This window comes from Triplophysa rosa, linkage group LG10, assembly GCF_024868665.1.
Source record: "Triplophysa rosa linkage group LG10, Trosa_1v2, whole genome shotgun sequence".
NCBI classification, from domain to species: Eukaryota; Metazoa; Chordata; class Actinopteri; order Cypriniformes; family Nemacheilidae; genus Triplophysa; species Triplophysa rosa.
Window position 1 is genome coordinate 13,137,997 of NC_079899.1, and position 138,579 is coordinate 13,276,575.

Consider the following 138,579-nt stretch of genomic DNA (forward strand, 5'->3'; position numbering starts at 1 on the left):
CATTATTCATTATTTTAGCCTACTGAATGCCCTTTCTCCTGGACAATTCACCTTCTTGACTACAATAACTAATAAACATCATTCAAAGGCAGGCATTTATGGTGAGAGTGACACTAAATGTAGAAAAAAATATCATTATATATCATAGATTATATATAAACAAAACATATTTAGCACAACTAAATAAACAGTATGCAAATATTGGTATAATAATATTAGCAGCAGTTTAGCTGTTAGCATTTTTATATGTATTTAGCAGTTTAAAGCTTAACAGGCGAAAGCAAACCTTCCTGCCAGCGGATCGCAGCTGCATGACTAAGATAACAGTTACAGGATTTTACATTTTCATTAATTTGGCAGACACTTTTATACAAATCACATTTAACATTTTGTCAAAACGCTAAACAGTAGCCTGCTGATAGCCTAGTTTACCAGGCCATTTTACTATGAGGATTAAAGCTGAAGTTAACAAAGGAGAGAATGAACAACATGAAATCATTTTTATTTAATAGACATAAAAACAGACAGTTATTGATTGGTTAATATGTTTTGAGTTATTTTTAGATGATGGATGCTGCAGCTCGATGTAGACCTATGATACAAGAGCAACCAGCCATCTCCATTCTTCCGTTATTTGTTGTAAGGATCCAGGAATGTTTGGTCCACTTTGACTAGGATTCACATCTGCTTTTAAAAACACGAATTAGTGGTCTATATCATGTACACATTTTAACCGACTTTCCAATTGTGCATGTAAGTTACTGTTACGTCTCTGTCATTTTATAGCTGCGCATCGAAGACCTGTCAACTCCGCGAGAAAATATGAAATAATTGAATATATCTTCATATACATAACCCCACTTCATCCTTCCACTGTGTAATACATCGAGGGTGTGAAAAAATATTCACCAGAGCTGTTTTAATGGTATTATGAGCGTGCAACCGCTACCGCTCCACCGGCAGGCTAATGAAACGGAAGTCTCAAGACAAAAAGAAAGTATGTCACATTGTTTACTTCCGCGTTCAAAAATAAGGTGGATAATAATTTAAAAATGCTGAGGTGCCAGTGCATAACATTTTTGCATACATTAACAAAGTAATAAGAACCAACTTCTCATAAAAATACAAAGAAATATATTATTACTTAGTGCCCAAATTATGGATTGCTAAATTGCACTTAAGCGTGAAGTGTCAAATGTTCAAAATAATTTGATTTTCTCTTGAGCTAGAGTTTAATTTTTTATTTTTAGTTTGAGTGGATTTCGATTTATTTTTAAAATCCTTAAAGTTTTGTTGAAGAGGATTCATTTAAGATTTTGTTAGTTTTGAACTATGGCTTGGCAGAGGCTATTTAAAATCAAGACCGAATATAACAGCTTTACTGAACATTTCAGCAATTTACAGGCATCCTGCCCATGGTGTTTTAAATAATTAAACGTTTATTTAAAGAGGCTAACTTATAAATTGCCTGCAGAATCAGCTAGTGTGTTTCTACTCTCCATGGAGCTAAGCATAAATTACATTGCCCATTTATTTCATTTCACTGAGAGATGGCTGGCCATCTATCCAATCAAAAGTGTGTGTATCCTATCTTTGGTCTTGACAAACACTTGCACTATACATTCTGTTCAGTGTCAATACATTCACATATACATTCGCCATGTTTTCATTGTCATGTGACCCGTAACGTTACGTTTGTTGACGTTTGCCATATTAACAAAAACTAGCTAAAATACTCAACAATTTAACCACAAGGAATACATTTCTTTGTACATACATCATTTACACTCGGGTGTTTTTATTGTTTTTTAATTTGGCTGCTCATTTCCCGCGGCCTCGTGGGACAGAAAAGTGATGCGTAACGTTACGTACGTAAGAATCTCATCGGAAGCAGTACATGGGATATTACTGTTTTATGAGAGCTGAGGATATCCACATAATAATGATTTAGCGCACTGGTTTTCTTATATTATACAGTATGAAAATAAGCATATTTGAACGCAGGCATGCACAAGAAGACGGACAAGACGGTAAGATTGTAGCGTTCTTGTGTCAGTGTTGGCTTCGCGCACAGTTTGCTTTGCTATGTAAACACGCAGGGTGGAACGCGCCACCAATCTTTTCTCAAAATATTACGACTTTAATCTCGTAACTTTATTTTATTTTAACGTGTCCCAATTCTCTTTCGTATGGGTGTCCTGTAAAAAGTAATAGCACTTCATCGCCTTTAATGACGCACAATTCAGTGGACCTTCTGAATTCATCAACACCACTCTCAAGTTCAAAATAAATTTCATTAAGAAACATGACACCAAGGGTCAACACACTACTTTCAAAATATGCCCAATAGATAAAGAAAAACAGCAGAGTGAAGCCATGCAGTAAATGAAATAATTTGCAGTAAATAATTGTTTTCTTTTTTTAAGTGTATGTGTTGTCAATTTCGGTTGTCCAACGTCTTTGACCAGTGAAGAATCATTTCCTGAAACCATACAGTAGATCAAAGTAATTCAGTATGACTTTGATGCTATCAAAATAATTCAAAAAGCACTTACAATTGTAAATATACTAGGGATGCACCGATACCGATACCAGTATCGGGTATCGGCCCGATACCAAGCTCGTGTACTCGTACTCGTAATGACACACCGATACCAAAGACCGATACCTCACGTGACATACATAGAGCCCTATGATTTCCGCAATGCGGAAAACGCGGGCGGAATCCAGGCATAAAAACAGAATTTGCTGTACAACACAGAATGAAACGGAATCTGGCAAATGTATTATTTCCTAACAAGAAATTAGCGCTGAACCGCTAACAGCTAACGAAATATTCAGATACTGTTTAAATATGTATTCTGCTTGTTTTGCGTGACTGTGTGTGAAAGAGTGGTGCGGTTGCGTGTACTGAACGCATTGTGCTTGTGGAGCTTTCAGAGCCAGCGTTTCACTGCACGAGGACACGAACACATAACAAACACCATTTGCGGCGATCCATCAAAAGAAAAAGTCCGGTTAACATAAACAAACGCTCTTTGTGGCATCCCGTCAAAATAAAAGTCCGATTGACTTGAACAAGTTATAATACACTCACATTTTACCACACCACCCCCTTGAATTTTTTATAATTCAACCACAGAGTATATTGTTTACTTTAGCAAACTGAAGTAAATGTGCTAGTAAAATTGTGCTACTTATCATAAAAAAATTGAACTTAATTTAAAAATAGTACTTAAATTTAAGTAGACCTAAAAACAAAAGAAAAAAATGTACCAGTAAGATACTGGTTTATTAACATAATTGTACATTATACAGGCATCGGTTATAGGTATCGGTATAGGTGAGTACCAGAAAAAAGTATCGGTACTCGTACTCGGTCTTTAAAAAATGGTATCGGTGCATCCCTAAAATATACCAAATAAGTGTTTCTCAGAACCAAACTAAATATACATTGTAAATTACAGGATAAATAATAGTATGCGTTAATTTACCTGTATAGTGTAACTGTAGCACCGTTTGTTTTCTAATGCAACTTAAAATGAAAACAAGTGTTGTTCAACTATCAGAGTAATAATATAAAACTATGTGTTGTATTTTATAATTGTGTATGAAACGAGCTATAGCTTATAATTTGCAACAATTTGTCATTCAAGAGATAGATAACAGGCAATTTATCTCAAGACCTTGTATCATCTTTTGCCTTATTGATGAACTTTGCTGTGTGAAGAAGCAATTACTATTCATCAGCCACACCTTTTTCATAATAACATGACCTCATGTTATGACCTATAAGTAAATCCTATAATAAAGCCGATGTAATGGGACTCACTGCATTTTCTTCAGTGGTTCAGCTGATGTTGGTGTTTTAAATTGATAGTCTATATACAGTATTTTTTGGTTCTTGTGCAGTTTTGATTGAGTTGTTATGGTAACTCACTGTGCATCAGTGACCTTTATTATTGTTCCATATTTCCAAAGAACTTTTATCATACCTCAGAAGTTTTGTACATTTTCTCCTCAGATATTTGTATTTCCCATATTTTCCCCTTGCTCCTTAAATCTCCTTTCTATATTTTGTCAAACTTTCAATCCAGCTGTCACATTTTTGACCGCTTTTATTCTTCTATATCTATATGTGTGACAGAAATTCTTACATTCTGCCTGTCTCCCTCTTTCTTTTCCATCTATTTTCCCCCGCCCAGAGGTTGTGACAGATGTTCACAGAATTTATTGTTGTGGAGAGACCCAGATATTCAATCCTCCATCTGGTAATTAGGCATATTTTGTAGGTAAACTCCACTAATTGTTTTTAGTTTTGCCTGATAAAGCAGTTTCAAGTATGAGCCCAGATGCAAAAATGAATATTCACTGTTAATTCCTCGCTTACATTTTCCCATTTCTATATTAAAAAATCCAGTTCTTCTACAGATTCACCTTGTGAGCAAATTACCTTTTTAATTAATTTAGTCTGCTGCTTTAAAAGATAATGAAATGAGTTAAAGTCAAGTCAGCTTAATTGTAATTCTGCTCTACTTTATGTACAGACATGCAGAGAAACAAAATGCTGTGTCTCACAGGAACATGGTGTTACACATTACATGTTATACATTTGCCATATAAATATTACACATACCTGGCAAATATTACACAAACTCTGTCGGTAAGAGAAAAGACATTTAAACCAAAGACTTGCAGTTTGATGTCATTTAGCAGCCCTGAATGCTAAATGATGGATCGTCACTTGAGACACAGTAAGCTAAGCATGTTCAGAATTCCCTAAGGCAATATGTCGATTAGGGCTGAAACGATTCCTCGAGTAACTCGAATACAAAAAATCATTGAGGCAAATTTTGTTGCCTCGAAGCTTTGTTTAATCCATTTAACTACAGTACACACGGAGCGCTGCGTTTCCCCACAGACCGTTATTACTGACGCACAGCCCGCTAAACTCTATTCATGTTACAGGGCTCTCAAGTCTCACGCATTCACCGTGAGACACACGCATTTTAGTCTGTTCACACGTATGTCTCATGCTGATAAATAACTGATAGCTTATTGAAATGGTGAACTGCTATTTTACTTAGTTTTAGTCTATTTTGCGAGTGAAACTTGTTTTCCGGCTGCATTGAGTCCATAAAACTAGATGCAGAGTTGTGGCCGCCGAATCCTGTTATTTACACATGCCATCTGGCTGTTCTGCGTGAATGAACTGCACAGTTTAACGTGCTACACGCATGATGCTCATACATTTGTCTGCGTCTGCGCTGAATGAGGACATGAACTTCACCTCCAGAGTTGCTCTGAGAGTTTATTTCACGAACATGTTATTGTTTGAGTGAAGAAACAGACATACTAAAAAATAAGCGTCTTCTGACAACCTGCCAAAATAAAAGTCATAGGCTATATATTACTATTTAATAGTGAAAAAAGAAACTAAAACTAATTTAGATAAACTAAATGCATCATTAATAAGCTGAAGTTAGTTGTTTACCTTTGAAATTATTCTTTCTATTTTTATTCATTTTTCTTATTTATATATTTGTATAATATTGCATTTTGAATTTAATATGGCAATGGAATGTACTAAATGGGTTTAGTTTTCACAGATATTAATGTATGCAATTTCAGCAATAAAAACTTTAATTGTTCTAAAAAAGAAACAAATTAGTTGTTTTACTCATTTTAAGAGACCTGTCTTATTTTCTCTTGTATATTTAGTATTGCTTTTTAATAAAGAAAAAGTACTTATTATCCGAATACCCGATTAATCGATGGAAAAATCTGTAGAATACACGATTAGTAAAAGAATCGATAGCTGCAGCCCTAATGTTGATATAACTTATTCTTTTCTCCTGCAAAGGCAGTGTCTTCATAAGCCCACTTTAATAAGTTGGATATAGGCTGATCGTTCAATCACAGTGACATGGGTTGCTTACACTAACCAGTACAGTGTACTATTAGAGAAGCATCTTTGTTTTCTAGTCTGAATTTAATTTAGAGAATATTCTGAATATTCTAACTTGTTTATGTTTTAAAGGTGTTGTATGTAATAGTTAGGGAGATCTATTGACAGAAATGCAATATAATATACATAACTGTAGTGTGTTCAGAGGTGTATAAAGACCTTACATAATGAAGCGTTATGTTTTTATTACCTTAGAATGAGCTATTTCTATATACATACTCCACGGGTCCCCTTAATGGACAAACTGCTCTACAGAGTGAGTTTCGTAAATACATTATCTGTAGGGTTGGGAATCGTCTGAATTTTATCGCTTCCAATTCCGATTCTGCTTATCGATTTCGATTCTTAGCGACTCCCAGTTTCGATTCCACAGTTGAAGTAAAACATTTACTGTATATACTGTATCAACCTGTATGGTCATTTAGCCTGCTTATTGACTTGTTTGCAAACAATGTATATATTTATGATCACCGTTTTGTGTATATACTGTATACACATAGAACCATGTTTTTTCTGATTTATTACAATTTACATTACCATAGCTCAGGGGTTGGCAACCCGTGGCTCTCGAGCCGCATGTGACTCTTCTGCCCCCCTGTTGTGGCTCCCTGAAGACTTTATAAGGCCCTGTTTATGCCTGGTATTAAGATACGTTTTGGTCGATCGGATCACAAGTGGACGAAAGAGGCACACACCCGTTTACACCTGCTGCTGTAATCCGTCTATTTTGTCCACTTTTGATGGCTGGGTAAATGTATTTGCTTTTTCAGATATTTCATTCGAATAGACGAAATAAGTGCATGCAGTGTACATATGAGCGCGACCGAAGATGACAGAAAAACATACAGAGAGCAGTGGTTTTATTTCTGCTTTGACAGATGTGAGACAGCGCCGAACACTGTATGCGTGTGTTAGAAATGGAAGGGTGAGAAAACATTCTGCATGGTACGTTTTTAAAGTACAAACTTTAAGGTCTTCAGCTGGCATAGTTTAAATTCAGTCTGGCTAGAGCGCTTCTCATAATGTTTATGCACGATGTCCCAATGCTGAGAGTAGGCGGTCTCTTAAGGCTGTTCATCAAACGCCGCCAAAACAAAAGTTCACAGAAAAAAGCTGAAGTCTAACTAAAGCAGCGCGTGCAACACCGCGACGCTACTCTCCTATTGCCAGGCAACACTCCCACTTCTTGCTGGGGACAAAAATGTAAAAAATGGTTAACATCTAAATACAATAAAAATCGCACAATATTGCCACCTAGTGGTACAACTGGGTAACTACTACCTCACATGCATAACAACCTGTGTTATAGTAATTTAAAGGTTACATATATTTTGCGGCTCCAGACACATTTTATTTGGTGGGAGTGGGTCCAAAATGGCTCTTTTGGTCACAAAGGTTGCCGACCCCTGCCATAGTTGAACTACATCATGGTTAAACTGTAGTAACTATAATGAAACTGTGGTTAATTTGTGGTTTCTGTGATTTTTAATGCAAATACTATAGTTAAACTATGCTTACTATAGTAAAAATATTGTTAATTTTCATGAGGGCTTTTATTGAGATATCAGCAGATCACGTAATGTGTGTAGTTCTCTGAAAATATGCACGCAGGAATTGATAAGAGGAATTCAAATCTCAATTATACGATTCCTATTCCTTTTGTTTCCAATCCGATTCCTAGCCTTTTGATTTCAATTTTTTTTCCAAATTGGAATTGATTTTCGATTCCCAAGCCTAGTTGTCTCCTTCAGCAAAGAAGCGACAACGTGACGACATCTTGTCCTGTGTCAGCCACTGTAGTGCTTTAAAAGGGAGGGGTGAAGTGAGCCGTTGGTTGCAATTCACAACCTCACCGCTAGTTACCGCTAAATTTCACAAACTGGACCTTTTAGAAGCTTAAACCGTTAGATAGTTTTGCCATCTTTTTTCTTCTTATCCAATGTGTTTAACCCTAAGATTCTCAAAATGTGTGAGAATAGAAATCCAAATAGCCTACAGTGTTAGACAGGGTACTAATGGTTACCAGTCAGTGTGTAGTTGATGTCGATATCCAGTCAATAACTGTGTATAGAGGGTATATACGTGACGTCACTTTCCCACGTGAACACAGCAAACCACTCTCCCTTGAGTGGCAGAACACTCAGCAAAATGGCTGCTTACAATATCAGGAAACGCAATTCCGCGCAACATATCAGTGTCCAAGGACACCTGGGTCCTTTGTAAGTCATAAGGATCACCGTCGAGTCCAACTGCTTTTAATTTCAGCAAATAAATGCGTGTTTTAGTCCCGGTTTCTTTCTTTCTCCTATTGAAAGCAGACATTTTGCTGCATGTTTTACCACTCAAGAGACCGTGTCCTGGCCCATTCACGTAGGAAAATGACGTCAATACATATCCTCTATTCCTTCATTCTTAACCAAACATTACACTACAGTGTGGACTATTTCTGTCAGTGACATGACTTCAAGTGTGGATGATATATATCTTGCTGCAGTCCCTTTGATTAATATGGGATCAAAATCTGCTCGTTTAGATCAGCGGTCACCAACCAAAGAAACAAAAGTCCTTTTGTATTGCGTTGGCCAACTGCTGCTTTGTGAACCATTCAGATGAATCATGACTCGTTTATCATTTTTGCTGCTGCTAACATCCATTCACTTAAAGGGGTCATATGACAGGGCTAAAACTAATATTATCATTTGTTTTAGATGGAATGCAATGATTTAAGGTTAAAAAACGCTGTATTTTCCACATGCCGTGCATGTTTGTATCTCCTCTTTGCCCAGCCTCTCTGAAACGCACTGATTTTTTACAAAGCTCATCGCTCTGAAAAGCAAGGTGTGCTATGATTGGCCAGTTAACCAGTGCATAGTGATTGGTCGAATACTGCAAGCGTTTCACGTAATTGTAACGCCTCTTACCATATTCGGAACATCATGTTCCCACGCAATTGTACTGACAGGTGATAAAATGTCATCAGTACTTCCTTATATCAATTTGAGCCCGATCTGATACGGAAAATGAAGATGATCAAGCCGATACATCAACTTTGCCAGCGCAACTTGAGCAGGATGTAAAGGATTGGTAAGGTTTTATTAAAATAATATGATGTTAAATAGTTAAAAACTATAGCTAACTGTTTTACCTTTTATATGCGACGTTATAAAGACTATAAACAAACAACCATATACATCATAAAGAGTTTGTGTGAGATAGAAACAAGCTCACATTACAGCAGGGAATGGTATAAATAACGCAAGCACTTTGGCCCTTCTTGATCAACCAGTGTTACGCCACGTCTCGTCGCGACTCAACAAAGACAATAAACCCAAAATAAATACTAAATATAAAAAGACATTATAAACACGACATTTGTTGCCTCTAGTGGGAACATTATTACTGATTATTAGGACTTATGTTGTCTTTTTTCACGTTGCACGCGTGTCTGCATTTGCAGATCACAAACACACGACAAACTCAACTCAAGTTAGTCCGTAACAAAGTCTTTTACAATAAAAATATACTTACAGGTTGCGAATCTGAAGCGCCAGCGAAGTTTTTATGGTTGGAACGGCCCCACTTTTTAACCAAAGCTTTCGTGCACAGCCGGCCTTGATCTCTCCCAGGTTCATGAAGCAATCATCTGTGAAATGAGCTGCACAAACTTGAAAATTCGGATTGTACTATTCTGGAACAGTGTTGTAAATAAAATGTAACCATTCGTTTTTAGTTGTCTCATCTTTTGGCATAGCAAACAAAGAGTCTTTCTTTTCGCAACGAAACACACAGCGTCTCCGCGACATGGCTGTGGAGGTGACGATACAATGAGATTTACAAGTAAGCCCAACTCACTTGCGTGTAGATTTGGACGGTCTTAGTCAAATCATGTTACGAAGTGACGCACATTCGTCGGGGTGTGGTTACACGAGGCGTTTCAGGCAGGTCTGGGTTCGCATTCGCTTTTAGATAGAATGCATCTTTTGTTCCGACACTTTAATTTTAGCAATTTTATGTGTCTAATACATGCGTGGGCAACTTATAACACACCAAAGACACAGAAAAACACGTATTTCCGCCATATGACCCCTTTAATAAAGGAATTTTATTGACTTTATTCTTAAACTTTAAAGTCTTGTACTTCAAATAAATGAATGTAGCTGATGGCTCATCTTCAGTTGTATCCTTGTCCCTTATCTCGCCTTTGATCTATTAAGTTTTTCAGGAAACCATTCGGTTGTGACCGATTGCACTTTTTTTTTGAGGAAGGGTTTGGATTTATTCCTTGAGATGTTTTCTGGATCTAGGCTATCAAGCCGTGATGGATGAGCCCGTGAACCTTCATCCTCAACCAACAATTTTGTTATAAAACCAAGTGATATTGAACATGGGCTGTCGGCTTATGTGGCAAGGGCTTTATAGAGCCCTTAGGAATCGGATGGAAGGATATTGTTATTATAGGAACATCTATTTCATGATCATCTTTTCTTTGCTACACCAAGGCTCTGTGTGTTTCTGTCCAAAATAAGCCCAGTCCTTATATTTGGCACAGTCTATCTGTTTCTGTCCTGCTCTCTCTGGGAAGTTTTCCAAACCCTCCAGAAACCTAATTCTTTTTCACTCCCTTATACTGTTTTTGTAAAGCTAAGCTCTGTGCCCTAAACTTATCTCTACCTATGGACTATGAGGATTTCTGTTCTGTCAAACCTCATGGTGAAATCAATTAGAGATGCCTGCTACTTTTTGTCACCTGTATGTCAGGGAATGTATTGCAGATGCCCTGGGATGTACATTTTTTGCCTCAAAATACGTCGACACTCTCTTTCTCTCTGTTATTTTATTGCTTGCTCATTCCCTAGAGTTTGATGTAAAGTTGGTTGCTGTACCGCTGGTCTGGAACAGATGGGTTCACTAGATTACAGCACCAAACATTGACAGGTTGATTGATGCAAGTTCTAATTGTGTAATTATATAAATTCCACCCATTGCTTTAACCCTGGGGTGAAGCAGTGGGATGCAAAAGGTCAAATAAATAATTGACTTTACGCTGTATGCTTATGTTAAAGGAATATTTTACCTAAAAATGAAAAAATATATACATAAATACTTCATTGAAAAATAAACATATTAGGCCCCAAAATGTTGAAGCTCCACAAAGCACATACGTGTATCCATAATAAAAGTCACTTGCATTGGTTTTGTATCCATACAATAGAACTGAATAGGTACCACAGTTGTACGGTTACTGACATTCTTCAAAATCTCTTCTTTTGTGTTCTGCAGAACAAAGAAAGTCATTCACGTTTGAAATGACAAGAGGGCAAGTAAATAAAGTTTAAGTAGGCAAAATACAGGTATCCCATATACTGTACCCATCCGTTACTGCACACCAATTCTTTAGTAAAATATTGCAATGATTTATTCCCATCATATCTATTAGGGGTGGGAATCGTTTGGTCCCTCACGATTCGATTCAGAATCGATTCTCAGGGTCACGATTCGATTCAGAATCAATTATTGATGTACCAATTAGCGTATTTAAGATTTCATCGCGTCACGTTTGCATTTAGAGTCAAACTAGTGTTAGTACTTTGGCTTCTACTCTTAGAACAGTCACATATTGTATTTTAATACAACTGAGTGCCCAGTAAAGCCATTCTCATTGACGTATTCTGCTGTCAGACATGAAAACAAGTGCATAATAGTAATTAAACACGACTCATTAGTGCTGTGTGTTAAATGACAGTCCCTTCCATGCATTGCCACATTGTATGACAAAATCATCATACACATGCATTTAGTCATTTAGCAGATGCTTTTTTCCAAAGCTACTTACAAGTTGGGTAAACAATGGAAGCATAAGTGCAATAAAACATGTCTCACAAAGCCTACTACAGTGTACATATATATATATATACTGTATATATATGAGTAGAAAAGATATAGAAGTCAGAAATGATTGGTCAGGTGCTGACGGAAGAGATGTGTTTTCAGCCGATTCTTAAAGATGGCTACATAATCTGCTGATCTTGTAGCAGCAGGCAGATCATTGCACAAATGTGGAACTGATCCAGAGAAGGTTCGTGAGAGCGATTTTTTTTACCTTTTTAGGATGGCACCACAAGACGTTGTTCGTTTGCAGAGTGTAAGGATCTGGCGGGTACATAAGTCTGCATTAGTGAATGAAGATAAGGGGGTGCCAAACCAGTGGTGGTCTTGTAGGCCAGGAGCAGAGTCTTGAATTTGATGCGAGCGACTACAGGGAGCCAATGTAACTTAATGAAGAGAGGGGTGATGTGTGCTCTCTTCGGTTCATTGAAGACCACTCTTGCCACTGCATTCTGGATCATCTGTAGAGGTTTTGTTGTGCAAGCAGAAAGTCTAGCTAGTAGCGCATTGCAATAGTCCAGTCTGGACAGAACAAGAGCCTGGACTAGGACCTGCGTAGCATGCTCGGATAGGAAAGGTCTAATTTTCCTGATATTGTAGAGAATGAATCTCCAGTAGTGCTGGCAACCTGATCTGTGAAGTTTAGCTGATCATCGATCACCACTCCCAGGTTTCTGGTCATTCTGGAAGATGTGATGGATGATGAGCCCAGTTGAATGGAGGGAGAAGTTGTGATGGATCTTAGGGTCGGACGGGATTACAAGCAGTTCTGTTTTTGCAAGGTTCAGCTGCAGGTTAAGGTCCTTCATCCAGAGCGAAATGTCGCTCAGGCATGCTGAAATGCATGCAGAAACAGTTGGATCGTCAGGCTAAAATGACAGGTGGAGTTGTGTATCATCCACATAGCAGTGATAAGAAAAGCCATGTTTCCGAATGACAGAGCCAAGGGATGTCATGTATACAGAAAAGAGCAACGGTCCAAGCACTGAGCCCTGAGGCACCCCTGTATCGAGATGTTGGGACTCAGAGACCTCACCTCTCCAGGATACTCTAAATTACCTACCTGAGAGGTAAGATCTGAACCATTGTAGCACAATTCCGGAGACACCCATAGCCTTGAGGGTCGACAGGAGGATGTGGTGGTTAACGGTGTCAAAGGTGGCAGATAGATCCAGTAGGATTAGTACAGATGAGTTCGAGTCTTGCCGGTCTTGCCAGTCTCGGGGCTTCAATGACAAAGAGCAGCGCAGTCTCAGTGGAATGACCGTTCTTGAAACCTGACTGGTTGCTGTCCAGGAGGTTGTTCTGCATGAGAAAGGAGGAGAGCTGGTTACATACAACACGCTCAAGAGTTTTAGCAATGAAGGGGAGATACCAGTCTGTAGTTATCTAACAGTGCAGGATTAAGAGTGGGTTTCTTCAGTAGTGGGGTAATACGGGCTTCTTTGAAGACTGCGGGAAATGTACCAGTGGTGAGAGACGAGTTGATAATGTGGGTCAAAGTGGGAACAACCGATGGAGAGATGGCCTGGAGGAGATGAGTGGGGATGGGATCTAGCCGGCAGGTCGTTGGGTGGTTCGAAGACACGACCTTGGAAACATCATCTTCAGATAGGAGGGAGAAAGAGGGGATCGAGCATGTGTCGGGGGTTTAGGCGTGATCAAGAGGCGGCGGCGCAAAGAACTGACTGCTGATGGTGGTAGTTTTCTTTACGAAGAAAGATGCAAAATCACCAGCTTTTAAGTCCGATGCAGGTGAGTGGGAAGGCGGGCAAAGAAGAGCAGAGAAGGTTTTAAAGAGAGTAAGAGAGTCAGGCGAGTTGTTGATTTTAGCATGGTAGTACTGAATTTTCGCAAAGGAGACATAAGCAGAGAAAGAAGAGAGGAGAGACTGATAGAGACCGAGGTCAGCGGGTTCTTTAGATTTGCGACACTTTCTCTCAGCAGACCTGAGCGTGGCGCGATGCTCGCGGAGAACATCAGATAACCAGGGGGCAGAAGGGGATGCACGAGATGGCCTAGATGTAAGGGGGCATAAGCTGTCTAAGCAGGAGGTAAGTGTGGAGCAAAGAGTGTCGGTGGCAGTGTTAGTATCCAAGAGAGAGAGCTGTTCGGAGGGAGGGAGCGTGGCGGAGACCGCAGAGGATAAGCGGGAGGGAGAGAGTGTTCGTAGGTTGCGTCGGAATGTGACCAGTGTGGAGGCATGTGTAGTGTCTGGGGAAGTTAGGTCGAGATCAAGAGTGATGAGGAAATGATCTGACGTGTGCAGCGGGTAGGGATGGGCGATATTATATCATTTGTGATATACCGGTAGAAATTCTCCATACGATAGGAATTAGTCTTCCTGTGATATAAATGATAAATTCTAGTTGATGACGTATTTCTTTGTGAGACCCATTCACAGCTCATATGTGAAGCTAAATGGGTAAATTATAGCAGAGGGCGGACGTGAAGCTGAGAAAGAGTTTGCACTAAAAGAGGAGCTCTAAATCTCATTTAGGTTGGCACTGTAGATGCATCCGAGTTAATGTTAAGTTTCACTTTCGTTTTATTTCATTCGTTTGTTAAGTATTTGTTGATAGTCATAATACGTTACACCACAACATTTAGTTTGGCTAAAAGTATTTATTTAAACATTCGTTAGATGTTATGCGCGTGTGTGCAAATTGTTTAATACGATTTCTTTCCTGTTATATACAGGATGAACGGAGCGTCCCGTACGCAGCTCGCGCCCACATGCGCTTTCATAGCGACACAGCGTGCACAGCACTGCTGCCTGTTTACATACAGTACAATGCGAGTTTGTATTACGTTATTTTAAATACGTTTATGAGCGTATGAAAGCAAAGATTATTTAATTTGATTTCTTTTATCCGCATTTTTCTGTTCTCTTTCTGTAGCGCGAGTCATAGACAGATTCAGTGTATGTTGCTGTGAGAAGAGAAGGTTCACACAGTTCAGGAGAGAGTGATTGACAGCATGATGCGATCGTTTCCACCCATCAATAGGCTATATACAGTTTACTTTAGGTATGACATGATGTGTTTATTTAGTTTTAGTTAATTAAATTTTTCTTTACTACAACCTTTTGAAGTCGAATGTCACTATTATATTTTATATTTACAAAAAATACTGTAGGCCTATATTTTAGGAGCCTGTTTGATTTGGGGTAATTTTTACTTTTTGATTAATGTTTGTGTTTTTTCACTTGTAGCAAAAAACAGTGCTGGATGGTGTTATTGTTATATCGTCATTTGTATCGTTTTCCCAATAAAAACCAGAAATGATCGTGATAGAGTTTTAGGGCCATATCGCCCATCCCTAGCAGCGGGGTGACCTGGGAGTGATGAGTGGAGCAGTGTCGTGTGTAGATAAGATCCAGTTGATTACCAGACTTATGAGTTGCTGAAGTGGGAACTCGCTTGAGGTCAAACGATGCAGTCAGGTTGTTGAAGTCGGCAGCCTGCGGTTTTTCAAGGTGGATATTGAAGTCTCCAAGTACCACCAGAGGAGTACCATCCTTGGGGAAGGATGACAGAAGCATATCCAACTCCTCCAAGAAATGGCCAAGCTGACCTGGGGGATGATAGATAACCACAACATGAGTTTTAACAGGGTGGATTACAGTAACAGCATGTGATTCGAATGAGATGCTGTCACATGAGGGTTCCAGCTGTTTAAATTTCAAGTCGTTAGGGATAAGTAGACCGGTTCCTCCAACCCTCCCTGATATGCGTGCGGGCTGTGGGAGAAAGTGTAGTTATTGGAGAGGGCAGCCGGTGTGGCACTGTCCTCTGGCTTGATCCAGAATTCAGTAAGTGCTAAAAGAGAAAGACCAGAATGTTTAGCAATAGCTGTGATGAAATCTGCTTTGTTTACAGCAGATTGGCAGTTCCATAAACCAATGGGAAATGTAATTGAGGTAGTTGTGGCTGCTGAAAGAGCGTTGCCTTCTACGTGATACAGGAGATTTACGAGTTGTAGTGACAGTAGAAATTTGAAAATCCATGGTCAAAAGCGGGGAAACAAGGAAGGAATATACAAAACAAATGACAAGAAGAGAATAAATAAAGTGCAATAGTCAAAGTGCAAAAACGTAATACTCAAGTGCCTTGTCGGTGTCCTTGCCCGGTGGCGTCGCACAGGTAGAGTCGATGGTCTTTACGCTCTTCAGTCTTCAAGCGACCACTGCACGCCGTGGTTAATCGCACTTAAATACCCGTTTTAATCACGCAATTGAATTCAGCAGGACACGCCTTCACAATAACAAGCGAAACCAGCATGAGAACAAACGCGACTTCAACACGTGACTCAAACTCAATAAGACAATATTAATCAATTACACTTACGCGCTTCTGTTGACTTCTGCTGCAAAATGCATTAAAAGAGCAGTTATTTGACCAATATAAAGGCTTCTTTACACAGGCGAGTTAAGGCGTCTCTGTGGCGGATTAAATTTCTGTGTAAAGACGCAATGCTCAGACCTAGTATCAAAGGCGACTCTGATGCGGCTCAGGTTAAGTGTAAATGAAGGCGCATTAAAGCCGCTCTAAACTACGTCATTCATTGCCATTTCAGAAGAAAGCAAGAGAGTGAAGATGATGCCAAAAACACACAGCAACATTTGTTTTAGCATAATAATAACATGCAGATTTTTTATATAATTCAAACACACATTTTTAGTTTAATTTGTTCATAAAATGATTTATTGAGGAAAAATGTTTGAAGTATTTTTGTTTGTGCTGGCTGTTTACTCAGGCAGGCTGTGGCACATTTTGAATGCATGATTCCTGTAGCTCAGTGAGTCTTGCGCTAACAATGTCAGAGTCATGAGTTTGATCCCAGGGATTGCACATACTCAGAATCAAAATGTATAGTATGATGCAATTTAAGTCGCTTTGGATAAAAGCATCTGCCAAATGCGTAAATGTAAATGAAAGCATGATGTAAATTTTGAGACATTAAAACCATTAAAATAGTTTAGATTATTTTTTAATGGCAAATTAAATGTATTTTGTTTCGTTTCTTTTTAAAGTTAATTCAGAAAAATGTTTGTCTAATACCAAATAATTGCTAATAACAAATTTATATGGAGTGTTTGTTAGCTAGGAAATTCATTTAAAATGTTGCATTTATAGCCTAATATTGCTTTTATCCAAAGTATGCATTGTTAATATTAGTGTCAGTATTTTTTGGGAGTTTATATCATTTAATTTAAAGTTAAAATTTTAAGATATTATTTTATTTGCATATTGTTAGAACTGTGCTTTTGTGGTTATGTTCAGCATTATTTTGCATAATTTTAATTCCTGTGTAAATGCATTTATGACGCTTTAGAGCAGCATTAACGGTCAGTGTAAATACACATTTTCGTGGTTTTATGCCGCTTCAGATTCGGTTTCTGTGCCGCCTTTACTGTGTAAAGAGGCCATTAGTGTATTATTCCCGTGCAGAGCACCCAGCCATCTGGCTAACAAACTGTGCATATTTACAGAAGTATGTTCATGTTCTCAATTCTAACTGACAGGTTTTGGGAAAAGCTATTTTGCACTTACTGACAAGTCAGCTGCAGTGTAACGTTAGTAAATTTAATGCGCTGTTTTTCCCTGCCGCTCATTCACTGCACAGAGCAGATGCAGAAAAAGACCATCCTAAAAAAATTAGTTGATCTTGCAGTTTAGTCCTACAGGGCTGAATGTATTTGGTGTTCTCTCTTTCTGTAATTTGCTCCTATGTGCTCCGCTGTGTTTGGGCGTAAAATGTCCGGGTGCTGCACCGCTCTTGCAGTTGACTTCTGCCTTATTTGTTCCAAAGACTTCACATAATTATATTTAGTAACGTTTACATTTTTTTGTAAATTTTGTGAATCGATTAGAATCGCTAGCAGATTGAATCGATATTCATCGAGAAACAATTTTTTCTCCCACCCATAATACTTTGGTATCCCCCTTGGTATCCCATATTTCATTTTTTTGTTTGCTGCTTGATAAACTGTTAAACTGATAAATTGATAAACTTGATAAAGTGTAAATGTAAGTCTTGAAGAAAAAAAAAAATCACACAAATCTGTGTTTTTAACAAAAATGTATTCAGTTGTGTCCAAACTTTTAGTGATAAAATTGCAGACCCTATAGATATGTATAGAAAAAAACCTCATAAAATATTTAGTTTGATCTGATGTTTAGTATGATCCTTAAATTGCAGATGGTATAAGGACAGGGCCTATTGCGAAAGCAACATTACGCAAACTGGTGGTGAAGCATAATTTCTGGCCTCTACTATCCGGCACCTTGGGACAGAAAAAGCTTACATTTACATTAATGCATTTGGCAGACGCTTTTATCCAAAGCGACTAACATTGCATTATAGTATACATATGTTTTTGAGTATGTGCAATCCTGGGATCGAACGCATGACCTTGGCCTTGCTAGCGCCATGCTCTAACCACTGAACTACAGTAGCTTCAGGCTACTTATTTTATTTTGTCTGTAAAGAGCATTTATCCACCGCAGTATAACTAGCCTTGAACTGCTGAAGCATGCATTACAGTGTCATAACCTGACTTTTCTCCCCGGGCCTTTTGTAGTGCTATAAAATTGGCTATTAAACTATCCATGTCCAGTTTGAACACATTAAGATGGAGTAGGCCTACTGACTGTATCAGATGTTAAGTGAGCACTGGTTCGGTAGGCTGAGTTTCCACATGTTCTGACACACCCTCAGGTTTAATATTGATTTCAAACCTGGCTTATTGAACCCAATCTGTATTACAACCTTTGCTGTAGTTCTTTAGTCCGAAACTGTTTGGTTTGGAGCCCTTGGTTGCGATAGAAAAAGTTGTCTTTGTGTGCTTTATATGATTGTCTCTTTGATTTTGAGATGCCCAGTCTGTATAACTCACGCTGGGACTAGGGGTGTCGAAATTAATCGTTTTTACGATGCATCGCGATGCAAACGAGGACGATTCGATATCGGTTCAGTAACAGACCAAAACCGGTTATAACGTACTTACGTTTTTCTGACGTCTTGTCGCATACGTGCTTTTACTTTAGCATACAGTGGCGGAGGTAGGCGAGACGCGAGTAATTAAAAATGCTCAAACTACTTTAAAAGCCGACATCTGGGCACATTTAGGCTTTTATGAAAAACCCGGTAAGCACGACATGGACAGGACACATGCTGTGTGTAAACCTTGTCGCGCACAAATAAAATATGCAGGGGGTAATACCACTAACTTGAGAAACCACGTCAGCCGTTTTCACCCTGAGCTGTTAACGCCTGTCAGCGCCACTGCTGTCTGTGCTCATCGAGTTGCAATAACATGCGATTCCTGGACTTCGGTCACGACAGTGAGTCGTATGTGACAATACCGGCACATTACATTAGCGAGGACTGGGACATTACTACGTTCACACCACAAACCTAGTGCTCAATTCTGATTTTTTGCTCAGATCTGATTTTTTGTTCGGCTGTTCACACTATTTTTAAAATGTGGCCAATATCAGATTCCAGTGTGAACTCATGATGGTTATAAACCTAATCGTATGCGCAAAACAACAATAACACGTAACAGGCAGCGCGTTTTCATACAGAATTAAGGGTCTAGTCAGCGCGTGTGTTTGACTTTACGCGGTGCCGAGCGGATTGATCTCACGGCGCGATTATAGAGCATTCTCGGAGCAGTCCGCTCTCGGGCTGTGCGCATGCCGGTTTGCACGTCCCAGCATGGAGTAGAACACACACCTATAGCTTATGTTTTACCACCGTGTCAACACACTCGCGAGTGGTGATTCTATAGTCATTTGTTACATCGCATCGTGCGGCTCACGTGCGGTAGACAGTGCAAGTGCTTATGTTTATTATAATCTGATGCTTAATGTTTGGCAACCGAGCTGTAAAGTGCACTTCCCTCAACAGAATAGCGCGTGAAGCTTTAAATTAGCGCAGAATTATGACGCAAGTCGATCTACAATGATGCAAAAGTCGCATGAATTCCGATATGACCGTTCAGACTGAGGTCGCATTTGGAAACATCAGACCTGAATCTGATTTAGGACCACATATGGAAGTGGCTCAGATCAGATTAAAAAAGATCGGATTCCATTGGGTTTGTCCTGTTCACACTGTCATACATTAAACAGATCTGTTTCACATATGAGCAAAAAAATCGGATTTTGGTGGCAGTGTGAAAGTAGTCATGGGTGCTCATCTGGCAGAGCTACTGTCTCATGCTGTGGAGAAATGGCAGCTATTGGATAAAGATGTAGTGCTTGTGACAGATAATGATTGATACATCGAAGAAGAGCAAGTAAAATTAAAGGTTCAATTCATATGTCTGACTGCTTGTATTTATTGACAAAATTGTATACATGTGATTGTGAACTAGTAAAATTTAAATTTGAGGATGCAGTGCATCGTCAATGCATCGTAATATCGAATTGAACCGAATCGATGACATGATAATCGTAACCGAACCTAACCGTGACACTAGTGTAGGTTCACACCTCTAGCTGGGACTGTGATCATAGTCCATTAAGCTTGATTCCATAAATATAATATATAGCTGCAGCATGCACTGGTTTTATTGCTGCATATGCAGCTTGCATATATCATAATATGGGTCTGTGTTTTCTGTAAAAATATTGCCAAAAATATGACTGCTTTTGAATGCCCCAAAGAGGCCAGGGAAAATGTTATTGCTCTTTTATAGCTCAAACGATTTAATGGATTTCTCACATATGTCTAGTAAGTATGAAAGTAAGTATAAACAGATTTTCCCCTTGAAATCCCTTAAGATAAACAAAAATGGAAACAAATGAGACAATTGTTGATGTGTAGTAGTAAAAGTATAGAGAACAGTTTGTTAGATTTCATTGTGAAACTCAGTACATTAGCGAAAATTGGCCCTTTTTTAAAAGACAAATCCGAGAAGCCAAAAAACTGCCCTCTGTTTAATCTAATTGATGTTTAGGAGAAGCAATTGAGATTTTTAAAGAGATTCTTTATTACAAGAGGAATCTTCTCAGATTGTTAAAAATTCATTAATCCGCCTTAATTCGTTTCATAAGATTGTTCAGAAAGTCATTGGTACATTTTAACTAGCACATTATGAGTGAGGGAACTTGGTGTATGAATGCACAATGGTGTAGTCGAGAGGATAATTTTCTTTCAAATAAACTACATTCCCTCTGTAAACCACATAGAATAATAATATCATTGAGCTGGAATATTATAAATCATTTAAAATGGCTCATTATTTCTCTCTATTATTGGATCCAAATAGAACATATAAATGTAATTATTGCCTTCATTCAGAACTCATGGATGGGAAGCCCTGGGTGAAGACTATTCGCCTGAATCTCTTCTCCTGGCTCTTTGCCTTGTGTGTATTTAGCTAATTAGATTGGCTCTTTGCCTTTGGTTTATCAACATGGAAAAATGTTGCCAATTCTTCCAGGTCCAGTGCAGACCCAGAGCACTTCGCATTTGTTATTTGTGTATAATGTAATGCAGACAGAACAACTGGGTTATTTCATAGGTTAAATTGCAAATGTTATTCTATTATCATTTGCAGATAAGAGAAGAGTCTGTATACAGCTGAGCAAATGTGAAACATTTGTCTTTTTTAAGACTAACACAAGGTAGTTTTTAACAGAAAGTACTGTTTAGGCATTAGTCAAGGTTTTCCTATCAAAGAGGTACAAGATTATTGATTAGCAGGAATATAACGCACACACATTGTGAAAATCATCTCACAATTGAACAACTTCAAATTACAGATTAGGATGTTCAGAAATTTTAAAAACTAAATCTGCTTCTGTATATCCCTCAGATGTGACACCGATCGCACTGTTTGTTCCAGTGAGAAGGCCTGCTGCTAGAAGTTTGACATCAAAACGTGTTTAAAGGATAGGGATGAAAAAGAAAACTATTTAGGCCTGTCACCGGTCCGCGTAACTCATACTCCAGAAGGAATCAGATGCAGAGCTTGTGACACTGTCACACATGACACATATTTTAACCACACTATCTTATTATTATATATCTTATTATTTTATGTATATTAGAGTTTTAAAGCCACAATATGGAAGAATTTTGTTATGAAATATCCAAAAATCACTTGCACAGTGTGATATATTTCATGCAGTTGTGTACTTACATTATCCCAAATGTTCCCAAGAATGTGCAAATCCAGAGAAATTCCTATTTAAAATAATGGCCCGTCCCTTGTCTCCCTTGTATTTGTCGCATATCAGTGACTTAACATCCGGTGCTCCTCACTACCCTCAGTTTCCGGTTGTAGAAACTACGGCAACACGCAAATGCGGAAGTAGTTATACAGCATCTGGGACGCAACATCTGTTGTTCTGTTATTATGGATCAGGATTACTCTTTGGCGAGTAAAGGAAACCCAAAAAAGTGTAAACGTAGGCCAAACGAGGCAAGCAGACTTATGGACAAACGAAGAAATAAAACAAGGATTAATATCGGCGTGCCGTTTTCTAAATGGAGAGAGCTTCGAGACCAACTTGGACTCCACAGAGACTCCGCTCTCGCATGTGTTTTAATAGACAGGTAAGCACATTTTTCATGCACAGATTATTTGAATAGTTATGCGTGCATTTACCCTATGAAATACAGCATATATAAAAAAATATGTAGCCAATAACGTTACTTGTAAATGCTGTGGGTTCGTTCAAATTTACTTTAACAAATTTAATTTTTACTTTTACTTTAACGACGACTTTATGACTGTTTTAAACAGGTAAAACTGTGTAGCATTACGCTACCAAATCAATGGACAAAGTCCAATATCAGTCACGGGCTAATGTAGCAATTACATTCCACGTTTCTTGCAAGCTAATTCATTATGATGACATAAAATAAAATTAATTGATTACCTCGTCCGTGAACATGATGGGCGATCTCCATACGCCTCTGGATGGTGAAAACGACATGTCCCATAATTCCACTCTCCTACATAACGTCATTTAGCTTCGCCTTTTGCTGTTGTTTCGAAAGTGCGCCATCTAGCGGTCCAAATATTCCATATTGTGGCTTTAATAGGTTTTACATGTTGGCTGAGTCCGAAATCAGCCAGAAAAAATGAGTAGGTACTCAATTTCAGTAGGTACGTGCTAAATGGGTACGTACTGTTTTCCCTGAATGGGTGTAGTATGAATGCGATCGCCCGTTGTCCGCCATATTGATGATCTTCTTTTCCTTTTTAATGGCGGGGAGCAAATTACGTTTGTGGTGCATGTCCGCCACCTACTGTACTGGAGTGTTCACGGGCCAGAGCTTAACCATGCGACGTAATAACAAGAGCAACAGAACATGTTTGTAATGCCTTCACAAAGGAGACGTCGGGTAGCTGCTCGATCTCGCCTTAGGAGAGCACTGCTGATTTTATTGTTAAGGAATATAAGTATTATTTCTTATAAATTAAATGTACCCTAGAAATGCATTGCTAGCCCACACCTACACTTGTGCACAATATTATTGATAAGTGCTGACCAATACTTATAATTTTTTTTCCTGAAAATGATATTTACATTTTACATTTAGCAGACGCTTTTATCCATATATTGATATATATGATATAGTGTATTAATACAGACTACAAAAATGTGAATGCATACGTTTTCAGTGAAGCAATGACATAATGCATGAAGTAGCCTAATGTAATATGTTTTATTTACAGAAAACTATAGAATAAACATGAATAAAAAATACGTAAATTTGATGTAAGAAAATAAATGAATTTAATCATTATTAATACATTGAATGAGTGTGTTCAATAAAGACACGAAAGATCAGATTTTTTGTGTGTTATTATTTTTAGACACATTATGTTTGTCAATACCCTTGACTTGGATGAAGATCAGATCACATTTTATGACAAATTTATTCAGAAAACAATGAAATTCCAAAAGGTTCACATACTTTTTCTTGCCACTGTATCAATAACACAACATACGGCTCTGTTTGTTTAGTAAAATTTGGCTAGATTATACATTAAGTGATACTTATCCGGAGATGATCATTGATCACTGTCCATAGATCACTACAAACATTGTTATTTTTTTATTTCTTGATCTACAGTTAAATCAGTACACTGGTTTATGAGTTTACTTTCAGGTCAACCCCCTAGTGGCGAAATTTCAGGTTTTCGAAACAGTAATGACATAAGGAAGCCTGTTTGCTAAAAATCATGTGACTTAATCAGTTTGATAGGCGCTTCGAAGATCTGATTTGATACAAAAGATTTGATATGGGTTTCAAAGCTTCATGAAGCCTGTTTCGAAAGCACCCATCACTATTGCTGACTTGCCATTCTAGGCTCATTTTGGATGAACACTTTATTTGGATTCTATTCACTGGTGGACACATCACATTTGGACTTTTAACCCGCTTGGACTTTTAGATTGATTTAGGATGTGGTATTAACATATTTCATGCTTTTAACAGTCTTGAGTTTCAGTGTATTGTTTTAAGTCTTTTGTGAACATTGTAAATGCACTTGTATAATTTATATCACTTGTTTGTTTCATCCTTTTAACTGTTTTAATCTCAATTAGCCTAATCTGACCCCATTTTAATTTTTGTAATTTATCTGATAAAGATGATTGATACAAGTTTATGACATTATCCTTGCACAGTTTGTGAAGAAAGGCCTCAATCTTTCTACTAGATAATACTAATATATATAATAACCTACCAGGGATAATTCTAATGATGTGTCTGCTTTTCTTATATTGGTTATTGGTAAGTGTGTGGTCTGATTGTCCATGCCAAGATAGATTACCCATAAAGTCTGTTCTTGTGTAAAAAAGCCATTTGTAATGCTTGTGACAGTCTGATTTTAACTTGACGTCTCCGTACAGACTTCATTGCACCATTGCAATTTCAGTGCACTTCAGTTAATGAATAAAACATGTTATGCAATGACCCTAGTTTCATTTCAAGTTTCTGCCCTGTTTATACGGATTAACAATAGAGGACATTTAAAGCATTAGAGCGATAGAGGCACGTGATATGTTTTATTAACTTTGTAACATAAAACTAATTTCAGCCTGTGTCACATTATCAGTTAAATGTATCAATGCATCAATTAAAATCATAACAATGCCAGAATGGTGACTTAAAGTGACAGTTCACCCAAAAATAAAAAATCTGTCATTTACTCGCCCTCGAGTTGTTCCAAATCTGTATAAATGTCTTTGTTCTGAAGAACACCGAGAAAGATATTTGGAAGATTGCTTGTAACCAAACAGTTCTTGGCCACTATTGACCACCATAGTAGGAAAAAATACAATGGTAGTCAAAAGTGCCCCAGAACTGTTTGATTTCCTACATTCTTCAAATTGTCTTCTTTTGTGTTTAACAGAACAAAGACATTTATAAAGCAATTTTTCTACTATGCTAGTAATGGTAGTAATTATAAGTACTTATAATAAACATAAATTAAATATTTATTTGTTTAAATGATGCATATGTAAATTATAAATGTAAATATGAAATATATTAAATACAAATAAACTATGGTCTCTGATGTGTGACTTAATTTAATTTGGCTTTATTTAAAAATTTGGGCAACCTGTTACCCATTCTGCCATAGTGTTTTTACATTTTTATATACTTTATTTAAACTTTTGTTTACCAAGTTTCAATGATCATTTCATTGTTTATTGCTAAAAATAACAAACCAGACATACACTTTGATAGTCCTAAATTTTACTAACAGAGATTCAACAATGGCAAACCTGACAAAAAACTGCTATTGCATTTGTAGTCCGTTCAAGTTGACTCCTATAACCGCATGTTGCACCAAAAGTTCATCTGCTGCATTGACCTTTCCTACTCTAGATAACAAATCCATTCAAAGCCATTAACATACCTTCATTTACATATCATCTTCTGTAGGTTTGATTAGAAAAGCTCCTCCTGCCCTGTAGTCGAGTGGGCAGTGTGCAGTAAATTCTGAAAGCTGATTAACTGCAGTTTAGAGGTGATGTCTGGTGAGGTAATTACCAATGTGCTTTTAATGAAGTCTCATGGGAATCACCTCACCAGACACCATTCAAACCACATGCATTTACACACGCTGCTCTGTATACACAGCAGTCCTCCGTGCCATAATTAACTCATGACTTTAGAATCTCTCTGCTTTAGTCTTTGATTTATACTGTATGACTCATGACCTGAATTCAAAAATGCCTTCTTTATTTAGCAAATCTGCAGTTATACTTTTGCACTGTTATAGCCTGATTTCTCAAAGGACAATAGAATAAGCCAGAGAGAAAGTGACAAGTACGATAAGAATGTTTTTTATATGATGAATGTGTTTACTGTTGAAAGTGGACATTGTTTTCTAAATTTATTTTTATTGTGAAATGCAGAGATTAGAATGTGGAGTGCATGCGGTAGTTTTTCTGAGGATCGTAAAATCAAAAATGATTAAATCTGACATAAATATTGATTAAAATAGCCAATTTTTAATTAAAGTGACATTATTTACAATTGATTGAGGCCGTTTAGTCACAATTTGATCATGCGCTAAAGTGGATAGTCATGAGCATTTGATATCAGTTATAAATCAATTGCATGACAGCAGACATACAGTAATATAATGGGATTGTTTATGGAAAATACTGGATCATTAATACCTCATATGTTTTGCCTTCCATAAATCTGTGATGTAATCTGTAAATGTGTTATTTTTTATACCAAAATGTTTCATCTTAGTAGTGCTAAGGTAAAAAAATCTCTCTCACGTACCTTCTCTGGTTCTGGTTCCACATTTATGGAATGTTCTGCCCGCTGCTACAAGATCAGCAGATTCTGTAGCCATCTTTAAGAATCGGCTGAAAACACATCTCTGACCGATCAGTTCTGACTTCTATCTCTTTTCTACTCTTTCAAAAAAAAAATTTTGGCTCTGTGTAGTGTGGTAGGCTATATGAGACCAGTTTGTTTTTATTGCACTTATGCTTTTTGTTCTCCTTATGTTGTTCCAGTTGCTTCCATTGTTTCCCTCATCTGTAAGTCGCTTTGGATAAAAGCATCTGCTAAATAACTAAATGTAATGTATGTCGTGCTGACCAAACATTTTGCAATATTCAGGTACCATGAAATCTTTGTATCTTTTTTTTTTTTTACATATTCCTTCTCCTTGTCTATACTGTTCCCATCGCTTAGTTTGTGCATGGTGCTATAATGCCAAGGTCATGGGTTTGCCAACAGATTCAATTGATCAAATGTGCAGGTTGCTTTGGATCTAAAAGTCTGCCAAACGTAAATAACACCTTGTTGATCTAAAAGGTTGACCTTCTCTGTTATCTTTGTATATTCACCCTGTTCCTGCTTCTCTGTGTTTGACATCGAAGGTCAGTGTTTATATCTCAGGTATATCTGAACGCATAGCAAAGTGAAGCAGCACCGCTAACAGCATTCATATTCATTTGCTTTTGTCAGGTGCTAATAAGATAGCTGTGATGCTACGAGAAATCACCATGCCGCCCACTGATGAGGATTGATTTATACCTGAATCATCTCAACAGCCCTTCCATACATTACAGATGGGCGCATTATCATACTTCACCTCTCGATATTTCACAAGGAGGCTTAAAGTCTGTCCACGTGTGTTTTATCGAGCAGTTAGTAAATCAAGTAAACTGCAACAGACACGCCCTAAACGCCATTATAGGTCCAAGAACCATAATAATTCATATCGGAGGTAAATAAAGTGGAGTTGTTGTTAATAGTACACAGCATGTAGATGTGTTTGTATGCAAATTAGCCCCATGCATTTATATTTACACTACTTATAAACACAGTTGTCATTTTATTGTGAAAGCTTTCCTGTCGCTCAACTGGTAACGCTTCATTATGTAAGGTCTTTATAACCTCTGAAGACATAGTTATGTATATTATATTGCATTCCTGTCAATAGATCCTCCAAAAAATACACACTGGACCTTTAAGTTGTCTGTGTTTTGGAAAAGGCTTTGTTGCTTACCTCTGTAAATTTTAGACTACATAACGTTTGTTATTCTGTAAATACGAGTGTGCTACTGTGTACGGCGAAGAATCAATTACACTAAATCGTGTGCACAGAGGCTTTGCACCAAAAGTTATTTCATCAAGCTAATGCATTGTTAATTAATGCTAACACGGGAGAATGAATAGGCCAGATTGAAGACTGCAACCGGTTCTCTTTTGTTATGTTGTCATGAGTGCGTGTGTAATTTGATGGGGTTTCAGCTGATGGTGATGAGCATTTAGAGAATGAAGAAAAAAAAAGAGAATGAAACGCAGAATAATGCATGAGGGGAAATCTGATAAGCTTGTCTGATAAGCTAATAGCTTGTTTAATCGAGGCTGTGTATCATCAGACTAATAGAGCTACTTTCCAATCACTATCCAGAAAGCATGTTTGCTTGAAAAGTGGCCAGAATCGCTGAGGGAAACCGAACATTGACGCCGGGCGTGCTGTTGCTCCTGTTGTTGCTAATTTTGAAAGCAAGTCTAGACTGAAAAGAGACCAGCTGGCAACTTTGAAATGGTTTACGAATGAAAAAGACGGGCTGCTTTTGTTTCCCTCTGGCTGTGAGTAGAGTGTGATGTTGCAGGTGGTGCTCTTGATTTCGCAAGAACACTAGCTACTGAAGCTCTTGTGATTTCTGGATGGGTTGGAATACAAAGACTACAGACACCACAGAAATGTGAACCAGCGTGTAATCCTGGCCACCTCTGAGCGAATAAGCCTTTTATAGAGTGCTGTTTGGGATTTATTAAGAAAACGAAATACAAATGTAATATATTTAAATGCCCTCTTTAATTTAAATTATGCATTTTACCCCAATTCTATTGTTGCAGATTATGTAAAATGCTTAATTGCTCAAGCAGCGTGTATTTTAAATGGCATTGTGGCTGCACTCAGCTGCTCCATTATGTTCTATTGGTCTTGTAAAATAAGTGGTTATACTCAGCAGGTCACATGATTGCATGTTGTTAAAGGAATAGTTCACCCACAAATGAAAATTCTGCCCTAAACTTGTTCCAAATCTGTATAAATTTCTTTGTCCTGTTGAACACAAAAGAAGATATTTTGAAGAATGTAGGAAATCAAACAGTTCTGGGGCACTTTTGACTACCATTGTAATTTTTCCTACTATGGTAGTCAATGGTGGCCAAGAACTGTTTGGTTACAAGCAATCTTCCAAATATATTTTTCTGTGTTCATCAGAAAAAAGAAAACAGATTTGGAACAACTCGAGGGTGAGTAAATGATGCGAATCTTTATTTTTGGATGGGGAAGTATTGTTGTGGAAAAATTTCAGTCTTGTAGTTCAAAAAATCTCTGAGACAAGAAGGTCCGGATGTTGAGGAGTTAACTTTATTTGCTCGAGCCAAACAAAGTGAGATGTTCCAAGTCATCTAAAAACCAAGTGTTTTCAGTCTACAGTTATAGTAAAACTTCTGAAAGGTGGTCCTCTCTAAAACCAATCAGGTATTTTCCCGTTATCTCTCATTTTTATTAACCAATTGTTAATTGTCTGCCACCAATAAGTCCCAGGTAACAAGGTACGTATCTAATGGTGGTACGCTGGTTATTACATCATTTTTAAAATAATTTGCATACAATGGTTACTACACGAGACCACCAAACAAGCCATGGTCTCCCTACGAGACGGCGTGGCGTNCCGTGCGTAATCATGGTTACTTGTAAACAGTGGAAAATCCCCAGGTTTTAGAGAGAACACAACAGGCTTCAAACTTTAGGCCTCTAAAAACATCACTGGATTTTACCTTGTTACATTGTGCTCAAATGTGCTTTAAACATGCATAAAGTGACATTAAGTGCATTTATATGAACAATCATTGGTTACAGGTACAGATTGTGTCATTAAATCATCAATTCTTCTTCAAATAATCAAATTATCATCATAAACCTACTTATATGTAATTATTCTTATTGACTATGATTTCAGATCAACCCATCTATGTACTAATGTTCCTATGAATACTTCTCAATACTTTTTAGGTATTTTATCAAGTGCATTTATAACTGTGGTGAAAAACAGTGCTCAATACATGTAAAAAACATCTAATGTGCCCAGAAATTACACAATATATTCCCCCCTTTGGGACTCAAAGAGTCCCACACATGATTAATTGCTGACGAGAAATATATACTACAAAGTGAATGAGTGCAGGCAAATGTCATCAAAACCATAATAAGAAATGTGTAAGTATATGCGTGGGCGAAATCCTTAAGTAATTACTCGAAGTATGCAAGCTAAAAAAATCCATCTTATCCATCTTGGTTATCTCGTTACACGGACAACACCTGCTTATAACCCACTATAGAACAAAGACATATCTATTCATTTTCATAGATACGTTCAGTATTAACTGAATAAACAACCATCTGTTGTTGAGGAGCAGACGTGTTAGCTCTCTTAATAGCCTGCATGACACATGGCCAAAAACATAACAATAACAAAATGGGCAAAAGAATGCAGGTTGCCAACATCAATATGTTATGTAGATTTGGGAAAATATTATTGAACCAGTCCCAAATGGAAGATTCTGAATTCACTTCTTCTTTTGTGATCATTGTGGATAACATGGTGATGTTATGTATTCCTTGTTCGATAAGATGTCCATCCGCGTCATTGTCTGGAATGTACGTGCAACAAGTCTCTCCAATCATAGCACAAACACCTCCGCGTGCTGCGGTGAGTTGGTCCAGGACCACTCTGTTCTGGAGTGCGGTAAGCCGTATTCCTCGAAGTTCCTCTCTGATTCCTTCCATCATGATTTTCGTTGTATTGATAAATGAGGCTAGCTCATATCTGGTGATTTCCACGTCATGCATCAGTGATTCTACACCCAGTGCTGGGCTGAAAGCAGCCACAAGTTTCTCAGCAACTGTCCATATGTGATGGTTCTTTGGCACTGGGCTTTCTCTCAGGAAATTGAATAGGTCTCTTCTTGTTCGTTGTTGACTGTCCATTGCTCGATCGGGCAAGATGATGGCCCCTCCATGTAGTTGGACTAAAGCACATAGTCCTGTCCAGTTCTTTGGTAAGGATAAGTATACTCGATATCCACACAGCCAGTAGTGTCCTTCAACGACACCTGTTCCCTCTAGATCGGGAACATGCACAGTCAAACATGAAGGACATTTTGCTCGTCCTCTCTCGGAAGTCACAAGGTATTGGTAGGCCACAACTGTTTGTGGAGCTTTATGTGTAGTTGTAACAAGGCGAGGTGGAGGATGCACATAGTCTGCTATGCGAAGACATGACATACAACTTTGTCTCATAGATTCATTTGTTTGCTTGTAGATATGTGAACATTTCTTCTCTGGTAATTTTCCCAAGAAATGTCCTCCTGAAGATCGTTCATGACAGATGAGTTTACTAGGTAAATGCTTGACTGTTGCAATCTGAGCAAAAAGTCTTTTGGGGAGAGTGATTGATTTCCACGTGCTGTCCATTTGAGTCATCATAACAGTATCTCCATTTGGTTTCCTTTGTAGTCCTGCAGCTGCTATTGCAACCATAGTCATCTCAAATGTTGTGTTATGATCCTGATGTGGCCACCAGTCTCCTCCAGTGGTGCTATGAGGGAACTGAGAACAAACATAACAGTTTCTGGAAGCATACATTTTGACTGTATGATTGGTGAATCTCCACCACATGTTAGTAGCATAAGGATGAGGGGGATTAGGGTGATCCATCCATGAATCAAGTTGGTCTGTGTTGTTGATACTCTGCGTTTATTTCGATGTTTTGGTGCAGACTCTGGAACCAACTGACCTGGGGACAAATGTTCATCTGTAGTAGCATTTACTCCAAAGTCAGCCTGTTCCAAGGTAGAATTCATAAAGTCTGTGTGGTTCAAATCCATATCCATGTCTTTGCGCAGAGTTATGTTATCCTTGAAAAGGGTATCTGGAAGTTCCTCGCCATCTGTGAATTGTCTCAGAAGTATTGGTATTATGATCACACATGTCAAAATGATCAAAACAGATGCTATGTCTCGCTGTCCAAACAACTTTCGGAGTCTCATGGGATGGCATGGGTGTTGTGAGCTCTCCATATTGTTATTTGCAAAGTTCAATTTTAGTAAGATTCAATTTAACTCATATCCTTCAGTGTGATAAGTAAAAATCATCCACTGACCTGGTTTTAATCTGGATTCTGCTTTAAATCGAGTATGACAATTATGTGGTTTGAATTTCAAAACTCCTGTGTTCAGGTTAATTGAGGGCCAAAGCAAATATTGAGTGCACACACTTAAAGTCCAACTTGGCCTTCTTTCAGTCCATGAATCATCCTGTGTTGAAGTAAAACCTACAGCCAATATAGCATTGTCTTGTGACAGCAATTTCAGAGGCTCTAGCCGTTCCAGTTGTCTTTGTTCTTGAAATACAGACACGTAACCAGAATTCACCAGTTCTTGATAACACGGTCTCTCAGTACCTTCCTCCCTGGTTGGAAAATAGAGCGATGTTCCTCTTATTCGGTCTGCAGGTGGTTTTCGGTGTGGGGTGTCATCCGTATGATCAGGTTTGAATTTTTCAGCAAATTGTCTAAAGGCAGATGACATTCGTCACATACAATGTTTATAAGTCAATTATTTGGGTAATAATCCGTATAATATTTCCAAAGCTGCGTAGTGATGTCCGTATATTCCAAAGTTAAATGGCCAGTTGCTCTGTCCAATACTGGTCTAAAGTTTTGACTTGTTTCGCCAACAATATACGTTCTTCCTAATTGTGTTGCGTTATCTGTAGATTTTTCTGCAGCTGTTACAAAGACTGCTAATATACTCTCGTCCTGTTGCAGGAGTCTTCTATCAACGTGCGTTGAGTAGGTTCTGTTGTTGTCTCTTCCCGGCCAAAAATTAGTTGGATTAAATGGAAAATATCTGGAATGAGGTGTCTTTAAATTGAGTAATAAACGATCTTGGGTTGTCAATGGTACAACGTGACGCCACATCTGGAAAAGTCTTTGAAATGGGTGAGGTCACTAAAGGAGTCACTTCAGGGTAACTAATTTCTTTAAGCTAACTATGTTCGTCCAGTGGGTGGCCCCCACCCTCTCTAAATGAGGGCAGTTCTTCCACTGGCACTTTGCCCTCGTGCTCCTACTCACAGTTCTAGTTCCTTGGATAATGCGCACAAACGTATTCCCACTCCGTGATAGGTAAGTTATGACGTGTAGTTGTTAAGGCTTTCTTTCCTCGATATATAACTGGTCGTTGTCCAGGTTGTGTGAAGAAAAAGAAAATAGTTATTCCACAATCGGTGTCGTAATAGGCTGGTACAGCAACTGAACGCCCCACAGCTAGGACTGCTGGATCCTGTTTCAGTATCTGTCGTGCTGCTGGTCCCAGTATTCGTCTGGAGTACCAAGATCGTGAAGGGTGTAGTACCGCTCTCTCATACCAGGATTGTTCTCGGTTCCGTGAATATTCTTCTTCCGTTAGTGGTATACATCGTTTCCATGGTAATTTAATTTCCTCTCGTCGTATTAGGTAGTCTGCATCCGTGATGTCACTCTGAACAGAAACTGTGTTGTTTTTGAGAATCTGCAGTCCTGCTTTGGAACACCCCCAATCTTGTCCTGCTCAAGGGTTGTGATAAGAGTGAGGTAGAGAAAGATAGAAAGAAAAAATGGAGAGAAAGAAAGAGAGAACACATAATACATAGCCCTCTCTGTTATTTCTTTTGGGGTTATAATTAAATAAATCAACTTGTTTTTTACATGTGCAGTTTCAAAAGGGGAAGGGGTTCACTGCCAAAACAATAAACAAAACATGAGCTATCTTCCTGCCTATAAGTGTCTTAAAAGAATATAACTATACTACATGTCCCAAAAGGAAAACAATTCTAAGCTATCTCCCTTATTATTCAAAAACAAAACTATAATGGTAAAACAAAAGTGGCACCCCTTGTTTTGGTTTTGCAATAGACACCTATGGAATGTCATCATATTCTTCACATTTTTCCATTGCTGTGACCATGGTTAACATAAATGCCTCAGAGTCATTGTGCATATGTAACTTAGCATGTAGTGACATTTGTTTTGCTGTGGCTCTAACCAACAAAGACCTTATCATAGGGAGAACACAACAAAATAATATTGCGGAAATCATTAGAACAACAACAATTATCATTCCCACTTGAGTTAGCCATTTTCTCCAGGACCCAAACATTGACTCAAACCATGTTTCAAATGCCCTATCTGTTCCAGCATTGGCCGTTACTTCATCCCTCAGATTTTTCAATTTTTCCATAGCATGAGTGAAAGACCCATCAGGGGAAGTATTATTAGGAATATAAGTACAGCAATCTTCTCCAAACATTACACAAACCCCTCCTTTTTCAGCTAATAACCAGTTCAGGGCTTGTCTGTTTTGCCAGGCCATTTTACTCGTTGGGGCTAATTGTTCTCCAAGGGCTTCAAGTGCATCATTTGTTAAATTAATAAACCTCTGCTGATTGTAATACAAATAGTTAATCCATTCTGTGTTCTTATTTGGGGTTATCCATACCAGAATAGATTCAAATCCAGATCTAACCTCATCTCTTGCTTTAAATTGGTGTGGATTATTTCTAGGTTGGCCAATAGCATCTAAATAAACATTAGGGTCACTCTGGTATGCTCTCTTAATTATGTTATGTTTGGGCTTGCTTTTTACATTTTCATTTGGGTCCCATGTAATAATAGTAACATCTTGTATTAGTTTTACTCTTGCACATAAACCTTCCCATTTTTTTGGCAATGTTGGCCTTAGTTTGCTTCCTACACACAACCAAAAATAGTCAGCAATAGCATTTGCTTGAGTTTGGTAAGATTCAATTAATGGCCATCCTATTGTCATATTTTGGCAGTTTTCTGGACCTATTACTGTGAAGTTATCTGTAAATGTGGCTGAAGCAAACTTATTACTCCAATGTCTTTTAATATTCTTTTGACCTCGCATGCTTTTATCCAAATGCCAAACAGTTGTACAATTCCCTTCAAAAAATCCCACATTATTTCCACCTTTTTTGTTTGTACCATTAAAGCATTCATATTGCAATGTGCAATCTATGTCATAAACAGCTGGAACTTCAATCATGTTTGTTGGCAGGTTTACATCAATGTCCATACATTCCTTTCCCCATAATGGGTGAGTGTAGTACTTTTCCCTGTTTTTCCGTCCTGCCAAAGCTATGCACTCTGCATGGCAAAAAGGAACAGTGTTTCTCTTTTTATCACACTGTTTTGTGTAATGTCCAGCACAATGTCTATAGTCTTATGGGTTTGGCACAACGATGAGTTTGCTTAATGGTGAGGGGGTGCAAAACACACAACTGTCCATATATGACTGTTCCACTGTAAAACGTGCCCATCTATACCACTCATTGTGAATAGCAATGTCCCAAAGTCTCTCATACTGTGGTAGTTCATCACAAATCGAAGTCTGGGGGTGACTAACTGAGGTCTGACACATCGATTGTTGGGAGGTCTTCTCCCAGTAGTCGTTCAAGGGATAATTCTGGGTCAGGTACCCCTGGGTCTGTGGTATGGTCTGTACCAGGCTCATCAGTAGTAATACCGTGATCAGAATGTCCTGCATCTCCCTCCCGACTTGGGCCTGGACGTAACTCCCTGTCGCTTGCCGGGGTCGGAACGGTGTCTGGTTCCTGTCTATGGCGGCTATCTCGAGTTGCACTATGTTCTCCATGTATGTCAGGATCGTATACAGGCCTGCCAGCATGCTCCGTCGGTTGTCTGTGTTCTGTGCTCTGGCCTGGCTCCTGCCCCGTTCGTTCTGGTCGTGGCCTCTGTTCTGGCTCGGGCGGCGGCTCGTGCTGTGTCTGCTCCTGCTCCTGGTCGAGTCTCTCCTGCTGTGCCCTCTGCTCTGGCTCGTGCTGTGGGAGCTGCTCTGGTTGTCTCGCAGCCGCCCTAGGTGATTCTGGAGCAGGGTCGGGAGCTCTCTCGGGGGTCCCCTGACTATCATTTTGGTGCTGTGCTTCGTCTGAAGTCTCTGATAGTTCCTCGACGGCTTGTTCAGGATCTCGTAGACGGAGCTGTGGTACTCTGGTACAATGGTTCAAGTGGTACCAGGTGTTGCTTCCTTCCACTTGTACTGCTGTTGGTGTTGCTCGTACGACTGTGTAAGGCCCTTCTCTCCGCGGCTCATTCCATCTCCTTCTGAAGACCCTCAGATAGACTTGGTCTCCAGGAACGATTGCACATGGAGCTTCTTCGTCCTCTCTGGGCCCTTGGCGATGCTCCTGTGAATATATAGCCTCATGTATAGCAGTTAATTGTCTCATGTAAGTTCTTAATTCAACTTGCAATTGTTCCATGGGCGGTCCATCATAAGGGCCCCTTAAGTATGGCACTGGCATAGGTCTGCCCGTGAGCATTTCATGTGGGGTCAAATTCGTGGTTCTGTTAGTTTGCATGCGATAGTTCATTAGTGCCAACGGTAATGCATCTACCCAGTTCAATTTGGTATCTGCACAGATCTTATTTATCTTTGCTTTTAAAGTCCCATTCGCTTTCTCAACCATTCCTTGAGATTGAGGTCTGTAAACACAGCCTAGCCGCTGTTTTATTTCGCAGACTGTTGTAAGACAGTCTTTACTGGCTCGTTGAATAAAAGAGGAGCCGTTGATCCGAGCTGATCTCAGAAGGAATTCCAAACCTAGGAATCACCTCTCTTGTCAAGAACTTAATCACAGTCCCAGAGCCCTGGTCTGCTGATGGCACAGCTTCCACCCATCTGCTGAATCTGTCTATAATCACCAACATGTATCTTTTTCCTCTGACTGATTTGATCATGTTAACATAATCCATTACTAAGTGTTTAATAGGTCCCTCAGGTACAGGGATGTGTCCTATGGGTGCTGAAGTCCCTTTCCTAACATTGTTCTGAGCACAAATGTCACATCCTGTTAGGTAATCATCCACTGTTGCTTGCAAATAAGGTGACCATATCCTTGTTGCTTGATCTTTCGAAGTATCTCATTTCGACCGCAATGATCAAACCATGTGTCTCTGAAATTAATACAGTCAATAGGGCATGCGGTGCAATTATAAGTCCTTCATGAGAGCGCCATACTCCATTTGCATCTCTTGTGGCCCCCCTTTGCTGCCATACTGACTGTTCAACAGCACTTGCCTGCTCCTGTATGCGAGCAAGATCTGTAATGCGGGGCTCGGGTTGTACTAATACCATGGGGGCCATTACAGCAGTTAGGCACCCTGAAGCTCTTTTAGCCTCAGCATCTGCAGCATTGTTCCCAACAATTACAAAATCATTTCCCTTTTTGTGTGCTTGACACTTAACACGGCTAAAAGTTTTGGTTGCATCATTGCAGATAATTAACTGTACAATTTGTTCTGCATGTTGTATTGGGGTACCAGTCACTCTTTTTAAATCCTCTTTGCTTTCCAGACGGCCCCATATAAGTTCCAAATCTGTATAAATTTCTTTGTCCTGTTGAACACAAAAGAAGATATTTTGAAGAATGTAGGAAATCAAACAGTTCTGGGGCACTTTTGACTACCATTGTAATTTTTCCTACTATGGTAGTCAATGGTGGCCAAGAACTGTTTGGTTACAAGCAATCTTCCAAATATATTTTTCTGTGTTCATCAGAAAAAAGAAAACAGATTTGGAACAACTCGAGGGTGAGTAAATGATGACAGAATCTTTATTTTTGGATGGGGAAGTATTAGTGACTTTCATCAATATACACTGACATTGTAGCTCTTGACACATGGGTTTATATACTCTTTACAACTGTTAGGGTGCATTTCAAGATGGTGTAGTGGTGATATTTTGTGTAGCAGCACAAGAATATTTCGTTGTGCGTATCTCTCTTTTCTGTGTTCGGGACTGTACATGGAACTCCAATTCGGACTGTACACTGTAATGAAATTTGTTTCATTGCCTGACCAAAAGTAAACAATGTAGCTGGCTGTATTATGTCTAAAATATGATATACTCAATAATAATAATTTCTTTTTATAGAACTGTCCAGTTGTGATTTGTCTGTCACCACAACGCTTGATCACAGTCAATCTGCCATTTATTACAACATCAGTCTTGCTCATGTGATGCGGGTCATGTTGAAGGGTATACAGGTTTGAATTGTTTTTGTCATTATTCATATCTAAGAACCAATATATATTTATATATCATTTCGATCGGCAAGCTTAAAGATGTTCCCTTCCAAACTTTCATTTCAAACCATTTCAAGGCACATGTAAACATTTGTTACACATCTACTGTATATAGCGCATTTCATGCCCATAAGGAATTGTGTGTGTGCGTATGTTCAACAAAGCCGTGTGTAAACAGGCTCATAAATCATGCATGTATTTCTTCTCTAATGTTTTTGCACACACCAATGTCTTGTTTAAGACACAGCTCACATACAGGAGTTCAATTTGACGGACGACCTTTATCAAACAGTGGCGCACAGCTGCATGAGGATTCCTCTTCACAGCCGTAAATGAATGATACATTTATTAGGACAACAAGGTCAGCATACAAGTGCACAAATTTCCTTAACGTCTCATGAAAATGAAATGCAGGAACGTAGCACATGTGCCTGTGAGGTAACGTAATTTATTCTTTTCCCAACCAGATGAATGATTAATTATGACCACGACTTTTCTGCCAGATCTAAATGTATGCATGTGGAGCACCGCATAGCCTCCTGTAATCATAAATTCTAAATGCTTGATCTCGTATTGAGATGTGTGCCCACTTCTGACTCAGACACCTCCATAGGCCAAAGACATTATTCGAGACTGGGAACAGACGCAAGCCCCGGTTACTCATTCATAAGCCTCGCTTCAGAAGTAGTAATGAGGGTTTGGGTTGTTTTTGTGCAGTTATTCAAGTACACAGGCGTTTGAGCATCACAGATGGAGAGAAACGGAGAGAGGAAGCGGGTGTGTGAACCTGCATCTGTCTTGGCTCTCATTAGTGTTGGGCAGTAGCATCACTCAGTTGGTAACATTGCAAGCTTTAGTGTAGACTTTAGCATACAGTGTTACCTTTTTTAGTATTATTAGTGTTATAAGTTTTAGGGCGTAAAGAACGTTGGCCCAACGCTCGGCCAGAAGAAATGCAATTCAGAATATACAGTCAGCCTTTTTATAAATTCTCTTCTCTTTTTGTGTTCGTGTGTGTGTGTGTTTTTCTATTTCTGAGGGGCCACTCAGTGAACTGTATCTGTGGGCGTTACAGCACAGGCTATTTGATTGACACCTCTAACAAAGGTTAGCAGGTGCTGGAAGGTGCAGCTCTCACCCACACCTTATGAGTCCGCGTGCGTGTGTGTGTGTGTGTGTGTGTGTGCGTGTGTGTGTGTGCCTGTGTTTGTGCACCTCTACACCCTGTCTTTGTTTAAATTCCATCTTCATCTCAGCTCTTCCTTTGCTTCCTACTGTCTGGTACAGCGTGCTCATGTAAAACACTCCCTGGATTACTTTAGCATTCTAATAAGGGTTGTGTACCTGCCTGCAGTTTCTGCGTGCTTCAGAGGGATTACGTAATACTCTAAATTGGGCTATATGCAATTCCTTTTTATCTTCAAGCATTGCAGACTTAGATTGCATCTGTTTGGGTTTCAACTTCCCTTCCCTGACGAGGTCATCAAAATGATGTAACACACTGCTATGATCTCTACAGACAAGCAACCTTTTCTGCATCTAAACGACTGGCTGCTGGAAGCAGTGCCATTGGTTTGAAGCAGTTTGGAGCCAATAGTGTTTAGCGTCACTCCATAAACACTGAAGTGATGTCACTGCAGGGTTCATGGTGCTTATCACTGCAAGCCTGCTGTTCGCTGTGAGAGCCGTGGTTAATGAAACAGTCAGACGATGATATAACATTTACATGCGCTTGTTCAATGACATGTGGTAAGAACATGTTGTAGGAAAAATAACATGATTACACTTGAACCGTTGCTGTGATACGGAGTAAAGCTTGTGACATCACACCGTGCGTAGTCAGGTGGTCATTAAAAATGTAACTCTGTTGAAGTAGTGAGATGTTTCCACAGCCGCAGACTTTCATGTTTGAATAGGTCATCTGGCCAAATGCGTCACACTTTTTCAGGACCTCTCCACGGCTCGCATGCATTTGATTGTTTTCTTTTTTCCACTGAGGCTGTGCAGAACAAAAAGATGGCTGAATGTATTGCTGAAATTTGTACCTTTGATTAGGGTTGGGCGATGTCTACCAAATTGGCATCAGACAGTGGCTACAGCGAAACATTGTGATGGACGATGACATCGCCCTGCGGCGTTTTAAAGTGAGGCGCGTCTGGTATGAGCTGCGCAGATACACATCTTTAAACAGCGCGAGCTGGGCAGTTATCAATTCAGGCATCTGTACACAGGGACGGGGCACAGAAACTCGGGCCCTGTGCAAAGGCAACGTGTGGGGACCTTCCACGCTCAAGTAAATTGTTATGTTTAATTATAATACAGCACTGAATCTCATTTCTGTATGAATTGTGATATACTTAAATATAAATAGATCACCTCAGTCTCCCCTTAAACATGAATTGACAATTGAACTATATTTTATTTGAATTGTATTTCATTAATAGAGACACTGTGCAGTGTAGTCCATAACATTACACATTTAAATATTGAACAGTAAAAAAATAAGAATAGGCTAGTACTGCATAATGGTAATAATGCCACTTCATGACTGTAACTGAGACTGCCAATTAATATTTCTTAAAAAGTTTAATGCCAAGTCGAGAATGTCAAGAAAAAAATGGCTCCCTCTTATTAATTTTTATTAAAAATAAAAAGGCCTAAATACACTAGCACATCTTTTTATGACATATTTATTGACGTTTTTAACTTTGGCATGTTATTATTTTAATTGAATGTTTATATATTATTAGGTATGAATTGAATATGTCAGAAGAACTGCCTCAATGTCGTACATATCCAAAGCTGACCTCAATACGCAAATAAAAACAAAAATTGCGAGATGTTTGTCCCTTCATGTGCTCCGTAGTCCGTGGTACATTGTTTTCCAGTGATTGTTTTAAAGTTAACAGCTTGTCCTATATATTCAATTCTAAAAAAAATTGTGTTGTCTGCTGAGTTTAACTCTCACAGTCTCCTGCCAAAAGAACAGCGAATTTGGTGTTAATTTAGACCCCCAAGATCGATTTCAATCATTTAAGCAGGCTTCCAAAAATCCTGCCACTGCACTTCCGACACAAATACTAAAAACAAACTACCCAAATACTACTTTATCGGATCAAGCACTAGCTGTAAAGTGTATGTACTTCATCTACCTATGTCGATGAGACTATCCATCATCTGCTGTGAGCAGAGTCGGTGACTGTGAGTGGGAAATGGAAAACCCAGAGCCAAATGAACAGATCTGATAGCAGAGTGATAACAGAATGCTTTTAGCAGGGATGTGAGTCCATTCCACTTCACTCATACAGCCTATCGATTGTGCAGTTCGCTGTTGCATGCGTGCTGTGCTCGTGTGAGGCATTTACACAGACGTCTGCCAAAGCTTCTCAAAATTAGCGTAGAACAGAGAAGTCGCACAGACGCGCAGTACAGGCGCACAATTGTAAAATATAATCATGTAATAATAATTATAATTTCAGGGACTTCAAGGCCCCTCACATGCCAAGGCCCTATGTACTCAGTGTGGCTTTTTCCCACACTTGCTACGCCCCTGTCTGTACAGTGCGAGCTTCACAGTTATAAAGTGAAGCTTGATTGTATTGTTATTCTGATATTACATTTACATATTTGGCAGACGCTTTTATCCAAAGCAACTTACATTGCATTATACTATACAATTGTTTCTTATTATGTGCAATCCCTGGGATCGAACCCATGAACTTGGCATTGCTAACGCCTTGCTCTAACTACTGAGCCACAAGAAAGCTATATATATACAAAGTGAGGCACGTCTTCTTTATACAACGTGAGCTGTTCAAGAAGCGCATCTTTATACCACATACGTGAGCTGCGCAGACATGCGTCATCTTTATACAATGCCAGCTGCGCAGACACGCGTCTTCTTGACTCAGCTCAACTTTATTTATATAGCGCTTTTTACAATTTTCATTGTTACAAAGCAGCTGTACATGAGACATATTGACTATAAGCAAAACAAAGTTATACCTGTAAAAACAAGAAAAAGGTGAAAACACAGAAGACAGACATACCCACATACAAAACACTCCACACACACACAATATGCACACGTACTACACACAGACACACACGCGCACGCACGCACGCACACACACACGTCTGGTTTATTATCTCCGTGGGGACAGTCCACAGGCGTAATGTTTTTTATACTGTACAAAATGTATATTTTATCCCCTAACCCAACCCCTAAACCTAAAGATCATAGAAAACTTTTTGCATTTTTAGATTTTTTAAAAATATTGTTCTGTACAAGTTATAAGCTTTTTTGCCCATGGGGACCTCAATTTTGGTCCTCATGACACGAGTCCCCATGTGTGTATTCAGGTTTAGGTCCCCACCGGGATATAAAAACACGAACGCACACACACACAGACAAGCACTCGCACACACTCGCGCGCACACGCTCGCACGCACACACACACACACACACGTACAGTGAAAGCACACATTTTAGATAAAGCAAAGAGAAACACAGGTCAAATATTAAACAGACTATAAATTCTTATATGCAATATTAATTAAGTAAAACTTTAAAATTCTAATTCTAAAGCATCCCCCCAGCCAGGCAAATAGTGCAAAACAGTATGCAAACGGTGGCTAGGAACCCAAAACTCTAATCGAGAAAAAAAAACTCAGGAGAACCCAGGCCCAACCAGGGGATTCCAGTTCCCCTATGGCAACAACTGCTGCCTCTGCACAAGCTCGACAGAGCTTGCACAACAAGGCTAAATAAAAATAAATAAACATACTAATAAGGTAAATTATAGATTTAAGATTATCATTAATAATCTAATAGCATTTGAAATTTTGTAGTGAAGACGTGTCAAGTCGCCACGTCCTTTATCCAGCTCTATCATCTCAGCTCTTGTCAGGTCGCCGCTTCCCATTCTCCACTCTACCATCAGGTCTGGGCATCCTGCTCGCTGTGGTAACCTTGGAACAATGAGACAAGACTGACTGAGAGTAGAGTACTGTTCTGCACTCTTTGATGCAACAAGTACATCAGTTGTGTTTTTGGTTCCGGTTGATCTAACTAATGCAGCCTAAACCCTCAGAGGATTTATATTATGGAATTGTAGTGTATGCAAGATTAAAAAGATGCGTCGTTAGTCTAGATTTAAAGTGACAGAGTGTGTCTGCCACCCGGACAGTGCAGGGAAGACTTTAAACAACGGGAGCTGCGCAGTTATGCATCTTATTAATACAACGCGAGCTGCGCAGACATGCGTCATCTTCAGTCATAAAGTCAGGCGGGTCTGCGCAAACTGCACGTCCTCTTTATATAGTGCAAGCTACACAGTTATAAAGTCAGGCTAGTCTGATCTTTACAGTGCAAGGTTTTATGCCCCTTATTTGTTCATATTTGTTTACAACGCCCAACCCGCAGCATAGAACAGTGAGAGTCACGATGGAATCACGATGCCGGCTCAACATCGTCATGTCTATCACCCAGATGGCAACGTCTATCGGCCTAACCCTACCTGTGATGCTTCTAACTCTTATAATCTTCCTTTTTTGTGAAATTTGAAAGTTTTTATTTAAAGGCACAGTTCGCCCAAATATGAATATTCTGTCATCATTTACTCCAAATCTGTATAAATTACTTGTTCTGCTGAACACAAAGAATTTTTTTTCTCGCAATTTTCAGTTCTGGGACATCATTCACTACCATAGTAGAAAACATTTTTGTATTTGTCTCGTTTCTTTTGAAGAATTTAGAAAAGCAAAATGTTCTTGGGCACGTTTGACAACTATTTAAATTTTTTCAATATGGTAGTCAATGATGTCCCAGAAATGAAAATTGCTAACATTCTTCCAAACATATTTTTCTGTGTTCATCAGAACAAAGAAATTTATGCAGATTTGGAATAACTTGAGGGTGTGTCAATGACGACAAAATGTTTATTTTTAGGTGAACTGTCCGTTTAAGAACACATTAGGGATGGCACAATATTGACAACATAAATATTTATTAAGGGATTTATTACTATTTATTATTTATTCAATTATATAAGGGATCGTTCACCTAAAAATGAAAATGACTTCATTTACTTACCGTCATGTTAATGTATGTTTTTATTTCTTCTGCAGAAAGCAAAAAAGAGATTTTAAAGAACTTTGGTAACCAAAGAACACTGGGCCCCACTGACTTCCATTGTATGGACACAAAACCACTGAGACATATCTCAAAATATCTATACAAGTATACAAGTTTTGAATGACATGAGGGAATAAATGATTAATTTGGGTTACCTGTCCCTTTAAGAACTACAATCATGCAAAACAACAGGTAACATCCACAGGTAAGTAATTCCAAAGACACCATGTAACATCAATGGGTAAGTCAAAATGTTAGCGCTAGAGCAAACATAATACAACTAGACCTGACACTGAACAGAACAAAACACAAGGGTTATAAGGAGTCCAGGGAATGATGATCAGGTGCGGGTGCAATCATGGTGATAAACTGGTGCAAAGGATTATGGGGAGTGTAGTCAGTGAATGTTAAAAATCTGGTGAATGGGAACGTGTGAACAGGGGGAAAGGTGCAGATGCAGGGGGTGTGGCTGGCAGCTGTGGAGAGCTCGTTACAAATACAGTGATAGCCATAATACTGTTCATGTTGCTTGTTGTGTACAATTTTTGGAGCATAATATATTTCCTGAGAAAAAAGAATACTCAGAAACAACTTTCTTTTGAAGCTGATGTCAACATATTTTTTCAGCCCTCCATCTGTCACATAGAAAGCATGCCCATCTATCTGTGTTGGTTATTTTAATACAGAAGGCCCAGGTGGATAAAATCCTTTTTTTGACTATCCCGTATTATTCAGAAAAACACTTTACAGAAGTAAAATGGATTGCAAATGCTGTTTCATGTTGATTTTACCCAGAGTAAGAGATTGCACTCATCACATAATTAACTGCAAATTCTTTTTTGTTGCACATGCAATATCATAAATCATTACCAATTAATTTCCCCTGTGTTCACTGCTGTTCACTGTTAAGACTAAGTAAGTTTACTTAATAAAATATACAGTCAATAGCTTAATTAGTCCTTTGTATTCCAAAACTCATCCACTTTAACATCTCCTCTATTACCTGTCTGGCCTGATAGCCCTGTTTTTTGCATGGTTGTTTAAATGCCATTCAATCCCTAAGAAATTCAATGTGTTTTTCTCAACCCTACAGCGGGCTGGCAAGATTATATGATCCGAAACAGCGTATTTATTTCCCGCATTCCTCTTTCACAGCATAAATCATATATATCTGTCAGATATAAATCAGGTTTGTGTCACTTCCCTTAAGTACCTTGACACTTTGCGTGATTTTTCGTCTGGAAGAGACACCTTTAGCATGTATTAAGCAGGTAAATGCATGGAATCTGACAGCTTAATGATAGTGAAGTTATGGCTCTCCGACGGTGACACACATTTCCACCCTAGTGGATAAGACTGAAAGATGAAATATCGGAGGAATAAAACAGAAGTGGGTTAGAAAAATGAGAGGAATCTTTAGCAGAACAACAGAGAGGGGGAAGCTGATAAATGTGTCGTGATTCTGCCTAATCTTGTCATGTCTTTCTTGATCTTGTGGCAGAATCAAGGCAGGATCCCTTGTTATGTGTGGAGAGAGTCATTTTTGACCCTTTCGGTCTTCGAGATGCTCTCCGGTCCTTGTCTGTGTTCCCGCCATTTTGTATCTCTCGTTATTGGTTGTTTATTAGTTCATGCCCCACACCTGTTCCCCTTTGATTTGTCCCTTTATTTAATGCCCCTGTGTTCTCTGTCTTGTGTCGGGTCATTGTGCTATGTCATGTTGCTTGGGGTGAGGTCTAGTCTAGTCTAGTCTAGTCTAGTCTAGTCTAGTCTTTTGTAGTTATATGGTAAATGTTATTTTTTAGTCCTGTCTAGTTTAGTTAGTTCGTGTTCCTGTTTATATCTTGGTTATTTTACCCCATCGTGGGTTTTTGTTTTGTCCATGTTTTATTATTATTAAAGTCTTGTTAACCCCTTACCTCCTGTCTGAACTTGGGTCCTCTGTTCTTGTATCTCCGTGTCTCTCACCCGAGAATCATGACAAAATGAAGAAGATAAAAAAGGAAAAGAGAGGGAGGCCATATTTTTGCGGTCTAAGAAGGGTACAAAAAGAACCGATTGCTAAGGTTTCTTTATATTTGTGGGATTACAGAATAGATAAGTTAATGCAATGATATCATGCGTCGTATAAACTTCAACATACGAAAAAACCACAAGGCACAAACCACAGGAATTAATGTATTGCACAAACACAAACATACCACCGTAGATCATTTTTCAAAACACAAGATATTTTACCGTTCCCCAGCTTTTCTCTAACCCAGACAGAGAACAAAACTATCATTTATGTCGGCACCACGTTTATACCTGAATAAAGTTTCTATAGTGACGCTAAAAGAATTCTCAATCGACACATTTTCACGTATCACTGACACTCTCCAACTGACAGTCCTTGCCATTCACATGACTTTGGGAAATCAGCTTCCTCTGTGCAATGGATCGTCTTTCATCCCTCTTTGCCATCCCCCCCCCAAAAAAAAACAAGTTTGGGGAATTTTTGGATGCCGCTCGACTCCATTACTGGGTTTACCGGCTCATTGCTCTCAGTGTGATATCAGTGTGTGTATTATAATAAAATTTGTATTTGTCTCATTGTCGATGCAAAGCGGTGCAGCCTAAAGTCTAATAACCGATCATTCATCCTTTTAAAACACTTTCGCTTGTTTGTCTGAAAATTTAACACACGTAATTGAATTAATTAACTGTAATGATGCTAAATCTAAAGCAGTTTCTGACAGTTGTCTGTCTGCAGTTGGCTTGTGTCGATAGTACTTTGAGACACAAGCTTAGGGACACTTACAGGGTATACCTCACCTAATCGTGTATCCTAGCAACCAAGTGATTCTCCAGACCTCCCAGGATATATCTCAACAAACTAATGGGCTTTATGGGATTGAGTGTGTGTGCGTCTGAGGATCAAATATAATCTGCTTCATTCGGATATTTGTGACATGAGAGAAAGAGATAAAAGGAATTCGTGCATCTGATTATTTTATCTGAAGATTTTTTTCTGATAATATCTGATTACAGTGCAGATCAGATCTGGCTTACTGGCTACAGGATGTAACAAAAACTGACATCATGCTACGTACGTACATTTATACAGTATTTTATTTCAAAAAGTAACACTGAAACTGACATATTTTAGATCTTGAAAATGTTCTGTATTTTAACATTTTAAATGCCAGATTCCATTTTGATCACTTACTAACCAAACCCAGCTCTTGCGTTTCAGACATGAACTATAATTTCCGCTGGTGTGAAAGTTCAAGCCATTATTAGCAGGTGCTTTGTATTCCTGCAGTCTGACTGTTTGATTTTGATAAGGATGTGACTCAGGGAGCCACATTGGAGCTGCTATAGGGGCCACAGACCGGATGTGATTAATAGCAGAGGAACCATTTTCTCTATTAATAATCTTTTGAAGAGCATTCATAATGGATAATGGGTTTGTAATGTGTGGATGTGAGCGGCTGACTGGCAGGAAGATAGTTCTGTTCTGATAGATGAGACTCCTGTGGATGATCGAGGATCTGGCAATGCTGAACTGTTTTGACTATTACCTGCTTTATTACCGAAACAAACATGTTTTTTTTATACTGTTAATGAATTACTTGATATCCTGATAGTGTTGCATTAACATGCATCAAGCTAGATGTGTTAGATTTCAAGCACTACCTACGGGTAGAATGCAAATTAGAATCCAAAACTTTTCAATGTTATATTTCAACAAATGTATTGACAATGCAAATATTATTTTTTAGGCTGACATTTGACAATGTTTATTCATTTCATCCTAAAAATGTGAGATAAATTAGACTAAATTTCACCACCGATACTGATAGCCGATCATATGATATCTGCCAATGCCGATTCTGAAGATTAAATTGATATTTCTTAACTTTCTAAATGTTATTAATGCATACATGCCTATTATTTATTGATCATCAAACTGATAGCCAATAGTGTGAAAAATTGCTTTTATCAACCGATACCAATTATTGACCGATATATTGGTGCATCTCTATTAAAAAATTAACATTTCTTGAAAAACTTAGGAACATTTATACCTCTAACCAAATTTCATCCTGTTCATGGAACATGGCATCTATATTTTACAGCATTGATTTTCCTGAAGGCTTCCTGTGCACAGAGTAAATAATATTTTTGGATACCTGGATAAATGTCTGAAAATATTTTTGAGGAGGTTGGTGTTTGACGGGGCAGTTTGTTTCCGTTCACAGACAGAAAAGCCATGATTTGACATTCTTATGACGTGCAGTGGTGAACTGACCTTTAGGTTTACCCAAAGCAACCTCTCAATTGTCTTCTTTCATCTTCACTTCCCCACTCCCTTGCTTCCCGCACCTTCCCTCTTTGAATAATAATAAGTAAACACCTCTCTTTCATCACACAAGCAGGAGAAATACTCCTCTCTCACACCGTCTCTCTTGAAAAACGGCAAAATCAGTGAGAAGCTCCAATACGTCTATTTGGAGGCGGCCGCTGTGTAATTGGATTTGTTATTAGTTGAACTGTCAGTAAATTAAAAATTGATCTTGGGGAACGGCGAAGGGGAGTACCACCCACCCCCCGAGCACTCGGTGTTGCTTGAGGGGCACTGGAAATGGATAGTGCTTAATTTTCCTTAAATCCAAGCAGTGTGTCTGTAGAAACATCTGTTGATATGCGCACAACACATTCACAGACACAGAAGTTCGCCGGCATCGTATCGGAACCAAGAGGGTCATTCCTCTTTCAGACGGCAGCGACAGCGTCTCGAACCCGTGCCGCTAAATTTATTACACCACATGTGCACAGATTACCTACTAATTAGCAGCTTGCTTATCACCAGTCGACAAACCTTTAAAACACATTAAACTGCTTGTGGCCACTTAGCCGTGGGGATGAGCGGCATAATGTATACAGGCCTCCATTCGCAAGCTGTTTAATAGCTCTTGTTGTACCTTAAAATTTTATAATCTATAAAATGTTTTCACAAAACCAACCAAAAATCAACTAGTATGAGGTTTGATGTTTGCTTCAGCACTGTTGTCATCTAATTAACGGCACAGTGTTTCACACCAGATAGACGGATACTAACATAATCTACATAGTTTAATTAGGAATCATGAGTGTTTGCAGGAGCTAAATGAGATTCCAGGAAGAAAACATACTGACTGAGACACTATGCTGAGTTATGCCAATGTCAGACTTCAAAGACATCTCTTTCTCATTCCCCTAAGAGCACAGATCAGCTGAGAGGACATAGTGGCCCTGGGTCCTCTTGTGTCCCCCTGATGGGTAGACAGGGGCACATCTCAAGGAATGAGCTCTAACTAGAGTTCACTGCACTTGCCTCACAGCAGGCTGGTGCATAGAAGGTTGAGAAGGTTGACATTATAGTTGATTCTGGCAAACTGAGGCTTTTCGTTTTGAATGTAGTGACTCATTGTTAATGGACAGGCACACACAACAAGGTCTAAAGATGTATTTGTATATAGTAGAGTAGTGGCAAAAGGTGATTTCCTGCTTTGGATAAATGACGTCTTTGCTCTTTATTCAAACATATTATTAAATATGTACGCGTTTGTATGCATTTTGCGTGCTTGGAGGATAAACTGTAGCTCAGCTTTGAAAGAAATTGGAGGAAAAGAAAAGAAGTTTGGCAAAACAAAATGACACAAGATGTGCAAATCTTACAAGTCCCAACCCAGAAGAATTACTGCTGTTGTCAAAAACAAGAGATGATTGAGAAAATAGTGACATATTTACACACACAGTACATCTTTGCACCTAAAGCTGTGGTTCTCAACCTAATTGACTTCAAGGCACCCAACAATATTTGAAGGCCCCCCTGCTCCCAATTTCTACCCAATCAAATATAAATGGAGCTTTATATTACTAAAACTACATAATTTTGTTTTAATATCTTTATCTTTAATTGTTTTAGATTATTTTAATTCTTTTTTATTTTTAAATAACTTAAGGTTGTCTTGAGGCCCACGTAGTGGACCCCGGCCCCCTGGTTGAGAAACACTAACCTAAAGAGTGCATATTAGTACCTCAAAGGTACATATAAGAACTAAATATATACACATCTGTTTATAAATGTTACATATTAAAGGAACACTCGAAACGAAATAGGAAAAATATCGAAACTCTTTGGTCATTTTTGAACGCGATGCTACTGGTCTAATTGGATTCAATGATCTATGCTAAGCTATGCTAAAAGTGCTATCGCCAGACCCGGAGATCGGCTGAATAGATTCTAAAACGGTAAAACTCAACTTATTAACTCTGGGGGAGTTGGAGAATGAGCCTATTTCCAAAAAAAGTGGAGTGTTCCTTTAAGACCTTTTTAAAGGGTACCTTTCTAGCGACAGCTTTTGTATACTTTTTTCTGACAGTACAGTACACCCTCTGACACTCAGGCAACTATTACAGTCATAAAGTACTGTATGCCTGATGTCCATTCTCACCATGCTGAACATCCAACCGAATTGATCAAAAACCGTAGTGCTGTCATCCCAACCAAGAACCCCTGCCCAGTTCCTGACATTTCTACAGAAAACTCAATCATGTCGCCCACGGAGAATGCCAAGTACATTGGTGTCACACTTGACGATGACCTGCCATTCACACTCGAGATAGTAACCATGGTCAAGTCTGTAATTCAATCAACGCGTATGACCTTGACTGCTGTCAAGACTCCACCTGCTCCTGGTATAAGATCTAGTCTGCAAGTTGGATGTGCGCCTTTCCAACACCTACTGTAGTTTATATGTAAGATCCGAACCATTTCTTTAAGAATACTTGGATTAAATGGTAAAATGTTCTAACATATTTTTTTGTGTGTAAGGCATAATACTTTTATAAATCTGATACTTGTTCGTGTTTGTGTGAAAAGCTGTCAGTGGACCTCACGTGTAAAGCTAAAGCTGTTTATAGGACTCTTAATGTCATGAATGTTGGAGTGTCTTCAAAGAAACTTAAAATTTAACTTGTGTTCAGACTTTAAATCTCCATAAACATACAGTATGACAAGGTTGTTGTTTAGTATACCAAGTTCCCTTTTATTATTTTAGTCATTGTGACATTTGAAATCTGTAGTATTGTAAACTCTACGTATTGGCAGATGTTCCTCAATAATTTCTATAAGGACAATGATGATGCTGGCTGGGACATTCCACCTAAATCGTGAGATACGTTCATTCCATCCACTGCTTGTTTAATTGTACATTTTAAAAATGCTGAGCTGGAATGAATCACAGAATAGGAGGTTGAGAATTTGTTCAGGTTTTCTTTGTCTTCCATTCGAAGATAAGTCCAAGATAAGCTCTTCTGATCCAAGTCCTATTAAAAACAGCGTAGCGTACATCAAATCAATACAACCTGCTGCCAACACCTTAAGATCCATTGTGAAGTCTTCCAATTTATAAGTACGATGTGCCTCTGGGTAAGGTTCCTAATGAGAATAAAGAGGTATTTGCAGTGAAAGTGATTTCTCAACACCTTTATCTTCCTATGTCGAGTGCGATCGAGAAAAAAGAAACGTGCACATCTGTGTGTTTGTCTCCAGGTAAGGAGCGCTCTAGCTGGCTCCATCAGGACTGAGGGAGAACAACTGGGTCACTCTATAATAGGTCTGGCAGTGTGGACCTAGGGTAGATATGCATGGCTCATTCTTTATTTACCTTCCCTTATATGATTCACTCAACCAGGAGACAGAGCGTATGGGGTTACTTACAACCTGTGCTTACTGTTGTGTGAATTTGTGGAAAAAATAGGCAGATAGATTTAAGAGGAATTACTTCTAAGAGCCCGTGTTATGCTGCGTTCACGCCAAACGCTAATAAAGCATTTTACGCGAGTAAATGACATACAAAGTCAATGCAAAGACGCAAATATACGCAAACTCTCGTCAGGCGACGCAAATCAGGCGGTGCGTTTGCTGCGAACGCGTGACACTCGCCTCTTCCTTGTGTGACTTACTTTCTTCTGCAGAACACAAAAGAAGATATTTTGAAGAATGTTGGTAAACAAACAGCATTGGACACCACTGACTTCCATTGTATGGACACAAAGCACTGAGACATTTCTCAAAATATCTTCTCTTGTGTTCCACAGAACAAAGAGTCCTATACAGGTTTTAAACCACATGAGGGTGAATAAACAATTACAAATTTAAAGTATTCTGTATAAGATCGGCAAAATCACATATTTCCCCTGAAACACAATGCACGTATTTCTTCTTATCTCTACATGGAGTTTTCTCATAGCAGCAGAACATCAACATCAGTAAATGAGGTACGCATACAGGAATAGATGAGAGGACAATAACAAACCATCTTTTTGCAAGTACCACCAACATTAGCAGGAAAACCTTCTCCTATCTAAAATTGGGTTTTCAGCACTCTCTTTTCTCAATCTATATTGCTTTCTGGCGATCACATTTTCACTGCCCTCCATCACTCGTTCCACTCACAGTCAGAATCCACTCTATTTTTCTTCATCTATATCTCACACGCGCCTATCCACCTTTACTACAGCACTCGTTTTGAGCAGCCGGTAAAAATGATATCACTGGAAACGTCAAAGCCTCATTGAGCGAACTGAGGCCTGTGATGTTGTCGTCATGTTCTTGTGTTTGACCTCTCCCTGGGGGTTGTAGTCTGGTTGTGTTAAACGATGTGTTTGCTAGCCTGTTTGGCCCCTTTAAAAAGTTTGTACTTCCTCAGCCTACCAGGTCTCGATCTCTCTCTGTAAGCGCCAACAAAGTCCCTTGTGCTCTAGACTTCTGCCCGATTAACCGAAAATATATATCACGTGATTTATGCACAACTTGTGCGTGAAGTACATTAAAATGCTGCTGCATCCGAAAGCCAGAGGGCGCTCTCGTGCAGAAACTCCAAATACGCACTGCAGAAGAAGACCATAACACACGTAGTTCTAGGAAATGCCTAAGGACATGTTTTTATCACTGTTCCTCAAGCCTCCTCAAGTATTTTCATGTTAATAAAGTACAGTATATTTATAATGATCATGTTTGACGGGTGTTGCTTTTTTAAATGCACTTTATAAGCGACTCAAACTCGCACTGCTTTTAGATCGAGCAGCATTTCTACTGATCCCAGAGCCGTGCTTCACGGACAAGCTACGCATCAATAAAGTAATCGATACCTTGCATTATCGCAGCCAGCTCGGTTTCAGCAGGATTTAGTGGTAACCGCGATTAACCGTGCACATGTCTATTGTGCTCTGATGTCTTGGTAATGGCAAGTCTCTTGATATCATTTGGAATGAGAGACCCATTTTCATTGTTCAGCTCGCTGTGATGGCTGTGAACAGGATCTTGTTTATTTCTTTTTTTTCTTCAGGATGCATTGCAACACATTTTATACGCATTATGAAATGGAATGTTTTCGAAGGGGAACTGAGGACAACATCAGTCTGTAGAATACTTACTGCAAAATCTCAGCAATTGAAAATGCATAGACATTCAAGTGTTATGACTGAAGTTTGAGAAGAGAAAGTGAGAAGGCAGCATGCATCAGCATACTGAGTGTTTTTCTTATTTTTTCTTTTTGCAAAATATATATTTTTTCTTTTAGCAAAATAGCTTACCAAAACGAAAAAATTATTTCATCATTTACTCACCATCATGCCATCCCAGCTGTATATGACTTCCTTTCTGCCCAAAAAATACTTTCATATTTATATGTCATGGGATCCTAAATGTTGAAGGCGAAAAGCACAGACATTGAACATAGAAGTGATCCAGACATCTTAGACATCTTATAATAAATGTGTTCCAATCATAGATTGTATAAAACATGGATGTAGTGTCCGTGACGTCACGCGTAGCTTTGTGATAAGCATTTTGAAGCCTAAAATGGGCTGAGGCAGTCGTTGCCGCATCACTCCCGGTTAATCGAAAATGGCGAAGAGGCAGGTTGCTGAAACCATGCCCGCCTAGCTCTATGAGATCAAGTTAGCTCAGGCCAATGAGCTAATGCTATATGCTACTGGTAGCATAGAGGTTGCTAGTCAGGGGCATTGATGGCTGGGATGGAAGATTTACATTACATTTATGCATTTTGATAGACACTTTTATCCAAAGTGACTTACATTGCATTGTATTATACATTTGTTTCTGACTATGTGCAATCCCCTGGGATCCAACCCATGACCTTGGCATTGCTAGTGCCATGCTCTTACCACTAAGCCACAGGAAAGCTATACAAGATAAGATTAGATATGTCATAAGATACAGTTACAGTTTTTTTCAACTGCTAACAAGCATTGGTCAATTATACTGAAGCCACATTTTCAATTTCATGCATTTCTGCAGTAATTATTTTAAAATATATTTTATGTATATATTATATATTTTATTTTAGAATATGTTAGCACAAAAGTAAATAAAATTATTTTTTTCTGAAAGGTTTATGACCACCATTTAAATGACTAGATTACTTTACTGTACATGAATGTGAGTGTGGAGTGTTCTCGTGAAGACTGTCAGCATTGGATTAGATATTCACACTGTAGTTTTCAAGATGCATTGCCAGAGAAAACATCAGACGTGCTGTTGATGAGAACTTGTGGCCAAATGCAAAAGAGAGAGAGAGAGAGAGAGAGGACTAGAACCCTCACAGTAATTTACAACGAACAAACAACTACACATTTTGTTGTGTTTTACAGTAATTATCATTGCAGCCCTGGAATTTCAGGATTCCCCCCATATTTTTTCAACCTTAGACTGTAATTGTTTGTACTATATTCAAAAAATTTAATTGCAGAAATTCAGATTCAATTTTTTGGTAACACTTTACATTACACTTTTGTAAAGCATTTATAAATGTGTTCATTAATGATTAATAAGTTGTTTACAAATGCATTATAAAGCAGTTATAACTGCATGAATAAAAAGGGGGATTCTAATGAAATACCTGCCAAATAGTGAACCATTTTTAACTTGCATGTTATAAATGCTTAATAAATGTATTTATTCATTATTTATTTGACTCGCAAGCAGATTCATTGTTATCTTGATGTTGTTTGGAAAATGGGCTGTCAGACTGGAGAATGTAGGGTGTTATGTTGGTTTTTCTTATTTTATAAGAAAATATTGTATATTTCATATCTTATGTCACTTTTCAAACCATGTTGCTTACCTGATCCTATTCCGAATGTCTTACGGTGTCCTCCAGAATGCCTTCAAATCATGTTGCTTATCCAAAGCTGTTTTTTTCTTGCTTACCAAGATAAATTCATCAAACTTTTGATCTCTTTTTTAACACTAAATGCACAAAGGGTGACTAACTTGTTTGTCTACGATGTTTTATTAATGATTCAAATACTTCCAGTAGTTAACCAAACCAGAAAACATTTATTTATTATTTATTGTAGAAACGGAATGCTGGCTCACAAGGCTACATCTATGATGTGAATCATATATTTAGAAGTATTGACAGCCCATGAAAGTGCACTTTAAAGAAAAGTGGATGCCTGTGAAGTATTCATTCACAACTTCAAAACACCCCATTTATAAATGTTAAGAGTTATAAATGTTAGCAAAGGTGGGCGAGGTCATGTTCACTGAAGAGTAAGAGACGGCTATCGTGAATTTGGTTTTGGCCAAAAATGCTATCAGAATTCGTGAAATACGCAGCCATATCCTTAACGATGCCACAATTATTGCAAAAATAATTGCTGTGAGTCCCTCAACAATACATTACAAATGTTTGCTTTTGAAATGTGTTTATAATACTTTGAATGGAGTGCTTCCTTTTGCAAGAGATGTGAGGCATTTTGAATTTTGTGTGTGCAATTCTTGGATTTGTGTGTAAAGTTTTGAAAAAAAGAGGCAAAGTTTTGAAAGTGTGTGTAAGCAGTTGAAAAAAACTGTAATGCGAATGCTATGCTTGCATCGAATGTGTGTGCTTGAATGTGCATTTTGGGTGAACCATTGCTTTAACTAAAGGAACGACATGTGAATATGTTTTGTGTGTGTGTGTGTGTGTGTGCGTGCGTGCTGCTCTGCACTGATAGTTTCACTCTATCGCTTTCAGCTCTCTCAGGCCAAAGCTGCTGTTGTGCCGAGAGCCGCAGGAGACAGAGCTCAGGCAACATATGCCGTTATCACCAGCACTCTAAAAGCCCAGTGAAAACAGATCAGCCTCCAGGTGCGACTCTGTTTTCCTCTTCCTCCTGCACTCTTCTGTTGCTTTGATCTCCTTGCAGGGATTGTACAATGTCTGTTTTCATGATTTTAAATGATGTGTCTAAGTACTTGTAAAGCTCATGAATTTGTCTCCTCTTCCTTTTAGAATTATGTTGTAATCTTGTTAATCCTTCATCTGTAGCTACTTCTGTGTGTATATATGCTCCAAATAACAGACATTCACGAAATGATTGCTGCCTGGAAGTTTAGGGAGAAATCCTAGCACCTGCTTTATTCCTGTTCTTTTGTAAATCCCAGGACTTTTGAAGTATCGCAGGATTTGAAAATTTGTGCTGGCGAAAGCATAAAGTGTGAGATAAATGTCTACAGAAGATTCTCAGGCATTACACATGTCTGGGAAATTGACCCTTCGCAAAGCTTCCTTTTGAAGGGATAGTTCACCCAAAAATAAAAATTCTCTCATCACTCACCTTAGAGTTGTTCCAAATCTGTATACATTTCTTTGTTCTGCTTAACACAGAGAAAGATATTTGAAAGAATACTTGTAACCAAACAGTTATTGGACCCCATTGACTACCATAGCAGGAAAAAATACTTTTACAGTTCAGGGGCACTTTTGACTACCATTGTCATTTTTCCTACTCTAGTAGTCAACGGGGTCCAAGAACTGTTTGGTTACAAGCATTTGTCCAAATATCTTTCTCTGTTTTCGACATGACATAAAGAAATATAAAGAGATCTGGAACAACTAGAGCCTGAGTAATTCATGACACAATCTTCATTTTTGGGTGAACTGTGGTGGTTACTTCTGAGACGCAGGATTTATTTGAAAATCTTTTGAAATTATTTTTGAAAAAATTTGAAATGATGCCGTATGTGGCCACACTGATATCTCAGATGTCAATATTTGGTGGTTTAAGTACCCAGTCTCAATGTTTTTAAAGCATTTTATTTTGTTAGTTTTTAAAGCATAGTTTTCCATAGTCAAGTTTGTGAATTGTCACATCCATAACTGGCCGTATTGTTTTTTTGGTGTATGAAGAGAGATTGCTACTCTATTTGATGGGTAATATTGCTTGTGGTTTGTACATTTTAATTCACAGACATCCTACAAAGTATGATGTCTATTAAAAACATGTTTTTTGTCACATCCATTTTTGTCTTTTAAAATAGAAAACTTGTGGATAGACTGATATTTTTCTGATGCATGGACTCTTGTCATTAGGGGTTTAGTAAGGTATAAACTAGACATGTGCACGGTTAACCGCGGTTACCACCAAATCCTGCTGAAACCGAGCTGGCTGCGATAATGCAAGGTAAGTTATCGTTTATTTTATTGATGCGTAGCACGGCTCTGGGATCAGTAGAAATGCTGCTCGATCTAAAAGCAGTGAGAGTTTGAGTAGTTTATAACGTGCATTTGAAAAAGCAACACCCGTCAAACATGATCATTATAAATATACTTTATTATCATAAAAATACCTGAGGAGGCTTGAGGAACAGTGATAAAAACATGTCCTTGGGCATTTCCTACTACTACGTGTGTTATGGTCTTCTTCTGCAGTGCGTATTTGGAGTTTCTGCACGAGGGCGCCCTCTGGCTTTCAGATGTAGCAGCATTTTACCGTACTTCACTCACAAGTTGTGCATAAATCACGTGATATATATTTTCGGTTAAAACCGGGCATATGTCTAGTATAAACAGATGATTCAATATATTGGTAACAAACACATTCTCTGAGAATTTATATTTCAAGTTTTGACTGAAAATGTCACATCCGTAACTGGAATGTCCCCAATGCAGAAACAATGTAAGAGATGCTTGATGGAACTTGGTCAAATTAAAAGGAGCAGACATAGAGGTGGGCATATGCTTTTTTCATCTTAACACAAGAATAATTAAAGTGAAAGATGTTCAAAACTAAACATTTAAATACTCAGAATGCATCTGCTACCTTCAAATGCCTGCATATTTCTGCTTTATGTATGTCTCTGTGATATTACTAAGTGCTTACCCACCGATCTGTGGACTAGATATTTCTCTGTAGATTTTTATTTAAGATGTTAGAACAGCGACTGTTGTGAGACTGAAAATGTTTCATTAGGGACTTAAGCTCCAGCTAACTTGCAAAAGCTCCCAGCATCTTCACCGCAAGACATGACAAACAATGAGTACACAGAGAGTTGTCTATCTATAGGGACACAGCTGCAAGAATGGAGAAATGGTACAGTGTATGTCAAAATAACCTGCACAGGGGAGTTCTTTTCCAAGAGGAACATATGTACCCTTTGACCTCTGAACTTTGCAAAAGCAAAAGTTTTTTTTTGATATGCTGTCATTTACTGTATGTGTTTGTCCTGAACCAATTAGAGGTGAGACGGTCTAATGGAGTAGGTTTTCGTTCTGACAACGGAAATGTTAATGAATAAAGACCCATTTTTACTTTTGACAGGTAGCAGATTTATTATAATTCCTTTAACCCAATATCCCAAGCAGCTTTCACACGTCAGAGTTATAATTTCCTGTCCAGATGATCAAATTCATAGAGAGGCATAAATTAAATGAACTCTCTAGGCTTTTATAAAGAGTTTCATTCCCGAGCTTTAAAAAATCCACATTTCAATAGGTCTTTAAAGCAGGATCACAGGTACAGCCTTATATGGGGTTTTAGACTCATAGGAATGCAGTCATCAATCTATTGTGTTAACATCATTTTTTCCCTGTCTAATGGGAACAGACTTTATCTTATTGTTCTTGTGTTGCCATGGCTCTAACCCAGAGCGTATTGATCCCCACTGCCTATTTGTCATATAGTGAGATCTGGCCCCTAATGTTCACTTATCGACCACATGGAGTGGCGAGGTCCCGTTTACCTTTGTGAATGATGTTGAAAAACAGCACATTTTCTTTAAGATTCATGCTCCATGCTGAACGTTTTATAAGAATAAACCTTGTTCCTTGAAAGATTCACATAACAACTGTTTAGACTGGTTTGAAATACATCGTAGTTGTTTTGAGCTCACATTTTCCATGAGAATTGATAGAGGCTATTAAGCACTGCTTGAACTCAATATTGATTTAATTGTCTTTTCGTGTTTTTCCTAGAAAAAACTACAAATACAAGTCATACAATTTTGTAAAACCACAAGTTTTACTTAAACTAAACAGCATTATGGATGTGACAGTTTCAGTCAAAACCTGAAATATACATTTTCAGGGAATGTATTTATTACCAATACATTGAATCATCCATTTATATTTTACAAACCCCTGGTGATAAAGTCCAGACATCAAAAAATATCAGTCTATGCACACGTTTTCTATTTTAAAAGAGAGGAAAAGTAATGGGTTATGGATGAGACAAAATATAGAAGCATATTTTAGATAGACAACATACAACATACTCATACAAACCAGAAGCAATAATACCCAACAAATGGAGAAGGGATGGCTCTTCATAAAACATAAAATAGTTTTTAGTTTTCATATGCCCATTTATGAGGAAATGGACCGTTATGGATGTGACAATTCTGTTATGGATTTGACAATTCACTTACCTGACTATGAAAACTTAGTAAATTAATTTTTTTAGAAACATTTTTGAACATACAATATACAATATATATGTACAATATACCTTCCCAAATTTGTACATGTTTATATTAGTTTAGGCTACCTGTTTAAACCCAGTTTAATGGAAATACAGTTTTTTCGCCCAGTAGAACAATAGGACACTTCTACTCCGCTGAGCAGAGACGGGAAGATACCACAGGTGCTGTCCTCTTCATTTTTGCCCACCCTTGGCATGCATTATTCATGCTATATCTTCTAGGCTTAGACCTGTGCCCTGGGCCTTTAGGCCAGTCTGATCCCTGCATGAACTACAGCTAAAAAGTTTAGCTTGTTTCTTCACCAGTTTTGTGCGACCAATTCTAAAGCTCTAAATCAAACGGAAATCTCCTGACCCCTGCTTTCCAGTGCTTGTGGGGCACAGCGGCGTGAAATTGTACAGGCTTTAATGTCTATAGAGACTTTCAGAGGCTATTACGCAGTTGAAAGCAAGAACCAAGCTTTTGATGGCTTACTGTAAATAAACACAGTTAGGGGCAAAGGGGAAAACCAATGGCTGTATAAACATCAGTGTTATGTTCCTCACTTTCCCATATTACTTGAATCTGCGTTTCTTTCTCACCCCGTTCTGTTGTGGTGCACGATATAGTCTGAATTTCATATTATTACGCCGTCTGCATGACAGAGCGGGCCACGTCTCAAATGCAAGGGGACGTTGTTGAACTTTTTCTCTGATTTAACATTTGCGTCCAGGTCACTAGCCACTAGCATTTTATTACATTCCTCATGAACTTTTATGGTTTTATTTTCCCAGTTGTCAACAGCACTGCCACCAGTTAGTCACTCAGGGCCCTATCATACACCCGGCGCAATGCGACGCCAGGCATGATGTGTTTTTTGCTAGTTTCAGCCCGACGCAGTTATCATTTTCACATCCAGCACCACGTTGTTTAAATAGCAAATGCACTTGTATCTGTTCGCCGATGGGCGTGCTGTTCTGAAAACGAGGTGTGTTCACGAGCATTGTTGGCGCATTGCTATTCTGAGGCAACTGAAAACGATTTCACTATTGACCAACTAAATCCTGGTCTAAAGTCAATGGTGCATTATGCGCCTATACAAGCATACACTGCTTATTACACACACAGGGACGTGCAGCTGCACACAAACATGCCAAATATAAAAAATGAAAGGATGTAAATGTAAAAATGTAAAATATTATTTTTGTGTACATAAACATTAAAAATCGTCTTGTGCTGTAGATGGTCTGCTCGCTAGTATTAACCTCGCGCACAAGCACTCTTGAGTAGACAATTGTAAAATTACTAGGCTCCTTTTCTCAGGAGACAAATCTGAGAAGCAGATTAAGTAAAGCTCTCAATGTGCTCCCCATTCAAACTCCTTTATGTCTTGGAGAAGTAATTGAGGTATTAAAGTAATCTCATTTGTATTCTCCGTTTCCTATACTGTAGGTACCCCACACTTTTACCAAACCTATAACATTTCGAGCAAGCCATATGCAAAATAACCCTGTGAAATGGACTTTCCTGAGGAAACTGTTCTTTATGGCTCCAAACTCGCTGAGCCAATTACCCCAAACAGTCACTGGAGGCAGATGTTTGTATTCGCTCTGCCCACATCTTAGCATTGTAAAACAATGTCTGGAGAAAACAGATCGGTCGTATTTGAACAATCACAAAAAGGCAGAAGGCCTCGTTCCGGTGGGTCTGTTGGTGCCCGGGCCCGGACGGGGACGGTTGACACATATGCAGAGTAAGCATTTCTCAGCCATCTTTTGATTCTTGCACATATTAACCTCCGGCGGTAATTTCCATTAAAGCTCCTCAACCTCCTGTTGTCACAGAAGTTGTTAAGAACTTGTTAAGTCCACTGCTGAGTTTGAGTGTCCTCATAAACATTTGAAGGGTTGAGGGCACGGGCCCCGGCTGCTTACTTTTAAAGCCCCGCTAAGCTCAAGTCCTCCATCATTTATTAATGAGCTCTTAGGAGGCCTTGAATTTTTAAAGCATTGCGGCTGGAGATTACAATTTAGCCCAAACCGGTTGTCCGTAACCCCATCTGGATTTTGCTGACTATTACGTGCTGTTCTTCTCTCTTGCGATTGTAATTACTCTTAATGCAAAAGCTTAATTTATTACGAAAGGCTGTTCGAGCCTTTCACGCTATGAAATTCTTAGCCTTTTTCTAGCAGCTTTGTTTTTTGTGCGTTCTGCATACATTTTATTCGTGCCTCTCCCATTTTCTTTATTTTTGGTAACATGACTATTAGGGTGACCCTGGATGAACCTTCAGTTAAAGTGATCTCTGCATATTGCAGACAATCTCTGCTTCTAGGGCCATTGCGAATGTTGTGAGGACAGCTACTTTTGCCATTGGCCTCCCTATCCCAGATTTAAAGCGCCTCTTGGACATTTCGCATACAGATTTGAACTCGCTGTGCTATGCATTGTGGAATGTCAACATCAGAGCTTAAAATTTGCCTGCAGCCCCTTATACTCATATTCACTTGAGGATAAGGGAAGAATGTTATTGCCGTTATGTCAGGTTGGTATTCTATGGCGATAGTGTATATTATTTAGAGGTCAAGAGAGGAAATCTGGACATTTCTTTCACAACTAAAGGTTTTTGTTAAAATGCCAGTGGCAAAATATAGATTTTGTTGTACACAGGAGGCACCTAAAGCGTGAGCAGCTAAAGAGCAGATTACAGTCATTCCATATGATATATAAGATTTGGAGTCAACACCAACCCCGCGCTTTGACATAAGTTATGCCGCGGTCACATTATAGACTTTTCGTTCCATTGACTTCCATACGCATACGAATGCGACAGACCGGAAACGCAAGCCCGTCTGAATATATTTCGCATTTTGCTGCGTAGCAAAGTTCAAGTTTGGTGAACTCTGACCTGCAAATTCGCGTCACATGAATGAATGCGTGAGACCAATAGAAGATAAAAACGTGACAACATGACCTCTCGGTACAGAAATGTAAAAGATGGTGGAATTGCTCTCGCCCATTTTTGCAGCACCGTCCAAACAAATTTCGCATGCTTAAGTCTAGTGTGACCGCAGAATTATCTGTTCACTAGTAAAAGACCTATTTTAGTTTTGGTTAGAACGTATGAGAATTTGTTAATGAAAGTATTTCTTTAAGTCTTTATGAGTCTCAATATTTATGTAGAAATTTTGAAGAAATGCTCTGGAATGTTTAAAAATAATAAAAATATATTTGAAAAATAATAAAAACCAAAATATAAACAATTTCATAAAAATGACTTGTTAGTCAAGGCAAAAAGTTTGTTAAATGCAGGATTTCAAGGTTTCATTTAACAGTACAATGACACATTATTTTGAGAAGAAATTACTTCTTTTTAAATGTGTCACTGTGATATGTCCTTCCAAAAATGACATTATAATAAATTTCATAAAATTTATTCACTCTCACGTTGCACCAAATATGAATTACTATTTTCATCGCATCCTCATCACATCACAATCCTATCCACATCACTGAATACGAGTAGATGACAAATACACATGTGTCCTAAATTGTGACATAGCAAACATGCAGTAAACAAACCGTGTTAATATATCATTTTATATTATTAATATTTCTATTTATAATATAAAATAGCATAAGAGAGGTTTATCTATATGAGGTTTTTTTCTATTTTATTGCTGTCACACCAAAGGACACATTTAAGGTATATTTGTCAACTACCCACATACTGTATGTATATATCTTCATATTGTATATTTACATGTTCTTCTGTCTTCTGTATTACATGGTCTCATATCGTCATTGTCGGGCAGACACCTCATATCTCCATTTTTCATGATTTTATTTTATTAATAAATTATTATTGGTCATCTGTGGGTTTTAAAAAGATTTAACAAAAAATAGTTTCAATAGTTTCAAAAAGTATTAAAATGAGCTTTGACAACACCGTCAAATAAATGATTGTTGAATTATTTCCTGGAAAATGGCAATTTAGGAGAAATTAAGTTTTAGTCCAACAGTGACGATATGTGTGTTATAGGAAAATGAAATTCATACAGATTTGGTACAACTGATGAACAAATGAACAAAACTGTTACATCCGGTTGAGTTTTTACACTGCATTTCAGTGTATTTTGTATTTATTATATTTGTATTTATGTATTTAGAATACCTAACAGTGCAACTCAATCTCAAGGCAAATATAACCATTTTACGAGGTGGATAAATCTGTTTCTGTTTATTTTTCTATTATATTTTTTATTAAGCATTTTTGTATGATTCACTTTGTGCGGATTCATACAAACATAGAAATTCTGGAAATATTCCATTGACGTCATAAATTTGTGCTGAGTCAGCAGCATTACATTAGCAATGTTTATATTAGTTATGTTTAAGAAAAACAACGAGTTCAGAAGAATCTTTTATCCCTCAAGTCAATGTGACTGACAATATCTTGGCAGCAGGTGTTCTGCTGGATGCCGTCCAATCACAGGGCATTTCTGTGTTATGTGCCAAAGCCGAAGCCAATCAATTTTCGAGAGAAATGTTCCCACTGTCTCATCATCCAGCTGAGTCCTGTTCAAAGCACTCTTCAATCATCTACATGAATTGTGTATCACCAATGCAAGCTGCTTTGCGAGCATCCCAAAACAAGCCCCTCTCCTTAGGTTTTGCGCTAGAGAACTTACATTGGAACAGGCGAGTCACAATATTTTGCATCTGTTTCTTTATTGTAAATGCACTGTGGATAGAAACGGTATAAAATGTAATATTGCACAATATAAATCAATTGCACTTTCTCAAGATATAACGATGCATCTGTGTTTATGCTACAAGAATAAGTTTCATTCAGGTGTGTTCAGATTAAACAAAACCTTTGAATTAGAACCAATATTGTGAGGTGAACAAATATTTTTTAATTGAACATATTATTATTTCTTTGAAATATATAGTTATTAAAATATCCTTTAGTTTGAATTATGAAGTTTCTTGGAATACTAGCTAAATACAGTGTTTGGCACTGTTGTAAAAGTGAGTGTACTGAGGAAAGCTGATTTCTGAATAACTAATACAAAGACTGTTGAAAGCTAAATAAATGCCAAGCACATTTTGTATATACATAGCCCTCTGTATGTTACCTGCATTATTAAACTCCCCAACTGTTGTGTCATTGTGATCATTTAACTACTTAAGGCGGGTAAACAAGCACAAGATTTCAGTGATTGACTGCCATCATATTGACAATTTAATTGAATAAAAGACAAGATTGAACAGAGTGGTGTGTGGTGCAAGTTATAGTCTAGACCTATTTGTTCTTGTGTTGTATGTCTTCCGCATAACACTGCAATAAACACATTCTGTTTAACCAGACTGGTCCAATTCTACAGACAAATCAGTCATATTATTAAACATTTCTACTATGTGAGTCCAAACAATAACCTTTATGAAAAATTGAGCTGGAATTTGTAGGTTTCACAATTGGGTTGTAAATACAATGTTGTATTCACTAAAACATTTCAGAATTGTGTAAATACCTCTGTTGTCACAGAAAATGGTTTTACAGAAATGCTTGTGGAATATTATTTGATACATAAATCTTTATAATAAAGACAATCACAGCTAGTATTTTCATAAATTAAAGTTTTTTTCTTTTTTCCTTGCTTTTTTCTTTTCCGAGGACACCAACTAGGTAAACCAATTTTCATTCATACATTTACATCCTAACCAATTCTGACAAACTAATTGTGCATCCCCCACAATTTCCAAGAAAAATATTTCTACAAAGCCATAGATTATTAGTGCATGCAGTCAAATGATTCTGCATTCACTCGCTAGGAATAATCTCATTTATTCTGTCATAGAATAATAATCCATTTTCATTTAAACCCTCTCTAGATAAAATTGAAGAAATGGCCGTAAGGGAGACATCTGGGAAAGAAGGAAGGAAGAAAGAGATGTATTGGTATCTCAGGTATCAAATCTACTTTATAATTCTCAAAAGTTTGTGCTTTGCTGATTAGATGCCTTTGATGTAATACCTCCAAAGCATCTTTGTGGCAAACTAGCATTAAGCTTTGATGTTTCATGTCACCTCTGCAGGGACCCTAAAGGAAAAAAAGGGATAAATGTAGAGAGGATAGAGAGATCTCAGAGTTAAACATACATGAGTATTAAAGCCATACACAAACATACCGCATCCCTGCTCTCTTACATTACTAACTTGTCTAAATCTAAGGAGAAATGTGTAATCCCTTTGGAAAACGTGAGATCAAGGAACATCAGCAGTTCCCAAACTTAGAGTTTATCAGAGTTTGAAATCCATTAGTGCCCGTGGCCTATGTTCCAAACAGTGGAGAACAGTGAGTGTTTCTTCATATTTATCCTTTTAGGAAAGCACAATTCCACACAAGTCCTCGCTGATGAGGAGGGATTCCCAAATTCAAACAAATTCCTAGCGGTACGTTAGAGGAACCAGAGTTTCCAGCGAGCATGCTTCTTGGACTCAGTCTTGGACTTGCGCTTGGGTGTGGAGGTAAACACCTCGTGTGTGTAAGGCAGAGAGGGGTAGGACGGCTCTTCTAGAGGACACAGTCTCTTCATTAAGGGCTGGAATTTATCCTCTTGAAGTTTAAAATCTAGTTCCACACTGAAAGAGAAAAAGAGCAGCATTTTAGTTCACATACTGTATTGAGAGTGAAAATATTTATTAAAATAGACCAAACGTGTTTTACATTCCCTAAGAGCAATACAAAAAAAATCTAAGGGTTAACATGCATTTCTGGTCATGTTGTACACACATTCATGCTATTCTCAAAAAATATATTTTCTCTCTTTCATTCACTCTTTTATCAGAATGTATGTTTTATTTCCTCTCAAATTATAATCAAGGAAGTTTGCTGCCGTAACATGGCCACAACAGGCGCAGTGATATCACACAGCGCATGTGGAAATAGGCTAACTTCCGTCAACATATCCAACGTGACCAACTGCTTGCACAAGGAGCGTGATATCACTGCGCCTGTTGCGGCCATGTTACGGCTGCAAACTTCCTTGATTATTACGCCGGAATGGGAGTATAGTTCCTAATCATATCGGCCTATAGAATCGCAACTTTTCATTTTCCGACGGTCTTGGCACACGATATAAGTACAGAAGAGTCAAGTTTTAAATAGGACAAATATCGAAACTCTTTGGTCATTTTTGAACGCGATGCTACTGGTCTAATTGGATTCAATGATCTATGCTAAGCTATGCTAAAAGTGCTATCGCCAGACCCAGAGATCGGTTGAACAGATTCCAAAACATTAAAACTCAACTTATTAACTCTGGGGGAGTTGGAGAATGAGCATATTTCCAAAAAAAGTGGAGTGCTCCTTTAAACCACCTGATTATCAGAATGTATGTTTTATTTCCTCTCAAATTACTTTATTTCCACTAACAACACCTAGGCCCCTCAGGCTACCGATAGCTGTTTGGTCTTTTATTTTATTCTTGGCCATTATTGGGCTTTTTTTCTTAGAAAACTCACATTCAGGTCTATGCTAATAAATATGCCCACAATTCCTTATGGATAAAATTGAAGTCAATACACTTTTTCTCTGTTTAAAATCATGTTTCACTTTGAACTATGTTACAATTTGGAAATAAAATCAGTTATAAAACCCATTTCATGTTAACATGTTTTCCTGCTTTACCGGATGCTATGAATTTAAAGGAACACTCCACTTTTTTTGGAAATAGGCTCATTCTCCAACTCCCCCAGAGTTAATAAGTTGAGTTTTACCGTTTTAGAATCTATTCAGCCGATCTCTGGGTCTGGCGATAGCACTTTTAGCATAGCTTAGCATAGATCATTAAATCCAATTAGACCTGTAGCATCGCGTTCAAAAATGACCAAAGAGTTTCGATATTTGTCCTATTTAAAACTTGACTCTTCTGTACTTATATTGTGTGCTAAGACCGGCGGAAAATGAAAAGTTGCGATTTTATAGGCCGATATGATTAGGGACTATACTCCCATTCCGGCGTAATAATCAAGGAAGTTTGCTGCCGTAACATGGCCGCAACAGGCGCAGTGATATCACACAACGCATGTGGAAATAGGCTAACTTCCGTCAACATATCCAACGTGACCAACTGCTTGCACAAGGAGCGTGATATCACTGTGGAGTTGGAGAATGAGCCTATTTCCAAAAAAGTGGAGTGTTCCTTTAAACCACCTGATTCTTTACCTGTTGCATCTTGACAACAATATTTAATTACATTTATTTTAGGAGTGTGTGCGTTTTGTCGTAGTAAACCAGTAATTTTTTGGTCCCCATGAAGAAAACGGCTTATAAATGAAATGAAATGAAGTTTGTGTGAGAGGTTAGGGTAGGTGTTCTCAACTCTGGATCCTTTTCCTGCCGAGTTTAGCCCCAACTCTGATAAAACACACCTGAACAGGCTAATCAACATCTTCAGGAATAGGCGCGTTCAACCTAATGCGCCGCTGTGCAAATCTATCGCCGTATGACAATAAAGTAACATGAGAGTGATTCAAGAGCAATCTAATCTCGGCAGGAAAATGGATCTCGCAGGCCAGAGTTGAGAGTTGAGAACCCCTGGTTTAAGGGATAGAATATACAGTTTATACAGTATAAAAAGTTTTTTAGAAAGTCCTTATAAACTTTGGAAGCTCCACATGTATGTGTGTGTGTGTGTATGTACCCACGTAACTGTACAGTGGGGACAAATTTGTATCGAAAAGTGAGTAAAACCTAACAAATCCTAGCAAAACCTCCATTTGTGGACATCCTCGTTTTGTTTTTTCCAAATTGTTAAAATACAAGTTGTCTATTAGGGTTCATGTTAAAATGTGGGTTCAGGGTGAGGTTATTTTATTTACGTATAACTAGCTGCGTATAAAAACAATAAAAGTCTATGGAATGTCCTCATTTAGATAAGTACTGTGGGTGTGGGATTGTTATTCCACAGTCATGTGACCTCGTCTTTCCTCATAATCCCATGACAATCATCTGATTCCTGATCACTGCAGTGGCTAAACTCCCAGATTAAAAGTTACAGGCAGTTTTAATCTGATTTTAATGAAATCATTCACAAAACAGCAGGGACTCGGCAGTATGAAGAACACAGAGACTCATCACCACAGGTCATACTACTCTGTCAGGAATGACTAGAGAGAGTCAAATGCAGGGTACAGACAATATTTATTACTGGGTAACCAAACAGCCAGAAGAAGCAGAGAATCATAAACAGTACCCACAGCAGTGCAAACAGAGCACAGTTCAATAGATGACCAAAATGTAAAGGCTCGAGCGCTCGGCCGGGACGATTTGGTTTAAAGGGGGCAGGTTACAGGCTACCCTTGGTCCTTGAGGAATGAAAAATCTCCGAGGTGACAAAAACGGAGAATAATCCACAGTTTTTAGGACTCTCAGTCAGTCAGTGTGAGCACCACCGAAAAGGCACTTGAGATCAGTGTACGATAGGACAGTCTGTGGCGTGGGAAAATAGCAAGACCCCACCAAAAGGAAGTCCCAAACTCTATAGCCACTCGAGGTAAATTTCCAAAAGACAAAGCACCCTTGAAAAGGTGTAATCCACTTTGTAGAAAGACCCATAGCACGGTGAGGCTCCGCAGGGCAGAAAAATACCTCCACAACAGTAATACTTCCTCTTGGCCGGCAACACCCAAGATCCCAGGACTAATCCACTTGGCAAGAACACTCTCGAAAACTGGAAATAACTCCACTTGACTGAGAAATCTCTAGCGGCTGGAATCCCTCCACTCGGTAGAAAGATGCTTGGAGATCGGGCCCCGACCACTTGGTAACGCACACAATAGAGACCGGAAACTAGATAGCCCGACAGCAAACACTCCCTCTACCGGAAAATCCTCCACTTGACAGGGTAGGAGCTAGAACACTAGAACCAGCCCACCATGTAGATCCCTCACGAGGACTGGGTTTGTGATCGCTGGATAGGCCCCAGAACAAAGCAGCAGAGACCCGGAAGTGCACCAATAACTCTGGAGCCAGACAGGACAAGACAAGGTGAAAACTACAAGACTCAATATAGCAAGACAAGACTAGGTTTTAGCAAGATTCAAGAGATCAACCAAAAGGGTATTAACACTAAAGGACTGACAAGGAACAAGTGAAAACACAGGGAATATGAAGGGGCAGAATCAGAGAAGGAGACGAGTAGCCAGCCGTGAAAAGAAGAATCAAGAGTAGATCCAGGTGAAAGCAAGGAACCCTAATAAGGATCTTAACGAGGTAACAAGAGGGGTGAGGTGAAGCACGCGGACTCCGAACACGTGGTGATCTGTCAAAACAGAGTCACGTGTCCGGCATAACAGAGACAGAGGACAAAAAGAGGAAGAAATAGGAAGTGCTAGACCCGAGACCTGACAGTAGCCCCCCCCCCAGTGGCGCCACCGGGCGTCCTAGGAGGGGGCTCACCTCGTCGCCGGTAGAAGTCCATGATCAGAGATGGATCCAGGATGTCCCGTGACGGCACCCAACTTCTCTCCTCTGCGCCATAACCCTCTCAGTCCAAAAGATATTGTACGCCCCTGCCCCAGCGACTGACGTCGAGTAATCTCCTAACCATATAGGTCGGAAAGCCATCCACAAGACGAGGGGGAGGAGGAGCAGTTCGGCTGCTGATAGGATGGAGGGATGAGGAAACCACAGGCTTGACCCTGGAAACATGAAAAACAGGGTGTACCCGACCCAGGGGAGGGGGAAGTCGGAGCCGAACAGCCACCGGATTAACCACCATGATGATGCGGTAAAGACCAATGAATCTGGGTGCCAGCTTCCGAGAAGGCGCTCGGAGAGGCAAATCCTTGGTAGAGAACCATACCCGCTGACCACACACATAGGTAGGAGGAGAGGACAGGTGACGATCGGCTGCTGCTTTGGTCCGTCTTACGGTTCGGGCCAAAACCTCTCTGGCCTTTTTCCAGGTGTGACGGCATCGACGGACGAAGGCCAGAGCAGACGGGACCAGCATCGGGTTCCTGTGATGGAAATAGAGGTGGATTATAACCCAACGAGCAGAAAAAAAGGGGTCATACCTGATGCAGCTGAAGGAAGAGAGTTGTGGGCGTACTCTGCCCACGAGAGTTGAGAGCACCAAGAACTAGGGTAACTAGATGTCAAACAGCGGAGCATTCTAGAAAGATCCTGGTTGGCCCGCTCACATTGCCCATTGGTCTGGGGATGAAAACCAGAAGACAGACTCGCAGAGGCCCCGATCTGTCTACAGAACTCTTTCCAGAACCGGGAAGAAAAATGAGGACCCCTATCTGAAACCACGTCGATCGGCAAGCCATGGAGCCGGAAAACGTGATCCACCATCAGTTGAGCAGTCTCCCGGGAGGAGGGGAGCTTGGGTAGAGGGATGAAGTGAGCCGCCTTGGAGAAGCGGTCCACCACCGTGAGAACCACGGTATTGCCATTAGAAGAGGGAAGCCCTGTGACGAAATCAAGTGCGATGTGCGACCACGGGCAGGAGGGAATGGGCAGGGGGCGTAGCAGACCAGCGGGAGGGCGATTGAGCGTCTTGCATTGAGCACAGGTTGGGCAGGCCAACACAAACTGTTTGACATCGGCGGCCAGGGATGGCCACCAAAAACGCTGGCGGATGGCAGCCAACGTTCCCTTGATTCCTGGATGGCAGACCAGTTTGGATGAGTGACCCCATCGAAGAACTTCCAGACGCAACGCAGCCGGTACAGACAATCGACCCCCTGGGCACTCGACTGGCACTTGCACCCCTCGACCGGCCAGGACCACCCGCCGCTCGATGCCCCTGGAGAGAGCTCCGATCACCCTCCTCATGGGGAGGATAGCCTCAACTAAGAGCTCTTTCTCTGGGGCCTCGAATTGACGAGAGAGGGCATCAGGTTTGGTATTCTTAGCCCCTGGCCGGTACGAGAGGGTAAAGTTAAATCTGCCAAAGAAGAGTGCCCAGCGGGCCTGCCGCGGACACAATCTCTTGGCCGAACGGATGTATTCTAAATTTTTATGTTCCGTCCAGACCAAGAAAGGCTGCGCTGCTCCTTCCAGCCAATGGCGCCACTCACCCAGGGCCAGTCTAAACGCTAACAACTCTCGGTTGCCTATGTCGTAGTTACGTTCGGCAGGGTTGAGGCGGTGGGAGTAAAAGGCACAGGGGTGCACCTTCCCATCCATAGGAGATCACTGTGATAAGACTGCGCCGACCCCGACGTCCGATGCATCGACCTCAACAATGAATTGACATGCAGGATCTGGAACAGACAAAACAGGTGCAGAGACAAACCGGGACTTCAATGAATCAAAAGCGACCTGAGCGTCCTTATTCCACCTGAATGTCACCTTGGTGGAGGTCAACGCAGTGAGAGGAGCGGCAATGAGGCCGAAGTTCCTGATGAATCGCCGGTAGAAATTGGCGAAACCCAGGAAGCGCTGGAGGGCCTTGCGAGAGTCGGGTAAGGGATACCTATTCTTAACAGTGATGTCGTTCAAACCTCGATAATCAATACAAGGGCGGAGGGAGCCGTCCTTCTTCCCAACAAAGAAGAACCCAGTGCCCACAGGGGAAGATGAGTGACGGATGAGACCAGCTAAAAGGGATTCTTGGATGTACTTTTCCATAGCCTCTCTTTCAGGACCGGAAAGGGAGTACAAACGGCCCTTAGGCGGAGAAGTACCCGGACACTACTCTACTCATTAAACTGCCCCATCTTTCACTGTCCTGCGCTACAAATGAGCATATTGGCAATCAATGCCGTTCGGCTCATCAGGTATATTCATTTTTTAAAGATTTGTGCAAAGACTCTAACCAAATTGCTAGGAAGTCAATTATGTTTATTTGTCCTCACAGTGCAGTTTGTGGAAAGGAATCCCTATATATATACACCAGGACAACTGGGCCCTTTGGCTTGCATGCAAACATTTTGACTTGATAAAGCTTTCAATTTGTCTAATCATGATGAAGGAGAGATCGCTTGGTTCATTAGAAACTTTGCTTTGACTTTCGAAGCCTTTGAAAGCATGATAGTGTTTCATCACCAATCCACATGAACCCTAAGCTGAGGACTTTTTACACTGAGCTTCGTCTTTCACATCAGTACATACTGCATCAACAGAACACCGAAAACCCACAAAGACAAAGATATTGCATCTCATTTTCAAGTCTGTCCTGGATTTTCACAGATGATCAGAACGACTTGGTATATGGTATATTTAGATGCTGCAGGGTTTGGTTTTGTCTATTTACAGACGTTGTGAAAGCTCAGCGATTCTCTGCAGACTCTCGGAGGGTGAGAGAATTGAACAGCGTCGTGTTCCTGCGCCGGGTTGAGCTAAACTATACTCTGTAATTAATCACAGGGAAAACCTGAACAGTTACCTTGTGTACACTACCTGCGGGTGCTGTGAAACATATGGGCGGCTGGTGAACAATGCACAGTAAACAATTGCCGTTGGATGTGAGGAATCTGCAAAGCTGACTGTGAATGGTGAGGATATGTTGAGGTATCAAATATTCAAAGAAATGTGTTTTATTTGCTGTTTTGCAAGAACAAATGCTGTTACAAGCAGCATTGCATTCATACTTTAAAGATTCTTTATAATAATCTGTGTAATATACAGCCAAGGAAAAAATTAAGGGACCATTTTAAATTATTTTCAGTTTTTCTGAAGTTAAGATTTATAGGTATGCGTTTAGGGAAAATGATCATTTTTGTTTCTTTCTGTGAACTGCTAACAATATTTCTTCCAAATGTCTGATAAAAAAAATGGTTTCTATTTGCATTTATTTGCAGAAAATGAAAACTGGAGAAAAATACCAAGAAAAATGCTCTGTATTTTTTCAGATCTCAAATGCTGCAAAGAAAACAAGTTAATATTCACTTTTAAGCAATAGACCATATTTGTACATGTATTTAAGAAAGGCTCAAACATTATTTTATATGTGATATTACAGTTTTTATGTGTATTGTCATGCTGTCAGTCTTTCACATTGTTGTTGGATGACTGTCACTCCTGAGGATTGATTTTGGTGAAATTCAACAGACACTGTACTGGAATGGTCACAATACATCTGGAAATGCTGAATAAATGAACATTTGGAATGGCTGTATATCATGTTATTCAAATTATTATCATTATTCTATTGCATTCTTCCGCCCATTTATTTGCTTGTTTGTTTGAACAGAACAACTCGGACAGTCTGCCTCTCCTTATGTCTTCCGCAAGAAGAAAGCCTCAAAGGAACAGCACGCAGGTGAGTAAATTATGACAGAATTCTCATTCCTGGCTGCGCCGGCTGTAAATTCTCAGGAATGTAATTGAAAATGGATTTGAATGAAACATTGTGGGGATATGAAAAGGTGAACGTTAAAATAACTCCCTGTTGTTAACATCAAATATAAGTGGCCGAGGTACTTGCTCAATTATTTGCTTCACTGCCTTTCTGTAATCATGTAACATACACGCACACACATAAACTCAGCCATGGGGATTTGTGTAGTAAATATTTAATCACAGTAACATTGAACATTATCCACAGGGTTGGGTTCAGGAAATGAGCCACTATATAAGGTCATCATACAGAGAAGTTGTCACAAGGGGATATCTTACATTTAACTTGCTTTTAATAATAGAGTCATGTAAAAGGTTTATAGATGCTTACTTCAATGATGCGATGACTGTTTAGTTCACTTACACAAAAGTTGGACTACTTAGAATATTATATTATATGAAAAATTAAAGCATTATTTGTTGGTCATAACAATAAGTTGATAATTGTGTTATCTTTTGTGTTTTGTCATTGTTTTCTTTTTAGCTAAATTTCCCTTTTTATAACCAAAACGTTTCTATAAATACAAATAAAACCACCCTACTAGAGTGTGAGAACTAGCCCCGGTCTCTCCAACACAATCTCACCGCAATTCGTAACTATTTTGAGAGGTGGCTAATTCGTGTGAATTTGTACGATCTCATTTGTATGTTTCGCGTCAGTGACGTTGGGGCTTCAGTATGGCTTTTTTCTAATAATCGTACGTTTTTGTACGATTCACATCTAATTTTTGCGAATAGCCACCTCGTAAAATCAACAAGTCCTCAAACTCATACGACCACATAGGTCGTTTACAACGTTCCCCAAATACGACCCCTTGGAGCGTTTCCTAAAATAGCGCTTCTACTGGCAGCAGGAGAAGCTTTTGTCTACCATTATTATAAAATTATATTTTGTATTGATGACACGTATTGGAGTGTGATTTTCACTTTAAACTGTCAGGATGAACTCTATTTACATTACAAATTACAACATTCACGCATTTTGAGCAAGCAAGGCAACCCATTTATTTATTGTATAACATAAAACACAGCATATAAAACAGTCACAATTGTTTTTCAAAACGTACAAATATTACAAGCGTACCGAGGTCAAACGATCGATTTTTATGAGGAAAAGACGCTGAAATAAGCATCATCTGCAGTAAATCTTCACGTCCTGTGAACTTCCCAGTTTAACACACGTTCCGCCAGACGAAGTGAAAGGTCAGCGGTGATTGTGAGAAAGCATTGGTTCTCGTGTATCTTGTGACCGATTGCGTCATTACGTCTGCACTGAATGTGAAGTCTTATTGGCTCTCGATTGCGTCACGACGTCAGTCTGAACGAGCTCTGCCTACATGCATTGCATACATCGATAATCTTAGTCTAAATTTATTTCTGGCTTCAATTCAGAAGGTTTGCAACGCGATTTGTTTTGTAATATACTGTTTGTTTGTCAATTATGCAATAAATACCTGTGACTGTACATTCACGTGTGTTTTTATGGTAGTATTTAGGTTTAGGGTGGGGGTTGGGTTAGGGGTTCAAAAATATCTTTAAAACTATAAATATTGATGAAATTATTGAAACTATAACAAATACGAAAAATTAAATCCATAAAAAGTGAACAAGCTAAAGCAATGGAATGACAGTACTACATAATAAGCTGCTGGTGCTAGAGGGCGCTCATCCTTAATACGGGGCAGTCTGCGTAAAATAGTTACAAATTCCCGTGAGATCAGGTTGGTGTGTCCTGTTGAAAGAAAAGCTCAACCTCTTGACCTCCAAACAAAGTGTTTTTATTACAAAGCGCAACATTGTCAACCATTACGTTCCACTGCGAGTGAAGACAGCAATTGATTTCAGAGGAAGGCCTACAGGTCTTCCGACTGATTGAGTGAAGGTCAGAGCAAGAGATCAGCTGGATCACGTCTCAGGGCTTTACAGAAGTAAGTGGATTATTCTCAAGCTTTGTCTGTCATTTTTGTTTGAGCAGTGTAGCTGTCCATCTCCGCTGTGCACATTGCTGGCTATCTCTGCCATCTTTCATTTAAACCTGCCTGCTCTGCCCTCCCCGCTGCCGACGCGTGACCCATTTGTGTCCGTTTGCGGAGATTCACGCGGTGCCACGTGGGCAAGCTGGACGTAGGAGGCACTGAAGGACAAGCCCCCGTAAAATGACTGATGGGCAAGTTGTACTTTCAGCCTTGAAAATGCACCAGGGGAGCTGCCGCAGAGTGAACTTATCCAGTACACTGTGCCAGCAGGCATTAAAGTCAGCACTTCCTCTCTGCCCACTCTGCCAGCTTAGCTCAGGGCAGGGAATGAGATTTCTGGCAATCAGACAATCGGACTTCCTCTTGTCTTCGGTTTCCTCTTCCCTGTTTAGTAGTGAGGAACTGGTCTGCTCATTAGCGCTGAGTGCAGCAGGAAGCGTTCGGCAAGGTAAGCTCTGGCATCCACAAAGCGCTAATGTTCGCTCTTTCTCGGGCAATTTTCCACGGTTTATGAAAGTTCCAGCCTCCTCTTTCACTCTTTGTGATTAGCTCCGTTTCTCAGAGCTGCGAGGGTGTTAGGCTCAGACGTTCAGAGTTTTGCAAGGAAAGCGAAAGAGGGGGGAGAGAGACCTACGCTTTGAGAAATTATCTGGGGCTTGTGCAAAGCGTCAGATTTACCCACTGTATTCCTGGTCCATAAATACTTAATGGAAACAGACTCGGTGCTTATAATGAGAAATGCTGCGGCCTTTGAAAGCGAGAGGAGAATATCTGCATTAAACCACTTCTTAATAATTGATGCACGCAGGACACTTACGGTAATCTGCTTAGAAAGACACAAAGAAATGCACAATACCATGCTGGGAAACTGAGAGGTGTTGTAACATCATCAGATTAATACATTAGAAATTCGATGTTACCACCCTCCTATTTATATACAGTAATACAGTATATACAGCCGTGGAAAAAAAACATTTATTCAGTATTTCTAGATGTATTGAGGCCATTTTAGTCCAGTGTCTGTTAAATAAAAAAATCAAACCTCAGGAGTGACATAGTCATCTTACAGTAATGAAAAAGACTGACGGCATGACATTTTTTTACTAAATATATGTACAAATATTACTGTTCATTGCTTAAAAGTGAATATTAACTTGTTTTCTTTGCTGTAGTTGAGGTCTGAAAAATACAGAGCATCTCTTCTGTTTCTTTGACCCATTTCTCCAGTTTTCATTGTCTGCTAATAAATGCAAATAGAAACATTTGGGAGAAATATTGTTAGTAGATCACAGAATGAAACAAAAATGACCTATAAGAGTATGACCTAATAACTGTAAGTATAGATTCAGAAAAACTGAAAATAATTTTGAAATGCACTTACAATTTTTTCACGGCTGTATATTTAGGAAGGAAAGTCAAATTTGGTTGTTAATGGATGTGAATGGAATCGCACGAATTAGCAAATTCTCTTTTTTTATTTGATTCTTACTATAACATCAACAGAACTGTTTCACCTACGTTCTACTGGACCCATAAAGAAATAAGCATTGACAAACCTAATAGCACACATACATCTGGGAGACGTGTGATGTCTGCATTTACATCTGCAAGATGTTTTTTTTATTGTTTGCTCATACGTCTCTGAGACGTTTCCTGTCAGATGTCCTATAGATATCTAGATGTTGTCTGTGATGTTTATTATTTAGAATGTATGACTGCTTTTCTAGGACGTTTATCAGATGTTTCTACACAGCAGATGTTTTTCAGATCTGTAGAAGACATTTTACAGATGTACCTGTGCTATCTTTTAACCCTCCTGTTATGTTTAAAGTAACTCTGACATTTTCTGAAAAGTATCCTGATAGTATTTTTAAACCTTGAAAATAGTCAGCAAGGAAATACATTTACATGATTATAACGAACATATATGAAAATAATAGTTCGTTTTCAGTTATTTTATTCGTTTCCCGTGCCTTCTGGAACTAGCATAAATGGTCTAAGTATTTTGAAGCATCTGGGAGAACAGCAGCTTCTTGTGGTTTCTGCAGGAACTCAATTCAGAGAACTCTGCAATCAAATGTACAGATGAAATACATACAAATCAAAAGCTATGTTTTGTTCTAATATTTTAGGTAGGTAAAGTGTGTTTAAACAACATCATTTAAATTTGAGTAATTTATCATATAAAAATATATCAAAAACCCCACACATCATTTAAATTGATTAAATCATTGCTAAAATATGCACATAACAGGAGTGTTAAAAAATCCATGTTTTTGTAGACCACTCACCTATCGCTACAACCAACCCCAGTAGCGATAACAACAGCACATTTTGTACCTGACACAAAATTAGACAAGGACAAAAGTACATTTCAACAGTAGATAAATATGGGAATAAGAAATCAACATTTCAGGCGCTCTGAGTTATAGACATTGAAATAAATGTTATAAATAATAAACAGTCTCCCCCACAGAGCCAATTTGAAGCACGGAACAAGTCTATTTGGCACCATTAATGAGCCTCTTTTTAAATCTTCAAACAGGAATGTCACTGCCAAAAATCTGTGAGCACCAACAGGGCTGTTGTAAGACGTGACACTAAATAAATGAAGTTGGAAGGTACTAAAAGCAAAGTGTAGACATACCATAGGGAGTTATGTTGGACACTGTACAAGATAAAATGATGGTTGCTGTTTCAAAACTAATGGCTATTTTTCCTGGTTCTGATGAATGAGTCATGCCTGTCTCCCGTCAGCTCACCCTGAGGACAGAGGCTGTGGCTCGAAAGCCACGGGTCAGGCTGTCCACGATGCCACTATCTGTCTCCCAGTATGTGTCCAACTACAGTAGTGTTGAGGACAAATCGCACTTATGCTGGCTTCCCTACTGACATGCGAATGTAAAAATATACAGAAGTGCATTTATTGTAGGCTGAGGCATGCAGAGTTCCAGCAATATTGAGGCACAGCGGGCATGCTGATATTATTTTTCCATTAGATGTCATTTAGATTCGCATTGGCAGGATATGGAAGACGCAAATAAAAAAAATGTTTTATTTTAGAATCTTTATTAATTAAATGACACTGTAACGAGGAAGGCGGGACGAGAGCCGTGAGGGGACGGCACGAGGCCGGTGACGCAAGTGATAATGAGTGTCAGCTCCTCGCATCTCTCTCGGAGGAGATAGGAAGCATAAAAGGATAAGCGACAGAAGTGTACGACGAGAGAGGACCAGGCCTGGACATTGTGTTAAGTTTTATTTATGTTTGTGTGGCCGGCAGTTGACCGTGAGGTAGCTGTCGGCCCTTTACTTTCGTTTTGTTGTTGGTTTATTTTATTAAAAGTTTATTTAATGTTCGCAGGTTCCAGCCTCCTTCCTTCCTTACTTTGAACAGTATTACAGACACTATTAGGTTACTATAGGCGGAACACACCATGAACTTTCCCCTGTGTTTAGTTCAAAGTTCTAGGTAGGATCAGCTGTGTAGGAATCATTTAAAATGTGGTTGTACATCTTAACAGTTCATGAATATGTATTATTATACGTAACATTGTTGAAGGGCAGGTGAGTGATACGTTTTGTAAATTATCGTTTGTCGGTTTAGTTAACTGCAGAAACAACAAGTTTGCTGGGTCTTGGATGCTTTATGCAGCCGTCAGTTTGTTGTCACACGCTGAATAAAACAAACAGAGAAAATGGCAACACTGCACTCTTAAAAATAATGACATAGATGATATGGTTCCATTAAGACTACATTAATTTTAAATGAATTCAATTAATAATAAATAAGTCTCCTAGCAACCGAATTGCAGAGGATAAAATGGCTGCATCATTAAACAGATCAACAGTCTGTTTTACAGGTTTTATTTTCATAGACGGTTTCATCTTAACAACATAAACAAACGTTACATGCGCACTTTTGTGACCCCAACTGAACTTCCGGTACACATTCACAAACAATAGAGTGCCTGTAGATTATATCTGATAACAATCAAAAGAAACCGGGAACCGTTAATTGGCTAAACTTGTCTCTCCAATATTTTTAAATTTAGACTCTGATACCAAGCTCAACCGCTAGATGTCAATGTACCATATGGTTTGTTTAAATGCGACCGAACTACAGGACCCATTCAACAAATTGTTTTTTTAAAGTCCCTGTGAAGCGGAAGTTGCATTTTCAGATTTTAGTTGAAGATTATGAGGGTACGTGAATTTTAAAAAAAGACCCACATTGATAAGCTATCAATATTTCATGAAAAAATAAGAATTGTAATTTTAATTTCACTGGGACTTTAATAAAATGAACTTACCACCAAACTCAACAAACCGTTTATTTAATACAATTATTATACTAAAATAATCATATAAATTAATATTAACATAAATTAAAAGTCTCCTCAGACGAGCACTTTCAACAAGTTGGTATGATTTATTAGGGTCTTCATGAAATGTCTGGAACATATTTTGCTTAAAAACACTCAATGACTGTGTAAACAAAACCCTTCTTGCCTCGTCAAAAACAGCTATGTATGCTTATATGCTTACCTAAAATCCACGGAATCCACTGCAGATCTCAATGGAATTACATGGATTTTAGCGCTTGTCATTGACAAGTTATAACGTTACACACACAACGTGAGAGCTAGTTTGCTGTGACAGATTTTTCAGCCTAAGGACAAATGATTTGAGATGTTTAAAACGAAACTAACGCAGTGTTCGCCCCTGTTCATTAGCAAAATGATTGCTGACTGCTTGCCGCAGCTAAACATATTAACGCACATAATGTATTAACATTCATACAGCTAAACTCCAAGTGTCCATCTGCACTTACAGTATATAGAGTTAGTTTAACACTGGCTTTGAATGTTCTATTTAGCCCGTGACTGACTTAGCTCCCTTCGCTATCATATGCTAACGTTATCCTCCTATTTATACGGAACATTTACATTTGAAGTGATTCGCGCAAACAAGCAGGTTTTTACTTTTTGATTTCTGATGGATTTCCACTAAAAATAAAATAAATCCACTCCTGTCTCTTCTGAGGTTTGGACTCTGTGCAGCGACTACATTGCATGTTGTCCACGACCTTTAGCCATGGCGTCACGTACACCGCTGTTGCTTGTGAAAACAACAATGGCGGAGCGCGGTGGGTGGAACTGTGTAGATTAAGGAGCGGTAACATTATAATAAAATCCACTTTGGACATCACAATCGGAGCGAAATCTGAAAGGATCGATTTCTCACATGCTTGCAGGGAAAGGCACACCAAAACAAACTTACTGGGTTCTTATTTTTCACGTTTTCTGGGTTGCTAGATGCACCGGGGACCCGATTATAGTACTTAAACACAGAAAAAGTGGGGTTTTCATCTGATGTCTCCTTTAAATAAAATAAAAATTATTATTAGACACTAGCCAAACACAAACCGGAAGTTAACTGGGGGTCAGGCGTGTCCTATGAAACAGTCTATGTGAGGGTTCTGTGTCCTGGTCAAAGGCCAGTGATTACCCATAGCATTCGGTAACCATTTGGTTTCCAGCCCTCATCCAAGCAAACACACAGACTTTTTACCTATTAAGGTAACATGCTCTGCTTTAAAATGAATTTTCAGTAAATGATGATGTTCTTTTTGCCAAATGGTCTGGTGTATCGGGCATATGATTAGAGTTTTTGAAGCTTTTGAATGTTCTCTGAGATATGACTTCTAAACCAAAACGCAAAGAAATTAAGATGAGCTGATCCAATCATGGAATAATTTGGAAGCTTGGTACATAATATTCAAGACTCCAGCAAAGGTCGAGAAATACCCACATTGCTTATCATACTTATACACTATCTCTAAGCAAGAAATGAGGGTCATTGTTTTGAAGTGTCTATTTTCTCCATTTTTGTGATGAAACAAGAATGCAAGCACTGCTGGATGACAATGCGCTGTAATGTATTCCTGGACTTACATTTTAATCTTCTGTCTGAATCCTTAATCCTTCATTTTTTAATGAGAATGTTCATCTGATCCCTTTATAGAATTTAGAACCAAAATTCTGTTTATGAAAATGTATATTGCTTTTTTCAATATACTTACCAGTGTATAATTTTAAAGATTAAGGCCAGCTAGGTAAAAATGAAATTTATTAATGAATAGATTGAATAATTGTTATTTATATACTGTAAATAAACCAAGCCAAAAAAACCAAGACTGTTTCAACCAGCCACCAATTTTTTGTGAGTCCCAATGGATTTAGCACTCAGAGATATCTGAGAACTGCAACACTTTATTCATGCTGATGGTTGGAGCCCCTGATGAAAGAAGTAAAAGCAAAATATGTGTTAAATAGTTTGAGCTGATGTGTCATTGTTTACAAGAACAATGTTGCGCAGTGTGCTGCAGGCAGCCAGTTGGTTGTTTGCTGGGAGCCTGTCACTCAGTTTCTGTGCCTTTTCTGTTTCTTTGAGAGAGTTGTGACGGAGTAACAGTGTGTGCTATCACACAACATGATGGGATTAAACCCTGTATAGCCTATATGAATTATAAAAAGTGAACTTTGCCCATGCAAGCCAACGTCTCATTTACTAAACTTGAGCACATTTGGAGGCTTTGCAATTAGGTTATAGTATCTTACCACATATACACACACATGTATAGACAGACAACTTTGATTCATGAACCCCGAATGCAGCATCTCTACCCTTCTTGACCACATCATCACTATGGTAACTATGACAACCACATCATCCTCACCAATATACATCTCTCTCTATTCTTGCTCAGTATTCTTCTCAAACTAATGCGACAGTCTGTCCTCTAATTGTGTAAGAATCCTATTGTGGTTGTTATAGATGATAGCGGATGTCGGAAAAATGCACTGAACTGCAATTTATCACTGTTGCTCATTCAAAGCCACCGTTTCTATAAAGACCTGAAACTGATTATAGCCTTTGCAAATCATGTCCTTCAATTTACTTAACAAAACAAAAACATCCCTAGGCAGAACGGATAGATATTAAAGATAAACACACCTACAACTGAACCAACTATTCACTAATACACACGTTCATAATGTAATGAAATTTTACTGAATTTGAAAGTTTTGTCAGCATTTAGACACCATCGTGTCTTTCCAAACCTGTATGACTTTTCTTCTTTGATCGGGCACACAGAGAGTTAGGAAAAATGTTTATGCTGCTTTTTGAGATACAATGAATATAAAGTGAGTAAACCTGGTGCACTAAAATCAAGTGTTCTGAGGTCATAAGCTTTTGTTTAGGAAAGAAACTATAATTTAACAGAACTGAAATTTATGTACTTATTTGCACGTCTGCATATGACATTAATGTGTTGCCACTGATTATGTCATGCAAGAACGAATGGCTTGTGGCATCTTTGAGTCAAGTATTTTAATACAGTATATCACCATATTTCATATTTTTTTAACATAAATCATTATTATTAGTCAACCTTTATGTTTGTCAATAGGTTTTGCAAATATCTAGAAGATATTTTGAAGAATGTTGGTAACTGAACAACGGCGATACCCATTGACACAAAACCAATGCAAGTGAATGGGTACCACTGCTGTTCGGTTACCAACATTCTTCAAAATATCTTCTTTTGTGTTCTGCAGAAGATAGAAAGTCATACAGGTTTGAAAAGAAAAGAGGGTGAGCAAATTATGACAGAATTATCATTTTTGGGTGAACTATCCCTTCTTTTTAAAATTCCATTTCCTGAAAAACAGAATCAGATTTAGAATTTTTTTTTAACTATTCTCTTAATCCTAAAAATAAAACTCATACGCTAACAATTTCTACATGTTCGTGAATGTGAACACTTAAAATTGGCACCCTGTTTTACCTCTTAAAAGCAGCTTTAGTCCTGTGGGCTTGTGTTCAAAGAATGCTGACACACTGTTACAGTTCACATATGTATGTGTGTCATTTGACTTCCTCGCTGTGTAAATTGAATTTCATATTTTATTTCTATTCTGACCCAGGTAAATGTATTCCAGGGCTGTCAGGTAGGCGGTGAAGTGCTGCATTTGTCTGATGATAGATGGCATACACTTACAGTATGTACATGTCACTGCTTTTGATTTCAATGTGTAAATAAATTGATGCAAAAATGCTTTAGAAGCAAAATGTTTGCATTTCGCTTCCGTATGCAAGCGTATTGCTGAAAAGAAAACAGTAATGAATACAGTTGCATGTGTGCATTAGGTGGCTCAATATTTGATTCCAGGGGCCCATCGCTGTTTCAGATAATCAGAAGGGACCATAGCTCATTGAATTCAGAGGGTCTGAAATTACAAGTGATCCTATGTGTGTAATGTAGGTCTGCTGCATTTTACGTTTCAAGGTGATGAGGAATCAACAAGCTCATTTGTACTGTACCTGATTCAATGACGTATAACGACCACTTATCATGTGGTGCGACCAATAATATCAATAATTGTATTAAATACTATTTTATATAAAAATTATGTATATTATGTATTATATTATGTATTATTATAATAATTACATAATTATTATCAATTATGAGATAAATCATGGTTGCACCACATTTTTTAAGGTTATGGGCAATTCATAGATGAAAAACACTAAAATCACTTAATTTATATTTTCATCTGCATTTATGTGTACACCGAATTCTTAATGTTTGAATAAATGCAAAAGATATTATTATTTATTTGTATTTTAAAATTGGCATGTTGAAAATCCTTATATGTCATATATATACTGTACGTCCCAGAACGACCCACATACAAACCTGCATAGAAAGTGCCACAAGTTTCCGCAGAATTTGAACGGCCAATAAAAATTCTGTGATTTTTACACTTACCCTGCCAAATTTCTAATTATTCCAAATAATTACTTTGTAAAAGTATAAAAATGATACCCTCATAGAGATAAAAATGCCCCATGAATTAATTTTGTAAGCAAATATTGCCATCTTCTCACAACTGACAATGTTAGCTACATCAGCACAACCTAATTAATATTTATGAGCTACATTAAGCCATCACCATGTCATGATGTTATAACCAGCCAGTCAATGCTTATCCGCTAACTAGTAGCAGCACATCTTTTAATGCAGTGTATTGCTAAACGGCACTCAGAGTTTCTCATTTTCAGATACACTATTATTTCTCGGTCTAATCTATGTGTGCTTTTGTGTGTGCATGCCTACGTGAGAAAGAGAGAAACGTGAACAGCGTGGCCCTCCATTTGCACTGTTCCAAACGAAAGCACTTAAGATACTTTCAAAGCGCTGCCTTTAAAGTCAACAAGCTCTTTAACGGCAAAATCATTTGGAAATTGTTGCTTTCAGAACAAAATAATTAACTGCAAAACCAGTCATTTGAAAGGAATGCTTGTTTTCTGAGAATCATGCGTTGCCAGCCAGGCATAACCTGCATTCCTATATAAACTGGCGATTAAATGGAGCACATGTTTTATAGAATTCAAATATGCCATCTTCAAGTGGATTTTTTCATGCGGTCAGGTAAAAGCATACATCCATCCGTTGGCATCATAGGAACTCAGTCAGTCAGTCGTAATATTTTTCATTTCTGCCTTTGAAAATTCTCATTGGTAGGCTAACAGCAAGGGTTTGGTTCTACAAAGCTTTACGCAACGGACACAGATTTGAAAATATGATTGAATGATACAGGCATCTTTAAATATTTTCGGTGTATTTGCATTGTGCGTGACAAGTCAAAGAAACAGCATTCCGACAAGTGTGTGAATTGATGCCCAGCTCACAGATTAAGATACTAAGAGACTTTAGATACAGTCCAGACAGACTCACCTGTATATGATGCAGGCACTGTTACGACATGTGTCACAGTTGGCTGTATCTTGCCCAGTTCGATATGACAGTCTGTGGAGAAATAGCGTGAGATAAATATAGTGTTCAGAAACAACAGAGAACTCATAGTTTACTATGAAAATAGTCAAACATGTATACAGTAGCTTTATTTTCAGATGCTTCACAAGAGCAAATGCATTCTACTTTGTTATCTGAATAACTTAAAGGGATATTTCACTACTGAATCAAAATTTTCCCATGTTTAACTCACCCTCAAGGTATTCTAAACGAATATGATTTTCTTCTGGACACAATGTAGTCGTTGTTATAAATCAAAAGTATCATTATACTTCCAAGCGGTAGAATGGGAGTGGATGGTAGTTGACTTTTTGAAGATCCAAAAAGTACATCCATCGATCAAAGAACAGCTCATCACGGCTCTGTGGTATTTTTTCCTACTATGGTATAGTCAATGGGGGGCAAAATCTGTCTGGTTATAAACATTCTTCCAAATATCATTCTCTGTGTTCATCAGAACAGAGACATTTATACAGATTTGGAACAACCCGAAGGTGAGTAAATGATGACAGAATTTTCATTTTTGGGTGAATTATCCCTTTAAGGATTCTTTGCGGAGGTCTATCGGAGGTTAAGTTTGGGCCACATAGCATTTGTTTATGTTGTTGCCGCTGAAACATTCTATAGATGAGACAAAGCCGCCGCTGCGAGATATCTGAAATATGCACACCTGTGACATCAGTTTAATTCTATATAAATAAGCCAGTTTGCTACAGTATTCATGTGTTACTTTATTTTATTTAGTAAAGGAATTGTTGTGATCATTATAATTAATAAATAGAATTATCTTTTATTATATTGCAACCTTCGCTTTGGTCAAAATCACCCCGTAACCATGTTGAAGTCAGTATGCATGATGTCTCACAGCTTATTACTTTATTCTGTCCCGCGCCCATGATTCCAGCATATTATTTCATGATGAAAGGCACCGGCATTGAATTCCCTGTTCCTATCCACTGTTCAATTGTGGCCTTTGGGTTGCAGTGGCATTAATGTATGTACAAGGGAATGATGGATCATGCACCAGTCTAGCATACTTGAAGTGCTTTTGATATATTTGTGTGCTGATGTGACATGGTGACACATGCCTCACAATTCTCCAAAGACAATACCAGGGCCGTACCCAGTAGCCACGCAGTTATGCATTTTCATTAAAGCTTAATGAAGGCCTAATTGGATCACTTTATCCCTCTGAGCGCTCAAGTGTCCGGATGTTCATTGATATTCTGCGTTCAGTTCAATCTGACGTTGCTGAAGAGTTCACAGGGACAGAGGCAACCGAGAGGACTGAAACAGAAGCAGCGTTTTGCTGAAGTCAGGCTGAACCCCATCTGTACAACTAAGCTTTTACTTTACACATTTATGTGTAAAGTGACTTTATAGTGTAACTGTTGTATTTTGTGGGGCCCCTATAATTGTCACCACCTTTCACCCCACTAACGACGGCCCCGCATGCTGGTGTTCATCGCTGTTCAATATAATTTATAAAGTAATGTAAACATAAATAATATCATTTGATATATTTTAAACCCATTCAAATCAATTTGACTTATATAACACTTTTTACAATTTTGCATTGTTGTAAAGCGGCTTTATGTGGCTTTCACATAGGATGCGGAATGCGCTGCACTATGAAAGCCATCCATTTCAATGGCTTGCGCCACGTAAGGGCGGTTTGTTGCTACGTTGACCAAAGCGCACACCGTTGTCGAGCTTGCTCGCACGCCACAGTCAAAGTTCAAAATAATCAAGTGTCGCGTCAGTTCTGGCAGGTCACGTGAGTCTAGCTTGCATCAGCCGATCACATCAGGTGCAGCTAATCAACGTTAACCAATAGTCATACAACACACACTAGACTGCGTCCTATTTAAGTTGCATTTCTCTGCTCCTTATCAGCTGCTTAATCGTGCTGCATTAAAAACCCACCTCCATCTCACTCCAATTTTGTAGGAATGCAATGAGAAACCTCAGGATAGTATCTGCCTGAATCTATTGGATCATTTTAATTTAATCCTGTTACGCATCATGAATTGTTATAGTTCCCCAGGTGGGGGGACATGTATTGTTGGGCTCCCGCGGAGAGTTTGCCCAGAACAGTTTAATTCCGCCTACCTTAAATATTGCTATTGTTTAAATAGTTCACGACAATGGTCCTGACAGAAGTTCAACTTTGCGGCTGCGCTCTGTGACGATTACCCGCGCGACCAATAGAAACGGTGCATTCAAGTGCGGAAAACAAAATGGATGAACTGTGCGTGTCGGAATTTTCGAAACTGTACATTACAAGTTTGTGCTTGAATAGGGACATCGGGAGAAACGCTGTGTCATGGAGACATATCTCAATTCAAGTCAGCATGTCAGGTGTGTTTTAAGTCAGGAAGCTTGTTGTAGGTAGGCAATATGCATGTGAAATGGACACGGTCAGGAGCATGCCGTATTTTCCCTCCTCTAGCCTCCTCAATTACTTTGAAATAAAGCTCTGTTGCTATAGAAAATATATAGAACACCCCGTTTTGTAAACTCCGCCTACTTTGCTCTGGCCAGCGCAGCACAAATCGAAGGGCTACGCTGAAACCAGCGGCCAGCGCAGCACATTCCACGTCCTGTCTGAAAGGCGCATTACAATGAGGCAGTGGCAGTTTTGCTTTCTATAGTTCGCGCAAAAATAAAAAAATGTGTCATTCCATACCTGTGTAACTTTCTTCTTCAGAACACAACAGAAGATATTTTACAGAATGCTGGTAACCAAACAACGTTGGCTTCCAATGTAAGGACACAAAACCGGTCATATATAAATTTTGAACAAAATGGGGGTGAATTGATGAAAGAATTTAAATTTTTGTATGAGCTATCCCTTTAAAAGCTTCTATGTAGTTAGCTGGGATGGACATTGTGCACGCTTGGGATGGACAGTTGTTAGGCATGCCTTAGTGTTTTTTTTGTTTTGTTTTTATGAATAGTGTAAAAGTGTGTGTGCACGTCACTGAATTACACATGAGCGCTGCGCTTTGTCTCTGCGAGCTGGATCTTAGTTATTGCAAACCTCAGCTCTGTTGAAAGGCACGATCTGCCCTCTCGCAGGAGGTGTGCCCTGAGAGTGCATGGAGGTGACACATGGCTACGTTCCTGGAATAATCAGTGAAAAACTTGACACTGACAGCAGAGGCATGTCTCACATTACGCACCCTGTAATAATGTGCTAATGCGTCTTTATTGCGTGAATACGTGACAGTTCGGTATGTCATTGAAATTCAGTGTATGCTATTAGGACATACCCGTGTTTCCAAATACCAATGAAAATAAGATGTGACAAGGTCTGTGATATACTTCAGAGATGCCAACGATTGATAGATGTATGTCAAAAAAATGACAGATGCAAATTGGTTATAGATCATTTACAGTATCATAGTGATGAAATTATAGAATATATGAAGACTACTTTGCAAGACGTAAACAAGGCTGGTCCAGAAAAAGCTCAGGTTCTTTTAGATGTTATAAAAAATGTTTGCTTGTTTTCCAGGCAAAATCACACTTCTTTTGCAAGAATCCATACAATTTGACATATCACAAACAGTGCCAGGGCAAGTTGCACGACAAAATTTCAGGGGTTTGTTTAAATCCTTAGCAAGCATCAATAAAAAGCCTCATTGATTGTTACTTAACTGTTGTCAATGCAAGGAAATGTGCGAGAAAGGTTTAGGAATCCAAATAGCCCACAGCAAAAATCCATTGTCTTCCAGACACTGGCAATCTGTTGCCAGTCTGGATAGGCTGTGGAAGACACTGACACACTAATGAGCCAGTCGTGATCATGATTAAAAAGCGGTTCAGGTGGTTGGATCTCCATTTGGATACATCACCGATTGTCCTTGGAAAGCAGTGCATGAAGAAAAGCCTGCCATCATCTAGTACAATGGTGAAATGAGCCTCAGCGAGAGGAACAAAACGTGTGAAAGTGCTCGTGGAGAAAGTGATGTATTGTTGTTAATTGGAGAGATCGGCAAAGCTTAAGCAACACAAAATCTTCATTATCCGTTGCAGATAATCATCGTACAAGTGGCTCCCTTAAAAACAATAACAACAAAAAACTCACGCGAAAAATGTTTATAGACCACTTCAGAAAACGTGAGCAATGCTGGTCCAGAAGAACATCCTGCTTCAGTTTTTAACACTACACAAACGTTTGAACAAAATACAGTACACCCAACAGAACATTTAATAATAGAATAAAAATAAAATAAATGAAAATAAAACCCGGAAGTACTTCTGGACCAGTGTTTACATCTGACAAAGGGGTCTATAGTTTGGTTGCATGACCCCCCTAGTGTCGCAAACTAGGTAGTACAAGTAGTACCTAGCTTATACAAAAAGTTAATTGAACGACACAAGAGAAGATAAAATACTGTCTGCTTTTAAAGGGATATTCACCCAAAAATTATAATTCTGTCATCATTTACTCACCTTCGAATCTGTATAAATGTCTTTGTTCTGATGAACACAGAGAAATATATTTAGAAGAATGCTTCTAACCAGATAGATTTTGCCCCCCCATTGACTACCATAGTAGGAAAAAAATACAATGGTATTCAAAAGTGCCCCAGAACTGTTTGCTGTCCTGCATTCTTCAAAATGTCTTCTTTTGTGTTCAACAGAACAAAAAAAAATATAAAGTAGTTTTTCCTACTAGGAGTCAATGGGGGGGAAAATCTGTCTGGTTAGAAGCATTCTTCCAAATATCTTTCTCTGTGTTCATCAGAACAAAGACATTTATACAGATTTGGAAAAACTCGAAAGTGAGTAAATGATGACAGAATTTTCATTTTTGGGTGAACTGTCCGTTTAAGAATAACATTTCACAGATATTGCTATGAACTGTGTTGTTTCTGCTGTAACAGCTTGTAGAGTACAAACATCAAGTATGCTCTGAAGCTCAACCTGATTTTGCCAAGTGGTTGATGTCAACATATTTTGTTGACCTAAGGACAACCTTTTTATAAATAAAACTTAAACCTAAACCCACACCAAACCCTAACCATAACTTACCCCTAAAATCAGAGGGAAATGATAAGTGAAAAACAATGTTCTAGAAGCACCTAATCCTGGTTGTAAGATTAAATTTAAAATAAACTGTAAACTTATTTCTGAAATCTGATTGGTTGATTTAAATGTTGTCCCAGGGTCAACATGATGTTGTCCTTAGGACATCAAATTATGTAAGCAACAACACAGGGCCGACCGGCATAGCGACATAGGCAGTTGCCTAGGGCGCAAAATGACCAGAGGGGCGCCAGACGAGAGCGCAAAAACGCAAATCTTCTTGCATCATGACACGATTATGATTAACTATGATTGATAATCTTAACGCCTTAATTATGGATGTGTAACGGAGACCAGATAGTGTGGTCCATGTATTACTTATGTTAGACTGTGGCCTTGTGGTTAAAGCGCTTGCATCCCATTCTGGACTCATCGCCTGTTTTAAATTCGAATCCCCCTCGGAGCAGCTTGCTTATTTAAAACCATTTTACTGGTAACACTGACAGTGCGTGCTGTTTTTGACTGCTTTCAACTAAGTGAACTGCAAAAAGTGTTTACTGGCACAGTGACTAGGCCATACCATTTATTTAAGAAAATCCAAAACAATACAATAAGCTTTTATTTGTGTCCCTACAGCATTTGCGCATAGCTTTAAAAAATGTTTAAAAAACGTTCTCATTGACCTTTATCTAAATAATAATAATAATCAAATATTCGATTTAATAGCTCTATTTTTCAACTAAAGTATTATTGAGAAAGTTTTATTTTATTTTCAGCGTTATTTTCAAACAATGAGTACGTAATTAGAAACATTTTTATTACAAATATTTTTTAGTTGTTATTTATTTACTTCCTATTTATGTTGATCACAATTCATGTTATATTAAAATAAATATGAATTTTGCTTTTAAAAACAGTTCATCTTCAGATATTTTTATTGATTTATTTCGTATAGTAGGGGCGCAATCTAAAATCTTGCCTAGGGCACCAACAGGGGCTGGGCCGGCCCTGCAACAACAACATCAGACAATACTTTATACACAATGTACTGTTTAAATACGATCAAAGAGTCTTGCAGATGTGCTAAATCCTGTCTGAATAAAAAGCAGCTTAACAGGGAGAGTGCGGGGCTCATAATGCAATCTCTGAGAGCACACAAATTTATCAAATATATCTTGAATGCACTGTAAGTGGCTTTGGATAAAAAGTGCCATATGCGTAAACGAAGAACAGTTAATGGCTCTGCTTCACGAGTCCCTGCAGCTCAACTGGTAGAGCACAGTGCTTTTAACGCAAAGATTATGAGTTTGATTCCTAGACAACACAAACTGTAAATAAAATGTATACCTTTAAAGGCACAGTTCACCCAAAAATGAAAATTCTGTCTTCATCAAATTTCTTTGTTCTGTTGAACACAAAAAAAAATTTTTTGAAGAATGTAGGAAAGCAAACACCTCTGGGGCACATTTTACTAACTATTGTAATTGGGTGAACTGTCCCTTTAAGTTGCTTTGGATAAAGGCGTCTCGCAAGTGCATAAACACTTATTGCACAGATGGTAGTAACCTAGGAGTTTTTCTATTGCAAATTACTACTTGCAACTCTAACAGCGTTAAAAACTGTCTGAACATCAGGTCTGTACCTCTAGTTTACCAAAGACATCCATGCCAGGCTCGTGAGTGCTTGGCATTTTAAGCTCTGCCCACCCCAGCTGTCAGCAGCACGCAGACGCTTTGTTTGCTTTAAAAGCTGTGCTCTCAGACAGGGAGGAACATCAAACCCCTGGCCGTGGCTGGTTTAACCCAGAGAGACCGGCCAAGCTTTCATGTGCCCACACTGAGCCACTCATCGTTTCTGAGCTCTGCTGCTCTGATGACACCTAGCATGTGGGAGCGCACTCACAGGAGTCCTGCCTCTAATATTAGACCACATACTCATTGTGGAAGATGGGAGGTTCTTACAAACAAAACAGACACACTTTCTCCTCTGGAAGATGAAAGGCGTGCTTGATGAGGCGCTGCTAATTGAGGCTGGTTTTGTGTTTGGAAAATATGGTCTGCTTTCCTCACTCCTGGCTCAGGATTAAAAAGAGCTCTGCCGTTAGATTGTTGGTTGGGCTTTGGAGCCATTATCTTCTCAATGCAAGGCCTGAAGGACAGTGCTGAGAGACTGATGAAAGTTTGTATAACAAAGCTCTGAAGTGACCAATTAGACACATTTCAAGGAATTTTTAGAGAGGCATATGTACAGTACATATACTCAGTCCATCTGCTGCTAGTGAGATGTCTACTAAACAAAACGGGAAATGTCCATTTGATTTGGGTGTTAAGTGGCAAAAAACGTTGTGAACTGTGACATTTTTAAACATATTAAGTTTAGAGTTTAAAAATAAAGGCATTGTAAAACATTGCTGCTTTAAAGGAATCGAATCGTTCACCCAAAAATAAAAATTCTGTCATCATTTACTCATCCTCAAATTGGTCCAAACCTGTATGACTTTCCTTGTTCTGCTGAACACAAAGCTATTTGGAAAAATGTTTGTAACCAAACAGTTTTGTGGCACTATTGACTACTATAGTAAGAAATTTAAACTACTAAGGTAGTCAGTGGTGTCCCAGAAGTGTTTAGTTTCCCACATTCTTCAGAATATCTTCTTTTGTGTTCATCACAATAGAGAAATTTATACAGGTTTAGAGCAACTTGAGGGTAAGTAAATGATGACAGAACTCTCATTTTGGGTGAACTATCCCTTAAAGCCCCAGTGAAATCAATATGAACATTTTTTCCTTTTATTAAAAATAAGTTAGCCTTAAGGACGTCAATAAACTGATATGCTCCTACGCGCCGACAAAATTCCCATTTAGAAGATATAAGCGTTCAAAACTGACAGTCCCGTGCACTAAAAAAAATTGAAATTCCACGACATCAAGCTACACTCAGCCTCTCGTCAAAGATCTCATCCAATCAAATTCGCTTTACAATCGGAAGAGTCCCCTTAACATCGCCCCCTTCTGCGGAAGCTGTGCCTCAGATCAGCCATTTGTTGCACATTTATTATGTCCTACATCGTGAAGGACGCATAATGCACTAGATGGGAGATAGAGGATGATCTAGACAGTGTAAACATTAACATTAAAGTCTAAATTTCGCGTTAGTGTCACGTGAGCGGTTGCATGTGAGTGTCCTCCGGTTCAGAGACATGATAACACAGAGCTGATCATATCCGTCGATCATACGCGCAAATCCGCCGAGAAAACCAACCATATTTTGACCCATTTCAAATCTACACAGAATGTTGTATGTTAAGGCTATATGGAAGAGATTAGACATCACAGCCTTGATTAGTAAAGGAGAAGACAAACGCCAGTGTCACTCACCAACATAAATAACAAACCGATCTTGCTATTCTTTTCAATACAATTTTACACCACTGTGGCTATCACGCTGTTAAATGCAGCTTTGCCCGGCTGACTGTGCAGTGAACGAAATGCTATTGGTTATTTTAAAAGGGGGAGGGGCCACTCAATATGTCTCGCGCTCTCTGCATTTTTATAATGCTGCGCGTTCCAAGGCGTTTCACTGGGACTTTAAGTTACTAAGTACAATCAAATTAACTTTACAAGTCATTTCAAAATGAACTTTTAAATGTTCTTCAATGTACTTAAACTCATCAAAATAATTTAACTATTTCACCTAATGTTTACTTATAAGTTACATCAACTCATCCACTTGCCAAATTTAAAATAGTAACCTGAATTCACTTGTAAAGCCAATTTGATTGTACTTAAAATAAAAAAATGTACAGTGTGCAAACACAATATGAGTCCCATATTAACATCTATAAATATGTGGCTATAAATTAATTATATAATTATACAGTCAGTATGTCTTACATGCTTCAAATAACCAAACGACACTGTTCTGTACAACACACAAGAGTATACAATTTAGTGGAGTGTGGAGCTATTGACGTACTGTATAGATTTGAAGTGAGGAGTCTGGCAATAAAAATATACTGTCAACCGGACAACAAACAGAGCGAAGCAAACCTCAGTGCTGGTATAGTAAACATCAGCACTCTTGTCCAATCCGATTAGGAGACTGGATCTAAGTATAATACAATCAATAAACAAATATCAAGTGGACTGGGTTCCAACAAAGCAGTGTCAGTGCTAAGTAGACTTTCATGAAATGGACCAAAAAGTACAGAATTTAGCCGAGGCCTGTATTTTGGCTCTTTTAAACTTAAAATGTGAAGAATAACTTTTGCTATTAGGAGCAGAGCGTGGGCAAAATAATTGTTTTTGAACAAACTCCCTGTTGATGTGTTTTTAGACCTTCTTTAATTCTGTATATCTATACAACAGCAATTTTATACAGAGCTGGAAATCGGGAGAACGCAGGGGAGTCTGGGGAGTGAATTTACAAGAGAGGATGAAGTCCCACAGAAGTTTACAATATAGGATTTCCATCTTTTATGCATGAAAAAGCATCTAAACGCTATGCAATTACATAAGTAAATTCAGTTAGATTTTCTGTATCTATGGTTTAAAAATAAAAATGATGTCCCTATTTCCAGCACTGTATCTCATTCAGCTATACCTTTACTAAAATCTGAAGGTTCTCACAGTACAGCTGATGAATAAAACACAGAACAACACAATTATTTCAAATGTATTCAAAATCTAAAATCAACTGACCCTTCGCAAAACCCCGCCCCCCTTCATTCCTGTTGCTATGTCCGACAGGCTTTCGGTATCAGCCATGCGCTTCCAGTGTAAATTTGTGCACTCCCTGGGGAAATAGAGAAGAATTTCTGGAAAAATGACATGCTGATTTCAGACAGAAAGGTCTGCAATATGCATTCCAGGGATAACTTATATTCAGGATTTGAGATAACTGTAACACCTTATACCTATATTTGCATCCACACCAGCAGACGATAACGTTTAGTTAATTCTAAACTCACACGATGGCTACTACAGTCACACAAATGGATGTATAGCTAACCTAAATGTGGTGTATCAAGTGTTTATATTTACTCCGAAATTTGTAGTAATGACAATTTTAGAGAGACCACCAAAAAAACACCACTTCCCGAACGCTTCCGTCTATAATCCGTCTCTACTACACCAGGTCTATCGGATTGTTTTGTTTGTCGGACAAAATGGCGGTCGGTCACGGGGGCACATACTATCGCCGTTATGATTGGTCAGATCGCCTGTCAATCAAACTGCTTGCGAAGGGTCAATTGAACGTCTGAGTACTTTTTCAGCCAGTTAAGCGTTTACTCACATTTACTAAATAATACTACATCAAAAGAGCTAAATCCTTTTCTTCAATTCTTTCAAAACTGCATGTGCTTATTTAGACTTATTTAAAACACCATATCTGGATATACACTTAGTTACAATGTGCTACTCCATTGTTTGATTATGCTTAAATGTACACAAACATCTCTGTTTTAAAAGAGTGGAGCAAAGCCTTGATGTTTGCACAGAAAGTTTTTAATGAAAAGAACGGAAACACTTCATTCAAATACAGGACTATACTGATTTTAGTCTGTTTAAACTGGATTTACTGACGGTTTCAAAATAACAACATAAATAAATGTTACTGCGCATGCATGCTTTTGTGGTCTAAATTTAACTTCCACAAAGAATAGAGTCCCTGTAGATCATTTCTGATAACAAGCAAATAACAAGTAAATTACATTAACTAGCAAGTTAAAAGTACTGTATGTCTAGCCAGTATTATTTTGGGTTACCAGTAGAAGAACCATTACTTGGCTCAACTTAATCAAATGCGACAAAGTTACAAGACCCCAGGGCCGTCCCAAGCATGGGGCAGAGCCCAAGGCGAGTTAGAAGACACGGGGCCCTATCTGGCTGGCGCTTTTTCTGTCTTTTACATTAAAGTCGAAATTTTGGTTTGTTTTTCGCACAAAGTATTGTCGTCGCTTAAAAAAAATTCAATTGAGCCACTATGAGAGGATGGACCAATTCAACGATGTCTTTAGTACTTTTCTGGACCTTGACAACAACTATAACCATGATGTCTATGAGAAAGCCTGGAAATCTCTCGGATGTCTCTAAAATATCTTTATTTGTGTTCCAAAGACGCCGGGAGGTCTTAAAACATGTTGAACATGGTGAGTAAACAAGAACACTATTTTGATTTTGAGATGAACTTTTCCTTTAATATCAAATCTTGTATATGATATGATAAGTGCTACTACAGTGTTTCATTGGTCAAATACGCAAATAGAATTTCAATGCGCAAAGTCAATAGTAGTATAGCTACATTGCATTTGTGTGAGGGGAAACGATCTCAATCTCTCCTAAATTAATCATCATATTCTTTCAGAATACAAGTACAAGTAGGCTACAACAAATAAAGTGTTTCAAACATAACATGAATCAAAGTAATACATCAGTAAAATAAGCTTATTTAAGAGGTTTTGCTCAAAAATATATTAAAAAACAATGTAAACTTGCGATTATTGTGATGATTGTTCACAGCTTTGGAAGCAATGCGAACGCATGTGCCTGTGGCAGCTGTGGTTCAGCTAGTCTGTGCCTGAATCAATATTCCACCGTACAGGACAGCCCAGTTGGTAAGCGTCGTGCTTTTCTTGCGATCTTGCCTCTTATGGGTTCACTTGAAACTTCTCTTGAAGTGCGTTCAACGCAAACGCAAGCATTTGCAGTTTTAACAAACAACAATACCTGTTCGTGATAGCTGCATCAGAGAACTAAATACAAAGAACAAAATGCGAGTTTTTACATGTTTAGATCAGGCATACTCTCGCTTGTTTCTGTGACCAGACACATTTGCAGCTCACTCTTTCCACACAGTACAGGCACTCATTCTACTCTGCTGTGCAAAGCAGCGTGAAAAAAAGTATAACTTACATAGCTCAGATAATTATTTAGAATAAACTCATAAAACAACTAAAACACTAAAATCAATTCAAGATTTTTTAAAATTATTATTATTAATATTTTTAACATTTCCCCTTGGTGCGGGGCCTGGTGTGGTCGCACCAGTTGCCCTGCAAGACCCATTCAACAAATTGTTTATTGTACAAATCTTCATTTACTAAAATCATACAATAAAATATTAATATAAATTAATAAAGCATAAATAGTTATATTATTAACCACTAGCCAGCGCGATTAACAAATACAGACCGGAAATTACCTTCGGGCCAGGTGTGTGCATTTGATAAATTCCTCTATAAATAACATTTTACTTTTTACATACAGTTTGCAAAAGCTGCGACTGTAATTTCTCCCCACATAATACCATTTTTCAAATATAGATGAAAGCAAACTGTTCTTTTGAGCTGTTCTTTTTCAGGGATTAATAATCGCTTTTATCTCCCGAACCCCTTTTATTGACCTTTACTAAATAAACTGTCACGTCCAGACAACAGCTGAGCAAAGCACTTCCAAACCTCCCAGCATCTCGATCAGGGACGTCCAGTTAATGGAGGCGCATTATTATACATGAGGAGCACTGATTGTATCGAGTTCTTCCTCTCATCGGGCATGCTGTCAGAGGGGAAGTTGGCTCTACGCCTGTGGAAAGCATCAGGTACTGTGAATGCAGGATGACATGTGACATTGAAGTGTCCCCGCGTTGCCGTGCAAGTGGCTTTAAACAGGCTCTGAAGCGTGTTTTCACCTCATTCGCTTCCCAGGTTCCAATTTCAACAGTCACTGCGACCAATAACCCTGATTTTTGTCACTTGTGATAGATACGTTTATTACGCAGTAAATGGGTATTTATGTTGTACACGGTGCCAGTTTTAAAGATGCGTGGTACTGACAACATGAATGCAGTGACATTAAAACATATTCAAGCTGCTGAAATAGAAAAGATTCCCTGGTGAACTTCACACCTGCCTTTGTTCATAAATCAGGTATGATGGATAATTTTAGAAAGGGTTTTTGCTGTCTATCCGTGACCTTGTCTGGTAAATGAAGCGTAATACAATAGAACTCGGTTAGATATTCTTACAAGTGCAGAGAAGTGGCTATACCAATGAATCGCTTTGTAATTCACACTGACAATAACACAAATGATTTTGACCACCCAACTACTTAATCACTCCAGACCCCATAAAGAAATATTCTGATTTACATTCTATGGCCCCATGGGTGACACAAATGTTTTGGAAAAACTGAAAGCAGCTTTTTATATTAATTTCAAACATTAAGTAAAAAAAAACACTCTTAAAGGGATAGTTCACCCAGAAATGAAAATTCTGTCATCATTTACTCACCCTCTTGTCATTTCAAAACTGTATGAATTTCTTTCTCCTGCAGAACACAAAAGAAAATACTTTGAAGAATGTTGGTAACCGAACAACTGTGGCACCGATTGACTTCTATTGTACGAATACAAAACCAATGCAAGTCAATGTGTACCACCCCTTGTTTAGTTACCCTCATTCTTCAAAATGTCATCTTTTGTCGGTGAGTAAATGATGACAGAATTTTTAAATCTTTGGTTAAAGATTTTTGTAATGTTGAATAATACAGTATGTAAAAGTGGAATATTTTTGTAAATGTTGTCCTTGAAACTGTCATCCTAATTTTGTTGGATAACGAGTGAACAATCAAAACCAAAATGTCATACTTTTAGACAATAGCTTCAAGTTCAAGTTTAATTTATTTATAAAGCACATTTAAAGACAGCGTACAGGCTGACCAAAGTTCTGTACAGAGGAAAATAGAACAGACTAAAAGATAAACAAATCTAATACAATACAATAATTCAAATAAAATAATAATAATAATAAAGAAACAGATACATTTCAGTCCACAAGCCTCAAGCAGTATCAAATGCCAGTGAAAAGAAATACTTTTTTAAAGAGGTTTTAAAAGCAATTAATTATGGAGCCATTCTAATGTGGGCCGGCAAACTTTTCCACAATTTAGGCCCTGGTTTTTAACCGTGATCTAGGGACCAGAAGAAGATTCTGATCTCCGGATCTCAACATATGGGATTGATTTTGGGGGTGGAGAAGCTCATCCTGATAGGGAGGTGCTTGATTGTTGAAGGATTTAAAAACATAGAGCAGAACTTTAAAGTTAATACGGTAGTGCACAGGAAGCCAATGCAGAGATCGTAAGATGGGGATGACATGGTCAAATTTACGCTGTCCTTTAAAGGTGTCATGAACTGGGATTGTTTATTGTTTTATACTGTTGTATGAGGTCTACTTATGACGTTCGTGTGGTTTTTACATTAAAAAACCTCAAAGTCAATAAGTAATAGGCTATTTTCTATTCCCAGGTTTTGAGGCCGGCTTGACAAACGATCGGTTTGAATGGGCGTTCCGCCATGAAGACTTGGAAGTAAACGCCCACTGCTATGATTGGATAGCAGGTTGCGTAGTAAAGTTAGTTGGAGCCTTCTGTGAATTTGGTTAGAGACGTAACGTTAGGTTACACATTCGCCCTATTCGCACAGGATTAGTATTATCTGGGGACCTTGTGTGATTTATAAATTACCTCCCCACATCTGTATTTCATGTGGCGCATTCGCACAGGATAAATGAAGCCTGTGATTTTACTTAAATTTACTGACTTATTTCCCGGATGTGATGGCAAGGCTTTGCGTATAGTTTGTATAGCCTATAGTTGTATGGTGTTTAATGATATCCGGACTAAAGATAATAATCTCAGTTTTACTTTCATTTAAGAACAGAATAAAAAACAGACAAAAAGAGACTTCAGAGCAGTATGGTCATTACGTTTCAAAGGTAGGTATATCTGTGTNCAGTTTTACTTTCATTTAAGAACAGAATAAAAAACAGACAAAAAGAGACTTCAGAGCAGTATGGTCATTACGTTTCAAAGGTAGGTATATCTGTGTGTCGTCTGCATAACAGTGGAATGAAACCCCATGCTTACTAAAGATAGAACCCAAAGGGAGCACATACAGTGAGAAGAGAGCAGGTGCAAGAATGGATCCTTGAGGCACACCACAGAATAAGTACAGATGAGGAGACATTACAGTATGACCGAAACCATTTTATGGACATTCCCCTTCAATCCCACACAGTATTGTAATCTGGACAGGAGAATATTATGATCAACTGTATCAAATGCAGAGGAAAGATCTAAAAGCACTAAAACCACTGAGTCACCAGAGTCTGTAACTAAAAATAAGAACCCAATCTGAATTGATTTGGGTTCTGGGATTTGGGATTTGAATCTGATTTAAAACCAGATTGAAATTTCTCATAGATACCATTTTCACTGAGAAAGGTCTGAAGTTGGTTGAACAAAGCTTTCTCTAGTACTTTAGAAATAAAGGGTAAAATGGAAATGGGACGGAAATTGTTAAAACTGGAAGCATCGAGTGAAGGCTTCTTGAGGAGAGGTGTAACTGTAGCCAATTTTAATTCTTCAGGGACAGTGCCTGTGATAAGGCATTTATTTAGAAATGACAACAGACCAGGTCCAATAAAATTAAAGATTTGTTTAAAACAATGAGGGGGAATAACATCACGTGAGCAGCGAGAAGGTTTTAAACAGTCAATTGTTTTTAAGATCCAGAAGAGAGATAGAATCAAAATTGCACCAGGAGGCTGAAAAACATAGAGGTTCGGCCAGCGCAGTGCAGTGATAGATGGCTGGATCTGAGACCTCAATGTTGTAATCTTATCACCAAAAAACTTCAAGATGCCTTCATATAGTGACACAGATGGTTAATTATGTTAAATTTTATTTAATTATGATGAAGGCTGATTTTAAAATCGTGTTTTGTGTCAGTCATTTGATGTCGGTTGTCATCTTTATTGAGATATGTTGTCATTTTGTATTTAGCATGTTAGAAATGTATGCAATGGATTGATCACAACAAATATTAGCCAAAATAAAGTTTTCTATACTTTCTTACATTTTTGCTGTTTTATGAATCGTTGCTTCGTTCCAATTTAGAGGCTGCATCCTTCGTAATCTGCATTCTAAGACTGAATATGTCGGCTATACCCAGATTCATTGTGTATCTGTAACGGCTGGATATTTTAAAATAAACATTAAAAACCTATGAATAAAAGTGTATATTCTATCTATATATTTCAAATGATGTTTTGCATTAAAATTACTGCTGCAATACTGTGTTTGTTGCATTTTACTTATTTCTAAGGCTGGTGAATTTGATATACTGTTGGGTAATGTAGACTACAGCAATGCGTCATATACTCTAAAATAAAATTCAAAAATTTGATTTAAAAACTCAAAAATGTCTCTGTTGTGAACTCACAGCAAATCTTCCATAGGCTACACTATACATTTTGGTTTGACCTTTATGGACTTTAAAGGCCCAGTTTTTTGCAGATGTTTTTCAAGTTTTCGAAGGAGGATACAACCTTCAAATTGGGACGCAGCTTTTATTATTTTCCTAAGCAATAATAACAATGGAAATGTTCCCAATACAGTAGTTTTATATATATTCAGTAGTTCCATAAACACATGTAATGCTATATTCACATTGAGTCTGTACTTGTTTTCTTTATCACATAACATCTGATAAATACAGTCTGAACATCTGAACAGTAAATGTTTTATATAGACCATGCCTTACCCCTCTCTCTGTGCTTCTCCTCTTTCCAGCTCCTGTATGACTCCCAACAGCACTTTGATGGTTTCTTGACTGGAACTGATCAGACCCTCCATGGCTTGAAGCCTGGCTTTCACATTCCCATCCGCCCCGGGGAGAGCAATCAGCTGCCCCCCTGAGCCCTGCTGGGATGCTGCGGTACCCAAGTTCTGAGTACTGTGACAGTGAGCCTGCATGTGGGCCTGGGAAGCACAGCTGGCAGAATGAGACAAAGCCTGAGACTGCGCTTGCAAGCCGTTCAGCTGCTGAGCATCTTTTTTGCGTTTGCAGCTTCCTGAGGGACTCTCCAGGCATTCCACTTGTGTCAAAGACGTCCACGCAATAGGGCCGGAAATCTTTGAACAGTCACCTCTGACCTGCAGAGGTTGATCTGCCGCAGAGGAGGCACTCTTGGCACAGTTGGACTGCTGGCCCGCCTCTACCTCTCTCCCTTTGGATAATCCTTTGTGCTTGGACCCGCTCCCTGGGATGCCAACCCCAGTCCTTGCATCCGACTGATCCAAAACTGTGTCCTTATCTCCACCCTGACATGCCGGATCGGGGCAGAGCTTTCCATCGGAGCAGTCAGGCTCGACGCATAAGTCCGTACTGCACTGTGGCGTGTTATGGAGCAGCACTCGGGTCTGCTGCACCCTGCCATCGCACCTCGCCTGCTCCCCACCACCCTTCACGCCACCCAGAAACCCGTTATTCCTGTCCGGGTAGTTTTCCACCAGAGCGGTGTGTTTGATGACGTTACCCTTTTTCCGTTCGAAGGGAAAAGTCTGATAGCGTTTCTTCAAGTCGGGAGAGGTTTGCACACCTGTGCTTTTGGTGACGTTGGGGATGGACCTGCGTGCGGGCATGGTCATGTACCGTCTGTGGATGACCTTGCAGGAAACCGAACGATCCCGTGCACCTCGATGGGCGGCCTCATTTTGAGCCTCGCAGATGTCTTTGAAACGCACCTGCAGGGCTTTGTTCCGCTTGCGTACCGTGTCCGTGCGACCGCCACTATCTCCTGCCAGCGAAGGACCACCGGACTCCGAGTCGGACTCTGAGCTTGACAGAGTGCACCGACCTGCCTCCTTACTGACCATAACTCCTGTCAGAGAGAGAGAGAGAGAGTAGAGAGAGCTTACTCTTAATAAAATGGCAGTGATTGCAGCTCAAACACAGATGGCCTAGTTTTGTTGTTTCCTCAGAGCACAACATCCTGGCAGTCAAAGCTTGTTATTTTGTATGCGTATGTGTTTTGTTTAGCGGTGGAAGTCACAGCTGACACAGAACGACCTGCATTCAAGCTCTCCCATTACACCCAAGCTACATCTTTCTAATGAGGCTGCCAGTAGAGGGGAGATGGAGGCTGAAGCACAGACTGGAACAGGCCTATTGAATAGTTAGATACAGTATGACGTACAACTCAATGCTCGATGGCAAGTACTAACCTGATCGTATATATTTTACAGGTTGGTGTTTTTGTGCGAATTTCTACAGTGCGTCTGTCAGAAAAAAGGTACAAAAAGCTATTTAAGTTTTAGGTGGGGGACAAAAGTACAAATGTTTTAGCTAAAAAGTTGCCATCCATAAATCAATGGTGCAGACGGCCATTGTAAAATTGTCACAAATTCCTATGAGATTGTGTTGCAAATACAGAAACATTTTAAAAAAGTAACCAGAAATTAAGGTCCAGTGTATTAAATTTAGCAGCATCTGAAGATGAGGTTGTGAATTGCAACCAATGGCTCACTCCACCACCCCTCCCTTTCGAAGCACTACAGTGGCTGACACAGAACTAAGATGTCGTCACACTGAAGGAGATAACGGAGATATATAACGGAGATAACGCGCTCTGTAGAGCAGTTTGACCGTTTAGGGCTACTGTAGAAACAACATGGTGAAATCCATGTAAGGGGATACATGGTATATGTAGATAGAAATAGCTAATTCTAGAGTAATAAAAACATAACGCTTCCTTATGTAAGGTCCTTATACACCTCTGAAGACATAGTTATGTATTTCTCCAAATTACACACTAGACTTTTAAATCTCAAATTCTAAATTTGAGATCACAAGAATCAAAGTTTAATTTCCACCATTAATTTCACTATGATTTTAATCTTTGAGACGGCTTCTTTAGTCAATATTTAAGATATCAAGGTTCTTTTTTTCACAGACTGTTTTTGCAGTATGTATGATTTTATGTAGAAAAACGTAAATCACGATTACCTGGGTCACAAAAAACTATGGTATTTGGAAAAACTATGTTGAATATATCTGCTCTAGAAAATAAGATTTCCGCTTGCCCGTGTAAAACTCCCAGCCAGGTTTCTAAGGTGTCGTGGGTGGTTGCCAGGGCACTGCTATCCTTAATATACGTCCCTAGATATGGCTCGGGTTCCTCCAATATTTCTAAAAGAAGTCTAATAGAGTTTTGCCTGTTTTATCATCCACCAGGAGAAATCGCAAGTTAAATTGCTTAGCAATTTACTAGCACATCTTTCAAAGCAAGCTGCACAATTTCATGTCTATAGGACGGCATGAGGTGAGCTAATCCTACACCCTACAGAAAATACAATCAATCGTAACAGTGATGTTAGTCATAGAAATTGCTACTAAATCACAGATCACCAAATGATAAATTCCACCTTCACGCTTTGTAACCAGCAATACGATGCAAGATAAACGTTTCGATGTGTAGACACATAGTGCCACGTAGTATTATTTTGCATCATATTAATTTCACTGAGCTTTGGTCTATCGTTTATTCTTAGTCATTGCAATATCTGGCAGACGCAGTAGGCTACCAGAGAAGAATGCCAGCAGACACCTTGTCATCCGTCAGACGGCTGCGGTGTGTTTCTGCGTGCGGGTTTCTCTCCTCGAGCTTATCAGTGGTCGACAGTGTCGACAGTGATAAGACTCATCATCCTTGAGTCATTGAACTGGCCCTCTAACGATTCAATCAACTCATTTTTGCATCTCAGAATAATGAATCCAGCGCCCGGACAGTTTCTGAAGCCAATCTGACAGGTACTTTCAGGTGTACACGAATATCGTTGCACTGTGTACTTTGTGCGTTTCCAGATAAACGCTTGTTATACATTTTCAATCACCTGTGTCAAAACTATTGTATTTCACATGCCAAAAATCTCAGGATCCTAACAGCATCTGCAGTCCCTCCAATCTCTGATTTACAGCACCATCTGTCCTTAAACAGATGGCGATGGCTGATTGATTCATTGATTCTGTAATTTCATTAAATCCACATGGTAGTGGCTCACCTGCGTGTCTTGTAAGTGCCAACTGAACTGCAACTATGATTAGGATTAAAAACAATCTTTTGGGTGTCATGAGTAGTCGCTGTAGTATTCAGGGAATTGTTTGTGAAACATCTTGGGAATGCTTTTAAAGGCACGAATAAAACTCTTAAAGGAACAGCTCACTTGAAATGATAATTCACTTGTCATTCCAAGCCGGTATTCTGTCATTAACATAAGAGGAGAATTTTCAAGCAGATTCACGCATGCAATGATACTTCAGTGTCCGTGTCTGTCTGACTCCAGAAAAGAACCATAAAAGCACTACTTAGTGGCTCATACTGTATATTTCCTGAACTACTGTATATTCAGTCTTTTGAAGCCATAAATTGGTTCGTGTGAAGATTAGACTGAAATGTATGTCATTATTCACTAAAACCCAAGAACGTGAAGTGCAGCTCTCTTCACAATATAAATGTTATCACTTAGTTGATGCTTTTAAAATAATTTTGTGTTCTTGGAGCTTTTTATGGTCCCTATTTGAAATGTTTTTAGAAAAAATTTGGGGTAAAGATGCTATAAAATTCTGTATTTATTTTACGCAAAAAAAAAGTTATGGCTTTGTAACTAAACATAAGAGGGGGAAATCATTTTTTTAATTATTATTATTATTTTGAAGTGTACTATTTTTTTAAACTGATTGAGATATTAAAGGGATAGTTCACCCAAAAATGAAAATTCTGTCATCATTTACTCACCCTCTTGTCATTTCAAACCTGATTTTCATTCTTTTCGCAGAGCACAAAAGAAGATATTTTGAAGAATGTTGGTAACTGAACAATGGCAGTACCTATTCACTCCTATTGTATGAACACAAAACCAATGCAAGTGAATGGGTACCGCCGGGGTTCGGTTACCAACATTCTTCAAAATGTTCTGCAAAAGAGAGAAAGTCACATGTTTGAAAGGACAAGAGGGTGATGAAATGATGACAAATGTTTTATTTTTGGGTGAACTATCACTTTAATAATCACTATCAGAGACTCCGGCAATATATCCATATTTTAATAGTGTTCCTTTATGTCATAAATTGCTGTCATCATTACTGTCATCATCAATAATATACAGTGAATATTTTTCACCCATAGGGCACTCACCAAAAATACCTTTACATTATGCTGATGAAACCGAGACTGCATTTTAATAGTTATTTTTTTCTATTCTCTCTCTCTCTTTCTCTCTCTCTCTCTCTCTAGCCACACACACAGAGGTCCCCCTCTAACCCTGACAATTTGGCCACGTCAACCCCAGGATTATGAGCAATGCATTGAATCTAAAATTTCAAAAGTAATCCTCTTAATTCTCTTCATGCACTTTAGCTGGATGTTGGTTCAAACGGACCCGCTGGTCCTACTGAAAACGGCTGGTGAAAAGAAAATACTTTAAACAGCTGTGTCATTTCTAGCTTTTTCAATGCTTTTATTTAATAATTTAACACACAATACTATTCCGCCTTGTCTTGAAATGGATAGTTCTCACAGCCGAAGGCATTTACAGAGAATGTAGATTCCAATGCTCTTCCTTTGGAAAAGGAGAAAAGTTTCAAACAATCTTTAAAACAGGATTCATGCACTATAATACATATTGTTTGTAATCATCTACTCAGATATTTTTATGCTTTGTTTCGAACGAATTAAATTTCGAAAGAGACCTCTGATATGGAGGTCAGTTACACCAGGGACTTTGTATCAAAAATCTATTTTAATCTTTTGGAGGATAATAAGATTGCCTGTGGATTTGCGAGCTGATTGGACTTTTACACCAAAGTGATGTAATTAGTATCCCTTTTACATTACAGAGATTTAACGGCACAGGCCGGTTTTATTGTTCTGCGTGTGTCAGTAGCTTTATTTTATGATATCGTGCTCAGCTGTAAAACCTAGAAGTATTATTCATGTTTTGTAATGCAAATGAAGCTTGATGTGTGAATAACACACTGTAATGTTTAGCAGTATAATGGTGCTAATGTTTAGAAATACCATGAAGCCATTGCCAATAAACAATAATATGCCTCAAGTATTTTATAAACAATAAAGTCTTAGACGTAGTGTTTGTAGGCTTGAAACTATAAAACAATATGAACAATCATATTTTACAATGATACCTTTTATTGTGCAGGCAGAGGGAATGCAGAATAGCTATACTACAATCGATAGTTTTCTGTAAATGTATGTGTGTGTGTTTGGGGTAGACGATGGACTGTTGCTCAGAATGTGCAATGCGAGCCCATATTGACTGCTCCAATCACAATAGAAATTATTTTGTGAAATGTGCCTGTAGCTTAAAGATATACACTGTTCAGTTACGAAAAGCATAATAATAGAGGATTTAATATTAAAAAATGTTTGTTGAAGCAATTATTTTGAATAGTATCTACCTGGCATTATACTGTACATTATTTTCAATCGAAACTCATTTCTTTTGCCATTTTATACTTAAAATTGTTTTGCTTTGTACTCCTTTTCTCATTTTTTAAGAAACAAAGATAGATTAATCAGAACTCGTGGATGGGAGCAGTAACTACTGCGGTCATCTGCCTCTGCCATAGATAAAACCGACTGTCTGTTAAATCATGCTGAGGTCTTGATGCCTCCCTGTCTGTTGCTCTTTTGATAACACACTAAACTGACATTCATTACATCGCTTTGAAGAAAGGTTGATCACTTTGTCCTACAATATTGTTAGAAATGTCACAGACGTCACAATGTGATGTATTTCTAGTGACACATGACCATTAATTAGCATTACAGCTCATCTGAAAAAATAAAGGCTGACCTGATTTTTACTGGTTTGTATTGGTCATCTGAACTTTGTCATTCATTACAAACAAAATGCTGACATTTCATTGTGATGACTTTGACAGGGCTGCCAACTTTTTGGCAGCCAACAGCTTGGAGTGAGATTTTTCGGCCCGAGGGGGGGTTATGTTGTGGAGGAACTGCAGAGGGTATGGGCTGGGGGAAATTGTAAAAAAAAAAAGCACACAAAAACCTCGCATTAGAAGTGATCTTCAAAAGAGCTGAAAACATTATTTCATTTCTTTCATTAATTTAAGGTGAACTGTCCCTTTAAATTTTGAGCACAGACCAGACAAGAGCTGCGTCTCAATTCGAAGGCTGCGTCCTCCGTAGGTCACATTTGTCTACCGCACACGTCAAAAAACGAATACTTGGACATACAGCAACGTGATAAAACACCGACTAAAATAGCAGAAAACATCTTTGGAAAAAAATATTTGAAGTGTAATTGGATTTTATAGCTTGGCTGCCAGCCACCAGGGGACGATCAAAGAGCCCGCAGCTTCACTTTTCAGGACGTGTGAGGGACCCCTGGTTTGTTGGAGCCTGTCCTTTTTTAAAAAAAAAAACAATGCAAGTAGGTTATTACAACTCATAGTTACAGTATGTTTTAAAGCTTGAACGCCGCTTCCTACATACGTAAAGCTTTGTTTATACTTAATCTATGAATTTTGTACATCATCCCTTACCCACCTTTTTCTGAAATGTATTTGAGCTATAGAAATTACTGGTTAGCGCCCAAGTTAAATCCCACAAAACATTAAAGCGAAAGTTTCTTTTCATCTCCTGCTGCAATTTAGTAAACTCTGCTGGGTCATATTTAAGGTAGTGCCAAACAACCTTTATAGGTGCAAAACTGATGACTCATCACTGATGACTACATTTTGCCCGATCGAAAAAATCTGACTATCCATCCCACCATTAAACCCACCAAGACCCATACCAAATCATGGCATGGTTCACAAAATATAAATCAATTTTGTATTTATAGGTGAATGCATGCATACTTGTAATATAATATAAATTATAAAAAAGCAGTACTGTAGTTGTGAACAATAAACAAAGGTTCAGCGACATTATGCTAAAAATATCCTAAAATATATCTCAGTAGTGAGTGTTACAATGATCCCGTTTATCCTTTCCTACCTCCCCCTTTTATTATAATCCACAACTGCATGTGGTGCAACAGTCATTAATATTGGGAGAGTTCTAATCTCTGTTTTATTGTGCAAAGGACTTTGAGCTCCCTCAGCTGTAGGCCGAAACCTTAGCATGGAAAACAATTTTCTTTAGCTGCTGTAGCCTTATGTTGTCACCACACAGCTGCACATTCTGAAACCCAAAAGCACTAACACTGCTTTACAGTGAAAAGTTTTGAGTCATTGAAAGGTTGCTCGCTGGGAGAGCAAACGTCTTCAGACTGCTGTCTAGCATATATGTTTGCCTTATTAAAGGGAACAGACAAATGCAAATGCTGAGACGATGTTTAATGCGCTAGCTTTACAGCTTTTTAATATGTTTAAATATGCAGTCTGAGTTAGAATATGGGATTCTTATTTTAATTTACAAATGGAAATATATGATTCACGAGTTTGGAAAATTGATAATAAAGTAATGTCACATTTCAAAAATATTTGAATTGTTTATAGATCAAGGTGACTGATCAAATATGCAAATTTGTGACACTGAGTGTCATGTTATCTTCTTTGTACCAATAGACAGTTTTTCATGCCTCTATTGTAGCACGCCAGATGCTCCTTGGAACACTTTCAAATCACGCTGGCATGACATGGATCATCAGGTTTTGCACAAACTTGTGAAGTCCATGCCAACTCCAGTGCATGCTGTCATTAAAGCCAAAGTAGGACACAACAAATACTTGGAAGTTGTTTGGCAAATTTAAAAATCTTTACATAAATGTTGTACTGAGAATAATTTGTCACAAACAACTGAGACTCCTGAACCCCTTACATTGTTTTAGTTTTAAAAATTTCAAATTGAAGCTAAAAAAATCCTGTTTATTTAAATGATGATGCAAGTAGGATGAACCCCACTCCCAAACAGTGTTTACTTGCAAGTTTTCACAAGCAAGTTTGCATAGCAACACTATCTATAGCATACTCATAAGAAATGTTCACACTGGCAGAAATGAAATTGTTGGACGTTGCCAAGTCACAATATTGCCTATGTTTTTATTACAACTATTACGTGACTATAGTATGCAACTGTATCAGGGAGCCGAACTGTTTGCACTCCTATTGATGGATGCCATAGCGCATCACCATAGTGTGTATCTCTATACAGTTAGAAGGGTCCTCCTGAAGGTTGCAGCAATGTGTCCCCAGATAATTTCAGGGAAAAAAGATCAAGCAAATATATGAATAGTCTACTGAATATTATTATTGTTTCATTTATAAATGTTTATCTGCTTTTGTGCTACATGCATAGTTTCCAGAATGGTTTATATTTGTATCTAGTGAGTTTTTCTCACTATGGTGTGTGCATTTGAATTGAAAATGTCTCTTCACAGTTATGCTGTATACATCCAACAAGTGTAGCCAACTATTTTAAGGAATAGTTCACCTTCAAAATGAAAATGCTGTCATTATTTACACGCACTCTTTTTCATTTCAAACCTGTATGACTTTCTTTCCTCTGCAGAAAACAAAAGTAGATATTTAAAAAAAAATTGGTAACAGGAAACCGTTGGTCCCCATTGACTTGCATTGGTTTTGTGTCTATAAGTCAATGGGAACCAAGAGTTTTTGGTTACTGACATTTTTCAAAATATCTTATTTTGTGTTTTGCAGAAGAAAGAAAATCACACAGGTTTAAAATGACAGCAGGGTGAGTAAATGATGACAGAATTTTCATTTTGAAGGTGAACTATCCTTTTAAGTTTGGAAACAACATTTTGAAATGATCGTTTGATCTGAATTTTTCATTTTGTGAAAAAAAAATCATTTTCACAGCTCAATGTTTCATTGTTTCTCCCACGTTAAAATGAACAAAGTAAATTTAAAATATGATGTACAAATGCATAACTTGAATGAATATTGATTTTAAAGGGGTCGTATGGTGGAAGTACGTGTTTTTCTGTGTCTTTGGTGTGTTATAAGTTGCCCATGCATGTATTAGAAATGTAAAATTGCAAAAATTAAAGTGTCGGAACAAAAGATGCATTCTATCTAAAAGTGAATGCTCACCCAGACCTGCCTGAAACGCCTCGTGTAACCACACCCCCACAAATCTACGTCAGTTCGTGGTATGATTTGACTAAGACCGCCCACATGTATACGCAAGTAAGGTGGCGTACCTGTCAGTACAACTGCTTTGGAACCTGATGTTCCAAATATGGTAAGAACCGTTAAATTTCCGTCACACGCTTGCAGTATTCGACCAATCACTATGCACTGGTTAACTGGCCAATCATAGCACACCTCGCTTTTCAGAGCAATGAGCTTTGTTAAAAATCTACGCGTTTCAGAGAGGCGGGGCAAAGAGGAGATACAAACATACACGGTATGTGGAAAATACAGCGTTTTTGAACCTTAAATCGCATTACATCTAAAACAAATGATAATATTCGTTTTAGCCGTGTCATATGACCCCTTTAATGGCTTTGCAATGTAAGCATTACAATTCACTTGCAACTCTTAATTTTATTCAATATGTAACAGGGGATGCCTGTTCTATCTACATCCACCGTGGAGTTCCTGCTCAGAAAAATGATGAAGACCGTAGTCACGCATTATATTTGAACGTGTGAGTTTCTCAGTCTGTACTTTTCACATTCACCATCTCTTTACAAATGTGCTGGATCAGGCTCAGCTAAACATGATGCCTCAGGCTGCTGGCTAGTACAGAAAAGCTGCATTTTATAACCGTAAATTTACAGGCTTATCAGCAAGTCATGTATTGATGTACAGTGAGCGCAAACGACTATTACCACAGCTTAGCATGAGAAGTCTTGAATAAGAAATTTGTAGCTAATCCCAATAACAAGCTACAGTATTAAACAGAGAGGAATTCCCCTTTGGATTTGTGATCTACACGGAGGTGTTAGTAAACCCTGTGAGTTGGATAACCCTTTGATGCATGAATTATTCATACCAAAGTGCATGCTTTTAAACAAGAGTATAGGCCCTATGTCATTTCCAGGCTTTTTCCATAATGATGAATTTTGAGGGTTAATTGCTGTGCATACTGAATAAAATACTGTATATTGTCATCTAAATGATCTTTTTCTTTATCAGAATCATGTTTGAATACAAAAACTTGTTTTAACTGGCCATCGTAAAATAAAGAAAAACATAAAGCTATAGTAATGTCTTCATTCGGAGTTCAGTCAGAGGCCTGAGGAATATAAAGTACAGTGTGTTTGAAGGAAATGGTACAGACAGTGCAAATAAAATGTGATGCAGGATGTAATGCACCTCACTGTTCCTCTCAACAGGTGAGCGTAAAGGAAGAGAACATCTCATTTTCCCTCACAGAGAATCGTGATGAAAGAATGATGGAAGGTGGACTTGAAGGAATCATTTTACTGAAGACTCAAAACAGCTGAGACGAAATGTAATGTGGCACTTTATACACTGGCACATGTACCGATAACTAAATTAAATTCTTATCAAAAGAAAAGTGAAATTCTATCATGTTCACCCTGGAATGTGGAAATCTCTGATTCTGTCTCTTTCGTTCACACACACAATACAATATCATTCAGCAGGCATGAAATCATTTGAAGTCATAGCCTATCCTCTCATACTGTGCTGACAGGTTTATATATCACATCAAACTTCCGTGTTTGATAGTGTTACATGATATGTCTCCTACAATATCTCTACTAATAAATGCCAATTTAACTACAGATAATTGTGACTTTTTATGGGAAGATGTTTTAAACGGGTCTGTATGACACTACATCGTTGAAATTAAACAACTTTTACATATTTATACACCACTTAGAATGCACCTCGTGTGCTAAAAAGGTTCCAGCATTTAAACGCAAACACACATTTTTTGCTGTGCATGTTCAGGTGTGGGTGAAGAAGCTCTCACCCACGAAGGACATGAATTCCGCCAAAAGACATCAGATTGCCTTTGCCCCTAGAAATATTGATAGTGTAGATTTCAAGAAAACCTTTTACATGCATTAATTCAGGCTCTAAAAAGACCAAATCAAACCAAAATGTCCAATCCATCATCTTAAAAAGCAAAACAGCATGAGAAATTTACTTTTCTAACCGTTTTAGAAATATACAAAAATAGTTTTAAACAAACCAAATAAATCCCAAACCTCTGAGCTCTTTATATCTCCACCACTAAAATGAATGATCATCTTTAGGTCCAGGCAGGTATAAAGTACAAACCAGGCTCACTCACTCAGCCCAATACGGTAAGTAACCATCAGTCCAGTATTTTAATGAAGCCTTCAGCACATAGCAACGCACAGACTCTTCCTTCCAGTCCTTGACGTGCAAATATAGAGAAGGCTGGATGGAGGGCACACTCACCCTAAGAGGACCATCAGCGGAGGAAAGGAAGGCAGTGAGACCGTCAGTCTCCCGTGGCGATGGGACATGTCCGCTTCTTCAACAGCGCACTCACGAGGAGCGCGCATACGGGAGCCATGCGAGGCGGTCAGCTGCAGCAGCTTTGCCAGACGCGCTGTTCCACATTGGCTGAAGTGCAGCAGTGAGGGTTTGCCCGACGCCGGAGCTACAGCGAGCAGACACGCTCAGGCGCGCAAACGCGCACGCAGTCTCTCACACACACATGCGGGAGCGGGCAGGGAGTGTGTGCGAGCGCGCAATCGTGCACCTCCACTGCGTTTAGTGCGTCAAATTGAAATCCACCACAAGGAGGCTTAAGAGATCAGATTCCGGCGAGGTTTAGTGTGCCCCTCTTGATTTCTCACATCACTGAGGGAGACACGTGTTTGCGCGCTCACACACATGGACACTTGGCACGCACGCACACTCACAAGAGCGCAGATGATGTTGCTGCAGACCCTGTGTGTTTGCTATGGTGTGCGTGATAAGGAAAGAGAGTGATAAAAGAGAAAGGGAGGGGGAAAGAGAGCTAGAGTTTGGGAAAGCTGAAGAGAGAGAGAGAGAGAGAGAGAGAGAGAGAGAGAGAGAGCAGAGAAACAAGGTAAATACAAGGAAATCTAAGATGGAAAAAGTCATGTTTTAGTTGTAAGTTCACTATTTGGTCAAACAGTGTATCTTATCTGATGAAGAAATACAGGTTATATAACCAGAAGGATGGGTGGGTGTGTTAGGGATTTCAAAAGATGAGATGTAATAATACGTTTCCATTTTAATTGGCATGGCCTATGTATTATCAGACTGATTACACCTCGTTACAAGATGACATGATTTAAATGAGAAAGAGATGGAGAGATTGCACGATTACAATGTGAGTGGGAAAAATAAAATGCAGGGAACTGTAATTGGATTGTTAATTAACGTGAGTCAACTCTGTGTTTTATAATTACCAGGAATCCTCTGGGGCTAAACCAACCTTGTTCTTGTTGCTGCCTCAAACAAAACACACAACTAGCTAAAGCACCTTAGATACTCAGTAGGCACTAGGCAGCACCATTTTGACTTGATCTAAACAGGAAGTAGACAATAGAGTGATGTCAAATCAGTCCAATGCCGTCACAGAGTTCCCCCTAGATTACCTCACATATGTTTCCAAAAATCCTGATTTGCTTCAGTTTACTTTGCAACAACGTGTTGCAGCAAGTGTGCTTATATAATATTCATAAACTTGTCTTAACAAACATATTTTATAAGCACAACAATAAATATTGTTCTCATTAAAGGGTGTGTAGGAAGTTGATGCCAATCTCTCTCTCTCAGCCAAATGCTAGTCTGCAGGTATCTGAGGGCAGAGGGTATGGAGTTATTCAGTCGCAAAACTCACGCGCGTGATTTAAGTGCGCAGAACAGTTCCACGAGCGTATACACACTCGCGGGAGCGCAGAACAGTATCCGTGCACGGAAAAGAATCCTTGCGAGAGAGCATTTCTGCTCCGAGTGCAAAAATGCAGTCGGCAAACAGAGGCTTTGACGAGCGCATGCGCAATTCTGTCTATGCTCTCGCAACTGCTCAACACTTGCTCGCTCGTCGAATTGACTTCTGAGACTCTGGAGGCGGGACAATGGCAGACTTCTATCCTTTGATTGGTCACTTTTAACATGCACTCACCTACAGTCTCCGACCTGTATCTTACCCGTTGTACAGACGTCTTAATTTGGCATAACACAATACTTTTTTCTGTTTTTAAACTTGGATTACAGTGTTATGCCTTTGGATCTACATATTTGGCATCTTGACAGGAAGTTAGAAATAAATAGTTTGATATGTGTTATAACCGCCGCTCTCTTTATATAGAGCTTTGCTTATACAGTATATCTGTTTTTAGGGAGGGGTCACTAACCAATGTTTGTATTACCGCATAAACAGCATAAATAAACCAGATGGAATTGACATATACGGCAAGCATTCACCAAACTTTTTGATAATTAAACTCTGCAATTAAACAAGCATTTCTCTTTCAGTTGAGTCTGTTTTTGTCTGCGACACCTTTTGCATAAGTATAACAAACATACACAATATCACAAACATTATTCATCACCATTAGAAAAGAGAAAAGCCCTTATCTGATTGTCCGTGAGGATGGTAATGTTTGAGAGTGTAACGCTAACAATTGTCCGTTCACAGCGGTAGATGAGTCAAAGTTCATAAAATCCCAAAAGCCAAGTGAGTAATCCAAAAACGTTCCCTGTGTAGCTGTATTCCTTAGCATTGTAGCTGTATTCCTTAGCGTATTTCCAGCTGTTAGCAAGAATTGCAGTTCGTAATCATGGTTCCTCAGAAGTGTTCACAGTTCATAGCTCACAGCCTTTAAACCCTTCACATCAGCTTTACTGACATGGGTTAAAACATAGGCCTACAAGACAGAAGGAATATATTTCCCACCAAACTGTGGAGTCCTTTTCAGATTGAGCATCAAACACAAAGTTTCCCAATCAGGACAAATGTTTGTTTGGGGCAATCAGCCACGCTGACTTCCTCCATTACAACGCTGACTTTACTCCCGCTACCCCTTTTCAACCTGAGAGTATAGCTGGCTACTGCCCCCTCATGGCGTGTAGTGAAATTACAACAAAAAAACAAAAACAAGAAGAAAACATGGTAACAGGTTTGTAACCGTTACAGTGTATTCATAATTGCTTTTGTATTGTTATTAATTTTCATGAAATTGTTATAAAATGAGAATTAATAAATGGCTACAACAGTATAACTCAAAGCACAAGTTGTTATAAATTACAATATGATGTACTCTCTAAAATGTTATTTAAATAATTTATTTGTTTTGCTTTATTTGTTTTGAAAATATTAAAACGGGCTATGCCAGTAAACAGATATTCGATAACCCAAATTCAATGACTACAGGAGACATTTAAATTATATTATTATAGTATGTTTTTACATAGGTCATACATGACATGTAAGTTTAACTGCTATATTATATAGCATAATTTTGTTGACAGATGCACGAAATCAAAATGTCACTTACTAAAATACTAACACATAGCTAAGGCAAGGTAATACACTAATCATTTGGTAGTAAAACAGGTAATCTGTAGATGACTGCATGTAGGTGAGTCCATGTTAAATTTACCAATCAAATGAGCGGAGACATCTGCCTTTGTCCCGCTTCCAAAGTCTCAGAAGTCAACTCAACGAGCAAGCAAGTGTTGAGCAGTTGCTCGCGGACTGAGTTTTTGCTCGCGGAGCAGAAATGCGCCCGCGCGAAGATTCTTTTCCGTTTGCGGTGCTGTTCTGCTCGCTCGCGGAGTATAAATGCGCCCTCGCGGAGAAGCTTTCCGCCCGTGGTTATCATTATGCGCGTTTGCATCGCGCGTGCGCGCGCGGATTCCATGCGCGTGAGTTTTGGGTCTATATAAACTCCATACAGAGGCGTATAGGAATGGGGCAGGCAATTGCCTGGGGCCCCGCTTTTGATGGAGGCTCCGAGGGCTGACCATTGAAACAGTCAGAAATGGTCATCTTAATAAAACGCGAAACAAAATTTCAGCAAACCCTTTTGCTGGGCCCTCTCTCCCGCTACGCGCGCTATGATATCAACTGCGGCAGACTTCGGCTCCGCCTGGTCTTTATTTAGCGGGCTCTTCAATCCACGGCCTCGCAGTGCGGAGTGAACTTCAGAAGAAGAGAATAAGGTGTGTCTACTGTATTTACTGCTATTTGCTATGACATCTGCATATGTGCAGTTCTTTGTTATAAATGCAGTTTACATAATGTGACGCTGGGGCAATACAATACAGTTTCCCATCTACTGTAAAGTTTTCACTCTCTCATTCATTTCACTCGTCTCATCAACACACTATAGTTGCTTACCTCCGAATAAAGTGCTTCACATCCATGAAGGCATACTTTAGAAAACGATTCTGATGCTATTTTCATTTTGATTTAAAACATGTTATTCTGTATGAGGCTTTAGATGCACTCAAAGTCTTGCACAGAAGTGACGGACAACACTCGTATAAAGTGCTTATCAGAGTCGATGGCAAAGAAATAAAAATATTCTGTACTGATAAATAATGACCCAGCAGCAGATTGTGACATTTATTAGAGGGATTTGTGCTTGGGATGTCCCTTTGAATAATAAAGTTTGTTAAACTTAATGTGAAAGGGATGATCCAGATACAATTATATTTATTAATTAAAGACTAAAATAGAAAAATAAAAATAAAATGATGCTAACCATACCTTTATAGGCACATGAGTATTTCTTAATTTTCAATGTATTGGTAGCCTAATATATGATAAATATTTGGGCATTGACATTTAATGTTGTAAAAGTAAACATTTTGTTATATCACATGTGTTTTGGCTATACTTTTATTTGATCATTGTGCAATTCTATTTTTAGGACAAATCAATATTCACACAAAAAATGTCAGAAGGGCCTCATTGAATCATTTTGCCTTGGGCCCCCACCTCTGTCTGAGGGAAGAAAATTCTCTTCCTTGAGCCTCGGGCAGTTGTCTATCATTAACCAGAAAGTAAAATTAAACTGTTTTCTCCACCAATTGCTAAAAGACATTTTGAATAATTCAGCAAAAATATATGTAGACCATCTGCCAGCGCAGCTTAAAGTTTAAATTCACAAAAAAAGATAAGTAACAGACTGGAGGAGGGAGACATCCAGTTCATGACTCCACACTTTTAAAAATACCAGGATTTTATGAAACTTATTTCACATATTCAGCATTTTATTGTCAAACCAAAACCGTTTTATATGATACCACAAGAAATGAAATCACCTTTGTATTGGTTAGCGTTGCGTTGTTATTAGGTATGTGATGTTACATGAATACGGTCATTGACTGTATTGAGATAAAGTGATAATTCACCCAAAAATGAAAATTCTGTCTCATTTACTCACTCTCTTGTCATTTCAAACCTGTATGACTTTATTTCTGCTACAGAACACAAAATAAGATATTTTGAAGAATGTCGCTGTCCATACAACATGTGACCCAATTGGCTTCTACAACCTCTGAGACAATTCTCAAAATATATTTTGTGTTTCTGTGCAGGTTTTGAACGACATGAGGGTGAATAAATGATGACAGAAGTTTTATTTTAGGGTGAAATATCCCTTTAAGTCTAAGCTGAAACTGAGGTGCAAGGTATACAATTAATTGAATGTGAATGAAGAAACAAGATATTCTTGTATAAACAATTGGTTTCAGCGCTAATGTGGTGAGCTCCATCCTATCTAATTGCTGAATTGCATGATTTTGATCACACAATTCAAGTATAATCTGCAAATGTACAGTATATTTCAATAGAAATGATTCAAAGGAAAACATTTTATGAGTGAACTTGCCTTCTGGTTGTTTTATCACTGATTTGTACAGCCCCTAAGGCGTTCCTCGTGATCTTGGGTTCCAGTGAAGATGAAAAAGCAGTGAGATATTTGGAGAGATGCACCACTGAGCTCTGTTACTCAGCAGGGTGAAGTGGAGAGAGGGGGTTTCACTGCTTCGTCTGGCTTTCATTGAAAGCCTCTGGCTTCTTTTTATTTTACAGAACTAGATCACCCTCTGCTCATTAATTTCATAATGCTCTTTCATATTTCCTAAAGGCTTCAACGGTTTTATATGTGCCTGCTGCATAAATATTCAGACACTTAATAATAATACAATAAAAGTTGTTTTAACTGTTGTCTTTTTACTTTGGTTAATGTTGTTAATGTTAATGTTGTAATGAAAATCACTTCCAGCATTATTCAGTTCATTACCCACAGTGAAGCACAAATGTATTTTATATGCCAAATATAATAATATAGGGAATTATTAATTTATTATTTATTATTTATATTAATATATTATAGAAATATATTATATAATAAGTATAAGACAAATATGTAATATTATATGTAATAATGAACTTTAATGAAAATAAAAATTAACTTTACAGGCTTGTGTTAAATGTAATGATCAATGTTAGGGCAAAATATGAGAAAATCTGGGTGGAAAAATCTATTATAAAAACATTTCAAGGCAGAAACAACATTTTGTCAATGTTGTTTCATGTGTTTTTATCACAAATACTTCTGTGCTGTGTTCTGCTTATTAGTGTTTCACAGAAAGCTTCATGCAGGTGCTGAGGGACCGAGGACATTGAATGTTCTTCAGGCTTTGTGAAGCGTGATGTGCTGGAGACTGACTCCGATTAACAGTTTTTAAACCTTCTCTACAGCGCATGCTATCAGCAAAGCTCTCAGAGGAGCTTGTGTGTGCTTGTCTGCATGTGCGGGCCTGTAGCACAAGTAAAAGAACAAACAGTGCTCAAATTCAGACTCTTACATCTACTGAAGCATTGCTGCCCCCTACCTACAGTAATCTTGTTTCACCTGTCCAAACACAGAGACGCTGATTTTTCACACTGATAACAGGGATTGCATGCCTGCTTAGACACAGATGGCGACTGCACAATTGACCACTCTTTAATCATTAACCTCCCCTTGTTATCACTGGAATACCGGATTCTTCCTTGAGGGACGTGAATGCATCTGAACTAAATCTGTACAGGGCAGATTCACTGCAATCTACTGATCGGCGTCTTTGCTTTTGTTTCCAAATCGAAGCAGGCGTTGCTAGGGACAAGTTTGAGAAAGAAAAAGGTTTATGTTAGTCACATTTGCTGGCATGCACGGTTTAATTTTCTATACGCACAGTTACGTCCTGGTTTTCAAAAACCCTGCTCAGGCATTTCCAATGAACTGTCAGCTGTCAAGATGTCATTCTATGCTCGCTGCCTTCAAGATCTGCCTCGGGTCAACATCAGTGAATTTTGCTGAACAGGAACACTGATGGACGCAACAGTGCTTAACCGCTGTCCCCCCGCGATGCTTAAAGTTGCACAAAAACCTTGAAGAAAAAAGATCAAATGTAATGTACCACTAGAAATAGGTATTTTACGACTTTCCATTAATGCATTACAGTGAATGAGATGGTCTTCGAGATATGCAGCCGTATTAAGATGCAGCCTTTCATTTGAGAAGCACCCGTTTCCATTATAGGAATGTATCTAAATTTCATTTAAAACTACTTTTTATTAATAAATACGTTTAATTATTTAAAATAAAAAGAGCACTCGTTTAAATAAATTATGGTGCTAAAAGCACTCATTAAAATAAAAATATACTTTCTTCACCCAAATCCTTTTTTTGTGTCACGGCCCTACCTTCTTGTTTATGAATTCCTAGTCGTGTGGCAGGATCGGGACAGAGCCCTTAAGTTTTATGTGAGAAAACCATGAGTTGTTTGTTTTTACTTCTCATGTGTTTTCTCGTGTCTTGTCATTGGCCCCGCCCCTCTAGTCTCATGTATTGCTTTCCTCCCGTGTCTAATGTTCCCCACCTGCCCTCGTTAATTATCCTTCGTTTGTCTTCCCTATAAGATGTCCTCATGTTTCATTGTCTTGTGCTTGTGTATTACGTTCGGTCTGCGTTCTGTATGTTTTGCAGTCAGTGGTCAGATGTCTTCCGTGTTGCCTGTGCCTCTTGTTGCCGTTTCCCCATGTCACAGTAAGTGTTTAGTTTAGTCTTTGTCAAGTGTTGTTTAGTTTAGTGTTTAGTTAGTTTACGTCCCTCTTTACTTATTATCTTGTTCTTGTTTACACCCCCTCGTGGGTTTTTGTTTCTGTTCCTTTAAGCGGACTCAAATAATGTGTGTGTGTGTGTGTGTGTGTGTGTGTGCGTGCGTGCGCGTGCGTGTGTGGTGTGTGTGTGTGTCATAGCTCTTCTGGAACACTTCTGTGTTAACTGCTCGATTCAAAGACATAATGGTGATAGGATTGAACCTTTTTTGAACATACAACCTTTGGTTATTTACAACCACCCCCTCTTGAAACTTCAGCTGTCAATCACTTGGCCTTATCGGAAATAACAAATAATGGATTAAAGTCATTACATGCAAACCTGCTGAGAGAAGTGGGGTCAACTGAAATATCCTATCTGTGCGACACCGAGTCTACGATTAAGGTAATTCTGGATTTAGCTGACAGACTTTTACCAGTCTGAAAGTCATTAAACGGTAACAACTCAATCTTTTATGCAGTGACTCTGACAACTGCAGTTAACTTTGACACTGTGAAGATGATTTGAAAAAGCACTGACTGACCTTCCACTATCAAAGGACGTTAAAATCATTTTTAATAATTCAGTAGAAGCTTTTGTTCAACATGCCTCACCGCCCAACAAAACAATTATGATTAATGTCCTATTTTCTTTTGAGAGAACAGATTATTTTTTTGCTTTGAATATTGCATAATTTGCAACATCTTTTGGTCACAAACACTTTGATTTAAAATGCTGGTATCCTACTGATGAATTGGGGTATATTTAAAGGAACAGTTGACCCAAAAGTGAAATTCTGTCATTATTTACATTATTTATTTAATTTCTTTGTTCTGATGAACACAGAGAAAGATATTTGGAAGTTCTTGGCCACTTTGACTACCATAGGAAAATTGCTTTATAAATGGATTTGTTCTGTTGAACACAAAAGAACATGTGTTGAAGAATGTAGGAAAGCAAACCATTCTGGGGCACTTACCATTGTATTTTTTTCAACTACGGTAGTCAATGGTGGCCAAGAACTGATTGGTTAAATTTGTTTCTGTACAGTGCAGAATACAATAAAACACTATGCTAGAGTAAAAAAGTTCAAATAATTCACTGGCTCTTTTGTTAGATCGGTGGTTATCAACCTTAGGGGATCAATGGTACACGTTTTGGATTTCTGTACATCCATTTTTGTTTCTCTCAGTCAACCCATCAGTACTCCAACCCCTGAAATAGATGTGCCAGAAGACATAGAAAATGTCTGTTGGGGGTCCTCCAGAAACGATGTCGGGCCACAGTGCATACGGCTCTCTCGTGTTTACCATCAGTCGATTTTAATATAATCACTGTTGTCAGGACCATTTTCATCAAACAGATCAAACAGATTTTTGAACAGAATTCAAATCAAACAGATTTTTTTTCTTCAAAAACGCTTTATACTGGCTACATTGATAGCAACAGTCACGTCTGAGACAGGGAAAACTAATCTGACAGCTACAGGTCACTGGGCGTCTACAGGGACGCTAAACCCACGACTAGAGGTTACAGTGGAACACACACATTTGTAATATTTCAGTGGCATTTTACCCCAAAGCCCTGGTTAATTTCTGACCATTTCTCAACGTTCTGTGAATCACAAGAGCCCAAAAAGCACTCTATAGCCAACAAAATCTGACAGGAATACATAACAACGAGGTGGTTATTTCGTAGGAATTTGTACGATCTTATTTGTACGTTTTCCTTTCGTGTCAGTGATGTTAGGTTCAGGGGTGGAGTTAGGGGAGGAGCTTCAGAATTGCATTTTTCTAATAATCGTGCATTTTTGTACGATACACATCATACAAAATGTTTCACGTTTAAATCTTAACATCCAGCAGCGACTTTGATGGCAACTGTGTCAATCTTGTTTTAAACTACTGCACGTATACAGTATATCAACTATATAAATCTGTTTAACAGAACACTCCCTGTTCTGTGGGTTGTTCCTTTTTGCTTCGAGCAGATACAGACGTACAGAGCACTGAGGCGTGTTGGCAGGACATGACAGCATCTAACACATCTAGCCGCTGCATGTGAGGTCTTTGCTGTAAAGGCAGGACTCCTGAAGAGAGTTTCAATGCTGTCAAATGCCCCTTAGTCACTACACAAATAAGAGGGATTGTGAGTCCCGATACTGGAATGTCTGTTCTGATGTGCACAACAATGCAGAGATGTAACAAGACGGAACAAGTGAATGATGTAAGGGGTCAGAATAAGCTAGCAGTTGCTGAGGAGCTTGTATTGGCAGTGCAGTTATTTTGATGTGGGTAGATTAAGTCATTTGAGGTTATTGTATGACCATTTTTCACTTTTTATCACATCCTTTATGTGATAACAATTTCCTCTTGAAGACAGAGCATAGCCTGTTAGTCCTGCTTAACTTGCAAAGCATTTGTAAAGAAATATAACATATAACAAGGCAGTCATTGGATCCTTAATGTGGATCTGTTGTTATCATCATCGCATGGCAAAAAACACTGTGGTGGAGACTTGATGAACGTACAGCTGTGGAATGCAAAGGCAACATGATATGAATATCATAGGTATTTTTATGTGTTGGTAAGTTATATTTACATTGGACGCCATTTACTTTACATTTACACCATAACATTTACTTAATAACACACAAATCATTAATGAAACACATTAATTTATATTGTAACTGTTCATTTCATTTTTTAATTGTTGAGCTTTGATGATAATTAAGTGCATTCATACTTACAATGCAAATAATATTTTAGTCTCATCTGGACGTATTGATATCGTAATTTTCAGTGTGCATATGTCCATAAGTCTCAACCTGGTAATGAGACTTTAATTTCTGATTATACACACAAAGCATTATTACAATATAGACGTTCGTTGTTATTTTTGCATCAGACGTTTCTATTCCCTTTACCTAAATCGAAAAAGATGAAATCACTGCGCTGTACCGGCTCAGGGCGCGCAGAACTTGTTTTTTTTCTAAACAACAGAAAGATCTGCATTTCTTTTTTTATTTTCCATTATGCACCAGCACATACAAAACGTTTGTATTCTTCAGAAAATCTTTTAATCTGGCCATTACACAAAGTTCTTATTAAATGGAGTCCAATGGTTCTCATACATGTAACTCAAAGGTGCTCAACAGGCTATTCGCTAAACCGCATAAAGCTACATTTTTATATTAAACATGAACTGGTTAATTACCCTTTTTAATTAAAATTGCTCAGCTGGTAGAGCATTGGGTAGAGCATAGAGCACCTCATTTGTTAAGTTGACGTTCAGTTCCTCGGGCAGCGCTAAAATGTATCTTGAATGCACTGTAAGTCACTTTGGATAATTGTATTTGCCAAATGCGTGAAAGTGAGGACAGCCAAACTGTCTTTTTTCAAAGGAGTTTAAAAATGTGTCCTTCACACAGACACACGCATATCAGCCCAGTAGGAAAATGTCAATATTGACCCAAACTGCATTACAGACCAAATGAGAGCGTAGATTGTGTGTACAGAGCTCAGCCATCTAAATTCTCATCCGCACGTTTCCTGTGTTTGGCTGGGAAAAATATGGCTTATTTCAGGTAATTTGGTGGAGTTATCCTTCTGCCTGGTCTGTTAGAACGTAATTACGGGTCCTTAAATTAGATTTAACGAGTCAACGAACAGCTTCATTGAGCGTATTCCCCTGACAACGGACAGAACTGACCCTTGTGGACTGAGAGCTTCGGCTTGTCACATAATGACATCGCCAGGGACAATTTGATTTCTACAACACCTACCGCACACCCACATAAATGTCAGGAGGCTCAGCGTTGTGGAACCTTTCTCAGCTTTAGATTACAAATTAAAGAAGCGGGCATGATTTTTTAATGAGCGCTGCTACTATCACGAGTGAGAATTGCGGTTTCAAACTTGAATGTAATGGGAGCTTCAGCAGGGGCCACATGCTAAAACATTCATTTTCATTGATGGCTGATCTGAGTCTGTGGAGAGCAAAGCTAACATTTGCACTGTGACGGAAGCTTGCTCTACAGCCCACCTGCCTTATTCATGCAAAAGACGACCAGAGCTGGGGGACAAGTTATCATGCCTTCATTATTTCATGTGAACAGATGAGGCAGGGCGTCTCAGCCGAAGCTCCAAGACAATTCAGCAACATGACATTGGTTTTATAAGCTTATTTTCTCAAGAAAATAACACTTTACATAATAACATTTTCATCAAAAATATGATCTTATGTAACATTAGGATCATGAGGAATAATTGCGGTTGCGTCCATATAGCAGAATTCTGAAGATTAGAGTGAAATTCTCTTTCCATTATCATTATACTCTCTCAGCGTAATGGGGTCATTCTGTAATGCCGTGCTTGTTTACCTTCTTCTGCACAGAAATTATTCAAATACGTTTGGCTAGAGAGAAAGTTGGCACAGGTCTTGTATTAGGGGTTTGACTGTACATGATCCCACATATTACAAAGTCACTAATGAACGAATGAATGAATAGCAATCATTATGCAAGAAATATTTGACCAAATCGCTGATTGGCCAATCAAAATTAAGTATTCCAATGAGTCAAATAATAAATTATATTTAATGTAATTATAGTCATAGAAGAAGCATTGTGGGGCAAAGAAAAAGAGTATTTTCATCTGTCTCTCTGTAATCTGCATCACAGAGTTAATTAATGCTACAGTCGCACCTCCTTGTTATTAGTGCTTAGCAATTACAATCAGCACATTGTCACACTGAGCACAGAGGAGGACAGATACAACATTAACCTCACTGACAGTTGGCACTCATCCACTTGTACTTTTTTCCCCATAAAGCACCACTAGTGTGACGTAAAGGTGTGCCCTCAAATGCTTATAATTAAGACTGACTTTGTACAACATGCAACATGATTTCAAGTACCACCCTTCAAAAGACACAAATAAATGTATGATAAATAAGTCCAAATGGCTCCTGTCTATATTGCAGGACTTCTAAACATATAGCTTTGTGTGAGGAAGTGAAATGAAGATTTTCATAACATAACTGGCAGATAAATGTACAAGCTACTGTATATTTGAATGTAAAAATCACTAAAATTCCGTCCATACGCTACATACAATTATACAACAGTTCTTTCTGGTTTTTGAATCTGATTGACTGAGAGCCATGCAATATTCCACCAGTATCACCATGGGAACCGCTTCACTCCGCATCTAAGATAAGTAGGACTTATGAAAGTGAAACTGAAAGTAACACATGCACATTGACGGTGTCTCTTGGAGCAATTCACAGCGCACAGGAATGGTTTAAAAAATTACACCGTTGGACTCGAGGGTCTCGAGACGCGCTTTACTGTAAACAAGTGCATGTTTACATTAAAAAACAATGGAAAGTACCACAGTGCAATGCGGGAATAACGCATTCTCTGTGAGATGCCTTTTTCAGTCACCTCTCTTTCATTCACACGCGCGTCCTGTCTTATTATTTCTCTCTAATAACTTCACTGAAGCAGCACAGCACAGCACAAATTTTAAAGATGTGACGGTTTGGAATTAGTAACAGAGTTACAGAGGTTTGTTTAACTGTTATGCTGGGCTGGAATTCATGGAGGAAGAAAGTAGTTCCCAATTTCATTTAAAAACCGGAGGGTTTTAAAGACACTCAGATGTTGTTTCTGATTTATCTACACACTTGTGCCATCAAACTTTTATAAATGCAATATCGCTCTCGTAGTCGTGTGATAGTGCTATAAATCAGCGGTTGTGATTGCCTCTGGCCTCATCACAGCCATGCTTATATAGAGCCCTATCATACTCCTACTCGAGCAATATTGTATTATTAGACAGTTTCTTCACAAAATTAGCATATCGTCAATGTCCAAATTTACTGTTTTTCAGGAAATGAAAAATACACTGTACTTTTTAAATGATTAAATACTGTGTAACACTTTTTAATACTTTTTATTGATTAGATATATGCAAAACCCAGTGATAAACATAAAGGGTGACTAATAATAATGATTTATGACAAAAAAATACAAAATATGGAGATACAAGGTTACAGAGGTTACAGTAGTGATATAATTAGCATTATGAAGCTTTTTTTGTGTGATTTTTTATTTTTTATTTATCCTTTATTGAGATACAAAATCTCTTCTTCCATTTTCATACATGAGATTTCAAAAAGCTAAGGCTAAAGGCCGTGGTCTTTATTTAGCACCTGTCTCTCACGGTGTCTTGCTTGCCATTTGAATCTCTCAGAGCATAACCGATTATAAAAACACCCACATAGTATAATGAATGAAGAGTAATTTCTCCAAGGTGTCCCGCTGTGTGAACAAGAATGACATTTGAAATAATGGCTGTTATGAATACAAAGTAATCATGGCAACATTTTTCATTCATAAATCATTGATAAATACAACTGCTTAACACATCAGTATCATGTTTATATGAAGTTTAATGACATATTGTCAATTTATGAATTTTAATGACCTAATGATCTGTTAAGAATTTCTAAAGTCATTATTATTAATGAAAGTTATTATGAACTGTTACTGGTTATTCCTTTATTCATATGGCTTACGTTTTATGTATCATATCTCTAGCTGTTTAGAAAGAAAGTCTTATTATACACCCCATGCCATTTTCTCCTTAAGATATACTGTAGATACCTGCTATCCATCCTTCTTATCAGACTGTATGTGGGAGAAATATGCTGCAGCATAAATTTCACCACAGTTTGATTAATCTCTGGCCTGGATGTGTGCAAATGTGATTTCATGAGAGACATGGTGTGGAAGAGAACGAAAAAGAAAAGTGGTGGAGGGAGGTAAAACATACAATGACAATCCCAAATCATTTTAACTGTATCTGTTTTAAACCAGGGGAAAAAATAAATGAACTGTTCAGGGCTGCTCTTCTCACAAGTCATCTTTTAAAAGTGTTTTAAAGAACATTGTACTGTTATGATTGAACTGCACTCATATGAAATCAATATTACACAGAATTGGCTTAACTCTGCTAAATCATTGTGTTTTGGACTTGAAACTTGCTTCCATTGGATTTAAAGTTGACGTTTTCATTCATCATCTCACTGATTTCCATATCAACCTATGGTGTGTAATTGGGTGAGTTGTCGCCACACTGAGAGGCAAGCGAGGGGCGCAGAGGTTTAACATAAATAAAATTCAAGGAACTGATTAAATCAAGCAATTAGCAATTGTCTAGCATGAGGAATGTCAGTAACATTATAAGAGGTTCATTAGGGGCGGCTTTATTGCAAGTATCCAAACAGCCTTGCAATTTGTGACCTGTGAACATTGTCACGGCTCTCTTTGCATGCAAGTCCCTCCTTCAATGAAAGTCAATGCAGTTTTTTCCCTATTTTATCATCCACCACATGAAAACCATAAGCCTACTCGCTTAGAAAATCTAAAGTAGCTCAAATAGTGCAGAGGTTAAATTACATGAATAAAGTTTAAGAGGGTTTAATACGGTAATGTCTACTTTATAATGCTACTGTTTGTCTTAGTAAGGCTGTTTGCACATTCCTTAAAGTGATTTAACTTTCATCATTTACTCATCCTCTTGTCATTTTAAACCTGTATGACTTACTTTCTTCTGCAGAACACAAAAGAAGATATTCTGAAGAATGTTGGTAACCAAACAAGATTGGCACTCATTTAATGACACATCTTGACTTCCATTGAATAAGCAAAAAACAATTTTGTGTTTATACAGGTTTGGAATGACATGACGGTGATTAATGACAACTTTTTTATTACATAATACTGTATAATCCTGTACAATAACAAGAAATCATTCTGGTCTGGTTAGTGTAACCAGTAATCCAGAAAAGCCTTTTCCCCTGTGCCAAATAAATATGTGAGATAAAAAAAGCAATGTGCCTGTTGCTTGTAAGTTGCTTGTTTACAGATTGTTAAGCTTGGCATTGCTATTTACAGTCCATGCTCCAGAGAGTATAGACACAGTCAATTGCCAATTATCTTCCCAACACACAATAAAATGAATGTGCAGCCAGAATGCTCGCAGTGATATTCAATACATTTGCATCAGTATGAATCACTCTCACGTGATAAAATCATTACGTAGCTTTGTTAGAACTGATGGAAATGCACGCTGCGCACATGCAAGGTGAGATTGGGAGAACGTTGACTGGGAGGTAAATGAACCTTGCGCACTGTGACAGAGGGAAAGACAAACAGCTACACTGGCTACAGGGTCCATACTGAGTGCCAGAGAACTAGATGGATTGCACAGCTGCCCAGATCTGATGTTTTGCAAGTGGAAGCAGCTATTAAGGGGGTTTAGCCTTTTATAGCAAACAAAAAAATCCTTTAGGTTTATATATGAAATACTTGGCTTGCCCAAGCATATTGTCTGATGGCGCGTTATAATTAACTTTAGTGGATGTTAACATCACATTATGACCTATCGCCCATGACGAACACTGAGGTATTAGGGGGAGATGGATCATCCTAATGGACTATTAAAGCCATCATTTTGTTATGGTATTTTTTCATAATTAGCTTTATTAGCCGATGAAAGCGAGCACTTGAATCATTTTTCCAACAAATTATATTAACTTCCTGTTTCAAAGAAGGTGTAAATTACTGGCAGCGCTGCTTATAAATACAGAATTTTCATGGCAGGTGCTACAGTAGGCATTGCTGCCCTGGTGGGTTCTGAGTCCTATTTCTGAGCTAATGTTTGGCGAGGTTGGGTGTGAGAGGGTTTTTCATGTGTCCTATCCCCAGGATACTAATAAAGGCAGTGGATTCAGATGCAAAATGATATGCATAATAAGAAATGGGCGCTCGGCAGAGCGGAAGGAGAGGTGTGGAGTCATAGATTCAGTCCTGGAATATTAAACATGGGCTTCTTTTTTTATACAGTCATTTGGATGAAAAAGAAAGAGTTGCAGTCATGCTTCCTGAAACTTTATCAGGGATGTTGGTGATTTTGTTTCCTGTGTGTTTATTTCTTTCATCCACATATTGATCATAGGCTAACCTTCGTCTAAACATGCATAAATGAGAATAATATTCATTCAAATGTATAGCAAAAGCCTGAACTGACTATTAATCAGAATCCGCTACATTATACATTAATTTAACAGCCACTATAAATTAGAATTTCACCTTCTGATTTTTTTTCAGTTCTGCTTTTCCAGATCCCCAGGTATTAAACTTAAATGGCAGAGATAATAATATTATATGAATCATATTTTTTAATGTTTTTAATAAGAGAAGTGTCGCCTTTTGTCGTTGAAATGGTATCTTCAAAGTACACATGGGTTCTTTAGTCTATGCTATACATTTTATGCTATAGAATATATATGAAAAACTATACTACATACAGTATAATCTTAAAGGATCAATGTGGAGATTTTAGCAATATCTAGCGGTGAGGTTGCGAATTGCAACCAACGGTTCACCCCACCCCTCTCTTTCGAAGCACTACGGCAACTGACAGAGGACAAACATGTCATCACATTTTCGCTTCTTTGCCGAAGGAGATAACCTATTTACGAAACGCGCTCTGTAGAGCAGTTTGTTCATTTAGGGCTACTGTAGTAACAACATGGTGAATTCCATGTCTCCAAGGACCCACGGTGTAGTATGTAGATAGAAATAGCTCATTCTTAGGTAATAAAAACATAACGCTTTGTTATGTAAGGTCTTTATACACCTCTGAAAACATAGATGTGTATTTTATTTTACATTTCTGTCAATAGATCCTCCAAAAAATTACACACTGGACCTTTAAAGGGTCCTTGTATGCACTTTTATGATATCTTAACTAGGGCTGTCAAACGATTAATCGTGATTAATCGCATCCAGAATAAAGGTTTGTGTTTACATAACATATGTCTATGTACTGTGCATATTAATTTTGTATTTATAAATACAAACACATACACAAGTATACATATTTAGGAAATATTTACATGTGTTTATTTGTATTTACCAATAATTGAAATGATATATAAATGTTTATTAATTTTTAGATTTTTCTTAAATATATGCATAGATATGTATGTGTTAATAAATACAAAATTACAAAAAATTAGTACACAGATATATATTATGTAAACACAAACTTTTATTCTGGATGCAATTAATCGCGATTAATCTTTTGACAGCCCTAATCTTAACTAATATTACTTGTTTAACTGACTGATCCTCTTTTCAAGCCAACCTGATTAGTGATCAGAATGTTTTTATAGAGCCGCTATAAGTAAGTCTTTGTTTATATTGCGGAATTATCTATAAATTCACAGTTACATGAAGCACACCTGTGATATGTATTCAAGAGACGATGCTTGTTTAAATTATCCAAGAGTGCTACAATATATCAATATGCTGTTCTTTACTGTATCTAACCAGCTACCTGTTTTCAGAGTGCTTGAATGTATTCTGGTCTAAATATCCTGCAGTAACATGCCATATATGCCTAATTTTTCTCCTTTGATCACTGTGACGGCTTCAGTCCCCTGTGAGACTTGTGGTGTTGATAAAAGTTTTGTGATATTGTGTGTGTGTGTGCCAGTGGCAGCGTTTCTGTTTCCCAACATGATGTCTTTGTTCTTGGCAGACTCCCACACAAATCTTCAGTTTCATCTCTGGTCTTAACACAATCATGTCCTGGTCCACAATGCTCCCACACACCTGTCATCCTTGTTGGCGGCTTTTCCATTCTGTCTGATTTTATACTGCATTCTATTACAGCTCGTGTATGAGAAAGATCCCACAAAGGCGTCCCAATTCCCAACGCTTGTAAAACGATGCATAAGAAAACCAAATGGCAACACTATGATAAGATTTTTTTTTTTAATTATAGTAAACTGTGGAGAGATAACAATGCTATCAAATGATAGCATTTCGCTTCTGTCCTTCTGAAACCTTGTATCTCCATATTTTGTGATATAACATTTTTTTCATGAATCATTATTTTTTGTCAACCTTTATGTTTGTCACTGGGTTTTGCAAAGTATTAAACAGTGCTTGTCAACTTTGACAACACAGTATTAAATCATTTTTTCCATTTCCTGAAAAACAGCAAATCTGGACATCCGAGGTTTCAGAAGGACAGTGACGATTTGTTTTGCAGTTATCAACAGAGGATATTTTTAACTGTGTTGTACAGATCTTTACGAAAATATTGCTGAACAGGTTTTATTATCATATCATATAGGAACTTTGACTAATTGATGCTTTTTTGCCTAAAAGTTAACTATTTACCTTGTACATCTCAGTAAAATTTCTAAAAAAACTAAAATTATATAGGTATTATAGAAATCTTTGGGTTTGATCCTCATCTCTGACAGAAGATCCATACACTGGAAGCCAAAGACTAAAGAAAATCAGGAGTAGGTGAGAGCTAACAGAGGTACTGAACTGTAAAATATACAGGATTTTAAACTTCGGTTCTCGATCAGCCCAAGACGACCAAACTCTGAAACTCAGTTACCATGGAAGGGTACGAATCGATCACCATGGAGACAGATGGGAAGGTCAAGTTAAGTTCAACTTTCTCTGAGTTTCATTTCCTGTCAGAAGAAAAAAACAGGAGGCTTGGTCTTACCATGCAATGAAAGTGAGGTAAATATGAAAAAAAAAAATAATGGCTTTCTAAGATAAACATAGAGCCACATATTAATAAAAAGGTTTTCATGCTGCAACTGCAATGCAATGCTGTTGTAATGTTACTCACAGTGAGTTGCGGCATCTTTGATAAATTAAACGCACAGAAAGAAATAAGGAGGGAGAGACAGTAGTATCTGCTTCACTGTGGCTTAATTTACAGTATTTGTTTCTCCAACTATCAATCCATCAAACTACAGTGCTACTCAGTAAGGACGTCCATTTACCAGGATGTTGTCATTTCACATGTTTAATAGGCTACTTATTTCTGAAATGCACATACAGTGTTCTGAAAGCATCACTGGACTCTGGTTTAATAGAAGAAATCTCATTAAAGATGAACAGAGGGAGAGAGGAGAAAAGAGAGTGAGAGAGACAGAGCGGGAAAGAGAAAGTGTCTCCATGTGGCAGCTGTTTAGTGAACCACTAAGTGGATATGATGTCCAAAGTTTTCTTGGCCACAGAGTGACAATTCTTTTTAAAGATCCTCTCCAAGAACTCCTATTCACTTTTAATAGAACTATTTCCTATACTATTGAAACAGTTAGCGCTCAACAGCACAGATGCAGATCTATAATGACGCTGAAGGCACAATGAAACAAAAATGTTCAGCAACTATTCATAAGAAAAATCATTCAGATTTGAACTAATATCACGTGGTCAGAACGAAAAAGCATATTGCTACATTAATATCAAGATATAGTACATTCTGTTTGATATTAACATCTGGCTTTCAGTCCTTTTCAAACACACATGTTGGGTTTGCATATTTTATGGGGACTTTCCATGTTTTTACAAAGGTCAAACTGTAAAACAGAGAAAGATATTTAGAAGAATGTTTGTAGGCAAACAGTTCTTGGCCACCGTTGACTACCATAGGAAAATTTTCTTTGCTCTGTTGAACACAAGATAATATATTTTTTGAAGAATGTGGAAAATTAAACAGCACTTTTGACTAACATTGTCATTTTTCCTATGGTAGTCACTGGTGTCCAAAAACTGTTTGGTTACAAGCATTCTGCCAAATATATATTCCCTGTGTTAATCAAAACAAAAAACCTTGGGAACAACTCGAGCTAACAAGATTTGGAACAACTACCGAGTAAATTATGACAGAATTTTTATTTTTGGGTGAACAGTCCCCTGTTTGAGGTGTTATATCCCAATATGCTGCATCATTAAAGAACAGCTGCAAATCATCTATCGTTTGCCATCTGTGCCAAATATAATCCATATTTCAAAGATTATTTCCACTGAATAATTATATGTAAAACATGACCCTTTTACTATGAGAGGAATCATTTCTTTCTAAGTTTGAACTTGAACTTGTTCCCTCTATTGCTTTTGTAGACTCCTTAAAAACCAAACTGCAGCAATCCGAAAGGCATCCGAAAGCACCCTATTTCAATCCTGTCTTCTGCATTCTCCACCTCACTTTTTAGTATATGTTCTGGCTGACTAAGCTTCTTCTACCCTGAGTTTTTGATCCCCATAAACAGCACAGTGATCAATACGGTGATGTACTGACCAGTACCCGGGAGCATTTGCCGTACCTTACCATCGATGCACTGTCAGTCTGTCTCAACCTTAACTTATGTCAAGCTGTATAGCCTATGGGAAGCTTCACTTCTGGGAATCAGGCCGCTTGTGATCAATGAGAAGCTCTGCTTTTAATGTTTATATTTTACTGTTATGGCACGTGGGCAACACAGTAACAGAGCCACACAGCCAGAGGAACATTTTTAGTGCTAGGAGGTTGCTATTGCTTAGCTCAGAAGTTTCGATTAGCTCTTAGTTGTGTTTCATTTACATGTCAACTCTGTCCTAAAATTGCGTAAATAAATAATAAAGAAATGTTGAAATACAGTAAGACCTTTAAAATATAATCAGGTTTTGTCAAAATAAATAAAAAAAACCTAAGTAAACGCTCTTATTTTTATATTATAAATGTATATTTTATATTATATTCATGCATTTTTTGTGTGAATATACAACATACAGCACCTCCCCCTTTATGAATTTTAAACAGAAAGTAAGCTGTATTAGTCAATGTCATTGAGATAAGAAAATTTGCATAACATCTTTTCTAATGTGAAGAATCACATCTATGTAACATGCACCACACATCTAGAAAAATATGGCTTCCAAAACAAAAGCCCAACCTTGAGTTATATGAATCATCACATTCAAACCATTGTGGAAACGCCTTGGCACAATGGAAGTGAATTTGTGGTGTTATCTTTAAACACACACGCTGTTCATGTAAACCCACAGAACACTTCTTTCAGAGGTCTTCTTATTGAAATAAAATTAACTGAATAGGAATGGCTACTTAAAGCCCATGCTCTCCGTGGAGACGGTTGCCAGAGCAGTACTGAAATGGTTTCAGCCTCTTCAGTTATCCCATAATAGTACTGAAGGATTAGAAATCGAAGGCCTCATATAAAAAGGGATCCTGGGAGACTTACCCAAATCTCTTTTTCATCCTTGTTTATTAGCAGCATGTGCTGTTATCCACACAAACAGTTCGATGTCCCTTAACTCAAAACACGACTACTTTTAAAATCCCAGCATAGCTGTAGTTAAGAAGCTTATGGAGAAAGTGTTACCTTTAAGAAAAAGGTTGTTTGTGGGAGTCTTATCAAGCAAACACATTCCTAGTTTCTTTTATTGGACTTGCGACCTTATGATTTTAGTGCAGTTTTATATTTATTATTGTTTGTTTATTGTATTATATTACATTATAGCCTCAGTTTGATGAGTCTACCTGAGAAAGCAGTTGAGCATATTTAATGTAACTCTATGGTTCTCTTGACAACAGTCATTTACAGATTATACATATTCACCAAATCTGGCGCTAATCAAAATTCTTCCCTTGTGCTGAGACTCTTGGATGTGTAATGGCACAAATAACTCATATTAACATTGCAGAGAGGCTAATAAAAGCTGGGCGGGACTTTGGTTGAGCAGCTCTTGATTTTACCTCTTTTGAATTTGTCTGGCTCTATTAAGGCAGAAACGCTGCTGTTGATTGATGATGCGCTTTGTGTGTAATCAGTGGCCTCATTAAGAGATGCCACTTATTATTCATCATCTTCTCCTTCACCGCAGCAGATAGAGAGCGAGACATTCCCGTAGAGCACGAGAGGTGGGTAAAAATTCCTACACTTTGTGTACTGTGATATCATGACTCATTAAAGTCTGCATGCATAAGTGCAACGGGAATGAGATGCATGCTGGGACATTCTGAACTCTCAGATCATGATTGCCAGTTTATGTTGAACTCAAATCAGGTCAAGGTGAAACATATAATGATATGATCTTTATAAATCACAAATGATAATAGATTTCAATGTGTCGGGTGTCCAGTATCACATAATATCGCTGGCAAATATTTACATTTTTGTAAATTATGTTACATTATGCATGCACACTGTGGAAGAGTATACAATATATAAATGTAAATGTTACAATCAGGGGTGGAAGTGGCTGAGAGTCACTGGTGGGACTCTAGTTGGGGACATATTTTATATTTTTTAGACCATAGACGCAGAAAGTCCAACTATATTTATGTATTAAATGTGCTTATTTAAGACTATTATGTGGAAATACGTTATCTTTTAAGGTGGAACTCTGTCCCCCCCTTGAAATTCACTCCCTGAACTCCACCCCCCATGTTCCCCCCACCCATTTCCAGCCCTGGTACAATACAAAAATGTAGATATTGTCTATCTATGCAAAGCATATATTGATAACAAGACAAAAACATTCAGCTCAATGCCCTGTCAAATAAGCATAAATATGTTTAGTGTTCAAATGTTGAATTTATATGTTATTAAGACGTTTGCGTGGTAAAATGTTTTATTCTGACAAAGAATATCATGTGAATTCACAAGAAATATGGTGAATTTTTACCATCAAGATTTGAACCTTTCCATGTATACAGAGACAGTAACTACGGTCGACAGCTATCAAAAAGCCATTTCTTGTCTTTTTTGATGGCACTGTCACCTTTTCAGGTGTCCTCAGATATCAGAAGTGAAAAATGAAAAGGCAAAAAATATTGCAGCCAATTTAAAACCGTGCCTATATGAAACCACGTTCAAACTTCCTGACTGAAGTTTAAAAAATTAAAACACACTGAAAAAACAGATTGAGATTTTTGAAATATGAACAAATTGATGTAAAGTAACATAAAACATGTCATTTTTATTTTACCACAGCTGCCAGAATCTATACAGTGCATGAAAGGGTTAAACATGATTTTTTTTCACCTGTTCAGAAACCTGTTCAACGCTTTCATGGCAATTTTATTATTTGAAACTCATTGTTAAAAAATAATATTATTGTGAGACACGTCAGGCAGATAGACAGAAAAAAACCTTACCCGAGACATGAATCTAATGCTTTTTCGGCCTCTGGTTGATCCGTACCATATATGAAATAAATGTGAAGAATCGCAATCTCTCAATCTGAGCTAAATATCACTTCATATCTCCTCTTGCTTCCATCCCACGCAGTGTCATCAGATTATGGGGGTTGGGGGGCATTTATTGAGACAAATTGTGGCTATTATTCACTTGAGCACCATGAGTTCAGCACCCAGATTCTGTAATTAGAGGCCTGTGCGCAGAAATGGGTGGCACCCCACCTTCTAAAAGCCCTTGACAGCAGGCCAAAGAGAGGCTGTTTCAGGGCTATCTCCAAACAACAGGGGGCCAAGAAACCGAGGTGTGTGT

The 138,579-nt window shown here is 38.4% G+C and overlaps 1 protein-coding gene and 1 long non-coding RNA gene across 3 annotated transcripts; one reads left to right on the plus strand and one right to left on the minus strand.

Annotated features, from left to right (window-relative positions):
• Positions 1-64,706: 64,706 nt before the first annotated feature.
• On the minus strand, positions 64,707-114,990 carry insyn2ab (inhibitory synaptic factor 2Ab). Of its 2 annotated transcripts, XR_008963670.1 has the most exons (5): positions 114,497-114,990; positions 102,848-103,967; positions 86,129-86,200; positions 66,193-66,627; positions 64,707-66,085 (listed from the first exon to the last, which is right to left on the minus strand). XR_008963670.1 is itself a non-coding variant. In XM_057344045.1 (4 exons), exons 2-4 carry the CDS (start codon positions 103,960-103,962, stop codon positions 66,444-66,446), a joined length of 1,371 nt encoding a protein of 456 aa, XP_057200028.1. In that variant the 5' UTR covers positions 103,963-103,967; positions 114,497-114,990; the 3' UTR covers positions 64,707-66,443. The 2 variants fall into 2 exon arrangements, 1 of the variants encoding a protein (XP_057200028.1); XM_057344045.1 differs by having other exon boundaries at positions 64,707-66,627.
• Positions 73,301-102,971, plus strand: LOC130559855 (uncharacterized). The gene is made up of 3 exons (XR_008963621.1): positions 73,301-73,497; positions 74,196-74,264; positions 102,877-102,971. It is a non-coding gene; the product is annotated as an uncharacterized LOC130559855 (long non-coding RNA).
• Positions 114,991-138,579: the final 23,589 nt, after the last annotated feature.

What these genes read in the sequence shown, in the direction of transcription:
- insyn2ab (XM_057344045.1), bottom strand. Translation starts at nt 103,962, where the DNA reads ATGGTCAGTAAGGAGGCAGGTCGGTGCACTCTGTCAAGCTCAGAGTCC. An exon ending in GGAGAAGCACAGAGAGAGGG is followed by an intron (nt 86,201 to 102,847) that starts GTAAGGCATGGT and finishes ATTTCTCCACAG; the next exon opens with ACTGTCATATCGAACTGGGC. An exon ending in AGTGCCTGCATCATATACAG is followed by an intron (nt 66,628 to 86,128) that starts GTGAGTCTGTCT and finishes TTTCTCTTTCAG; the next exon opens with TGTGGAACTAGATTTTAAAC.